Source organism: Sciurus carolinensis, chromosome 3 (assembly GCF_902686445.1).
Source record: "Sciurus carolinensis chromosome 3, mSciCar1.2, whole genome shotgun sequence".
Taxonomy (NCBI): Eukaryota; Metazoa; Chordata; class Mammalia; order Rodentia; family Sciuridae; genus Sciurus; species Sciurus carolinensis.
This window is the reverse complement of record NC_062215.1, coordinates 1,404,259-1,524,642: the sequence shown is the minus strand read 5'-3', so window position 1 is coordinate 1,524,642 and position 120,384 is coordinate 1,404,259. Positions and strand designations below refer to the sequence as shown.

The 120,384-nt window shown below is 60.0% G+C and overlaps 2 protein-coding genes across 5 annotated transcripts; one reads left to right on the top strand and one right to left on the bottom strand.

Annotated features, from left to right (window-relative positions):
- Positions 1 to 29,442: 29,442 nt before the first annotated feature.
- LOC124978830 (collagen alpha-1(I) chain-like) lies at positions 29,443 to 57,261 on the bottom strand. The gene is made up of 9 exons (XM_047542673.1): positions 57,253 to 57,261; positions 56,969 to 57,185; positions 55,282 to 55,410; positions 54,760 to 54,767; positions 53,899 to 54,156; positions 45,345 to 45,481; positions 36,684 to 36,762; positions 36,082 to 36,437; positions 29,443 to 35,988 (listed from the first exon to the last, which is right to left on the bottom strand). Exons 1-9 carry the CDS (start codon positions 57,259 to 57,261, stop codon positions 35,982 to 35,984), a joined length of 1,200 nt encoding a protein of 399 aa, XP_047398629.1. The 3' UTR covers positions 29,443 to 35,981.
- Bahcc1 (BAH domain and coiled-coil containing 1) lies at positions 55,565 to 116,402 on the top strand. 4 transcript variants are annotated; one of them, XM_047545106.1, is made up of 28 exons: positions 55,565 to 55,723; positions 59,575 to 59,972; positions 82,723 to 82,902; positions 91,824 to 91,946; positions 94,703 to 96,412; positions 96,628 to 96,736; positions 97,059 to 97,249; positions 97,363 to 97,521; positions 97,773 to 98,020; positions 98,180 to 98,510; positions 99,461 to 100,288; positions 103,948 to 104,147; positions 104,262 to 104,398; positions 104,835 to 104,963; positions 107,329 to 107,446; positions 107,869 to 108,139; positions 108,815 to 108,997; positions 109,085 to 109,383; positions 109,576 to 109,656; positions 109,759 to 109,900; positions 109,979 to 110,093; positions 110,182 to 110,257; positions 110,370 to 110,478; positions 111,099 to 111,218; positions 111,362 to 111,538; positions 111,707 to 112,881; positions 113,394 to 113,630; positions 114,012 to 116,402. In XM_047545106.1, exons 2-28 carry the CDS (start codon positions 59,798 to 59,800, stop codon positions 114,216 to 114,218), a joined length of 7,830 nt encoding a protein of 2,609 aa, XP_047401062.1. In that variant the 5' UTR covers positions 55,565 to 55,723; positions 59,575 to 59,797; the 3' UTR covers positions 114,219 to 116,402. The 4 variants fall into 4 exon arrangements, with proteins under 4 accessions (XP_047401062.1, XP_047401059.1, XP_047401060.1 ...); XM_047545103.1 differs by having other exon boundaries at positions 103,945 to 104,147; XM_047545104.1 differs by lacking the exon at positions 55,565 to 55,723 and adding an exon at positions 58,677 to 58,805 and having other exon boundaries at positions 103,945 to 104,147.
- The last annotated feature ends 3,982 nt before the right edge of the window (positions 116,403 to 120,384 follow it).

Here is a 120,384-nt window from a genome sequence, read left to right as displayed (position 1 = left end):
AAGTGTGACTACCACTGAGCTCAGAGAATGACCTGCACTGACCTGCCCCAACGCTGCAGGTGGGAGCACGCGCTGGGGTGGCCGCCATACTCAGGTGGGGACACCTGGGCTGCAGGTGCTGCCCCTGGGAACCTGGCCATGTTTGCTCTACACTTGCCTTTGGGGATTGGCCCTGGCCTCTTGGCTGGGCAGGCACACGGCCAGGGGCTGCAGGGCAGGCCATCCAAGTGGCTGGGCCAGTGGGAAGCCACCAAGGCCTGAGCCACCTGGACTCCTGCTGAGTGGTCACTGCAGCTCTATTTCGTCCTGTTGCCAGGCAAGAAGGCACAGGCCGTGTCTGCCTCATCTGCTTACGCCCAGGAGCCCGAAGTGGGCCTCAGAAATGGAGGTGGGTCCTAAGGACCTGCCTTCTGACCCAGCCCCACACATCAGTCAGAAGGGCCCCTACAGACAGTCCCTTCTGCCTGGTAAGGCTGGTGGGGGCCATGGGGAAGCTCTGGAGCCTCAGGGTCCTGAGAGACCCCACCCTCTCAAAGACCCAGAGAAGGGATGTCCTGGCTACACCTGGCCTCCTCACCCGAGATCGGTGAGCCTGGCGCCTGCTTGTGGGAACTTGTTGTGCCTTATTTGAAGATGTCTCCTGGGCACCTGTAGTGTCCTGGGTAGGTTCTGGGAGGCAGCGTGCCTGTCCCCAGGGTCTCCCCAGGGACCAGTCAGCATCAGGACCAGACAGAGCCTCCAGCAGTTGGGCATGGCAGCCCCACCCCAGTCCCCCAGTCTTGCCACTGGAGTTCTGGCCCAGGTCCCAGAGCCTGGCCCAGGTCTGTCTGCCTGGGCTTCACATCCTCGTCTGGAGGAGGGCTTGGATCTTGGGCCCATGGGCAGGGGAGGGCCTGCAGTGGGCTGGACACAGGCCCAAGGCCACCAGCCACGTTCCCAAACCTTCCAGAAGAGGCAAGGTGCCTCAGGGAGGGAGGCTTGAGGCCCCTCCTCAGCCAGGACATGGTTGGAGGGGATTCTCTGCCACCTATGTCTCCTGGAGTCAGGACAGAGCTCTCCAGCCTCCTTGTCACTGAGAGGAGAGGCCTAGAAAATAGCGCAACCTCCATAGCCCAAGCTTTGTCCCCGAAGCTAAGATGAAGTTGGGGGCTCCTAGACAGGAGGCAGCCAAGAGGGCACGAGGGAGGGTGCTGGGCTTGCTGTGCCAGGTTCAGTGGGCCAGGGAGCCCACAGGCCCGCCCACTGCCCCTGCCCTGCCTGACGTCCTTCCACACTGAGACTCAGCCCCTGACCTGCCAGGTCGCGAGGCAAGAGTCGGGAACAAGAAGAGGCTGCCCCCGCTGGCACGGAAGGCAGGGCAGAGAGAGCTGCAGACCCGGGGAGGGGACAGCAGGCCGAACCAGGGACCGTGAGCAGAACTCCAGGAAGATCTGAAGTTGCCCCAAGTGGTCAGGAAGCACCAGAGGCACGGCAGGGGCAGAAGAGCACCCAGGATCACGCTGGAACCCAGAGGTGCTGGAGCCCAGCCGTGGAGGTGGGTCCTCAGCACCACGTTCCCCAGGCGACCACCCCTGGCCGCGGCCCTGGGGTCCTGAATGCCTGGGGAAGGGATCTGGCTGGTGAGGGAGGTCAGCTCTCATGACACCCTTGAGGGCCACGGGGGACCAAGAAGTAGAGCCCAGAGCAGCCGGGACCCCAGCCCGGGCCTCCTGCAGGAGCCAGGGCCTCGCCTACCAGGGCCTGTCCCAGAGAGGCCTGGCTGGAGCTGGCGGCCTTCAGGGACTTGAGCCTCTGGAAGGGAAGGGCGGGGCATGACTCCCAGAGCCCGGAAGCCCCTGCCCCATCCTCCGTATCCACCCCCGCACTCCTCCACCCCACAGTCCCTCCTAACCCCGAGAGTCTCCCTCCACCTGCCCCACACAGGGCCACAGATCAGAGCGGTCATGGGACTCCTGCCCAGGCTGCTGCCCGGCACTGAGGACAGGTCCCGACTCCCTGCCCCTGTGCTCAAGTCTCCTGAGCCACATTCCTTCCAGAGCCAGGCCGGGCTCCAGGGCTTCCTTCCTCGCAGGACGGATGGACCCTGCAGTCCCAATCTACCCCACAGGGGTAGGGGGACAGGTCAACCCCAGGCCAATCTGCCCACAGTATGTGCTGAGCTGGGAGAGCGGACAGGAGTGGGCACCTTGGCCCAGGCTCCTTGGCCTGCCTGCCCCTCCCCGGTCACTGGGTGCAGACTCTCCTGGAGGAGGCGGTGGAGGGACGGGGGCTGTTGCTGGGGAGGGGGCTTGGGGACCCTTCTGGGAGTAGAGAGAGAGCCAGTTAGACAATGCTGGGAGTGACCTCAAAGCCCTAGAGGCCCTGGAGCCCAGGCCCTCCCCACCTGCCCTGGGAACTCTCCCTGCAGCTGTTCTCTGCAGCAACTGGAGGCTCGGGTCAGCAGGAGGCCAGGGGAGGGGCTGGGGGTGTGAGGCTGGGGCCCTGGCCTGGCGGCCCGGGGCCCTGGGGTGGGGTGGCCAGGCCAGCCAGGAGCCGCAGAGGGCAGGGGGAGGGCAGGGAGCGGCCAGCCGCCAGCAATGTGGTTTCAATCTAATTGTCCCAAAATATTGTTACAACACAAACCACGTGGCATCCACTCACCTGCAACTAATCAGCACAAAGCTACCGAATAAATCGGTTCCACACCCTGGGGCCAGGCAGCCCTGCGCGAACGGGGCGCCCTGGCGGCCGAGGCCAGGCTGCCGCCACCAGGGCCTGTTTCCTGTTGGGGCAAGAACCGCAGGATTAAGAAGAGGCACAGAGGAAGGGCAACTCTCTCTGCGACCCCGGCTCCATGTCACCGCTGGCCCAGGCCTGGGAGAGTCAGCCAGGGAGCCGGGGCCGCGCCGAGCGCGAGGGCCCCTCTGCCCCTCCCCACCCTGACTGCCCCATCCCAACATTGTGGTACCGAGGGTCTTCAGCCCTTCGTGAGATAGTGTCACGTCCGCCCCTGCAACAGCAAGACAGGCTTGGAAGCCACCAGGGTCTCTGGGTAAATATGGCTTGAGCGACTCCCCTGATACTCTAACGAGCTAAGGACGTTCCCCACTCAGCCAAAGAGGAAAGGAAGGCTCACAGGACCCCAGTGCAAGGGTCCCTGCCTGGCACCTGCACATGGAAGGCCAGTTGGGATGGGCATAGGCCCTCACAGGGAGCCCACAGTGCTGGCTGCAGGGGCGGGGACAGCAGAATCCAGCTGAGGACTGCTGGAGTAGCAGGTGGCCCTGACCCCTGGAGTGGGGGAGACCCAGCAGCAACCCCGAAATTGGCCCGGAAGTCCAGCACTGTGTCCAGGTGCAGGAAAGAGGGTTAACAATGGCATCCCCTCTTCAGGTCTCAGGTGCGGTCGGGAGTCGCCTCTCACTGGGTTTCAGGGGTGGCCTAGCATCTTGCAGTGACTGGGGCCCCCAAGGAAGGTGCCCTGGCAGCCGAGGGGGCAAGGCCATCCAAGGCACCTAGCCACCTAGGGGGCACTACCCTCTACGGAGGGAAGCCAGAGCCCCAGAACTCGAGGGTGCATGGCCTCCACCCAGCCCCTGGGTGTGGTCAGGGCTGGTGGCAGCAGTGATAGCTGTGCAAGGGACCTGGGGCCTTTGCAACTGACCGCAGAGTCAGGAGCTTAAAACGCAGACGTGTGTTCTCTCACAGCTGTGGGGGCAGAAGACCAGCATCAAGATGCGGCAGGGCTGGTTCATCTGGGCTCCTAGGGAAGGTCTGTTCCTGCTATCCCAGCTCCTGGTGTTGCTGGCTGTTCTTGGTGCTCGTTGGTTTCTGGCATTACATCGCCATCCCTGCCTGCATCTCCCCATGACCCTCCTCCCCACACTTGCCTTCTCCCTTTGTCTTCTCTCTGAGGACACTTGGGGTTGGACTTAGGGCCCTTGCTAACCCAGGATGACCTCAAGTAGAGATTCTTAAGTGAGGATCAGAGATGTTAGCAACCTGTCCCAAGGCGGCACAGCTGGGAGATGGTTGTTCACAGGAGGACGGTGCTCTGCTGAAGAATAAAGCCTGCAGGGTAATGGCAGACGCCTGTGACGACTGGTGCAGAAAATACAGGCACATGGTGCCTGGCAGGGAGAAGAACAAGGCCCCAGGGCCCACATTCACGTCTGGAGAGTGGTTCTGTCCTCCGACTCTGCAGTCCAGGAAGGTGGTGGTGTGACCAAGGCCACACAGTGGGCTGTGACCATGGAGATGCTCAGGCTGTTCACACTGTGGGGAAAATGCCCCTCCACGGTCACTCCCATGGGCACCCGCAGGCCACCAAGGTCAGTAGGGTGATGGAGGCAATGCCACCTGGTAGCAGGGTAGCTCCTGGAAGCAGGCTAAGGCCAGGCGGTCACTCCTGTCCGGGGTGCAGCCTGGAGAGGAACGTGAGCAACTGCAATGACCCAGCCTGTTTGCACCGTGGCTCTCCCAGGCCTGTCCAGTCTGAGAGGCAGGGTGGGCAGCATCAGGTTGGTCTGCTGAAGAAGCGCAGCCTGGCGGGCAGCCGAGCAGGGGCTGGGAGCTGCTGGCCTTCCACGTTGCCCCTCCTTTTTTATGCAACATCAACTAGCCCTTTGAATGAAGCGTTTTGGTACTGGGGATTGACCCCAGGGCGCCAAGGAGCCGCATCCCCAGCCCGTCTTAAAATTTTTATTAAATTTTTGAGACAGGGTCTCACAAAGTTGCTGAGGTTGGCCTTGAGCTTGTGATCCTCCTGCCTCAGCCTCCCAAGCTGCTGGGATCACAAGTGTGCTCCACCGTGCCCGGCCCCTCTGAACCATTGTTGAGTGTGCGGGTTGGTGGCACAGAGCAGCTGAGCACTCACGGTCAACACCCCTGGGCTTTCACCTTCCCAGCAGAAGCCCTGCCCCTCTGAGCAGTCCAGGGAACCCGTAACGCTATTCCAGGCACTTCACGTGCGTGGAGTCTCACACCTTCCTGTTTGGCTTGGATTCTCCCACTGAGCACAGGTCCTCAAAGAGCACCAATGTTGTGACGTGTCAAACTTCCAACTTTGGAGGCTGACACTCCATCATGTGGATGCAGCATGCTTGGTTCATCAGTCACCCGGTGGGCACTTGGGTGCTGCCCCCAGTTGGCTCTGTGGACAGTGCTGCACAGGACGCTGGTGTGCAGCCATTGAGGCCCCAGTTGCGATCTTCTGAGTGTGCTCAGGAGTGGCATGGCTGGGCCACCACTTTGCAAAGAAAGAGACTGTGGTCTGTCCCCTCTCCTCCACTCAGGAAGCTGTGAAAGGGGTGCTTCGAGAGTCTGAGCCAGGCTGCACCTCTGAGTCTCACTCAGCTCCACCCTCCCCAGCTGCAGGGCCTGAGCTGACCTCCCCTTCATTCTGAGCCTCAGTCTCCTCATCTGTCCACAGAACAGATCTACCTCTGGGCACAGAACAGCATCTACCTCTCAGGAGGAGTGAGCTAGGAGGCAGGTGAGGATCGGCCCTCAATAAACATCTGTCCTCACCACCCACAGCCTGGCTCAGGGTACGGGCAGGCCCAAGCCACCTCTCCCGACCTGGCTGAGCCTCAGCACTTTGCCCAGTGGATTCTCTTCTTGTTAGGACCCCAGCGTCCCCAGGGCAGGGGCAAAGCCAGGGAGAGGGCACAGCTCTGGGGGAAGAAGGAAGCAGCCACCTGAAGGAGGGACTTGGTGAGGACAGGGGCAGGAGGACAGCCTGCTCCCCAGGCCAGGGTGTGTCAGCTGGGGCTCCCACTCTACTGTGGCAGACGGACGGGGTGGGCACCGGGGCAGCAGCCTGGGCTGGGTCTGCATTTCCCTGCCGGACTGCATAGCCTTTCCTGAGGGACACCTGGCTCAGAGCCGAGGTGTGCATCCCTGTGGTTTGCAGAGCTCGGATAAAGAAAGAAACTGGTCACGTGGCCGTGTTGGGCTATCCACCTGAAGGGGCCTGAGAGCCAGGAGAGTTCAAGATGGCACTGCAGCTGGAAGGCACCCAGGAGCAGATCCAGGCACAGAGAGCAGAAGGCTGCTCAAGGTCACCCCTGGGCCACCAGCTGGGCCAGGAGGGGCTTGGAATGAAGGAGGGGCTTGGAGATGGGGGATGCGTAGGTGAGGCGGTGTAGGCTGGGGCCTGCCCTGCTCACTGTCACCAGGGCAGTGGGACCCCAGGTTGCCTGGCAGGGCTCCTTCGGGGGTCCAGCCCATCCCAGGGCAGGGGGCTTCCTGCCCTGGGGCTGCCCCTTGGGGTAGACACATCCCAAGTTATGGAGGCGGGGCACAGGCCCTCTCTGAGGTCCTCAGTTCCTGAAAGAGGTTCTCCCAGGCTGGGGGTGCCGGACATGGCCCCAAGAAACCTTAGAACACATGTTTTATGTTGGTGGGCAGTAGGGAAAACCCCACACACCAACCTGCACATCAGACCAACAGTGTGAACAAGAACAGGTTAAAAAAAACCATGAAGTCACGGGGGGCTGTCAGGGGGGACCAAGTGGGTTGCAGACTTCAGGCCTGGATAGGGTGAGGTTTGGGATGCTCCCCCATTTCCATGCAGGTGCCTGGCTAGAGGGGGTGGGCAGGCAAGGGGTCTGGCCCGGCTCAGGGGAAGGAGCCCTCCAGGCCCGGCAGGGATCCTCCTCTGTCCTTCCCACTGGTTTTTCCTGTTTGTCAGGCGGGCAGGCTGGGTGACTCACTTGGCCCGGCCGTCTGCGTGCACCCTGCCCCAGGAGAAGCAAGAACAGGGATGAGAGGCCCTGCCCGGGCCTGAGGCAGGCCGGTGTCTGGGTGACAGCCCTCCCCGCACCCACACAGGCCTTGGGGTCTGGGCCCTTTGGCGCTCTCCTGGCTCTGAAACAGTGGCCACCTCTCCCCAGTCGGGAACCTGGAATTCAGATGCCCCTCTTGGGCTCCGCCTCCCACTGGCGCACCTAAGCGGCTGGGGATCCTGGTTGCCACCTGCCTCTGCTGCCTGTTGGCTGCCTGTTGGCTGCGTGGCTTCCGGCCCTTGCGCCAGCTCTCTGAGTCTCAGCTTCCTGTCTCCAGATGGCTTATCCACACCCTCCACAAGCTGCAGTGGGCTCCCAAGACCTGTCTCCGTCCTCCCCCCTTACCTGGAGCACAGGGTCAGGTGTCCTGGACCCAGAAATCAGGTCACAGTTCTCTCTTGGCCTCCCTGGCAGAGAGGCCAGGAACAGTCTCTGGAGTGGGGGGTTCCCTGTCCTGGGGGACCCCTCCTCTGGAGTCCAGTGTGGGGCAGTGTCTGGTGGATGACCTTGGGGAGCTGAGGGCAGGGTCCTGGCAGCAGTGGGGGGACCTGCCCAGGAGCACCCAGCACCAGGACAGCCAGCATCCTGGGAAGCAGCAGGCCTCGCAGGGGAGAGCAGGAGGGAAAGGGATGAATTCTGGCAGAGAAAAGGGCAAAGATTCCCAGGCCAGGGCACGAGGCCACCGTGTGAAGGGGCAGGGCATCAGCCGGCCAGCTCTGGCCAGGCTCCCTCCCAGGCCCCAGCTCCAGCTCCTGTTCCCTGGGCACATAGCAACGAGGGGTTATTGGCCCTGATGGGAGTAGAGTCAGACATTTCCACACCCACAGGGGCAGAGAAAGCCTGCCAAGATCCCGCCAGCAGGTGCAGGACAGAGCCCCCCAGCCTGGATTCAGAACAAGTGTCCTGTGCCTCTTCTGGTCTGGCAGGTTCAACAATCCTGGGCTCCAACCCAGCCATCGTTTCCAGAGGAACACAAGCTCTTGCCCTGGGCCCGGTGGTCCCTGCCCATGGACATATAGATGAAGGAGTGCCTGCTGGCTTGGGGGACCACCCAGGGCCCTGTGCCGTGGGTGGGTGTGCCCAGGAGTGGACTGGGAAAACACCCAATAGGGGAGGCCAGCAGGGCCTTGGGAGGCAGAATCTGGGCTGGGGCAGCACCAGCCTGGAGCCCAGGGCGCAGAGCACCCACCTGCCTTGACTGGCGGAGAAGGGGCCCTGGGTTGAGTGACTGGACCTCAGGGGAGGCTAAAGCCACAAAGAGGACTGGAGCTGGACGTGGACCCTGTGGACCCCCACGAGGCCGTGTCGCTTTCTGCCTGGGTGAAGATTCTGTCGCGTATTGAGAAGAGACCAAAGCAGGGAAGAAGGCAAACCCCAGTGGGCCCCGGAGCTCTGGGGGAGCTGGGAGTGTCCTGCAGGCTGGCAGGAACCTCGAGGGGCAGGGGCCCCGTCCAGGCTGTCTGGGCAGGGACTCTAACAGCAGCAGCAGAAGTCGGACCCGTGTGCAGTCTGCATTCTGAAAACGCGCAGCCTAGAGTGGGGGTTTCCACAGAGGGCTGACCGGTCCTCCCTGCAGGAAGCAGACTCCCTGTCCCCAGCCACCCGTGCTGCCTGCTGCAGAGCAGGGTGAGCCCAGGAGCAGGGGGCAGCAGGGGACAAGAGAGGACCTGTGATGGCCTGGGGGTGGGTGGGCAGCAGGCAAGGACGAGGCTGTGCCCTGGAGCCGCTCTAGGGCATCTGATCCCCAGCCTACCCTGTGGGCTCAGGCCAGGACCTGGAGGACCTGTCAGGAACCCACCCTCCTCTTTCTGAGAAAGGGCTGCAGGAAAAGAGGATGGGTCCCTGCTGAGGCTCCTGGGGCACAGGGAGGCCCTGAGGTCCAGGTGTGTACTGGTGGGACCAGCCTCTCCCCTCCCTCGGAGCTGGCAGCACCCAGAGAACAAAGGGAAGTGTCCCAGATCCCCCTGGGTAGAATCTCAGGGTGGGGTGTGTAGTCAGGGCTTTGGGGGCCAGTTGGAGGCAGTGCGTGGCTGTCAGAGCCGACCACGGGCGTGCTGACCGCACTCCCCCAGTGGGGTTCTGCCGCAGGTGGCATGCGGTTTGGATCGGTCAGGGCCTGGCAGGCCTGCCCAGAGGGCAGACCCGGCGCAGGGTGGGGCTTGGGGAGGCCTCTCGGAAGGAGCGCGAAGTGCAGAAGTGCGGACAGGGCGCCGTGCGGTGTGGGGCGTCCTGCGCTTGTGGATGGCAGGTGCAGTCCCTTCTGGGCAGAAGGGAAGGGGAGGAGACAGTCCTCTGAGGAGAGGGGCCAGGCTGCACACCCTGGCCTCCCACCTGCCCCAAAGCCACCCAGACCTGCGGCCTTCAGGGCCAGAGCAGGGTAGGAGCACGTCCCAGCCTGGCCAGCACAGCGGCCCTTCCTGCCTGACCCCTCACTCAAATCAGTGAGCAAGCGCAGGCCCAAATTCCATTCCAGTGAAAACATCACCCAGGACTGATTCCCAAGCCCAGGAGGGAGCTCACTGCCAACTTCGGAGAAGCCCGAGTCCCCTCTGAGCTGGGTCAGGCACCTGTCGGGATCCTGCCAGGCTTCCCTGTTCACCTCAGCTCCTGGGTCTCCCCACAGGCCAGAACTGCCCTTCTGAATGTCCCCCGTGATGCGGACTGGGAAACCCATCCCCAGACCTGGGTGGGGCAGGATGGCAAGAGAAGACAGAGGACAGCTCACGCCCAGTTCAGGAATGGCTGGCTTGGGGCCGTCTGGATTCCCTGGCAGTGTGGATCTGAAATGCATGAAGACAGCGGAGAGAAGCCTTGGCCAGGGTGGGGCAGTGAGCCAGGAGGCACCAGGGACCAGGTGACCTTGAGACATGTGGGCAGGACTGGAGGCTGGGGCCTGGGTGAAGCAGTGAGGCCCCCACTCAGAGAGAGCTGGTCCCTCTGCCTTGTGTCCTGGCCCCGTGTCTCCACAATGCCCAGGGGTCCTCAGGCCCAGGAGCCTCGCGGGGGTGCTGCACGACACAGAGGCCTGCTCCAGAGCTCCTCTGGAGTTGGGGATGGCATCCAGACCTGAGCAGAAGCCTGTCCCCACCCAGGGCCCAGGTGGGTAAGAGGAACTGTCCCCGGGGGCCTGAGCTCATGCTACAAGGCACGTTGGACAGGGAGGTCCCGCGTGGCACTGGCTCAGTCAGGCAGGAGGGGAAGTGTTCAGGACATGCCCCTTCCTCTTGGCATCTGAGCGCAGACAGCACGGGGCCCTGGCCCTATCCACGCCCCATAGCTGCAGGGGGAGGCCTGAGCGCCTGGACCCCAGAAGCTGCCTCTCCAGCCCCTGTAACCTAGGAGGCCAGGTCAGCTGCCCAACCAAGAGCCACAGGCACTGTCCTGGGCAGGAAAAGGGCCCTGTCAGATGGGATGATGACTTGTAATTAATCTACAAAACATTGTCTTAGACAAGGGTGTGTCCCATATAGACAGATTTGGATTAAATCCTGCTGTGTAGCCTTGGGCATATTACTGACCCTCTCTGTGCTTCATATTTTCATTTGTAATGTTCTTTCTTTTCTTTGTCTTTTTTTTTGTATAAGGAAGCATTTGAGGTTTAACATGAAATCATACAAATTAAATCTGTGTAAACAGGAATCCACATTGTGTAATGTTATTTCCATGGCATAGTAGCCATGGGGCCCCAGAGTGCTATTGTTATAAATGTACTTAAGTCCAGGTATTGCCAGTGACAGTTTTCCCTTCCACCCTACCCTATGTCCCTGTAGCTCAGGGACAAAGCATTTTGACAGCCACCAGGCCTTGGTAGGGGTCAGAACTGCTCAGGTGGACAGGGCCTGGCCAAGGGTTTGAGGTGGCAGCCTATGCACCTGCCGGCTGTGACACTGACCTGGAGCCCCAGGCAGAGGCCACGCCCTCCCCAACGACCCTGGTGCCATCTTGGACCTGCCCCGTGCATGCCCCAGCCCCTCCAGGGCCACCTTCACGTTCCCAGCGTGGGGCTGAGCTGGCTGCAGCCAGGCCCATCCGCAGGGTGCTGCCCGAGCTGTCAGGAGAAGTAGGGATCCCTCTCTCCTCCTCCAGCATCCGTCCGCCTTCTGGGTTTGCTCCCATCTCTGGCTCCCCAGGGAAGCTTCCAGGTGGGGTCAGCTTTGCTGAAATGGGCAGTGAACCCTATGAATGGGCCGAGGGACACTTTGGAAAAGATGAGGATTCAGCCACCCTCCACTAGCTCAACCCCTCCCCACCCAGGGTCACAGGGAAGCCCAGCCCAGGTGTTTGGCAAGGATGGTGGACCACCCAGTTGGAAACATCTGGGGTCCTTGGTGGCCACACCCACCTCCCAGACTGGACTCTGGGAGGCCCCTACCTTCTGGATTTTCCTCCAGGACCTCTAAGAACCCATGTCAAAGACTCTGAAGGCCAGGAGCTGGCAAGGCAGCTGACAGTCGCAAGGGCCTGTTAGGGACCCAGCCGTCACTCCCAGGGACACAGAGGCCAGCTGCCCTTGTCCTCCACCCTGCACCCATTTCCTGCCACCTGCACTGAGGGAAGGCCTGTGAGGCCAGAGCTCCAGAGCACTGGGGACCTGGGCAGCAACTCCTTGTCCGAGAGACCTGGGGCGAGGTCACCAACAGCATGCACCCTCTGAACCCGGAGGACCAGCAGGACCAAGGCCACTTGTCCATCAAAGGAGGGGCTCCAAGAGGGGGCAGGCAGTGACCACCTCCTGCCTCTCCTCTACAGCTTCTTTCCCAGGGCCTGCTGGCCCAGCCTGGAGCATTCCATCAGGGCTTCCCCTTCCCCTCTTCTCAGGGGCTTTCCTGGGTCAGTGACAGGGCCTGATTGGAAGTACCTCGGAGGACCGGCTGGGCCCAGGCTACGTGGCCACAGGACCGGGCTGCCTGGTCTGGGGCACGAGGGGTGTGAGGATGGCTCAAACCCTTCCCGAGGGACCCACCCTGATGTCCCTGTCCCCGCACCGGGGCTGCAGAGCTGAGCTGCGCAGGGGAGCCCTGGCCCCTGGAAGATCTTGTTCATGCCAACGGCTTCTCTGGGGTCCTCTGATGCACCAGGCCTCCTCCTCCCAGCTGGCCTGATTACAATGAGTGCAACACCAGGAAAATTATTAATTTCCGTCCCTCAAGTTTACTTCTGGGAAAGTTTGCCAATTAACTCAGCAGGATGAGGCTCCCAGAATAAGAGGGAAAGGGAGGCAGAGGCCCAGGATGGTCTTGGGGGGAGGGCGGCAATGGAGAATCCACCCTCAGGAGCTCCCAGGGTCAGATGGGACCAAGGCCACTTGCTGGCAGTGACCTGAAGGGGAGTTCAGAGGTGGCCCTGCTGAGTGCCGCAAGGGGCAAGGCTGCCTGGTACTGCTTCTCCAGGGAGCAGGGCTGGGGGTGGGGGGCTGGCTCTGAGGGCAGGCGTGTACTCGCTCAAGACAAGGCTCCAGCGGGGTCTGAAGCAGATGCTGTGATCGCCATGGCCAGGCTGCTTCCAGGGTCTTCAGGTTGTCCCACCGACAGCCCAAGGCTCTGGCTCCCTCACGTTCCTCTCCTGTGCCTGCTTGGCAGTGCCTGGGATGGAGCCCAGGCCAGGCCAGCGCCCTACCACTGAGCCCGCCGCATCCTCAATGTACCCTGTTCTTTTGTGCAAAGCCAGGCCTCCTCCTCAGGTGCCCACTGGACTCTCCCAGGCGGTGGCCCCCTGTCCTGTACTACCGCAGTGTGCGTCTGCTCAGGCAGGTTGGGGTTGAAATTCTGTCAAGATCTGGTTCTTGCTGTGCCCAGTCTGTGTAGCTGGGGAAGGGACAGAGGGCAGTGCTCCTCCTGCTAAGGCATCCGGGGAGTGGCCTGGGCAGTGGGTGTGCAGCTGGAGGACTCAGGGAGGCAGACACCAGGTGCAGGAAACAGAAGAGGCACCCCCAGAGGATGTCTGGGCCCTTGGGCCCTGGTAATGCATATGGCACCCAGTACTCTCTGGAGGCTGGCGAAACCCAGAATCAATTCATGCAGAGGAGAGTCACAAGGCCAGGCACCAGGGGCTGCCTCCTCTGGGTAGGGGGTCCCCAGCTGCTTCCTGACCTAAGGAACCTGCCCAGCAGCCCACAGTGGGAGGCAACCCACTGTGCCCAAGGTCCAGGGGTCCCCAGGGACAGTCCTGCCCAGCTGGCTTCCGGATGTGGCTCAGGAATGCTTCCCTCAGCAGCAGCTAGGTCCAGAGGACAAGGCCACTGAGTGGTCTTTCTCTGCTTTTTTAATAAGGTCCCCCCTTCCTGACCAAGCACCCATGAATGTAGGTCAGAGATGTGGGCCCGGGCTCCCTGGCAGCCCCCAACACGCACACACAACATGTACCCTATCTGATACCCAGGAGGCCCATAGCAGCCACCTCCTGCCAGCCTTAGGCCAGGGTTGCTTGTCCCTTCGACCCAGGTTCATCTCATCTCTGTTCCCTCCAGAGAAAGGGGCTTTGGGCCCACCCCCTCTAACCATGCCTAACAGCCCCTATCAAGCTCCAGAAGTGCTTAGAAATGTAAATGTAAACAAACGCATTTTTAAAATCACAAGTAGGGGCCATGTTTTGTGTGTGTAACGACCATTAATGAAGTGTGGACCCTGCTGCCGTGATGGCCTGGGGACTAAAGTCCAATCCCCGCCCTCCATGGGGCTGGGCGTGGGTCACATCCATGATCCTGTCATGACACAAGTGTAAATACACTTACAGGCAGGGAGAAGGCCCAGCCAGCAGACCACTGCAGGGCACGTCCCGAAGGCTCCAGTGCAGAGCTGCTTCTGGTGCTGACAGGTCAGAGGATCCTGGGGACGCTTGGACACATGGAGGCCCCTCCAGGCCTTTCCCACAGGGGAGGAAAGAGAGAGGCTGAGACCTGCCGGCCTCCCCTTCCTGACCAAGCACCCATGCATGTAGGTCAGAGATGTGGGCCCCGGCTCACTGGCAGCCCCCAAGACACACACAACATGTACCCTATCTGATACCCAGGAGGCCCAGAGCAGCTACACAGGGCAAGACAGGCTGGCCAACAGGCTTCCCAGGCCCCTTTCAGGACACGGTCACTTTTTTGGGCTCCTGTCCCACTGGGAGAACAGCCAGGAGGACCAGTCCATCCTTCCGCAAGATGGATGTGCTGGAGTCCTCAGGGGTGCATCAACCAGAAACGGGGTCACTCAAGTCTGTGGTTAGCACCAGGGCTGCTGACTTTCCTCCACTGACAAGGAGCCAGCGGCTGTCCCCCTCTTGAACACACTGCCCAGCCCTCCAGCTGGGGGAGGCAGCAGCACTGCCGAACTGGGGAGCTGCGTGCAGAGGCCAGCAATGGCCCAGGGAGGGGTCCAGCGGGAAGGGAACAAAAGACTGCCAGAGTCCTCTGCAGGTCCCCCCTCCACTTGCCCATGCCAGAGATTCCTAATCCTCAACTGCCCCTGGGCTAGTGTTAACCCCCAAAGCAAACAGGGGCAGGCTTCCTGGGGAGGGGGCATCGCTTCCAGACACTGAGCAGGGATGGGGCACTGGGGGAGATGCCTTAAAGGAGGGCGTAGGTGAGGGGTCACCTGCAGTGGGCTTGGGACAGGGCACTCTGACCCCAGCCCCTACTAGTGCTGGAAGACACCAACTTCTCATCCTCTCCCCAGTTCAGAGTTGTGACCCAGGGGAGACCAGGGCAGGGTCCACAGGCAAAAGCGGCCCTCAGAACCTCAGCCGTCAGAACCAGGGTGGTAGGTGGAAAGGTTGCGCCTCAGCAGGAGAGAAGCCCCCACTGCAGCCTGAGGGCAGAGTCCCTGGAGAGAGCAGGGGAGAGGGCTTCCTCCTGAAATCCGCTGGGCCATTGTTAGACTTTCTGAGGCCAGGGAACGTTTCCAGGAGACTGTGACAACCAAAAAAATAATAATAACGCCCCTCCCCCAGCGGCAGGAATTCTGGAAAAAACAGCTGCTGCCGTTATCCGCCCGAGGAAAAAACAAGGTCAGGCGCTGTGAAGATTTAATTTAAGGCGCTCCCCCGCAGCCCGCGGGCCACGCACGGGCACGCACGCGTCCTCCCGGAGCGGGACTCCAGGCTGTCCCTGCAGCCGCGGAGGTCCAGGGACACCAGGTCTAGCTTCCAACGTCGTGGCAGGGGTCTCAGGCCTGGTCGTGCCAGAGGTGGCCTACGCTCATGCTGCTTTCCGCCCTCAGCTTCTTGGGGGCAAAATCAGTCCCCAACAAAGCACCCCGAAACGGGAGGGGGCGCGGCTGTCTGGGGAATAAGGTCGACCTTAATCAGAAGTGATGGCTGAGTGCGCCGCGGGCGCTGCGTGCCAGGCCCGGGCGGGGCCGCCCAGACCCTTGTCCTTGTCAGGCGGAGGCTTGAGATTTCGGGCTCCTGGCACTCAGAAGCGGGGTGGCTGGACCTGGAAAGTTCCTCGCGCCAACGCCCACTCCCCACGGGGCGCACGGGCAGTCCGGACCGGCTGGGGTGCGGCATGCGGTGGATGTTGGGACCAGCTCTTGCCGCGAGTCCTGTGGTCGCTGCAGGAACCCGCGGGCCGGTGCGGAGACTCCAGGTCAGAGCGCGCCTCCTCTGCCCCGCGCTCCGGCCAGGGAAAGCCGTGCGGTAGCCGGAGTGGACAGAGGCCTCAGGGTCGGCGCCGGGAACCCCGACGTTCAGGGGATGCAGAGCAGCGGACCTAGAGCGGTTCCGCGTGCGCACCGCCGGCCAGGCCTCCCAGCCCCCACACGCCTGGGTTCCTGGGTCCCTGGCAGAAACCGACTAACACCAGTAGTTCTTGGCATTTCCCAAACCAGCGGATTGGGGGGTAGCAGGAAGGACGGAGAGGGGGAGGGGACGGGGTCGAACCCGTTGTTTTTTACTTTAAAAATTACATATTTTATGTCACAATCGCTTTTCGTTAAGACCACAAACATCCAATTTGGCTTGGCGTAATAAAATCAGCCGGAGCTCCCTTAAACTGAGCCATTGCGGAGAATTAAGTTGTGAAATCTAATCTATTATATCCATAAAGGAGAATGCTTTCATTGTAAATTCAGGTTATAAAGAAACTATACCTGGGCCGCCAGCCTCCCTTTCGGGTTTGCTACTTGAAGGCTTATCAAATTACTTCAAAATGTTGGGCTACCCTCTCCATATCTCATGGCAACAAAAATTAAATGTGGCAACATTTCTTTTAATAGTAAGAAAGGTCAGAAACAACTGCCACAACAGGGAGATACAATTAAAAAGAAAAAAAAATAAGGCAACCCCACCTCAAATCTGCGATGGGAAGAGCCCTACTGTTTTCCCCAATTAATTCCAGTTTTTAAGAAATCGGAGCGCCGCAAGACTTCAAGTTCTCTCCCGCTGCACGGCGGGAGGTATTGGGTGCAGTCCCGAGTGGACCGCAGGTGGGTTCTGCAGCTCTGGGACACCGGCGGGGACCAGCACCCAGCCAGGCTCTGCTGGGGCGCGCCGCACACCTGCGGGGCCAGGCGCCTGGGAGCCGGCTCGGCGCGCCCCGGTCTCCAGATCGAGGGCGCCCCGCTGGGATGAAGCAGTGGCCGGGCCAGACAAAGGAGTCGCCAGCGAGGGGTTAATCCGCCCCTCACCCTTCCCCGAACTCCCCACCGCATCCTCCTCACGTAGTCTGGAGTGGGAGAAACAGGCACCCTAATATTTATTTGGTTTTACAAATAGGGTGGAGATGTTTGTTGCTCTGCCTCGGATGGGGGGCTGGGCTCCTGGGCCACTCGCGGCCCTGGTCTCCCCCTCTCCTCCCCATACCTTCGTCCGTTTCTGAGAATTAATTCGGGGCTTGGGCCTGGGGGCGTCTTGGGCTGGCCAAAAGTCGGGGTCACCAAGGGCTCTCCGCCCTCGCTCCGGAAGAGGGGTGTCTAGGGTCCGGCAGGAGTAGATGGATAAGTTTCCGAATTCGCAGGGAACTGGAAGACGCAGCGTTTGTCAGGCCTGCGAAAAAGATTTATGAGGCGGCGGCGGAGTGTCGGGCCGGCTTGGCCCAGGCCGCCAGCGCACCCCGTCTAATCTTTGATTTCCATCTAATCATTTTTTTCCTGCCACCTCCAACTCGGTGTCCGGAGAGGCGAACAAAGAGAGGATGGGGGATGGGCCGCCAGGCAGTGTCGAGGGGTCGGCCCGCGGACCCCGCGTCGCCCCAGGCGTGCGCCCTGCGCTGCCCCGGGAGGACGAGGGACGAGGGGTGACCGGACTGGGGCGGGAATCGTGGGGAACTCGCTCCGCCGCAGGGCCTGGGTGAACGCCACGACCCTCAGGTGGGGCTTGGAGTCGTAGCCGCCCGCACCCGACCGGGCAGGGCTTCTAGGGAGCGGTCCCTGAGGTGCCCTTCTGCGCGGGGGAACGAAAAAAATCCTTTTTCCCCGACACTGCAATTCACCAGGCTGCGAGGGGTGGGCAGCTCGGCTCCTGGCAGAGGGCGGCCGTATTTTTCTTCTTCCAGCACGGAAAAAAGGTACGCCCAAGCGGGTAAGAGAGAAAACTTGCATTTTTCATGTTGTGGGGGGAAAAAAATCCAAAATGGAAAATTATTTTATTGGCCACCACCTATAAGTCAACTAAAAACAGGGATAATTAGAGTGTGGGGAATTCGGGAACCATAAATCTGAGATGCCTTTTCCACTGGGTCGGGAGCCTTTATGGCTTGTTGAGTTTTATTTTGAGAGAAATGAGGTCCAGGGCTTTGGTGGACGCGGGTCTGCGCCCCAAGGGCCACGCAGGAACCGGAAGGGACGCGCACATCGAGAACGCCAGGAACCCTTGTCCTCAGAGGGTGGCCACAGAAACTGCGCGCTTTGCCCCAAAGACAGAACTTTACAGTGCCCGGGCCCTTCTCTCCTCAGCCCAGAAACTGCTACTTGGAACGAACCGGGGAAGAGTCCCCGGGGCTCCCGCCACCAGGGCCAAGCACGAGGCCCAATCCGCCTCTGGGCAGAGGAATCACTTTCTTCTCCACCCACACTCGGATAAGATGTTCGGGTTTGCGCCGGGACTCGGAAAGAAGGGATTTAATATCGTGTTCCATTCCGCTGGGGGGCTTTCGAACCCACAGCCCATCCCGCCCCCTCCGCCCCGGCCTTTTGTTCTAATCTATTGGGGGAGGGGAGGACACAAACCACCCCCCTACACACAACCATCAAATCCCTTAATTTTCAATCTTCTGCAAAACAGCCAAAGACACATTTCACTGCATGGGGGTTTTTAATCCCACCAGTTGGAAGCCAATTTTCCAATTTCCCACATAGCTTCTGAAACAGTCTTCTAACAAAATCACCCCAAGCAAACATCATCTAAAGTCCTATTAATCAGGTAAGAAATTGGGGAGCGTTGTGGCTCACTTGCCTCTAATTCTTGGGGGGGCGGGAGGAGAAAGAGCAAATGAATTTGTATTTTTTATTTTTAGTGGTGGGGACTGAACCCAGGGCCTCGTGCTCGACCGCTCCACCAGTGAGCTACATCCCCCGTCTTTCTCTTTTTCTTTTAAGACAGGGTTTTCGCTAAGCTGCGGAGGCTGACATCGAACTTTCCATCCTCCGAACTCAGCTTCCTGAGCAGCTGGAATTTCAGACGTGTGCCACCAGGCCAGGGCTGAAATCTCTTTCTTAAGGAACCCCGAAATATAAGCGGCTCTTTTCCATCAACTCTCTCCAACCTTCCCCTTTGTTGTAAAAACCCCGTTCCTAAGAACGTGGGCGGGGAGAAGTGCAGACCCACATTCAGAAGAGTTCTACCCCTGAAACTACTCTCCAAAGGTTTCTTTTGTTTGAAGTGGGCATGGGGGAGGGGAAGGAGCCTACAGCAGGCCGGCCACCCGCCGCCTGACCAAAAAAAAAAACCTAAAAAACCCCAAAGCCCAAGGACCTCTCCTAACCCTGTGAGATGTGCAGACCAGGAGAGGCTCGTTCCAGGGGAGCTGCCCGCCCTGTAGGGGCCAAGGTCGAGTCTCACCATTTCGACCTTCCTCCATTCCCCCGACCCCCCCAAAATTCCCTGAGCGTACCAGCTCAAGAATCCGGATTTCCAGGGGGTGGGGTGGGGGACGACTGAGGAAACAAAGCCTGGTACTCCTAGTTCTGAGGCCGAGGCAGGACACATGGTGTCCTTGGCCAATTAAAAGAACCAGGAAAAAAAGAGGACGCACATTCCCAAAGGGGCCCAGCTTCGAGCCTCAGGTGAGGGTGGAGAAGTGCCGCGGTGGAAGCTACGGGAGCAGGGGCTGTGTCTACCCCGCGTTCCGCCGCCTTCCCTGCACCCAGCAAAAAGACGCGTTTGCAGCGAAAGGCTCTTACACATCAGCCGGGTTTTTATTCGTTCCCTCCCCGGAGTGCGCTCTGGGCGCGCGGGAAACAAGGAAAACGCACGTACCTGGAGGCGCTCCGAGGGCGGCCTCGCGGGCCCTCCGCTGGCGAGGGGGCCCCCAGAAGTCACTCCCCGCCAGGCTGGTCGCCCCATGGCCTGTCCCTCCCTCCCCGGCGACGCACCCCGCTGAGCCAACTCCGCAGGAAGCGCGGGGAGCCGGAGATCTGGCCTGCAGTTTCCGGCGCGGCACCCATTTCTAGCAACAGGCCCCCGTCACCTCCCACTTCGCGGTCGGTGCAGAGGATCCCCACGATCCGGCGTGTCCAGAAGGCGCTCCGAGGCTCGGGAGCGGTGCTTCCGGGCGCGGCCTTCTGCGTTCGGGTTCCAGCGTTCCGGACAGCTAGGCTTGCGAAATCCGATGCGAAGCCCTCGGGGAAGAGGAGGCGGCGGCAGCGGCCGAGGCCCGGGCAGAAGCCCCGGGGCGGGAGGGGTGCAGGGTGGAGGGGCGGGCAGGCTGGCTTCCCGCGCCCCGCGGCCGCCGCCCTCCGGGGGCGTCGGGCCCCACCCACGTGGAAGGGCCCCGCCTCCGCGAAAGAAGCCATCCCCCGCCCCCGCTCGAATCCCCCCAGCGCACTTGCGCCGCGTTCTGCGCGGGCCCGCACTTCGACCCCGCCCGCCTCCCGACCCCGCCCAATCGCCTCCCACCTCCGTCGCTCCCTTTGTCTGGGCCGCGGACGCGGGCCAATAGGATCGTGCGGGAGCAAGGGCGGTGAGCAGTTTGGCCAATGGGAGGGATGGGGGCGGGGCTATGGGAGTTGCTGCGCCTGCAACCAACGGTCCCGCGAGCGCTGCAGTTCCCTGGTGCAGAGACCCAGGTGGCCGTGCATCGCTGAGCATCCGCGGGGAAGGTGGTCGCCGCGGGGTTCTGGGCTTCAGAATACCCTTTCACTTCGGAGGGCGCTCCAGAATCAGGAGGGACATGGGAGGGGATGACGTCGCATCTGCGGGGAGCGGGACGGCATCTTGAACAGGGTCAGTCCTGAGGTTTAAAAGGACTTGATTTAGAGCAGCCTTTTGCGCCTGTGGCTCACCCTGCGGCGCCCATTTCTATGAGGATGTGCAAAGGAAAATGCAGGAGACGCCAGGGGGAAGGAGGGTGCCCGGTGTTCTGATTCCGGAGCACCCCGGAGTCTAGGGACCGGGGTTTTTAGAGGTTCTCAGGCCCTGAACCTTGGGAGGGGGCCTTTGGGATTGGTGACCGCTGCCTCGGGTTCTCCCGGAATGGCCTCCTGAGCTTGAAAGGAAATGGTAGGATGCGGAGCTGGTACCTAGGGACTCAGACCCGTGGACCACAGCCAGGCTGCACGGCCTGCTGCTCTGTCTTCCCTGCGGCCAGCACAGCCCCTAGACAAGGGGATGGGGATGAAGGTAGGGCCTCACCAGTACCCTCTCCCATCCCGGAGAGGCAGCGCCAGTGGAGGTGACACCCCCCTCCCCCCAGCTTGTGACTTCTCTAACAGAAGCCTGCACAGCAGGCTCCTGTTTCCACACGGAAGGCTTTGGCCACTCCCTGTCCCGTGCATCTTCCTGAAGTAGAAGACACGGTTTTAGCTCCATGAGAAGGAGAATCCACACCCTGTGGTGTTGGTGGTCCCAGGTGTCAGGAAGGTGTTCCTTTTTTCTTTAATCTTTTTCCTTGGTTCCCAATTGTGACCCCCTAGCAAAATCACAGACACACCAAGATAGAAGTGGAAGCAGGGCAGTCTGGTTGGTTCAGTTTGAAAGTGACTGGGTGCAGACATTGTGAGGGGGCCCTCCCCTGTGGGGTCTGGTGCCTGTGTCCTGGGGTGAGCTGAATCCTGGACATAAGTGGGACATAAGTAAGCTGCGGTGTGGTACAGGAGACAGCACTAAGGGAGATGGTCTGGTGACAATCATCCCAGGACTGCATGGCTCAACCTGAGAGTTCTCATGTCCCTTGTACTGTGGAAATCAAAGCCACCAATTCCTTGTTAAAGTCACTAGGCAGAAACCTCAAAGGTTCCACCTTAAGGTTCCAAGGTGAGCACACAGCCATGCTCCAGGAGGCTAACGGCAGCCCAGAATGTAGACAGTACCTTGCAGCAGCCCCACCTGGTCCAGCCTGGTTGCAATCCACAGACCCGATCAATATGGCCTTAAAGATGCAACTCATAGGAATTAAGCATCCAAGGCCTGAGACATGAATGGGTTTAGAGACTGCAAAGGAATTGAATCAACATAGTGTCTAGACAATTCCTAACAGTCTCCCTTCCCACCTTCAATCCCTGGAAATGACAGAAAAAAATTTAAAATCCATTATAACCGGACAACAGGCAGGGTGCCTGGGGAAGTAGGTAGGGACATTGCTCTGGCTGGAGAAAGGAACCCAGTCTTAGAACACAGGGGAGATTGACAGCAGGGACGCTGGCTCTGAGGGCACCCTGCTCAGAGAGCAGCAGCAGCAGAAGGGCCCTGGGACAGCTGCCTGGGAATGGGCAGGATTCAGCCTCACCCCTGCCTATGCTCAGGAAGAGGCAGTGGGCAGAGAAGAAATTCCTTTGGCAGATAAGACTGGGAGGAGTAGAGGGTTCCCTATCCTCAGAACCTGTCCTTAGAACCAGCACTGATGATCCCAGCAACCTGCAGGAGCCCTCCACACCTTCTCAAGGCAATTGACCACTTGCTGATAGACACACACAAAACCTCACACAAAGAGGAACCCAAGCTAGAATCACTAACTTGCAAGCTGAAGAACTGACAACCGGGCAGGGCTGAGCTCGTAACCTCCCACCGACACCAGGCTCCCCTGCCTCCCTGGTCGGGGCTAGACCACTCTTACCAGGTACCTTGCAAGGGGTGTGGCCATGTGGCCAGTTCCTCCCTCTGAGGAAAAGAATTCACCTCTGTACCTGGTGCCTGTGTGGAGTGGCCCACACCCACTCCATAGCTTCTCCCTCCCAGGAGGGCCCAGATGGCAACAACCAGAGCCTTCCTGGAAGCCTCAAGAGAACAGCAAGGCCACGATCAGCCTGGGCCCCAGGTGACCACAGCAGTTAAGGCCAGACTGGAACCCTGGCTGCAGCTCTCAAGAGAAATGCATTTCCCTTCTGTTTACAGGGTTGTGCCAGGGTCTATTATGTCTGGGCAATTAAACTTCCCTTAAATTTATCTTAGGTTAACAGGGCACAGTAGTGCATAGCTCTGATCTCAGTGACTCAGGAGTCTGAGGCAAGAGAATTGCAAGTTCTAGACCAGCCTCAGCATCTTGGAAGACCCTGTCTCAAAGTAAAACAGAAAAAGGGCTGGGGTGTGGCTGAGTGTTAGAGTGCTCCTGGTTCAGTTCCCAGTACCAATGAATAAAATATTTTTCTTAGGTTGGATAATTGGTCCCAGTTCTTTCTTTCTCTCTTTCTTTCACATTGAACCTAGGGGCACTCTCACACTGAACTACATCCCAGAATTGAACTTCAGAGCCTCCTACGTCAGCCTCCCAAATGGCTGGGATTACAGGCATGCACCATCAGTTCCTGAATTTTACATCTATCTCTTTCCTGTGGCCTTCAGGAAGGAGACTTCAGGCTTGGCAGAGTAACTTGCTCTGACTGATGCGATCTTACCCACTGCGAAGTGAGCAAAGGTTTGGCCTGGTTCTCTTGAATGCCTGGAATTCACCATGAGAAGACTACCTCATGGAGGAATGGAGAGCAGACCAGATGATAATGGGAAGCTATTGGTTCTAGGAAAAGAGAGAAGTCCAGAGCAGTTCAGAGCCTGCCCTGTTTCCAGGAACCAGGGTCCAGCCGGGCTTGGCTGAGCTCAGCCAGCCCTCAGGTCTGTGGGTGTGAGGATCAACTTTGTTGTTGTTTTAAGCCACTTTGGGGTAGTGCATCAAACAGTATTGTGATGACAACTGAGTGAGATGCCTGCCCTAATATAGAAGTCAGCATGAGGGCACTGGCCCACAGGACCCTAGAATGTGTGGCACTGACTTAGCAGTTGAGTTAGGGTGATGGGGACACTTCCCTTGTTCCAATGAGGAAAGCCCGGTGGGAGGGAGAGAGCCAGAATATGGGTGTGCGTCGGCTGACCCTGGCAGCCTTACCAGGGTGTTGCTAGCAGGGCAGGTTTGCAGTCAGAAGTACCCCAGAGATGTGCACTCCTAGGTGGGAAGAGCCACTGTGTACCTCAGACAGGAGGAGAAAAGTTAGTATTGCTCTGAGGCCTGCCACAATGACAGCCCCTTCAGATAAGAGGGCTCAGGCCTTCGGCAGAACTCTGAGTAAGAATCAGGTTAAAGAGGAGGGGAGCAGATCGTTGACTACCTCGTGGGATGTCCTTTGGACCAAGAACAGGCCTCTGGACCCAATGGGAGGCTTCACGTATCCCAGCAGTAAAAGGCTTTGGGCTGGGTCTTCTCCCTATGAGACTGTTTCCACATGGTGGAAGAAGTGTGGTGCTTCTGGATATCTGGAGGCTAGAGGGCAGACTGACAGGCACTTGGCTGTCCACCGGAAGCTGCTGCCCCTTCTCGTGGGGCCGACTGCACTGCATCCCCAGAGTCCCTCGTGGTAAGTATGGCCTACGTAGCGCAGCGTGTGCTGGTTTCAAACATGCTGGAACTCCTGGGAGCCTCCTGTGGCCACACTGAGGACGGCGGAGCAGCCCTGGGTGGCTGTGTGGAGTGTCCCTTTCCCACTCAGTGCAGTGCTCGCCTGGGGCAGGTCAGAGGTACCTGAGCTGCTGCCACCCCTGAACTCCTGTGGCTGCCCGTGCAACACAGAAGCAGGAGTTTTCAAACCACACAGAACATTTCAAAACAGCACCAGTAATATCTTAGGAGAGGAAAATGGAGAATATTTTGTTCTGAAAAAATTAAGAACCTGGGGGCCAGAGGTGTAGCTCAGTGGTAGAATAGGTGTTTAGCATGCATAAGGCCCTGGGTTCAACCCTAAGGCAAAATCAACCAACCAACCAAAAAAAAAAAAAAAAAAAAACCTGAAAATAAGAGAAAGAAAAAATACTGATAAAAGAATCAGAGGAAGTAGATATGCCCAGATAATTTTTTGCTTTCTTACTTACAATTTTATGTATTATTCAAAAATTTTCAAGAATATAATAGATATTTAAAAACACAACAAAATCATGTTTGAGAAAATCTTAAAAACTTAAACTTTCCAAAACTCAGCTAGATCCCTCTGTCTCCCCCTCTCCCTCCCTCCCCCCACCCTCTCTTTTGAGGTGCTACAGGTCAAACCCAGAGCCTCATGCACACCAGATCAGTGCTCTACCACTGAGCTGCACCCCAGCTCCAAGTCAGCTAGATATACTGGGAAATAAAACGTGGGGTGTTATCCAGGCGCAGGGGTGCACAACTGTAGTCCTGGTGCATTGGGAATGAGCCACAAGGATCTCAAGTTCAAGGCCATCCTCAGCAAATTAGCGAGACCCTTTCTGAAAAAATAAAAAGGGCTGGGATTAAGGCTCAGTGGTCCCAGCGCCGCAAAAAAAAAAAAAAAAAAAAGAAAGAAAGGCTCAGTGGTAGAAGGCTTGCTTGTGAGGCACTGGGCTCGCTCCTCAACACCACATAAACATAAGCACATAAATAACATAAAGGTATTGTGTCCGTCTACAGCTAAAAGTAAAAAAAAAAAAAAAGTGCTCAGGAGACCAAGGAGTGGAATGGCCTCACCCGAGCCGTGGCCTCTGTACTCCTATGTACTTATGTACTTAAATGCACTCTTCCAGTGAGCTGGAAGACCAAGTGAGGAATTCTCTAGACCACAGAGTAAAAGGACAAAAAAAAAAAATGGAGGGAAAGCCAAGCAACAGAGAGAACGGGCCCATGGTCTTCTAGAACCATCCAGATGGAATTCCAGAGGAGAAAGAGGAGAGGGGAGGGGATATTTAAGGAAGTAATACAACTGCCCAGGCTGGCTCCCAGGGCCAGCCTCCACCGTGAGCTGCACCCCAACCCTGCTCACCTTCGAGAAGGCGGGGAAGAAAATAAAAGTCGCCAGTGCCTTCAGAAAAAGAAAAAGCCCAACACGAGGTGTCGGCCACTCGGAAATCAAAAGCAAGAGGGGCACCTTCATGGCTTCCGGGGACAAGTCTCTGAACCTTTGTGATTCCATGCCAGGCCTAATGGCCATTCGGTGATGAGGAAAAACACTGTTTTTGGTTGTGCCAGGTACGCAGGGAGTTTATGTCCAACAAAGACCATCTGAAGTAATTGCTAGATCATGTACTCTACAAAAAATAAGTAAATCAGTGCATCGAGGAAGGCAAGGGCCACACGAGCTGTGAGACGTTTTTCTCAGATTTGTGCTAGAAAATAGGCTTAGCAGTGTGAGAGGTGGACCCAGATGGCTCCAGCAGGGGCAGCGGTGGGGAACGGGAAGTCCAGCCGCCAGGGTCTGCGACTCGTCCCTGGGATGGCGCAGATCTGAATTCCCTGTAGACAGGGGTAGGAAGAGGGCAATTCAAGAACATGCTAAAAATTCTGTCAGCAAGGCTGGGGTGCGGCTCAGTGGCAGAGCACTCGCCTAGCATGCGAGAGGCCCTGGCTCCAGCCCCAGCCCCACCACATTGATTAATTAATTAATTCACCACTAGATAAATAGAATATGATGTAAACCTTCCAACCAAAGGGAACAGACAACCTGACGTACCTAACAAAAGCAAGAAGTGGGGACTCTTGGGGGGAACGGGGACAGCAGGGGACAGCAGGAAGACATGGCAATGAAACCCCAGAGCTGACCGCAGGGAACGTCTGGGTGCATTGGTGATCACAGTGCATGCTGATGAGTTAAATGAGTCAGTCATGCGTTCGCAGACACACACTTGGCTTAGATCAAAATTCAAAATCTTGGGCTGGGGCTGGAGCTCAGTGGTAGAGCACTTTCCTCGCACCTGTGGGTGAGGCAATGGGTTCAATCCTCAGCACCGCATAAAAATAAATAAAAATAAAGGTATTGTGTCCAATTACAATTCAAAAAAATATTTAAAAGAAAATTCAAAATCTTACTGGGCATGGTGGTGCACACCTGTATTCCCAGAGGCTTGGGAGGCTGAGGGAGGAGAATCGAAAGTTCAAGGCCAGTCTCAGCAATTTATCAAGGCCCCAAGCAACTTGGTGGGACGCTGTCTCAAAATAAAATACAAAAAAGGGCTGAGAATGTGGCTCAGTGGGTTCCATTCCCAGTACCAAATAAAAAAGGCAAGATCTGGACATGTGTTGTTGAAGTGGCCAACTCCAGCAGCTGTCCCAAACTCGACTGCCCTAGGACAGGTGCCCCTGACCTGGTCCCTGGAAAGACCTCAGAGGGGCAGTTCATGGACAGAGCAACTGGGCAAGGGGTGTCCATGCACATGGAGGGCAACATTGTCTCACTGATCTCTCGCTAAAAGCTGACGCTCCCTCTGTGGTGAACCTGGGATGGCTGAACGGGCATTCCTGTTCACATCACCCTGCAATTGTTGCAGAAACCTTGAAATTCTCTTTCTGTCCATCAGCACTTCGAATATTTGGTAGTTATTTAGTGTGTCAATAAAGCACATGTCACGTATCACTCATACTAGAACTTTTGCGATACACTTAAACAAGTACACAAAAGATATACAAAAATCTTTACGGGTCCTTTGTTCACTGTGTTTCAGTACAACGAGTTCCCCTTGTAACCCTCTGTGTTTTATTCTATGTATTTAAACACATCATTCTGACAAGGCGTCCACAGACTCTACCAGGTGCCACCAGGGCTGCAGACCAATCAGGGACGCACTGCTTTGGCCGGAGCTGGGCCAGCTGGACATGGATGAAAGGACATGTGCTCCCAGGTTCTGGTATCTGCATGTGCCAGGATGAGGTGCGCTCATCTTGCTCTGGCTCCTTTGGGTCTGGAAGGGGAGACTGCAGTGACCACCAGGTCCTCACCTGACCCAAGGGCAGAGCTGATGTCCTTCCGATCCCTGAAGCAAACCAGGAGGTGGGAGGATCTGAGGTCTGGGAGTTGCTGTTGCACCCCTGGTGCCCACTCCAGCACGGCCGCTGGTGCCAGTTTGAGGCTGTGTCCACTCCCCACACTCCCCAGGGAGCAAGCGCTGCAGGGACGCCAGCGCTGACAAGGGGGAGAGTGTTCTGTTTCTGGAACCAGGTGCTGGCTCCTCATTCTAGGAGCATGCAGGAGGGTGCTCAGGGGAGGAGCCCTCGCCCAGCCTTTGCCAGGCCCTGGATTCCACTGCCAGCCCTGGGGGCAGGATGAAGACAGAAAAAAGAATCAGATAAAGTCGGTACACTTCAATGTCTACATACCATGCTGCGATAAAGAGCCACGTCAGCTGACTGCAGAGGCACCACCTGTAACCCCGGCAGAGGCAGGAGATGGCAGGTTGAGGTTGGGCAAGACCCTGTCTCAAAATAAAGATAAAATATGGCTGGGATGTGACTCAGAGTGGAGAGCCCCTGGGTTCAATCCCCAATACCTGAAGGAAGGAAGGGAAGGAGGGAGGGAGATAGTTCTAAGTCTCAAAATCTATGCCTCAGCCCAAAGGAAAAATTTGAAAATGTAGAATCTTAAGTAGCTTATTGGAAACAATTAAATCGAAAAGGAATACGTACTTTTTTTGTTGGGCTGGGCACTGGAGATTGAATGCAGGGTGCTCTACTACTGAGCTGCATCCCCAGTCATTTCCTTTTCTTTCTTTTTAAAATATTTTTAGTTGCAGATGGACACCACACCTTTATGTGGTTTATTTAGTTTCATGTGCTGCTGGGGATCAAACCCAGGGCCTCACACATGCGAGGCAAACGCTCTACCACTGAGCCCCAGCCCAGCCCCGAGTCAGTCATTTTCATTTTGCTGAGACAGGGTCTCTGAGTTGCTGAGGAACTTGTGATCCTCCTGCTCAGCCTCCTGAGTCCTGGGAGGAGTGGCCACTGAGCCTGGCTGTACATGGAGCTTCCAACTGGAGAAGCTGGATAAAAAGCCACAGCAAAACCCTGATGTGTTGCTAGGGCTTCTGCATCCGTGGTCATAAAGGGGTTGGGACACAGATCTCTTGTCCACTTGGGGCTTTGTAGAGATGCCCTATCTCCTCTGTTCTTTCAAGCAGTTTATGCAATGTGGTGCTACCCCTGAAAGTGCTAGAACTTGCCTGACAACCATCTGGGCCTGAGGAGGTTTCCAGGGGTAGATCTTGACCACATTTCCCACTTCTGTGGCTATTTCCACATATTCTAGAGTCAGTTTCAGTATCTTTTCTCCAGGAAATAATCTGTATTTCAGTTCATTTTGTTCAAGCAGATTTGGTCCCAGTGTCCTTGTGATTTATTTATTTACTATTTTTTTCCCAGTACAGGGGATTGAACCCAGGGGCTCTATCACTGAGCCACATCTCCAGACCTCTTTTTAAACATTTTACTCTGAGACAGGTTCTCACCAAGTTGCCTGGGCTGGCCTGGAGCTTGCGATCCTCCTGCCTTAGCCTCCTGGAACCTGGGATTGCGGGCCTGTGCCTTGGTGTCCAGCTTCTCCTAATCTAAAAACAATCACCTGCCTGTGCTGGGCTCTCCTGGGTCAGTCCTGACCGGCTTGCGCACTGTGTCTCCACTCTTCCTCCCCCAGCTCAGGAGGTGGCTGTATTTGGCCATCACTTCCTCAGCTGGCTTTTCCTCTTCATCTTATAAACACGTGCAGGTTCTCTGCTCCTGAGTAAAGACCCTCAGCCACCAGCAAACCGACCAGGGCGCTCCCTTGGAAGGGGAGCCCTCCAGCTCCGCCCTGCTCTTCCTCCTCCCTCCTCAGGGATACATCTGGAAAGAATAGCTCCCTCCAGGTTTGGTTTGGTCTTGTCCCCAGTCCATTGCAGGCTAATGCTCTTGTAAAACACAATAGAAGGAATTACTAGAAAAATGGAAGAAAACCCCTAAAGACGTCCAAAGGCAGGCCCTTAATTTTTATTATTAGAGTCAACAGTCGTTGTTATTAGATTCATTCAGTCAGATTGCTATAAAAATGTGAAGCGCCTGCTCTCCATTCCTGTAGTCTCCTTGACACGGAAGAGGAACCAGCAGCTCAGGGGGCTCTTGTGGGAGGCCACAGGAAAGAGGGAGGGCTGCTCTGAATCTGTGGCCACTTGACTTCTGCTTCCCCCCATCCCCTCCCCTTGGTCTGGCAAGTCCCCAAAGCCAGTCTGTAACTCCAGCCCTCCGTCCTCTGGGTGACTCCTTGACTATTTCTGCTTCTTTTCTTCACTGACTTTGCTCTTTCCTGTTCCCCTGCCTTAGTCCATCTTCTGTTGCTATAACAAAATACCCAAGGCTGAGTAATTTATAAAGAAAATGGTGTATTTCGCTCCAGGTTCTGGAGGCTGAGAAGTCCAAGAGCAAACCATATTTTACCACATAATCATCACAGATTTTATGTCAAATATTTTTGCAAAAAAGTGGAGTGTGAACATTATGTGAAGCTTTTTGTTTATTTTGTTTAACTGTGCTAGTAGTAATTTAGTACGAATACATAACTTTGGTGCAAGACTAGGGTGCATGGGATACTCATAAGTAGATGTTAAAATCAAATAGTCCAAACAGAGGCACATCATTTCTTTGTGACAGTTTAGTAAACATTTTTCCAGTCTGAAAAACAATAACGTTAATACACTAGTTGTTATTGATCGTGCATTGTAGTCAAAATATTGTGCTTGAGAAAATTTACCACAGGGTTGGAGGCAGATTCTAAATTCTGATCCTACACGCCCGAGACCACGGGCTCTCTGGTTTCCTCGCCAGCCGCCTGCTGAGCCCTGCTCTCTGCGGGCACCGCGGGCACCACGGGCACCACCACCTCAGAGCAGCCCTGCAGCGTGGAGGTTGCTGGCTAGCGGCTCGGGCATCACAACCCCCTTGCTTTGCAAGCGGCCGGAGGAACAGCCCTGCGGCATGTGAGGATGACATGATGAAAGATGTTTGGGCTGGAAACACGCGCGAGGGCCTCGTGGAGAACACAGCTCTGCCGGCGGGCGGGGCTCCTTCCTCTTCTGTGGAGCCACTGAGGCTGCCCGGGCCCGCCCAGCGACCTCATCCCTCGGAGTCACCTCCCAGAGCTGCACTTCCACCTGCTGGCAGCCGTGGCCCTGGCGCGGCCCCTCGCTCCCTTTGACCTCCTGGAGGGACGCCTCCCAGCCCACCACTGGCAGACCAGTGCCCTCTCTCTTCCCTGCATGCTCCCTCTGGATGACCGCCTGCCCGGGGTGGGACCTGCCGCCGCACCACTGTGCCCCCAGTCACAGCCTCTTTGGCGCCCTCCTTGTCCTTTGGTCACTGCCCACTTGGACACCAGGTGTCCAACACAACTGCCAGGACTCTTGAAGTTAGCGGGAAGCCTCCCGGTTGGCTCTGAGGTCAGGGGTCCCGGAGCTGCCCATCCTGGTGTCCAGCAGGAAGGAAGCAGGCTCACTCCTGAAATCAAGTGGCAGGAGCCCAGGGCCATCCTGCTGGTGGCACACGGGAGGCACTTTCAGTGTTCTAGCCACTAATGCTGAATAACGGAGCTGGTAGCCCAGCCGTCACTTTATTGTGCTTACGCATTATGTGGTCAGCAGCTTGGACGGGGCCCAGCAGGGACGGCTCTCTTTGCCCCATCTGCTAGGAGGTCTCAGCCACCAGCAAGGACTCAGTGGCCTGGGGTTGGAGTCCTCGGGAAACTCCTTCCCTCATGTGTCTGACACTTGGTGTCAGCTTTTAGCTGGGGCCCCAGCCCCGATGTGAGGGAGGGTTGCAGACCCACCCGGTGGGAAGAGTGCCAAAGAATCGGTGAACCCGTTTTATTTCCAAACTGCCACTTGAGGGAAATGTTTTCCAAATTCTTTTCCCTTGGTCAGAATCCCAGGGGCAAGGGATTTCTGTCCCTGTGCAGGGTCATCTCTTGGAACACCCGTTTTAAACCCTGATTCCTGGCCAGGGCAAGAGGCCACTTAAGTGGGGGCCCAGCAGGCTCGCAGGGTGTTTCCCTGAACGCCTCCCATGCGGGTTCCTGGGGGACCCTGACTCTGCACAACACCAGTGGAACTTGCCCGTGTTCCCACCCCTCGGTGGTCCAGGTGTGTGGGTCAGAAGCCACGGGGTGTGGTGGCAGTGGCCTCCTCCACACTGGGCCTCTGCTCACTTGCTCACAGAAACTGAGTCCAGGCAGGGTGGACCCCGGGCCTGGCTGGGTGGGGCGCTGGCGAGATCAGTGTGCACAGGGCTTCCGCTAGAGGAGAGGCAGCCTGGGGTCAGTGAAGCGTGAGGTGGGGCGACGCAGGAGCGTGCAGCCGGACTGTGGTCCCCTGAGTCTGGGCCCTAGACCACGTTAGCCTTGTCTAACAGGCTGTGACAGCTTGAGGGCAGTGCCCAGCTTTGGCTTCTAGACTCCTGCACTGGTGCTGTGCAGGGCTCAGCCATTCCCTAGGACCAGAGAGAAGTGGCAAAGGGCAGGGCTCAGCAGAGGCCAGGGTTGGAGCAGAGGCTTGTCTTCTCTATAGGCCTGCAGTTCTCCTGGGCCTCCAGTGACAAACAGACCTGGGGACTTGCTGAATGCAGAGTGCCGGCCCCCGGAACTTCCAGTTTAGAGACTCTTACAATTTTATTTTATTTTTATTTATTTAATTATTTATTTTTGTGGTACTGGGTATTGAACTCAGGGCCTTGTGCTTGTGAGGCAAGCACTCTATCAGCTGAGCTATCTCCCCAGCCCCGACTCTTACAATTTTAAATTCACTTACACTTCTAAAGTGTGTGCCAATGAATGTAACAAATACAGCAGCGGGTATTCAGCAATTACATAAAATCACACATACATGATGTGTGTGTGCACAAACATGCTAGGATTCTTTTTCTGTTAAGCCTTTTATTTTGAAATGATGGTACATGCACATGGGGTGTCAGAAGTTAGATGAAGAGACTCCACAGACCCTTCACCGGCTTTCCCTAAGGTACATCCTGAGATCACACAAGACCATCACAGCAGGCGGCTGATGTGGGTCCAGCTAGGATGGGAGTTTCCTCTATTGTCCCTGCAGCCTCATCCACTCCCCATCCCTCCTCAGCCCCTGAAGACCCCCTGCTCTTTTCTCCATATCTATGACATGTCATTTCAAGGATGTTACACAAATGACCTCATTCAGTATGTGACCTTTGGGGACTGGCTTTTCTTCTTGGTGTCTGGAGGTTCATCTAGGTTCTGTCAATTCCTCCTTCCTCCTTCTCTCTGTTTTTTCTTTCTTTCTTTCTTTCTTTTTTTCCTAAGGATTGATTCCAGGGATGCTTTATTGCCAAATTACATCCCCATTTTTGTTTACTTACTTTTATTTTGAGACATGGTCTCCCTAAGTTGCTGAGGGTCTCACTTAGTTGCTGAGGCTGGTCAGTAACTTGTGATCTTCCTCCTCAGCCTCTTGAGTTGCTGGCATTACAGGCCTGTGTTGCCAAGCCCAGCCTCCTCCTCCTTCTTCTGGGCCACGCTGGGGATGGCACCCTGGGCCTCACACAGGCTAAGATGCACCCCAGTTGCAGCTGAACAGCATGGAGCTGTGGAGGTTCTTCAACCATTCACCCACAGAAAGTCATCTGGGTTGTTGCCCCTGTTCAGCTAAGATGAAGCTGCCGTGGATGTTTTGTTAGAGATACTGTGTGAACTTCACTTTTCTGAGATAAATTCCCAGGAATGCAATTTGAGGTTGTGTTTGTTTTTTAGGAAGCTGCTAAACTGTTTTCCGGAGAGATGGCAGCATGTTGCCTTCCCACCAGCAGTGCAAGACTGGTTCAGTTTCTCCACGTCCTCCACAGCAATGGGTTTTGTGACTATTCTTCGTTTTAGCCATTCTGATAGGTGTGTACCCACATGGCGCTGTGGTTTCAATTTGCATTTTTCTGACAACTGATGATGTTGAGCATCCTTTCTAGTGCTTATTTGCCATCTGTATAACCTTGCTAATGAAATGTTTGCTCACGTCTTTGCTCATTTTCTAACCAAATTGTTTGCTTTTTTACCATGGAGCTGTAAGAATTCTTCGTGTATTTTGGATACTAGCCCTTGGTCTGAAGTGGTTTCCGGATACCTTCTCCTAGTCTGCAGCTTGTCTTTTCATATTCTGATCCAGGTTTTGTTTTTAGCTGTTGAATAACTTCCAAAGCATAGAAAAGTTGTTGGTAATGCAAAGAGTGCTGAACCTTGTGGCCCCAATGCCCCAGAGTTAAACTGCATCACACTTTCTTACCCTGCTCTTTGAACCATTTAAGAGTAAGTGGCCGACAAGATGCCCACTGTGACTCGAGACAGTGTCTCCCAGAGCGCTGACCAGGTCCTACGTCATCAGCAGCATGACCATCAACGTCAGACCTTGCTGTTGCTAGGACACCACTGTGAACCACAGACCCGAATCATTACATGAACTGCCCTGGGAATTCTCTTGTGGGTCCAGAACCCATCCCAGTCTCCGTGTCCGTCTGTTGTCATGAATCTCTCCTGTCCTCCAATGTGGAATTCAAATCTTTCTTTGTGACTTTGTCCTTCAAATATTTGGTTCCACACTTGATTGGATAGTTGGGGTCAGTGGCTTGTAATTCTGGGAGGAAGCAGAAGCCAGCAAAGCATGTCTTAGCAGATGGGGAAACTGAGGACAGCAGCGCCCAGCAAACCCAGCTGGTGATGTTATTCGTCAGTTGGCTTAAGGTGACATCTGCCAGGTTCCTCCATGGTGCAGTTAATTAATTAGTATTTTGAACTTACTAATTACTAAGTAATAATTAGCAAACGCTCTGAGAGCAGATTCGTGGAGGCTAAGTAAATAGCCTGTTTCCTTCGACCTTTCACCAGCAGTTGGAGCATCCGCTGTTGATTCCTCCCTGAATCAATTATTAATACGCCGGTTGCCAAATGGAAGTTTTCTGATCCCACTGTTCCTTCCACATTTAAGAGGCAGCTTTCCCCCATTCACGTATTCAATCATTTATCTTTATCATGAATTATTTATGTCGCAAATAAAGATAGCAATCCATTACTACATTGTGTTGCTCAGCTTGTCCCAGGTCTGGCCCGAGGGAAGCCCTCTGACCGTCTTCCGCCTCTCCAACGTCCCTGTTGTTCCTGTCTTCCCTGTCGCTCTCCAGCACTTCCTGAGCACAACCAGCCATGCCAGGCTCAGAATGAACATGCACTGCCCCAGCCCTGGGCTCGGCTTTTCCAGAGTGGCCCTTGCTCTGGGGAGTGGAGGCAGGACTTAGGAGCCAGGACCTGGGCTCTGGGTGTGCTCTGCTATCTCTGGAATGGAGCTGGATTCCCCACATCCGTTCCTGGATCTGTCTATACTGGGAAACTGTGTTCACACCAACACTGCAGCCATAGCCCAGCACATTGGAGTTGATTCCAAACTTCTCCTTTCCATACTGGAAGCTTCCTGGTCGTGAGGTCGCTTCCTGAGCACTCAGCTCCAACACTTCCTGCCAGTCACCACCACCCAAGTGCCCACGAGGCTGGTCCCTGGAGCAGGGAGGAGGTGGTGTGACCTTCCTTGGGTCACTGTAACTGATGACCACAAACCTGGGGCTGGAACAACATGTATTTCCAGACATGTATTTTCTCCTGGCTCTGGAAACCCAGGGGTGGGCAGGGTGGGCTCCTGGGGTCCAGTCTGTCTAGCTTCTGGATGCTGGCAGTGCTGGGATCTTCGGCTGCAGACGCATTGCTCTGTCTCTGCCTCCCTCTTCCACAGCCTCTCCCTTCTCTGGGTGCAAACTGCTCTTCCCTGTCGCTGACGGGGCAGGGGTTCCAACACTATCCGTGTGGACCAGTTCAGTGACCAGCCTCACCACGGGCAGTGAGGTCACCCTAGCCCACTCACACTCCAGAGGCCTGTCTCCAAGTAAGACTGAGTCACAGGCACGGGAGCTGGCACTTCGACCATCTTGTGGGAGACAGACACAGAAACAGTGGGATGGAGCTGTTTGTAACAGACCCCAGGGCTTGCAGCTGCTGCCTTCCAGGACCCTGGGAGGTTGGAGTTGGGACCGAGGGGCAGAGCCGGCAGCCACAGGCAGAGGTGATAAAAGGACTGTTGGCCATAGTGGCCCCAAAGGGCTCTGGAGATGAGCTCACCCCAGATGAGGTGCTCAGCAGGACCGTAGGACCCCACTCAGGGACTGTCTGCTCACTCCACAGTAGCCGGGGACTGCTGGCTTGGGGCGCCTCTGGAAGTGTGCTGGCTGGCGGGGGTCAGCTGGGCGTGTCAGTCTCAGGGCTGTCCTCAAGTGTGAGAGCTCTGTGGCCTGAGCAGTATTGAGGACCTCCCAGGCTCAGGTTCCCACGTGTATGACGAAGGCTGAACTTGAGTCCCCCACCTCAGCTGGTGCCCCCAGGCATCCCCACTTGGGGACCACTGCTCAGGTTCCGCCAGGCATCCAGCCATGTAAAACCTGTCCTGGAGCTGGCACAGTGGCCACAGCTGTCATCCTAGCTACTCAGGAGGCTGAGGCAGGAGGGCCCAAGCTCAAGCCAGTCTGGGCAACTGAGCGAGACCCTATTTCAAAATGAAATATGTGCAAGGAGCAGGGGAGCTCTGGATGTAGTTCAGTGGAGGGGTTCTTGTCCAGCACACTCAAGGGCCGGTTCCACCCCCAGTCCTGCAAAAAAGCAGACAAAACCTACCTGTCCAGGCCTGGAGCTTAGAGGATGCTCCGGTCCCGGGCGCACAGGCCCTGTCTGACTGTTTCAGACCCCCCGGCGGCAGGCAGGTTTGCTAAGCACCACCATTCCCGAAGAGCATGGATCCCCCGCAACGCACTGCAGGGGGTGGCCCGCATCCTCCTCAGGGTTCTGCAGCATCAGACTGAGTCTAGCATCTGGAATTCAAGAAGGAAATCAGATGATGCCAAGCTGCTCCTGCAGACTGTCTCCCATGAGCAACGTGGGGAAACAGACTCACAGAGACTCACAGAGACGTGGAGCCGCCAGCCAGCGTCTGCAGTGGAGGGATCCCAGCCTCTGCCCAGATGTGGCTGTTGGGCTCTGGGCTCCGGGAAAGGGCTGGAGGGGCCAGTCCTCCCAGGCTGGAGCTGACGTGCCTCTCCCTCAGCGAGTCCGGAGCATGGCTCCCACACGCAGGTGCACCAGCTCGGTGAATCTGTCGACACTTGAAAGGCCCTGGTTTCTGTCCTAACTTTCTGCTCCAGTTCAATTGCCAACATAACCACAGGCAGGTTGATTGCATGTCCATCAACATGCCCAGGGAGAGCAGAGCCCGCGCCCAGCGTGGCCCTAGACTCCTGCAGCTCTCTGCGCGGAGCTGTGCCTGCCGGCAGGAAGCCAGAAAGCAGAGGTCAAGGCTCTCTACCACACCCTGGGGGCCTGCCCTGCGTTCTGGGGACCCCACTCCTCTTCCTGTGAGCTGCCTGAGTGCGGGCTGCACGGGGGAGGCTGGGCCCGCTGGAGAGCGCGCAAGTTGGAATGACCTTCGACCTTTGGGAGGCACCTACAACATTCATTGCAAGGGAAGCACTTCTGACCCAGCACCCCAGAGGTTGCAGGGGTTTCTCACCAGGACACCCAGAGGCAGAGGAGGGGCACATACAGGGACCACCTGCCCACCACACCTGGACTGGAATCTGGCTCTGCACCTGGAGAGAAGAGGAAAGGTGAGGTAACAGAGCCCTGCATACTCAGGAAGAACGAGGTGACCCTGCAGAAGGGGCAAAAAGGTCCCCACAGCCCTGAGCTGAACGACAGAAGCCAAGTGCAGGCAGAGGGGTGTGCCGTGCTGTCCGAGCCAAGTGCCTCTCTGGCCTTCCGTGCTGATGTGCCTGCACTTTGTGGGGGTGGCGGGTGGTGTGGGCAGGTGCCAGTGGAATTTTCTCTTTAGAATCTTTTATACCTTTTGAATTTGTTTATTATTTATTTATTTATGAGGTATGGGGATTGAACCCAGGGGGTCTTTACCACTGAGCTACACTCCCAACCCTTTCTAATTTATTTTGAGACAGGATTTGGCTGCTTAGTTGCCCAGACTGGGCTTGAATTTGGGATCCTCCTGCCTCGGCCTCCTGAGTTGCTGGGATTACGGGTGTGTACCACCTTTTAACTTTTTTGGGGGGGGTGGTACTGGGGGATTGAACTCAGGTGCTTTACCAGGGAAACACACCCCCAGCCCTTTTTATTTTTTATTCAGAGACAGGGTCTCGCTAAGTTGCTGGGGGGGCTTCGCTAAATTGTTGAGACTGCTTTGGACCTGCGATCCTCCTGCTTCAGCCTACTGAGTCACTGGGATTACTACCCCGTCCTGCAGCCTTTTGACTTTTAAAATAAGTATTGTATTACTTTCCCAGATCTGCTATAACAATTTCCACAAATTGGGAGACTTAAAAGTATAAAAGCTCATTTTCTTAGAGTCCTAAAGCCCAGAAGTCCAAAACCAAGGTTTCACAGGAACACCTTCTGAGGCTCCTCCCTCCTCTGGTGGCCCAGGCGTTCTGAGTTGTGGCTGCATCTCTGGTCTCTGCCTCCATCTTCACAGTTGCCCCTTTGTGGTTTTGAGACTCAAATAGTTTTTGCCTTTCTTTAATTAGGACACTTGTCATTGGAGTGAGTGTCCAACATAAATTCAGGATGACCTCATCTGGAAATGAGCCATAAATCAGGACCTGGAGGGGTCTGGGGACCTGCAGCCCAGCCCCTGCTCTACAATGGACCCCTGGACACCTGCATGTCTAGACACATGGACTCCTGCACTGTCCCCTCCAGGACCCCTTTCTTCAGGCCACTCTGGGAGACACACAATGGGAAGGGGATAGAGATGACAAGAAAGAAGATGCCAGAAACCACAATAAAAGTGTCTAGGTGTATTTGAGGCCTCAGGACCAAGCGCAAAGGGGCGTATGTGTGCGGCCTCTGCCAGGCTGCTCCAGATTGATGCCCTGGGGGGATCCCACCCACTTTGAGTGACACTTTGCCAGATACATAGCTGCAGAGCCAGGGGGATGCAGTGCTGGAGGTCAGGCTGCCCTGGGGTCTGTCCACAGCCATAGCGACTTAGAAGAGTGACCACTGCTCCTCATTGGCACAGAGCAGAGGGACAACAGTAGTTGGCCCTGGGATGGTGAGAGGATACAGCAGGATGGCCAGGGGGCCACTTTTCAACAGATGCAGTTGGACTGATTTCATTCTGCTCCTCAACCTGGGGAGGAGCAGGGGGCAGCCCATCCAGCCCTCTGGGCCCTCCAGCTCTTGTAGGGTCAGTTGGGAGGTTGCAGGGCCCACAGGAGTACCCCCCATGTGCAGTGTGGAGACTGGTGACTGGGGAGGGAGTCACACTGGACATGGGGTCAGTCCCACCGTCCATCAGGAGACTGTGTGTGCTGGGCCAGACTGCTGGGGGCTGAGGCCAGTGGACAGGCAGGACTGGGATGGGCACGGGGACAGGAGGCTCAGGAGCCCAATGAGCTGCTGGTCCTTCCTGGTGCCATCTATTTATTTATTCACTTGTTTATTTTGTAGCACTGGGGGTTGAAGCCAAGGCCTCACCCATGCTGGGTGAGCAACCTACTACTGTGTTGCGATCCCAGCCTGAAAAAATGCATTTCTGAAAGTTGCGGGACAAGCCAATGGTCCTCACTGGTCCACACCTAATAAGACAGCACCCCCCCTCCCCAAATGGGAAAAGTGAATTGTTCTGACTCAGAGGCCAATGCAGAAGCAGTCGCACAGTAATTAGGTGTATGAAGTGACATGGATTGGAATTCAAATGTGGCTCGTTACAATCGCTTGGCTCAATTTCCCCATCTGACCACATAAAATTTTCAGAAAGAATATGGACAAAATAAAAGGGAGACAGAGGGATATCTGAGACAGAGAGACCAAAGAACAGGAGCAGGCAGAGGTGGGGTGCTAGAGGGAACAGGCCAGGGAGGCTGGCCAGACCCTAGTAGGCCCCTCTGGAGGGCTCCTGCCTACACCTTGCTGCCAGCTCTTGCCTCTAGAACCATGAGAAAATAAATTTTGGGCATCTAAGTTGCCCAGTCTGTGGTCATTTGCTGTGACAACCCAGGACACTGCTTGCACTGGCTTTGCCAACGGAAGCTCACTGTTGGGGAGACCCTGGGGTGTGGAAGATTTGTGCTTTCGGGACCACATGGCCTGGCAAGGTCACAGGAGTAAGACTTAAGACGAGGCCATTTCCTCCTTCTAGTGCTAGAGGAGATCTTGGGGAGCTGGGATGGCCAGGAGGACCAGCCACGAACACAGAGGCACAGCCCCTTGGCAACAGCGCATAGTCCAGTCAGCCTAGGCGAGGGCCTCCTGGGGGTCAGGAGGTTGGGGCTAGCTGGCCTGGCAGGGAGGGGATGCTGGGGCTGAGCCTGGTCGGAAAGGGGTCAGCCTGTGCACTCGCACTTAGCCTGAAAGGGGGAGGGGTGGAGCAGATCTGCCTGGGCAGATCACCAGTAGCCACCATAGCACTAGATCCAAGGGCCAGTGCTCTGGCCTCCTTTGGCTGGCTCCGGGCAACTCTTCCTGGCGGAACATTCCTTCTGCAGGCCTCCTGACGCTACCCTGGCCCACTGCCTCTCTGGTATCCCCTCCTTGAACTCTCCTTCTGGGGCGCTGTCCTGTCCCCTGTAGACCCTGCAGCATGACCCCTTCCACACCACTGATTTCTATTCCCTGCTATGCCTCAGCTCCCAAAGCCATGTGTCCAGGCAGGGAGGGCGTCCCTTGCACGCTCCAGAACTAGCCGGCTGCCTGACAATCACCTCCTGCTGGCCGAGTCCAAGTCTCCGGGAAGCCTGCCTGGCACTCAGCCGGGTGGAGGGCCCCACCCCTGCAGGGGCAGGTCCCAGACTGCAGGCAGCGTGCCTGCCCCCCTGCCCAGGGCACAGCCACACACCAGCCCGCAGGCTCCAGCCCCAGCCCTGCACCTGCTCTGCCCCCGCCTGGGCCAGTGCTTCACTCCCACCCCCCTGGCAGCCCCTCCTCTCCACCTGCCTGCTGCTGGGCAGGACCCTCAGGGCCTCTTCCAGGGCTGTGGCTCCTTCCTCACAGTGGATTCCTCCACTGGACGTCAGTCGCAGAGCCAAAGGCACGGGGCCCAGGAGACCCTGGGCTGACTGGACCTGACCCGTAGCCAAGGGTCTGAAGGATCTGAAGGACCTCTGGTCCCACTCCTGGCCCTGCACTCTGACTGTCCCTGCTCCTCCCCGTCTTGCTCCCATGGAAGGTCCTGGCCTCCTTCCTGCTGGAAGCCCTGGGGCCCAGGCCCTGCAGGTCCCCTGCAACTCTCCTCCCGCAGGCCTGCTCCTCACTCCCCCAGCTCTGCTCAGATGTCAACATCACCTCCCTGTTTCAAACAGCTCTACCAGGCAGCCCTGGCCATGCTGCCTAACTGACACCATCTGTCCCAGGCCCCACTACTGTGCAGCTCCACTCAGTGTCAGCTCCACATGGTGTCCCTGCTTCCTGCGAGCTGGCAGCGCCTGCAATGGCCTAGAAGCCCATGGGGCAGCTGAACCAGGGTTCTCTGTGCAGGGCTGCTGTGAGCAGGGGCTGGCCCTTGGCGTGCCCTTCCGTGAGTGTCCCCCCGCAGCCACAGCCCCTCAGGACCTCTGAGGTGGGCTCCTGCAGGGCTGCAGTCAGGCTCTGGGAGAGAATGCTCTGCAGGTAGAGCAAGTAGTGGACACTGCCCAGGAGGGCCCTGCAGCCTCACCCTGAGGGCCCCTCTGCCTTAGCCCCTGGGTGGGCTTTGAGCAGCCAGCAAAGGCCCCAGTGATTGGCACAGGAATAGTCAAATAGGCCAGGGACCAGAGGGTGGGCCCAGAAAGCTGCCCCTCCCCCGACCCACTGATTTTTAACAAAGGCCACTGCCATGCAGCAGGCAGCATGGCCTTTCATCGAAGCGGGCAGGCAGGCAGGAAAGCTGACCCTCGATTCTACATCATACAAAAATTAATTAAAGTGGATCATGTACCAAAAGGTGAAAAATAAACCCCAAAGCTTCTAGAATAAAACAGAAGAATCTTCAAGACATTGTGGTCAGCAGAGGTTTCTTTTTTTTTTTTTTTTTTTTTGGGTGCTGGGGATCGAACTCAGGGCCTTGTGCTTACAAGGCAAGCACTCTACCAACTGAGCTATCTCCCCAGCCCCAGCAGAGGTTTCTGATGCCAGGGATACTAACTATGAAAGAAAAGACTGGATTTCATTAGAATTAAGAACGTGGAGCCAGGCACAATGGCACACGCCTGTAATTGCCCCCACCCCAACCCAGCAGGCCGAGGCAGGAGGGTCACAAGCTCCAGGTCAGCCTGGGCAACTCAGCAGGGCCCTGCCTCAAAATGAAGTAAAAGGGCTGGAGATGTGGCTCAGTGGTAGAGCTCCTGCCTAGCATGCCTGAGGCTCTGGGTTCAGTCACCATCGCTGCAAAAAAAAACAAAACCAAAAAACAATCCCACAATGAAATTCAAGAATCTGGAGCTGGTCTGATGGTGCACAGTCTGTAATCCCAGTGACTTGGGAGGCCAAGGTGGGAGGATGCAATTTCCAGGCCAGCACGGGCAACTCAGTGAGACCCTGACTTAAGAATAAAAAGGGCCACAAATGTACTTTGGAGGCAGAACAATCCTGGGCTCAATTTCTAGGGAAAAAAAGAAAGAAACACCAGCTTGGAGAAACCTCTGAGTGAATGCTAAGCCCAACCAACATGCCTCTTGACAGGAGTGTAGAAGCGACCAGCCAAGATCTGTGTCTAGATCTTGTCAAGAGCTACAAATCCACAAGAACAAGACACATCAACCCACTTTTTAAAAGGGGTAACACATTTGAACAGACCTCCTGGACCCGAAGGGTGAAGAAATGACTCACACACAGATGAGAAATCGGTCGGCCTTCTAATCATCAGGGAACAAGCATTAAGCTGCAAGGAGACCCCTTCCCATCCATCAGAAAGGCTGAGCTGAGGAAGACTGGCAATTCCAAATGCCAGTGAGGCCCAGGGCCCAGGGGTGCTCACTTCCAGTGGGCGTGCAGAGGGCACATTTGCTTCTGAAAGCCATTTGGTACTTCCTGCACCTCCCTGATGACCCAGTGATTCCCCTTCTGCTGGAATTCACCTATGAAGGTTGATTTTATGTGTCAACCTGACTAGGCCAGGGGATGCTGAGGTGTCTGCTCAGACCTAATTCCGGCATTTGTGAGGGTGTTTCTGGATGAGGTTAGCATTTGACTGGTGAATGTGGACTGAGTGAAGCAGACAGTCCTTTCCAAGTGGTGGACCTCATCCAATCAGTTGAACAAAGACCCAAATGGGAGACAAATGTTGATTCTCTCAAGAGTAAGAGGGAGTTCCTCCTCCTGACTGAACTGGAACACGCACTGCCCCCAAACCTCGACCGTACCATCAGTTTTCCTGCCCGGTGCAGATCTTGGGACTTAACTCCATGATCATGTGAACCCATTCCTTCTAAAAAAAAATCTCTTACAGAGATGTTGATACAGGTGTGGCATATCTCCTATTGGTTCTATCTCTCTGCAGAACCCTAAGGCAATATCCAAGATAAAGAAGGGCTTAAATCACCAAAAGGCAAGAAAAAGAATCACAGCTATATTGGTTATAGTCCCACTTTGAGTTGAGGGAGCCAGAGTGGGCACCATGCAGATGGACAGGCCTCACATCCTTTGGCCAAAGGACTTCCAGGTGGAATGCAGGGAAGGCAGGAGTGGGGGTCAGGTCCCAGGAGCCTGTAGGAGCCCCATCCACACCTGACTGGTGTGGACATCTTGGGTCCCTGATGCACCCAGTGATGGGTGTGCTTGTCCCACACAGCAGGGCACTGCCTCCCTCTGCCCCATTTGGCCAGGTGCTGGCACTGCTCAGGAAAGTGGGTGAGTGGGCCCATGACTGGGAGCAGAGAGCGAGGTGGTGGGGAGTGCTGGCAGGTGGCCCTTGGCCAGGTGGGGCATGGCCCGGGATGTACTTTGAGCAGGAAGGATGGCCTGGGACATTGTCCCAGAGCCCAGTGAGTGCAGCTGGCTGTGGCTCCAACCTGGGTGACAACTGCGATTGGAGGCAGGAGGCTGAACAGTCAGGGCAGACCAGATGCTGGCTGTCCCTCTCAGGTGGAGTGACTGAGGACAGTGACCCCACTCTCTGGGTCCAGTATCCTCACATTTTCAGAGTTGGGGCAGTTCCTCTGTACCCTGATCTAGGCCAGGGGACAGCTCTGGCAGGCTCTCAAGTGCCTGGGGTACATGGGGGAACCCTCAGGAACCCCAATAATCCCCCATTGAGGAGGGACCCTGGAAGCTGGTCATTCGGATCTGGCCTTTAGGAACACGTCCTGCATCTAACTTCCTTCCCGAAAGAATAAAGATAAATAAAGACCTGGGGAGGTCTCCCTGTTTAGTCAGGGTGCAGCCAGGACAAAGACAAAGCTGTACACGGACTGAAGCACAGGGCTGGGCTGAGGGTGTGGCTCCCCCAGGGGAGGAAGGTGGTGGGCAGCAGAGGCACAGCCCCACTGGAGCCCAGGCAGGTGGGAACTGAAGAGCTTGCTGTTTCCCAGCCTTTGCTTTGGTGCCTGCTTTGTGGTACTGGGGGACATAAGGGCTGAGCTCGGCCCAGAGAGGTTCCCAGCACTTGGCAAAATCCCCTACTGGCTATTCCGGCATCAGACTCAGTGCTGGTCATCCTGAACCAATGACCACTGGGGCCCTTCTGAGGTGTGCCCAGACCATTCCACATTTCCCAGAGTTTGCAGGCCGGGGATGGTTAGGCCCGGTTCCTGTCCATCAGCTCCCCGGCTGCCTGCTGGGGGCCTTGCTGGTAAAGGGGGATGCCTGGGGCTGAACCTGGCTCCCTCCTACGGATGCTGGCTCCAGAGCAGTCTCTTCCCAAGTCAGTTGCCAGGACAGCTGTGCCTGCCATGCCTGGCACTTCCTCTTGGCCATGGAGGGGTGAGGCGCTCCCAGGAGGGTGGCAGTGGCCCCTTCAATTGTGTTGGGGAACCTTTGCTGCCCTCCCTGGGGTCTGAGAGTCCTAAGGCTGTGCTGTCCACACTCTGGACTGCAGACCATCCCTAGCCCCTGTGTATAGTGAGTCAGAGACCCCTGGAGCCCACCTCCCACCCACCTCTGCTAGAAGTCCTCCGGGACACCAATCCTGGGGTAGGGACAGGGCAGGCTTGGGGGGGGGATTTTCATCCCACTCCCCCTGGTGGTGGGGGAATAGGAGTGCAGGGATCCACGTGGGCCCAACCTTGCCGCGAGGCTAGAAAAGACAGGTGGCCCTTCACCTGTACCATACCCCACGCCCTGGTACACAGCACACCCCAAGGCCAGGGCTCTGAGCCTCTGGAACACCCTTGTGAGCCTTTCCCAACCTCTGGAGCTCCGGGCCCCATATGCCCCGCCCTCCCAGTGTCCTGCGTCTTTGCTTTATCATGGCACATTCATGGGTTGCTGGACTGCTCCTCAGGGGCCATGGGCCTCTCCTGGGCAGCAAGGCCAGTCACTGGGGCACCTTCCTCTGGGTGTTCAGAAAACAACCACTTTGTCACGCGCTGCACCCGTGTTGGAAAATAGGAGAACTTCCAGGTGCTGGTCTGTACTCCTCCTGCATGCCCCAAGCTGGGAGCACCCACCTGGAATCCAGCTGGTGATTTCCAGAGGGCCTGGGGAGTGTGTGTGGCAAACGGAGGCACCCTTCCTGCAATCCCATGAGGGGCCTTCAGGGCAGGGATGGTCCTGGGGTTGAGGGACTGGACCTACTTCGCAGCAAGCCACTAACTATGGACCTGCAGACTTGTTCAGGGTGCTGCTTACCGGTTGTTTTGGTTTTCAATACAAAATGAATACAATTCCAAAGGGAAATTTGAGAAACGTATTTACATATAGAATCACAAAGAAGAGGGGGAAACACACCACCCTGCCACTGTCCAAGTGCACATCTTGGACTGTGGGCCCAAGAGGAGTGGGCAGGCCCAGAGGCTGCAGTCTGAGGGGTGCTCGGGCCCTCCAGTGTCCTTGCCATCTACTGCCACCCTCAACATTCACAAGGCACGGGGAAGACCCCATTGCCTCCGCAGACCTACTATTGCCCCCCAAGTGGTTGGGTCCACATATGGCCCTTACCTGTCCACCCCTTCCTGCTCCCAGGGTCTGTGGCCCACCATACCCAACTGCTCTGGAGTCCCTGCAAGATCCTCCCCCTTAGACTCACCTCCACCTCACCCCAGAGTCTCCAGGATCCCCGGATGGGTTGACGGGTGCCCAGGTGGGGCCTCCTCCTCTGGAAGTCCACTGGGGAGTTGTCTCTGGACTTATGCTGTCAGCTAGGTCTGGGCTGGGAGCAGGACTCTGTGCGGGAGGCTGTGTTTGTCAGAATCACGCCTACTGGACCCTCTCACCCAGCTGCCCTCTCATTGCCTCTAATGGCCACAGCCATTTTCATAGAAAAACAAAAAAGAGTCTAACACGTTCCAACCTTGGGCTTGAGGCTATTCCTCTCCTCTGCATGCCCTGGGCCCCCAGGCTTCCAGGTGCCAGGCACATGGCTGGGGAGATTGAATCCAGCACCCACTTAAGGGTTAACTGAGGCCAAAAAGCCAAAAACGCATGCAGCTCTTGTTCTGAGGCCCGCTGATCCCCCAGTCCCGGTCCCGTGGTCACCACGGGGTGTGGGTGCGGACAAAGCTGTGTTCATCTAAGCCTTGGGCCTGACAACAGTGGCACAAGGACCCCATTCTCTGCTGTCCCCAGCTGCGTCCCCTCCCCCGGTGGGCCTGACATCAGAAGCTCTGGGTCAGACATCCTGGGAGCCCCCACCCCCACCCCAGCCAGGCTCAGCTGCTGGACCGCCAAGACAAGGGCCTGCCACGGAGAGGGCAGGGCTGGGAGGCGGGGCGGGGGTGCTCCCGCCTGAACGGGACAGGCAGCTGCTGCTGGCTCATCCTGTCTTCAGCGGGAAGCTCCCTGCAGTTCACAACTGATTTTTGAACCTAAAAGTGGAGGTTTGCATCCAGCCTGATAGAGGTAATTTTGTTGGTCCCAGGCCAGTCTGGCCTTTTGGGATCTAGCTTCCAGATTCTCACCATGTATCAGCAGTTCCTTCTAACTGCAGAGTCAGAGGCTGGCCTCGCTGTGCATCATGGCAGTGACTGAGAAACAGGCCAGCTGGGTGGGGCCTGCGGAGAGGCCGCCCAGGCACCCCCTTCTGTGGGTGCTAGGGAGGCCCAGGCTTCAAGGTGGAAGTCCCAACTTCAAAGGTCTCAGGGCTACTGGGACTCAGATGCCAGTGAATCCTTACCTTGGCTTTGTAGAAGAATAATTCAGGGCCTAAGTGTCCAGGCGCCAGGTGAGCAGCAGGCAAGCCAGGCACCCCTCGGCATGCTCATCTGGGAACTGGCCACATCATCGGCCCAGGCTGCCTAGAGGTTGAGGGTCCCGGGCAGGATCTAGCACCCAGACACCCTCCATGTCATTCAGGAAAGTGATGGAGGCACAAGTGGCAGAAGCCTCACCTAGGAGCCCATCAGGCCCCAACCTGGACTTTGTTCATGGCCTCTGGATGCCCTTTGGCTCTGGGGATGACCTTTCTCCCCAGAGGTCCCCAGGGACTCTCTCCATTCTCCCTGAGAAGCACATCTCCTGGCACCCACTTATTGAAGGCCCAGTCCTTAGCCTGGCTGTAGGCCCCAGCATAGCATGTGTGACAAGACCCAAGCCTGGGACACCCAGGCAACCCGCGGCCAGAGGCGGTTGGGTCCGGTTCTCCTGGAGGCCCTCGCACGGCCCAGGAAGAGATCCGGGTGGGAGATGCGATTTGCGCCATGCACTGTCGCTGCCCCCCACTCCCCGCTTCCTGACCTTCCCAGAGGGGCGGACAAAGGCTGGCAGAGCAGGCGGCGCCTTTAAGGACGCAGCGCGGCGGGTTCGGTGCCAGGAGGCGCCGGGCGGGTCGCAGGGGAGCCGTGCGGCCGGCGGAGGGGAGCGGGAGCTCGCGGCCACCCCAGAAGCGCCCCGCGTCACTTGCTGTCTTTTCACATGTGGGGGCTGAGCGGCCGCGGTCCCCCCTTCCCCCTCCGCTGAGTGGGGGCAGGGAGCTCTGCAGGAACGCGTGGCGGGGGGTCCGGGACTGGGGCGGGAAACAGGGACTGCGGCGCAACGGGGCCTGGGGTCCTCTGAGCCGGTGCGACGTGGCTGCTGGACCCCGGCGCGAGGGTCGCGGCCCCCACCCCACCTGCGGCCGGGAGCACGGGATCTGGGGGGAAGGAGCTTCTGGCGCGGGTGCAAAACTCGGGGGGACCACTCTTCCTCCTGTCCCCAGCCCCCTCCCCGAAAAGTAAGACGAGGCGGCGTGGGGAGAGATTAGATTCCGCTCTTCTCTCATCAATTTTCTGTTTAATGTCACCGGCCCCATTGTGGGAGAGGGAAGCACGTCACCCAGGCCATAAATTTGCCATTATGGCGCCTCCTGGTTCTCGGGGACAGGGCGGCCGGGGAGCAGGTGGGACCCGCTTCTGTGGGTGCGTGCGCGCTTCTCCGGACGCGGGTCCGGGTGCTCTCGCCCGCTCCGGCGGCACTTCGAGACGCTTTTGTTTCTGGCTTGGCTGTAGGGGCTTTAATTTTATACCACCTGCTTCAGGAGGCTTTCTGCAGTGAAAAGTCAGCTTTAAGTAAAAGGCAAACAATTTCGGGAGGAAGAAAACTCGCTGCCCGCATTTATGTTTGTCCTTATGCTGCGCAGCGAAGCAGGCAGTGGCGTCTGGGTAGCGGTGGCACACTGAGATGGACCCAGGGGACGCGCGGGGTAAGACACAGAGCTCGGTAACCCTTCGCCCGCCTGAGTGGAATGTGCTCAAAAAGGCCCTGCGGAAGTGGCTGGGGAGGGCTGGCGGTGCTCAGGCTGGCTCCAGGGTAGCCCCCGCGCCCTGGCTTGTACTATTGGAAGGGGGTTTTCCTTTGGGGCACTTCTGAAAACCCTCTTGGCTGGGCAAGTACCAACTGCAGAGGTATCCACACACTGAATTGGGGTTGAATGCGTATTTGTGCAGGTCAGAAAAAAGTCCTATTGAGGGCTGGGGAGATAGCTCAGTCGGTAGAGTGCTTGCCTTGCAAGCACAAGACCCTGGGTTTGATCCCCAGCACCGCAAAAAAGTCCTATTGAACTATTAACTGAATATATCAACTCCTCTTAACAAAAGAGGCAGTGGCCATACTCCAGGGCAGGTGGGAGGCATGGGAGGCATGGGTTAGGTGGTCGTATGGCTAGTCCCTACTGCCCTTCTGGTAACTGGAGGAGAGGGCTTTCCAGGGTTTACCACAGACCCTGGTTGCTCTGTGGGAACTTTGATGGGAATCATTTATTTTTTGGTCTATAAATGCAGACAGTAACCAGGCCAAAGACTCCAATTCCCCCTGAAATAAGGGAGAGGAAAAGGAGGTGTCTGTCTTCAATCTTACTAGCTTGGTTTCTTCCCACGGAGGGGCCTATGGCCCATCACTCTGGAGATACAAGTTTTGGGGGTGCCCCAGGGCAGGAAGATAGTCAGCTCTCTCAAGGGCAGGAAGCTGGGCTGGATGGGAATGGGGGACTCTGGAAACAGCAGGACAGTAGTGTCCGGAGGATAGGCCTGTGACCTGTGGGACCAACTCCGATGTGTGGCACCCTACACAATGGGGCCCTCTGCTGGGGCAGTGGTGCTGGGTGGGGGCATCTGGCCTGGGCTGGGGTTTTCCCAGTATGGAGAACTGAAGGAATCCACGGGAAGCAGGCCTCCTGCCACCATGGGGTGGGTGAAGCGGGTAGGGGGCGGTTCAGCTGGCTGCCTGGGCTCTTGTCAAGGCCGCTGCAGGAACTGGGGTGAAGTAAGGGGAGCTGGGGGCTCTCTCCCGTAGACTCCTGGCTACCTGATCCTATAGGTTCTGCTCCTGGCCCTGGTGACCAGATGGAACCCTGCCTAAACCAGCTGGGCTTGATCAGAGGAGGCCCTGCCAGGCATACCCTGATAGTGACCCCAATAAGCACACCCAAGACCAGCACCCTGCAGCCAGCTCCTGGGCACTCCCTCCCCAGCCAGGCCTGGTGTGGTGGGCTGCGGGAGCAGGTGCCCTTGCGGGGAGGACCTGAAACCTGTTCTGCCTGGAGGTGTGCCTGGAAAGACCACAAACCACCTGGTAGCAGGCCCTGCCCAGGCACTTGTCCCAGCAAGCCACTGCAGCCACTCAGCCATCCTCACCCATTCCTGTACATTGGACCAGGGGGCTTCCCCTCCTGGGTCTGGCTCCTGTCCTCAAGGGACTTTCCTCACAGCCAAGACGGAAGGCTGTTTAGGTCAGCCTCCTGCCAGAACTGGTCATTCCTGATTCAGGAAGTCCCCCCCAAGCCATTCCCCTGTTTTCAGAGAACCTGCCCTCTCCTGCCCTCTAGGCCACCTCCAGACTCAGCAGAATGAGCTGCCTGAGGGGGACACAGCCTCTTTGCAGGGGTAGGGGCCCCTAGTTTCTCAGTCGGGGGTCCAGGTATCTCCTTGGTCCCCTCTAGTAGTAATGACAACCGTACTGCTGCTAATAAAAAGGCAGGGAGAAGCCTGGCAATGGCGCGTCTGCCCTTTATGAAAATCACTTTGATTTAACCCAGATGGGTCTCCTTGCTGATAACCTCATGCGACCAGCACCCTGAATTATACTTTCCGTGTGAACACACTGGGTTATATTTAGCCACAAATTACAACTCTGTTTAACAAGCACCTTCCCTGCAAGGGGAGGGGGCTAGGCAGCCTCCTGACCTGGTTGGACAAAATCAGCAACAAAAGTTAAGCCTCCCTCAGAGGGGTGGCCCTGGCTGCTCTCCTTGCTGTTTAAAACTTACAGCCGGGTCCTGAGGTCTGTCTTAGAGGCACAACCTGTGCCTCCCTGGTGGTCCCTGGGGCTCAGAATGAGCACGGGCCTAGGCCAGCCTCCTTGCTTAATCTGGAGCTGGGATGGACCCTCAGAAGAGATGGGTTGGGTGCACAGTTGGGCCCCCTGGGCTGTCTGACAGAGGACTTGCCCAACCAGGCCTGGCCCTGGGACAATTCCTCCGTCCTGTGGCTGCTTTCTGCCCTTACCTTGAGCCTCAAAAACCCAGCATCCTGTGGGTGGGACAGCCCCTTCCTGACACCTTGCCTCTGGGTCCAGCTAAATACAGGTGCTGGGACTGAAAGCTTTGTTTTTTGGGAGGCAACCCTCTTCTCTTGGGGATCGAGGGCACCCTCACCTTCCTGTCCCATCCCAAATAAGTCTGCCTAACAAAGCTTAAGTTCCAAAGCAGAAAGATCTGGCAAAGAAAAGGCTACCCCACATCCCCAGGCACAAACCTCCAAGTAGCACCTCTGGGGGACCCAGGGCTTTTTGACCCACCTGGGAGGGCTTCAGGGAGCCTGGAGCACAGAAGAGGGAGCTTCTCGAACACCATGTAGACAAAGGTCCTGATGAAAAGACTCCCCCCTATGGTGGAGGAGGTCTTCCTTCAGGAGACGGGAAGGGGGCTCAGGACCTATTCTTCCAACCAGGGCAGTTCCTGGGAACTATCTTGACTTTTTTTTTTTTTTCAGTCCCTCTTATTTGAAGAGAAAGGAGCAAATTCTTAACCTCCTGAGCTGTCCTTGGAAACACTGTCTTTGGGCAGGGGTGAGGTACAGCTTCCCTCCCACCGAGGGAGGGTTTAGGGTGCTGTGGGTCATCTCAGCCTCCACCTAGGCTGCAGCCCACACTTCCTGTCCCTTCCTTCTCAAGCCTGGGTCCAACCTGCAGGTGTTCACAGGTTGATGAAATTCAAACCTGGGTCCCAGGGCCCCCAGTCAGCCCCTACCTTCCCTTCCATGCGCCAGCCTGCAGCACCCCGGCCTGGGTCTCAGGTCTGGCCTCTAGGCCTGTCCCCTTGTGCCTCTGGCGGGAAGAATTAAGAGTCAATTTTTGTCGTCAAGAAATTGTTTCTAATTTGCCCTTTGACTAATGGCCCGGGGAACAATGGAGAGACACCCAACACACAATTACCCGGCAGCGCAGCCCTGCTGCTCTCTGGCCCAAGTAGGCATTTATTTGGAGCAGTGACTAATTCACAATTTTATATAACTTGCCTGACACCCCTAGCCCCTTATATTAAAAAATGATTATTTGATGATTTCAGATAGAGTCGGACCCTGGTCATTTGGGAGCTGGGAAACCTAGATTGCTGCTAGTATCAAGTAGTGTAGGGGTAGGACAGGAGTGCCGCAGGGCTCCAGGACGGGCCTGGGGGTAACAGGCCGCCCAGCTGTGGCTGTAATAGCAGTTTTCAGGAGTGCTTCTCATGTGGATGTGCCCATGTGTTGGTGTGTGATGTAGAAGTGTCTCTGCATGCGTGTGTGTTTTGTTTTTGTGGTGCTGGGAATGGAACCAGGGCCTCAGGCATGCTAGGCAAGTGCTCTACCACTGAGCTACATCCCAGCCCTGCCTATATGTTGCATTTTATACCCATGTGCATGTGGGAGTATCACATGCTCTGAGACTCACATGTACCAGTGTGGGTTTGTGTACACATGGGTGATATGTGAGCACTCACGAACATGTGCATATTCATGGAGCACCCTTTCAAAACTGCACAAATGTTCATGTGTGTGCATGTAAGTAGAGCATTCAAGGAGTGGCCATGCCCAGGTGTCAGGGCACAGCTGGTTATGCATGGTATCCATTCATCTTCTCCCCAGGCCAGAGGGAACCCTGAATGGTGTCCACCAGGTTTGCGGAAGTGGCTGGGGCTCCTGTTGGGGAGGAATGGATCTGAGAGCTGAGGATGCTTCTAGGGTTTCAGGCTGCTGGGCAGGTGGGCTGGGGGCTGGGTGTCTTAGGTTCCACTAAGAAACCACTGGTTTGGAAAACTTCCGACACTCCAGCATCAAGACTGATATCAGGGCTGAGGTTGTAGCTCAGTGATAAAGCATTTGCCTAGCAAATGGGCACTGGGTTCAATCCTCAGCCCCACATAAAAATAAATAAAGTATTGTATCCATCTACAACCAAAAAAAAAAAAAAAATTTAAAACAGACTGACAGGCTTATTGTCTTCTCTCTCTGCCCCTCCTGGCCCTCTCCCCACCAAAGGTTATCTGCAGATCCCACTATTTTCCCCTAAAATTAAAAACATTTGTTAGCCATGGGCAGCAGGAGAGTCAGAGGGCAACCAAGGAGGTCTCCTCTATGCAGATAGCGAGCCCAGCCTAACGTGCCTGGGCCAGCGGGACTCCGAGCCTTGGGAGGGGAACAGAGGAGCTTATTTTGTCCTGCAGAGCTGCCTAGGGCTGGGCGCCTGCGCTGGGCAGCTGCCAGCCCCTGGCCGCATCCAGCAGAGGCCCGTCTACAGCTATTTGCTGTAACAACTGTTTTGAAACAGTATTGGAAGAGGAGGAAGAAGAAGAAGAAAAAAGCCCACTAGATTTGTTTTCAAGTGAACGCTGCAGACGAGATGGTAGAGGTGGGGGGCAGTGCACAGGGAGCTGAAAGTTCCCTTCAGGACCTCTCCACTTGGGAAGCCTCTCCCTGGGACACTACACAGGAGAGACATGAGACAGCACTTGGGGGTACTGAAGCTAGCCCTCACCCCTTAATTAGGAATCCCCGATGCTGCGATGCACAGGATCTAAACCCGCTAGCCAAGGGCGAAGGGGGCCCACACCCGCGCTATCCTGTGCTCATCCACCTCCTGGGGAATAACCATTTCTCATACTGCAACCGGGGCGCAGGGTGTGCCTTATCAGCCAGGTTCCAGGATCCCTCAACCATCTCTGGCCCGTTTGGGGGCATGGGTTGGTGGTCCCAGAGGCCTAAGCAGCTGGCTTCTCTGGAGGGGAGTAGGGCCTCAAGAGAGCTGGTGGCCCACCCATCCATCCCTCACAGGGTGGTTGGAGGCCAAGCCCCTTCTCAGAGCCTGCCGGGCCACCGCGGCGCGCTCAAGCAATTCCAGGGACACCTCCGGTCGACAAGGTGTTGTCTCTGTTGGATTCAAGATTTTTCTCATATATATGTTCTTTTTTTCTTCAAATGGGGGTTTAAGATTTAATTTTTAAGAAGAAAAGGTTCCTGGATTAAAAAACAAACTCCGTGGACAAAGTGGTGACAAACTCGGCTTCCAAAGGAGCGCAGGAAAAGGCGCAGCCTGAGGGGCGCCCGGCGCGGACCCAGATTTTGGCCGCTGCGCGCTTCCAACCCGCGCCTGCCCTCCTGAGGGCTACAACCGCGGCGTCCCCGACGGCTCCTCCCGGAAGAATTTCTCCGTAGCCGGGCCGCCTTTCCTTGGTGTGCGTGGGAGGCGGGGAGCCTCGGTTGAACCCTCCGGGCGGGACCCATTACAACCGCGTTCCTCCCGACATTCCCGTGTCACTGCTGGCCGCCTGGTGCTCCGGTTGCCACCAGGAGTGCGGTGGTCCGCGCGCCCCCACCCGCGTCTGAGCCTAGCCCGCGCCGCCCCCAGCCCAGACCCGCGCCCCGGACCTAATTCAATCGCCCCCGGCCTAATGAATAGACGCGCGCTAATCGGATCTCCGGGCGCTCTGCGGGATTTACGTCTCGCGCCTCTCCGCCTGCCCGCGCGCCCCAGGCGGAGCGGCTGCGGCGCTGCGCTTCCGAGGGCGCCTGCTCATGCCGGTCAGGGTCCCCGACCGCAGGGGTTCTGTCACCGAAACCGGATCCCAGGCCCGCTGCGCAGGCCAGCGAGCCTGGTTCTACGCCCCCGGCCCGGCCCGCGGAGCCTGGGCTTACCTGGAGTTCCTCCAGGCCGCGCTGCCCGAAGCGGGCGCCGGCGGAGGCCTGGTGCCCGGCGGGCGGGAAATCCCGGAGTCCCCGCCCGCGGCCCCCACCCGGGCCAGCGCGGCCCGCGGGGGGCAAGGCCGGCTCGTCGGTCTGCCCGCTTTCCCCTTTCTCTGCGGATTCCTTTGATCCACGGGCTCTCCGCCGCACCTCCGCTCCCGGGCTGCCGGGGTCGGCCCGCGGGGATCCTGGAAACAGTCCCCAGCTTATCTCCTTTCATCAAGCGGCCTGGGGCCGCCTTGAAACCGCGGAGCCAGTAATTGCTTTTTTCAGGAGGCCCAGTGCGGACTGGACAACAGCCAATCAGCGCCTTGTTTACACTCGGTGATTGACAGCCTGATGGCTAAGTGCCAACCAATCCCAGCAGTCCCGGGGGAGCGGGCGGGGGGTGGGGCGGGGAAAGAAACTAGACAACCGGCCTCAGGTTTAACTCCTTCACCTCCTAGCTGGAACGAAACCGTGGAGCAATTCTAATGCGTGCGAATGTGTCGGTTGGCATCTCATTTATATATCCTTTTTCAAGCGGAGAGAGAGGAGTAAAAATAATGTATTCATCGCCACTAAGACATCACCTCGACTCCTCGAGAAGAAATACCATTTGGATAAGAAACCAAATTCTAAATGAAATATTTGCTTGCAAAATATTTTAAAAAGTGGTTTGAATATGATTACAATAAAGATAATAGTTCGGTGGCTGCTTTCCATTTTAGTGAGAATTTAGCAGATGTGCAGGAGAGCACTGAGGCACTGAGAAATGCTATGCACGGTTTTCACACCTTGCGACCCCACCCCCAAATTATCAGGTGAAAGTACCTTAAAACCTAGGAGCAGAGGAAGAAAGAATAATCCGTCTTAGCAACAAATCCTCGATTTTCATTTTGATTGTTGTTCCGTTGCCAGGTGTGGCAGAGGAAAATAAAATTGAGAGCTTGCAAATAGACAGTGGAAGAGGAAGAACTCATTTCCCTGGGTTTGAGGCCGGGAGAAGACAGGGTGGTGCTGAAGCCCATGCTGCTCAAGCCGCGGGTGTGCATGCATTTCTGGGCTCCGGGCGAGCAGCGGCAGTCTCAGAGTGGTGGAAGGTCTAGGCAACTGGAGAAGGCCTCTGGGCTTGTAGATGGGGCCTACCTGCGCCTAGGTTCTGCCACCTGTCAGAGAGATCCCAGGTGTGAAAAGGGCATCTGCTTTAAGGGGCGTTGCTGTTTCTTCTTTTGTGCACAGAAACCAAGCGTTAGACCTGCGGATTTAAAAAAAAAAAAAAAAAAAAAAAAGCCTCCCCCTCGACCTGGACACGCGCTTTCTATCATCCCTGTTCCCTCTCCCGCCCAGCGCCACCACATTCCCATTCAGCAGCAATGATCTGCGCAAAGGAGCTGCGCAGTCGCTGGGCTTGAATTAGGCGCCATCGGGCTTGGTAGTAGCCCTGCTGCTCCCTGATTGGCAGCTCCCTGGCCCTGCGCCAGCCTATTGGGAAGCCTGTTTACGCCGAATGAGTGGCACAAGCTCCCGGCCGTGGAGGGCCGCGCGTCCAATCAGCGCGCGGGCTGCTCCAGGCTGAGTGGCACGAGCTTATTAGTATGCAGGGCCCGTGTCTCGCCGCGCCGGGCTGCAGGTTTGAGAGCCGCTCTGGATGGGCTCGCTAGAGTCGTTGTTGTGGAAGCGGTGCATTTACAGTGCAACAGTCAGCACATTGAAAATACCAATAGGAATACAAAACAAAGTCACATTTACTGATTTAATTGTATTGCATTCAATTGTATCCAGGAAACAGCCTCCAGTAAGTAACTGAAATTGCTTTCATTTTTTTTTTGTTTTTGTATTTTTATTATTTTATTTTTTATTTTGGCTTTGGGGATTTACATTTTTTAGCAAGATAAATTCAGGATTGTGGATGTTAAGAAATATTATATCTTCCCTTTTAAAAAAATCCGTTATAATGTCGAGAAGGCTTTTTTTTTCCTAAAAGATGGACTTATATATGAGTGCTATTTTTTTCTCTGAAAAATCTTATCGATCGGTTTAAAATTCCCCTCGTGATGCGTCCTTGCTTTGCTCTGAGCGCTTGTTGTCTCGATCGACACCCAGCATTAAAAATAAATAATCGAGACAGGACAGGGACTGCCAGGTTGTGTCTGCTTAGTGCCCCGCGGGTGGCTACGGGTAGACACTCAGCAAGCGCCCAGCTCTGGAGGAACCACGAGCACCCCCAGTTATTTGCTCTTCCATCTTAACTACCCTCGCCCGAAGAGCCCTATATGGGCTCCGCCCGTTGCTCCGCGGCACCAGGAACCGGCCGGCTCGTGGCGGCCACGACTGCTGCTCAGAGGGGCTTTCCCAGCTGCAGCAAGGGACTGAGAAGGGGAGGTTTTCGGGTTTCACTTTTAAAAGCCTAATTCATTTCAGAACATTTCAGAAAAAAATTTTCCCGGGAGGAGTGGGGGTAGAGGATGGGCACTAGAGCAATCGGACGTTTTCACTGCACGCGTTCTGGGCAGCGCGCGGGCTGGGGCCATGAGTTGCATGACAGGGTCCACAGGCGGGTGCGTCCCCAGGCGCGGGGATCCGACACGACCCCAACTGGCACTCGTCTCCCGGGGGGGTGGGCGCGGCCGTTTCGCTGGGAGCGGGTTTTGTAGCAGTGCCCGAACCCGGTACGCGCCTGCTCCGGGCCTGGCCCGCAGGCCCCGTTGCGCTCGCGGACGCGAGGGAGACCCGGTCGGAGCGAGGCAGACCGGCCCAAACCCTGATCCCCAGCAGGCAGCCAAAGCAAGAGCGGGTTTTTAGATGCAAAAGTTGAAAACAAAGCAAACCTGAAGAAGCCCGGGATCCCGAAGCGCGGGAGACTAGAGTCAGGCCGCCGGAAGAGGGGAGTCGAGGCTCCGGGGGTCACGCCCTGCCACCTTGGGGAGGTTTACCGAGGTTCAGTTCTTTCCGAAATGCCCTCGACAGCGATAATCTGGGAGGAGCGGGGCCTTCTGCATAGCACCGCTTGCGCTCGGTTCCCTGCTTGATCCAGTCCTACCCGGGGCTGCGGCGCGGTCTTCGCGGTCCTCTGCGGCGGCCTGTCCTGAGGTTGGGCTTGGGGTGGGCTTGGAGCTCCGGGACTCGGCGGGTGACGGCGCCACAGTTAAGGGCCGCAGGACTCTAAGCCCCGGCCGCGATGGCCGCCGGTCCTCGCCCGGTTCCTGACTGGCCCTGGTTCCCCGGGCTGTGGCAGACAAGGAGACGCGGTGCAGTCCCTCCCCGGGAGGAGGTAACACAAAGAAAAGTCTCCTCCAGTCCAGTAAGAATCGCAGCGGCGCGTACCGGCGACATAATCTGTTCCTTGTTTGCTTAAAATATGGAGCGGGTTGGTGAGAAAGGAACAATCGAGCCTGCAGTCCGCCCGCAGGGGGTGGAAGAGTTAAAATTACTGCTTCGTAGAGGAGCCCGCGTCCCGAGAATCGCGAGCAGCTTGCGTTTTCTCCACAACTTTGAAATTTCATATGGGGGGGAGAACACCCACAAAACAAAAGCTCAACACACACGACTCCCCGGAGGCTGCTGGAGAGCCTTGCACCCCCGCACGCACAGCCCCCGACCCCTCTCCAGCCCTCGGCGCCTTTGAAGCCGCAGGTTCCTGACCTCCCTCCCCTTCCTTCTTTCCCTTTGTCCCTCCCGACGCCCTCCGGGGCTCGAGAGGCGCCGACCTGGGCTAGGGCGGGCAAGCCTCTCGCCCGGCCAGGACATACCCTTCTCTGACCCCGGTGCTAGCAGCCCCTCGGCCCTGTGCTCTCCGCGCCCTGACGGCCTGATACTCGCTTGCAGGCCCGCGGGACAGAGAGCCGAGTTGTTTGTTGGACCCGGGGAGAGTGACGATCCCTAGAGGGAAGGGAGCCCCAAACCCCTTTGTATGCGGTTTCGAGACAAAGAGAACTCTTTGTGTAGTCCCGTTTATTTACAATGCAAAAGCTCTCCGAATAAATATTAAAAAAGCTTATCAGCTGAGCAAATATGTATTCACTTAATACATTATGTTTTCGGTTATAGATTAAATCAGACACAAAATAGTCTGCAAATAAGACGTTGTAGAACTCGGAGCATAAAATACAGCAATTTAAAATGGTATTTACGAAATGGAAAACATCTTAATCGCTTTGTTGTCACGGTGGGACGGCTTATTTAAAAAACACCACGAGGTTTTCTGCAAAGTTCACAACTAAAAAGAGTATGGAGCTTGTCCATCTCCCTTCTGTTGGAGGTGATAACAAACATTAAAACAATGTGTGTTTAGGAAATAAAAAGAAATATGAGGAATGAAGGAGGGGAGAGCTTTTGGTGGCATGCCCACGGTGGTGCACGGTTAATATCGCTTGTTCTGTCGCTCTACTGCTGTGTCTGAAATTGTCCCCAATTTCGCCTGGAAGTGGATGCTTCTTGGTGGGTGGGGGTGGAAGAGAAGATAGGCGAGGGTCATTTATAGTCGGCCTTGCCGAAGGTGGGGGTGGGTGGACCATGGAGATCCGGGGTCTGCTGGGCTCCGCGCGCGGGTGAAGGCCGCTGTGGACCGGGCCCATCCTCCCCAGCTGCTGGGCCGAACCCGGTGCCGCACAACCCGCATCCCTGGGCCCCGGACCACGCGGAGACCGGCCTTAGCTGGGCGATCGCGGACAGGCACTAAATGGAGAGAAATGCCGGGGCCGATTTGGGAGGCTGAAAGAAAACAATTTTCGACTCTCAAAGCATCCCCCTCAGAGCCCCCAATCCGCAGAGGAAGATCTTGGGCGAATTTGATTGGGGGGCGGGGTGATTGTTCCAGCCTCGCCAGGAAGCTCCCAGCTCGGGGACAGCAGGCCGGGCACTGCGGCGTGGCGGCCCAGGTGATGCCGGTGGCGTTCGCGGCAGCCCGAGGCTCTGGGGAGCCGGCTCGGGATCCTGGCACGGTGTTGGGGGGCGGGGGCCGGTCCCGTTGGGTTGGGGGGGCGACAGATTCAAAAGAATGGACTGAAAGACGCATGGGGGGATGGGAGAGGGGAGAAAAGGAAGGTTATAAAAAAACTCTTGAGTTACAATCAATAAAATTACTCGCTTAATTAGCATGGTTATTCGGTTAAGCGGAATGCAGTAAAAGCTGGACCTCGGAATGACGGGAGAGAGGAAAAATGAGAGCGTGGACCCCAGGCCTTTTCCTCCGAGACACCTTTGGGCAGCGGGGGAGGGGAGAGGGTGTGCGTGTGAGTGTGTGTGTGTGTGTGTGTGCGCGCGCGAGTGTGCGTGATGGCTTCGCAGATTTGGGTTTTTATCACCCAGCGGAGCCAGCAGCCTCTTCAACACGGCGCCCTAGCCGCAGGGACGCGCGGGGACGTAAAGGGGAAGCAGCGCGCAGCGCGGTCGGGTTGCCCCTGGCTCTTTCAGGCCAAACGCGGTCGGGATGGTGCGTGTATGCGCGGGGACCCTGGCACTGGGCGACCCGGGTGGCCCGGCGCGCGCGCGCGTGTGCGGCAGAAAGACGCGCCGAGCGCTGGGGTCCCCCGCTGCCCGGCCTGGCTACGACTCCGGCCAGGGCGGGGGGAGGGCGACGGGTGGGGCGGGGACCCCCGGGCGAGCGGAGCCCCCGATTCACCAAGTCTCCTCTGCTTGCCTTCACAGACCATGGACCTGCACGGCGGCCGCCAGCTCGATGCGCGGCCGCCAGCCGAGAAGCCCAGTCCGCCCGCGTGCTGACCGGCCCCGCTACTCCTGCCGCCGGTGACCCCAGACGCCGCCTCCTCCGCGCCGCCCGCGCGCCACCCGCGCGCCGAGCCGCCCCCGGGCCCCGGCCGCGCTGCTCCCGGGAGGCGGCAGCGGGTCGGGGCCGGGGCCCGGGCCCGGCATGGATGGCCGCGACTTCGCGCCGCCGCCTCATCTGCTGTCCGAGCGCGGGAGCCTGGGCCACCGCAGCGCCGCCGCCGCTCGTCTCGCCCCGGCCGGGCCCGCCACTCAGCCCCCCGCGCATTTCCAGCCGGGGAAGTACTTCCCGTCGCCGCTGCCCATGGCTTCACATACAGGTCAGTGCCCCTGGGCGGGTGCGGGACGGGAGGCTCAGTGGGAGTTGAGTTGGAACGTTCGAGTTCGAGAGTCGAATGGGTGCCCGCCCCTCCGCTCCTCCGAGCAGTTTACGAAGCTCTGCTTTCATTTCCCTGCCCTGCACAGAGAGGGCCGCGAGTCCTGCTAGTCCAGGAGCCGGGTCCTCACAGTTTACTGCGTCCTTTCCCGGGGTCTCCCCCGGGGTCTTGGAGGGAGGGCAGCCCTCTAGTCGGATAAAAATAAAGCCTTCCGCTTCTGGCCACCCTCCCCCACCCCTTCCTGCACAACTAAATTCCGCGGAAACCCCTTTTCTGCATTCTGCATTCACCTCCTCGGGACGCTCCGGGGCTGGGACAGCAAGGAGCTTTCTGCGGGAACAAAACGGCTGTGCAGCTGGGGGAGGGGGCCCGGGCGCGCCCGGCCCGCGGATTAGGGCGGTGTGCGCGGGGCTAGCGCTAATGGGGACGGCTGGTGTAAGACGATCAAATCCTGTTTCTATATAAAGCCTTGAAGTGTCAGGGCGAGAATGGGTTTGCAGGGGATGCATTTGCTTTAACAAGTGCCTCTGGTATCCTGCTAAAGCCGGACAAAGCGTGGCCAGAGTGCGGCCAGCCGAGCAACCCGCGCCCGGGGAGGGCAGCGCCGAGCTGCGCCGCGCTACGCTGGGGATTTCGGTGCAGGCGAGTGCGCGCGGCGAGTTTGCGCCAAGAGGAGAGAGCCTAGGGCGGCACCGGTGGAGCCCGGAGGGGCGTCTGCGCTTCTGTCCCTTCGAGTCCCCACCCTAAAGGGTCTGCCCTTGCCAGAGCCCACAGGCCTCCGGAGACCCAGGGTCGCCAATATTAACGACGAGGGAGGATGCAGGGGAAGGGCGTTGGAACTCCGCGCCCCACTCCGCGGAGGTCACTGGCCCTCTCCCTCGGAGTTTGTCGAAGTGCGAGAGGCTGTGCGGGGGACCCTCTGGGTCACCACGCAGGGTGGCTTGCTTTTGTTTACAGTTTGTTCTAAACATCAGAAATGTTTGCTGCTTTTAAAAAAAAAATTGGCAGTAACAGTTATTATTGCTAGCTTGATGAACTGTGAATACTAATAAAATTATATCTGCTTTAATGGGATTACAATTAGTGTGTGGATTAAAACGGATGGCAAAGACCGGGCTAGAAGGGAAACGTCGGAAGGGAGGGCAGTCAAAAAGCAAAACGTACATTTCCTTTAAAAAAAAAAAAAAAAAAAAAAAAAAACAAACTCGAAATTGCTCAATTACTAACGGGCGGCTAGCATTAACGGCAAAAGGCTATTCAGAGCTGCGGGCTCAGGGCTCCCTGTGGGTCAGCCTGGCACTGGCAACTTGCTGTCCTGTTAGAGCCTTCCTCCAGGCTGCCCTTTTCTCTCCTTTGCTCTTCTTTCTTTCTATCCCTTTTTCTTCCTCTAGATTTATAACTGGAAAGAGGAAAGGGACTTGCCCAAGCAATTGATGATTTAAAAATATATTCCTGCTGTCTCTGTGGTTATTAAGTGTCTCTTCCTGCCCCTGTGCTGAGATGCTGCCTACCCAGCTCAGGACCCACTAGGGCAGCTAGAGAGGGGATTGTGGTAAAGGCAAGGACAGTTCCCCAGCTTCCTTGCCAGCTCCTGCTTCTGGCTGCAAGGCTGTGGCCCCTGCTGTGTGTCGGGAGAGGCTTAGCCTTGGGATTGGGGGATGGGAAGGGAGCATTTGCCCTCCCCCCTCCAATATGCAGTGCCCTCTAGCCTGGCAGGTCACAGCACCAGAGAGGACGGCCCCTGACACCAAGGCTTTCACAGCAGTGCCCAGGTCGGCCAGGGCCATGCAACCTGGGGAGACCAGACCGGACCCTGTTCCCCATCACTTCGGGTCACTGCTGCTTCCTGACCCCATCCACCAACCCACAGCCCTGCCAGCTCTCCGTCAGCCGCCATTCCCCTTTTTGCCCTTATTTCCAGACCTAGGCAACACCCAGTCAGGTGGGCGCGTGGTAGGGTGGCCTGGACCTTTGTCTTGCTCATTCTAAGTTTAACCACGTGGTTCTTGGAGTGCAGGCTGCAGAGGGTTGTGAGAGATTGCACTGGGCCCTGCTGGCCTGCATCCTGTGTTGCGGTTGCTTGACCCCAAACCTTCCCTGCTTCCCCCATGCATGGGGGGCCCTAGAGGGCGCTGGAGGTCTCTCAGGGCTTCCTCTTTAGGGGCTGGAGGGCCATGTGTCCCCTGTTCCTGGAGGCCCAGTTTCTACTCCCTTGGGGACCCGAGGGACCGACAGTGCTTGGAGATGTCCGACCTGTTTGTGGTGGGAGCCTGGCTGTGCGGCATGCAGTGGAAAGCTGTTTGCAATCACCAAGAGCCCGGATATGGTATTAGCTTTAAAATTTTGATACATGTATTCTTAGAAAAGGAGTTATACCCGGGATCCCTTTGCTTTAGTCTGTAGCTCCATAGGATCCAGGAGGGAAAAGAGTGTAATCAAGTTAAACAATTTGTTTTTGCATCTCGTGCGTGGGTTTCCAAACGGCCAGTTGGGCGGACTTTCTTCGCATTTCTGTGATGGCCTTGTTCTGCAGGTCAGGGATGCAGCAGCCAGCCCGCTCTCCCTGCACCGACTGAACAGTAAGAAGAAAAATGCTGGGGAAGAGTGTCCCAGCAGGCAGAGGATCCAACCTTTAGGGATGCAGGCCTTGCCTCCACTGGTCCCTCTCCCCACCTGCCTGGCCTGGCAGGGCCGCCCAGACTGGACTGAGGGTCTCCCTGCCGGCTACCTTTCTCTGTTCCCACTCAGCACTTTCACACTCTCAGCCTGTGGGACTCCAGGGGGACACTGTGCTGCAGGGCTCTTTCCATTGTTTTTTCCAAAAATGAAAGTGCTGGTGGCTTTATACTCAGACTGTAGGGTTTTATGGTAAAGTGCTGTTCCAGTAACCTTGTCACCAAGAGGTGCAATTAAAATGTTTGGAACCATTATTTTTAGTGCGGTGTTAGATTTTGTCTCTAATACAGATGGTCTGGAGGCAAAGCTGTGAAATTGGGGGTGGGGGGCAAAAAAAAGGGTAGGGGAGTCAACAAAATCCAGCCCCAGATTTCTCATCAGCTACTGCCTGCAGCGATTGGGGAGCTTGCCTTTGGGCGGAGGGGTAGCCCAGGCAGGGGGAGAAGCCCGGAGAGCCGAGTTTGTCCCTGCCCCTCCCCCTCCGGGCTGTGTAGGATCCTATCCTGTCCTCCCAACACCCTCCTCGGTGGGGGCTCTGCCACCAGGCTGTTTCATGGAGTGGTTTTAATGGTCTTGGATTCCCCTTCCTGTCCCTTCTCTTGTCTGGGGTGTGAATTGCCTGGGCCTAGGCAGCCAGGTGCCCTGGGCTGGACTTCGTTCTGGCGGGAGCTGCAGCCTCCTTCCTGCTAAAAGTGCTTCAGGTGGCCCGTCTGGAAAATAAATAAAATCAAAACCACCAAAAGACCCCGCCTCGCCCCGTAGAGAAAAAAAAGATAATTTCCTAGTGTGAAAAGACCCCATCAAAGGTTCCCCCTCCCTCGTCACGTGGGTTTTTTTTTTTTTTTTGTAAAGAAAAAAAATACATTTTCGTAAATACCTCATTAACTCTATGACAGGATGGAGTGTCTCTGCGGCAGTTACCAACATTAAGTAGGTGTGAAAAGAGCTACTTTCTGAAGCCTCTACCCACCCTGCTCCATCAGTGACAGAGCCAGACAGCAAAGCTGCCGCCGTGCCCAGCGGAGCCGCGGGGCTCCGGGAATCTGGCGGCTGAGGACTGGGCCAGCTGTGGTGGCCTGGCCCGCCCGCTGCAGCCGTTTTTGGAATGTGGGTTTTTTCTCCGTGGGGCTGTGCTGCCACCACGTCTGATTATTCCTGTAAGGACACCCGGGTGTTCTATAGGAATATCCAGGTCATGTGAGCAACAGGGCGATTTAGGGAGGGAGGCAGGGAGCCGCCCTGGCAAACAGCACCTCTCCCTGAACACACGCACCCCAAACACTCCCCGGTTATTCTTAGAAATCCCCCTTGTCTCCCTGCGAGACAGGGTTCAGCAGCCCATACAGACAGGACAAAACGCATAGGAGGTTGTTAGGATAACATGGATGAGGCTAAAAATACCCTTCAGAAACACACATAAAAAAGCCAAATCCAACAACAGAACGAGCTAAAAATATTCCAGGCTTTGGCAAAGAGCACAGAGTTAAATAAATTATACAAGAGCCATTCATGGGAGCAAGTTGACTTTCTCTCTTACGGGAACTTGGTTCAAGCTAATAAAAATAATAATTTACTAGCCACTGAGCTTTGCATGAGTTTAAATTTAATTGGTGGGGCTTCTGGCGTTTGTCACTTCTTGGCGATTAGTGGTCTTGCCCTAGCCCGGGGCAGGGTGGGGAGGGGGTGCAAGGACAGGGTCCCTGGCAACAGGGGCATCCTCCCTTGAGGAACAGGGCCCAGTGCTAGGGCAGGATGCCCAGGAGGCCAGAGGAGGAGGAAGGCTGCTGGGGGTTTATTGGGGAGGATGGAACAAGCAAGGTACGGCTATTTTAATTTGATAAATGATAGTACACCTTTAAGAGTGTGTTTTAACAATCAAGATACACTCCAGCAAGTTGATAGGATGTTCGCTGTCAACTTACATATGTCATCAGAGCAAGCTGTGAGCGTAAATAATGGGCAAGCACTCAGGATGTGCCGCAGCCTCTCCTGGAGGCCCAGGCCGGCAGGTAGCACCCAGTCCTGTGGGCACCCTCCCCCATCACGCCCCCCACTCTCTCTCTCTCTGCAGGTCCCAGCCAGAGGAGAGCAGGAATGAGGGACACTGGATGCTTCTTTCACCTTGGAAAATTTGGTCCGGGTCCCTCCTCCCTGGGGAGTTCCCAGGTCTCCCCATCAAAATAAGAGCTTCAGAACTTGTTCAGAAAACCCACTGTGGGTATTATCTGAGGCTAGAACCAGGCAGCAGATGTTTAAATGCAGCTTTTCCCAGGAATTTTAAACTTCCACTCTTGATATTGGGGTCAGGTAGCCCCCTTTGCTCTCTCTTCTTCCTGGGCTGTTCCCTAACTAAACACTCTGGCAAATCTCCTGGCCCGCCTAACTCCCTAAGGACTACATTTCCCAGAATGCTTTGGTCCAGCTCCAGGGTTCGAGCCTGGGACATTCTGTGCCCCTACTATGGGAATTCCCAAGCACAGATAGAATTCGGCCAGTACCACTGGGAATAAGTGCTTTCCCAGCAGGCAGGCGAAAGGGACCTTGGTCATCACTCCCAGTGCCCCCTTGCCCTTCCCCCTCCGAGGCTTCTGGGTCCCACCTGGCTTCCTTCCTACCACAAATTTGGGAATATAGGCCCCGGGAACCGTGAGCTGCCCCTCCATGCCCTGGACACTGGCAGCTGCTGCTTGCTTGTCCAGACCGAAGTCCACAGGAGACTCTTACCAGCCCCTGAGCTCAGTCTGTGCCCAGGGCCCTCTTTGGGAACAGCCTTCTGTGGGGAGCTGGTGTGCACCCATAGGAGCTAGCATAGGAGGGGTGCAGGGGCTCTACCTGGTGGCAGAGGGCCACCCGCTGAGGCGTCCCTGGAGATGCCCGGGCTCTTATGCCTAATACCCTGAAACAAAGTAACTCCCTGTCTTACCATCAGCACTCCAAAAATGAGGTGGAGATTTCCAAAGAAGCTGTCCCCAGGACGGGCCGCCTCCGGCCCCTCTGGAGGCCCACTGACTGATCCTGACCTCTCAGAGGAGGTTCTGAAACCCTCAGCTCCCGGGCAGCCTCCTGCCCTGCATTCTCCTTGCATAGACCCAGACGGTCTCTTCTTGCTTTGCAGATACACTGCAGAGGGCTTTGGGGTGCAGTGCACGTGCCCTGTGTGAGCAAGCGGGTGACTTCCTCTGCCGGGTGTCCCCGTCCGCAGGGAGCAGGCCCCTGGGTTCACTCATCCCCATTAACCTCTGGGACCTCATATCCCCCAACCACAGGCACAGTGTAACAGGCAAAATACAAAATCACAGCCAGCGGGCAATGACTAGAAAGTCGACCCACAGCAGCTGGGCTGCGCTGGGAAGGACCGGCCTGGGGGCCTCGGGCGTGGGGCGGTGCTCCGCTTTGGCTCTGTCGCTCTGCCTGCTGACGTTTTTATGGGATAATATACCGTTTAGATCACGCAGGCCTATTTGTCAGTGGGCTGCCCCTGTTTGTCGTAATATATAATATCACTGCCGCCCGTGTCCCTGCGAGCAGCTGCCACCACAAGCTCTGGGGACGGGTGGGTGCCGGGTGGGCTCAGGAGAGGTGGTGGTGGGCTCCGGGCAGGGAGCGCTAGGCCCTGGTTAGCAGGTCCACATGGGGTCTGCAGTGGGCCTTGGCCTGGCTGGGAGGTGTGTAGCCCCCAACCTGGAGCCAGCGGGCAGCGTTCACAGGCTGGTGCTGCAGCTGTCCCTGTGATTGGGTTCCAGATCGGACCAGCCACCAGGTCTTGTCTTCATTCTGACCTAGGGGAAGTAAACAGGTGGACTGGGCTCCTCCCCCAACAAAGACTCCAGTGTCTTTGCCAGAAGAGGCTGAGGGGCTGGCGGGGCCCTTGCTGCTTCCCTGCACTGGTGGAGGGCCCACTGCCCGCCTGGAGTCGGAGGAGGGAGTACCCTCCCGCCCTTGGTGCAAGGACTTGGTTTTCTGAGGGAAAATTCCAGAAATGAGGGAGGGCAGCAGAGTGGGCGTTCTTCCCATGGAGGCCTCTGGGCAGTTGCTGGGTCCCTGAGACAGAGGGTGACCTGGGGAGCAGTGCTTTCGTCGAGGCACCAGGGTCCTCAGTGATCCTGGCCAACAGGAATCCTTAGGGTATTCAGTAGGAAACACACTGGCCTGCCATCATCCCCTGGAAAAGCCCGGTCCTGTTTAGACGCCCTTCCCGCCTGTCCTTCTGTGGTGCCCAGGGCTGGCTTCTGCCAGCGGGTCCAGCAGGTCCAAGGAAGGAGTGGCATGGACTCTGCATCCCAGAGCCAGAAGAGCCAAGCCCTCTGGTCTGCATGCCGGGAGCAGAGCTGGGGGAGTGGGTTCAGGAAGGAGAGGGCAGGCTGGGAGGACAGTTAGGGACCAGAGACCCAAGGAACACAAGCTCGGGGTGGGGAACCATGGTGGGTGTGGGCAAGGGGTCGTGCTGCGGATGGCCATGCTGTGTCCCCTTGGTGGAGCGAAGGCCCACCTGTAGACCTTGACACGGCGGTGCCAGCCACCGGCCCTATCACAGCCAGCAGTGAGCTGCTGGAGCTCGTGTGTGCCCAGGGGACAGAGGTGGCAGTCCGTGGCTGCACACACTCACATGCAGGCTCATACTTGTGCCGGCTCATACTGGCCCCAGGGAGCCACATTCCGCAGCCCTGGCAGAGCCAGCCTGGCCAGAGATGGGAAGGGGCCTGTTCCTTCAGGGCTTCCTGTCACCTGCTCTGTCCTTTGGCTCCTGGTGCCTGCTGGAGGGAGCAGGGCTGTGGGTCCTCAGTGATCCTGAGGCACAACCCAGGTGGCCTCCCTGCTGACAGGCTGCCCACCCCCGGTGACCTCTCCTTGCCCCCTCCTGAGCTCCTGCTCTGCACTGAGATTTCCCATGTCAGGTCCAATCCAAACTCATTGGGAGAGCCCATCCCCCTGCCAGGTACCTGACCAACTCCCCACCCTAGCTAGCCCTGCACCCGCCCCAGGCCCAGCCACTGGACCCAGAAAAGCCCCCCACCTGACCCTGCACTTCGCTCTGCCTCCCTCCCTCCTGCTCCTCAGCCCCAGTCCTCTGCACCTAACCTTAGCTCTGTAGTCCTGGCCTCTGCCACTGGCCACCGCCTGCCCCCTGTCCTTTTCTTTCTGTTGTCCCTGATAGTCCCACACTCTCAGCCACCCCACATCCTCTGCCACATGCCCAGCCACCTATGCCTCCACCTCATCTGTCACCAGACACTTTCTCTGCCCCCTTGCGGGGTCTCTTCTGGGACCCTGCCCCAGCACTCCCCTGGGTGGCCTCTGAAGCCACAGTGCCTGGGCCCCACCCAGATTTCTGACCCGCAGTGGGTCAAGGAGCCTGGTGGCACATTGCTTTGAGCCCTCAGGTGAGGTAATGCAGGTGGCAGTCCACAGGCCTCCCGACCCTGAACGTGTTCCACCCCACTCCACTGTCCACACGGCTGCCTCCCTACTCTCACGTCTTATGTCCAGTGGAGCTTTCCTGGGAAGCAGAGCCTTCTGGACCTGCCCCCCTTCTGCCCCTCTTCTGTCCCCCTGACCCCTACTGCATATACAGGACTGTCCCATGAGGCCTTGCAGGGGCCACTGTCCAACCAACCTGACCAGTGTGCTTAGGCCAGTGCCCTTCCCCCACACTGGGCCAACTTTGCTGTGGAGCGGCTGGGTCCTGAGTCTGGGTGTGTCCTCCTGTCCCATCACAGCTCCCAGGGCTGGGCCACACCATTGGCTGGGCTCCCTCTGCCCCAAGCCACCAAGGGCCACAGGTGGAGAACCAGCGATGTGAAGCCCTGTTTGGTGTTTCCCCTGCTGGAAAGGAGGAAGATGAATAATCAGCCCAGGGACCACCAGCCTCTGCACTGGAGCCTGACTCTGGTCCTTTCCTGGGAGATGGAGGCGCCTGCCCCTCCAAGGCTTGGGGAGCCCACTGGTGGCATCCTCTGCTGGTCTCGGGGGGCAGGGCTAGGTCGGCACACCTCGGAACCCTCGGTTGTCTGCATGGGTCTGGGTGGTGTGCTTGGCATTTAAAAGGTGGGTGTGAGAGCTGAGCAGGTTGCAGGCTGAGCCGTTTCCTCCTCTTGGAGCCCCACGCGCTGCTGGACACAGGGGTGCCAGTGGCCCAGGCTGGAGAGCAGGAGGGGACCATTCCCTCTGGAGAGACACTGCCCCCCATGGCTCCACTGGGCCCTGGCATGGCGGCCAGGGTGGTGTCTGTCCATCTCATGCCCAGGCTCCAGTGGGAGCAGGGCACCTATGATCAGGGACAAAAGCCAGTGACTTCATCGGGGCCACAGGGTGTGGGCAGGTGAGGAGGGGCCCTGGGAGAGCAGTCCCTACTAGGGTGGCCGTGGGTGCCCGCAGGGGCAGGGGCAGTGATCAGACTGACACGGGGCCTGACCAGCAGGGGACAGTCAGGACACAGTTCCCAAGGGTGCACGCCTGGGGATTCGCCCTTCCTGCCCTCTGACATGGCCTTGTGCTGGCTTCCTCCTCAGGCCCTGCACACTGTCGTGCTTTGTAGACCTGGGTCTGTCTCCTGCAGGCCCGGGCTCTGCACAGCACCTGGCGGGGTCAGTGTGGTGGCCTCTCCCTGAGACTTGGTCTTCCACCTGCCAGAGGGCTTTGTGGAACTGGGACACAGACCAAGCATTGGCGCCTGCCCCTTGTGGGCCCTGCTGGCCTTCCCTGTCACCTGGGATATGATCCAGGAGCCCACTTGAGCTGGCTGGACCCACACAGGTAGCCTGGGCATCCCCTTGACCCTTGGCCACCCAGAGGAGATAGAGGGGACCCCCTCTTCAGTGTCTGTTTCCAGGCTCTGAGGCTTTGGAACTGCTCCGACCATGGAACTAGGAATCTTGGGTGCCAGAGCCTAGCCGCCTCACCACCCTCTGTCCATGCTGTCCTTGAGCATGCTATGACAAGTTTGATGCGATTGGCAAGAGGGTCCTGGCCCTCCCTGGGGTGGGGCTGGCCTACAGTTCCTGGAGCCCCTGGCAGTAGAGCAGGAACTGGGGAGGGCAGGAGGGCAGGAGGGCAGCAGCTGCCCGTGTCCCCTGGAGAGGGGAGGCTGTGAGTCAGACCTGGGTTCCTTGTGTCCTGGGGCAGATACAGCCCTGCACAGCTTCCGGGTGTTGGGTGGGCTCCTCAGGAGGGTTGCTTCTGGAGCCACCCCGTGTTGGCTTGAGTGTGAGCGCTGGAGGGCTGGTCCTGGGTGGGCACGGAGAGGCCTTCTCCTCTGTGCCCCCTGCATGTGCACACCTCCCCTCTCCGGGCTCCAGGCTGCGGGCCTGGCCATCATGGGTGTGCCCCATGGCGCCTGAGGGAGCATCTCCCCTTTCCTGCAGCAGCCAGACCCTGCCCTGCAGGCAGCAGGGCTCAGAGCTGTGGCTAGTCCAGGCCACTGAGAGAGAGGCTTGGGGAGGACCCCGGGAAGGACGTGGACTCTGTGGATGGGAGGGGTCACGTCTGGGACTGGCTCCTTCCTCAGCAGCTCCTTCCTGTCCTTGACAGCCTCCCCCTCTGCCCTGTGCCTTGGAGCCCATGGTGGTCCCGAACCCACAGACCCAGGTGCCTATGCAGAAAGGGGGCAGGGTGGCCAGGTGGTGGCTGGTATAGGATGTGTCACCCCCTGCAAGTCGTCCCCGACTTCAGGCCCTCTGGCAGCTCCCCTACCAGTCTGCCTTGTTAGCTCTAAGCGAGTCCTGCCATAGTCCCCAGAGCTTCTGTTGGTCACAGCCCTGCGTGTCCAATCCTTTGCTGTGTAGACCCCCCACCCAGAGCCTGCACATTGCAGTGAGGACCTTTCCCACAAGCTCCTCGCTGCCCTTCTCTCCAGGACCGTGTCATTCTTCCCTGTTAACTCTCCCCGTCCCTGTCCCTGGCCCATGGCTGGCCCTGATGCAGAAAGCATTTGTGCTTAGCCTGACATGGCCTAGGCCCTCTCTCTCCACCAGTCCACCAGGCCTGGCAGGTAGGAGGTGGAACTGGGCCCCCAGCCTGGGCGCAGTGAGGCTTAGGAGCATAAGAGCAGACCCCTCTGTCCCTGGCCTGTGGACCAGCCTTGGGGTGCTTGGCCACCCTTGCCCTGTGCAGGAAGGAGAAGCTGATTCTATTGCCCCTCCATTGGCAGCCCCACTGTGCGCCATGACCATCTCAAGCCAGCAGGGCACCTCGTGGGCAGTTTGCCTAGAAGCCAGTCCCCTTTTTGCGACTCGTGGCATTCCTTTGGGTATCCTAAAAATAAGCTTTTAATTGGCTTTAAATTAATGTTAAAATTAAATCTAAATTGAATTGTAATGCATCTTTAGGCTAACCCTGAGAAATCCCTCAGTCCATGTGTATACAGCCGAAACCAAAGAAAACCAGGAAACCACACACCAGGCTCCACATCCTCCACACACGGTGCAGAATTAGTGGTAAATGCTGAGCAGAAGTCCAGCTTACCAACTCCAGCGGGCCCTTGGGTGGGAGATGGACCAGGAGACCCTCCTTCGAAGGCCAGATAGCCTGGACAGGGCGGGCGAGTGTGCCCCACAGAGCTGGCTGCTTTTCCACGCAGCGCTCAGGACTCAGTGGCACTTGGGACCTGCTGGCCAGAGCAGGGCTTGGGAGTCTTCACGCCCGAGTCTGCATTTCTGACTTGTGCAGACCTTGTCCCCGGGTCACCATCTCCCCTCGCCCGGGAGCTCCCCTTGCCTTCCTGAAGGTTCCACCTCCTCTCTGGGCTCTCGGAAGGGCTGTAAACCACCCGTGTGCTGTCTCTTCTCTGTTGTAGTTAGCTATTGCCGTATGTCAGATTTTCCCCAAATTCAGTGGTTGAAATGGTAGATGCTAATTTCACACTTTCTGTGGGTCAAGAATCTGGGACTCCTTGTTGGCCGGGGCTGTGGGCATCTCCAGGTTCAACTGTGGGGTCCCCTCTAGAGCTGGTTCCTGGCCATCGTGGGCCTCAGGTTTTTGCTGGCTGCGGCTGGAGACAGTGCCTGCCCACAGGCCCCTGGTCAGCGGTGCACCACCTGGCAGCCGGAAACCAGCCTGTCTGTAACCTCCCTGCGGGGTGGCGGCCCTCACATCGGCCACAGTCCATTCATGGAAGCAAGTCTGTGTGAAGGATTGCATAAAGGGACAGGTTGGGGGACATCTTGCTTCTCTTGTGGCTGTAACTGCCCACCCTGCCCTCTGGCTAGTGGCTGGGCAGATGTCCCTGGGGATCCTGTGGCCAGGCCAAACCTGCAGCTCACTGAAAACCCCTAACGCTCCTCCTCTGCCCGTTCCAGCTCAGGCCCTGGATGTGCCCAGACTGCCCTGCGTGTCCTGGCACCCCATATCCTCCCTCCTGTCTTGACCCCGCATCACTGCTGCACCAGGGTGCCATTCTGGGCCTCCCCTCCATGTGGGGTCCCCTGACACTTGCAGGGCATCCCCCAGCCCCGGGGCACTGGTGTCCACCACAGGCCGAGCATCGTCTTACCCTCTGCAGGAAGCAGGTTCCCACCTGTGCCAGAGGGTGGAGCAAGTTGGCCCCCAAACAGCCGAAAGGTCCTTGTGACCCACTGCAAGATTGAGGGCCAGGGGTGCAGGTCAGAGCACATGGGTCACCCATGGCTTCTTCCGATTCCAAGCTGGCCTGGGGCAAGAGTGGGTGACCCTGGCACAGTGTGGGCATTCAGAGACTCCCTAATGAATGAGCTGGGATTGAATTTCACTCTCTGGACAATGCTCAGGGCTCGCGCTGTGGCTTGCACAACCAGGGGGTGTGCCCTCTGGTCTGGGCAGCACTTGCTCCAGGTGTTTCGTGCCAGCTGCTTGCTCAAGTAGGGTGCTCCCCAACCCCCCTTGGGTCAACCCAGGCTCTGGGGGCAGACACTAGGTAGCTCTAGCCCACCCTGGGCCCAATGTCTGAGGGACAGGAGCTACCCTGAGCCAGGCCAGTTGGATCAGGGTGGTCTGAGAGTCACTGTGTATCCAGGGTCAGCCATGGGCCTGCAGACTCTGAAGAGTTCAGGGAGGGATGCTTCCAGGGATCTCACTCTCTCCGGGCAGCCCCAGCCCTGAGCCTCGGGCCCCCACCCGGGATCAGCCTTGCACCTCACACCCCCTGTCATTCCCGCCCACCCCCAGGTGGCAGACCTCAGTGAGGTCATTTGCTTGCCTGGTGGCCACCTCTGTACTGGTGAGGCACCCCCTTGCCATGACCAGCCCTGCAGTGTGGGCCGGCAGCAGGTCTTCTCTGTCAGGTCCTCTACAGGGTCCACACAGGCTGCTCTCTGGGCCCCACTTAGCTGGTTAGCTGCAGCCCACCTGGGTGCCCGCAGGCCCTCTTCCTGGGGGTTCCTCATGGTGGGATGTGACTTGCCCATCCCAGAATTTGCCCCCATCCTGCTCATAGGAGTTCCAAGAAACACCGTACTTCTACCTGAGAAAGCTGAGCTTTTCCTTCTCCGCATTCTCTCTACTTTTAGTTGACATGGACATGGTACCTTTATTGATTTGTTTATTTATTTTTACGTGGTGTGGAGGATGGAACCCAATGCCTCATGTGCAAGGCAAGCGCTCAGCCACTGGACCCCAGCCCAGCCCTGTCCTCCTCCTCTTGAAGCATACAGTCCTTGGGAGTTCTGGAGCTTGAACCCAGGGCCTCACACCTGCCAGGCCAGCGCTTCACCCCTGAGCCCCCTCTGCAAGTGCCACCTGAGTCAGAGAGCAAGCCCTGGGATGCCCTCCTCCTGGGGAGACAAAGGTGGCCGTCACTGTGCTCCCTCTGTGGGCTCCCTGTGCGGCCTCGGCCATCTCTGCCTCTGTGCCCATGTCCCTACGTGGAAAGCACTGCAGGTCATCCTGGTGCCTCTGGGAGGAGGTGTGAGTCCTGGTGTCCCCAGCTTCCAGGCACAGTGACACATTCTCTTGAGAAGTCGTCACTGTTCTCTAACAGTCAGTGGGGCATCTCCTGTGCTCTGTCCCTGCCCCTCGGCTGCACAGCACTTCCGGCTTCGGTGCTCACCCCGTGCTGTGTGTGTGCCGGCTGCGCCTCTCACTGGCCCTCAGAGTCTCCAGGTGTGGGGACGCCAGAGGCTGGGTGACTGGAGTGCTGGACTCAGGCAGCCACTGCCTGGGTCTCCCTCTGGCCACCTTGCCCGGGGCGTCCCACTCCCCGGCCACGGGGCTCACCCTGACCTTGACCCTGCCTTTGTCTTTCTTCCTGGCTCCTTCCCCTCCTGCTTACCCAGAGCCCAGTTCCTTGCTCCCTGGGCTGGCCTGGACCCCTCCTCATCACAGAGCCCAGCTGCCCATCACAGAGCCTAGCTGCCCGTTTGGCCTGTTGCATGCACAGCTGGGTGCTGAGTAGAGGGCTCCAAGTGGGCGGGGGGATTCCAGGGAGCAAGCTTCCCTGGGAAGGGGGCCAGACAGCACTTTTCAGGGGTGGCTGGGCTGGGCGCGAGGTGGGCATTGAGAAAGAAAGTCTGGGAAGGGCAATGAGTCCCCCTTGAAAGGGCAGCACTGGAGTGTGAGTCGCTGGGTGACTGGAGCCAGCTGCACCTGAAGCAGTTAGCTGGGAAGTGAAGACAGGTCGCTGGTACTGGCACAGCGACCTGGAGCACCCTTCACCCGACTAGTGCTCCTCCTGGCCCCCCAGCGTGCTGCCTATTTGGGGAGTCAGGTGCCGGTGCCAGTCCTGCTCCTGAGCTGGCGTGAGTCCTCACAGTGGCCAGAACACTCTCTTAGCCCGATGTGGTGACTGACCCCATGACTAGAACGCTGACCACCACGAGCATAGCAGACCCTGCCTGCTGCCCGGCCTGTCTAAGCTAGCCGACCCAGACCAGCGTCGGTTCCACCTGGGTGCAGGGTGTGGGGTGCCTGTGTGGGCCAGAGCCTTGCCAGGTGTCCTGGGCCGGTCCTCAGATAGCCCCAGGCCTGTGCAGGCTGGCCTGGGTACAAGGTGAGGTGTCTGGAGGACACGTTGGCCTCTTGTGGAGGGTGCACCCAGCCCTGACATCCAGCTGCAGGGAACCCTGCACTTTGTGCAGCGAGAGGCCTGTGGGCTCAGCAAGCAAGAGGTCGGAGTCTGTCCAATTCTTGGTGCCTTGGAAATGGTCCTTGTGTCTGTGGGGCTGGGTGACCACTGAGGAGGCCTGGGCCAGGGAGCTGCGCTGGGGCCACAGCCCAGGTGGGCCCCCGAGAAGGGTGGGGTTGGCAGGCGAGGATCTGAGTGTGCACCCAGGGTCTGGGGGCTGTGACTCCCCCTGCTCTGGCTGCAGCTGCAGGCCAGGTGCGAGACTTGTGACAGAGGGCTGCAGGCCTCACACCTTCAGGCAGGCCCAGCTGGGTGGATCTGCTTGGAGGGCATTGGGGGTGGGGAGCCCACCCCAGGGGGCCCCAGGCCTGCACCTTGTCTCCGCTTCCTTAACTCCTCAGCTGCCCAGGCTCCGGATCCTCTTCTGAGTCCTGGGGCCAACATCACCCTGGTGTGGTTGTGGGCAGGGGTCAGTGAACCATAGGTGGTCCACTGGGCAGATGGAGAGTCCTACCTGGTGCAGGAGAGCAGGGTGGGTGCCCGAAGCTGGACCAGAGCCTCCAGTGGACCTGCACTGGGTCGTGTGTTTGCACACGCTTGTGTGCTCCTGGGTAGGTGAACCTGGGTGTGCCTTTGTGTGGTGCACTGTGTGGGTGGAAGTGTGTGTGTGTGCTTGTGCACTCCTGTGCACAAGTGCTGATTGCATGAGACCTGACGTTCGGTCGGTGTGGCCACATGCAGCTGCTGGCCCACCTCTAGGCAGCGGGAAGGACGTGTGTGCTGGCCTGTAGGGTGCTCGTCCCGGCTGTGGGGGCAGATCCTGGGGGTGCTGGCCCACCACAGCCACCTTACCACACCCTGCCTGTGCTGGGGGAAGTCCTGACCACCTGCCTGTTCAGGGGAGGGAGCAAGGGACACAGGCAAGGGATGACCAGGGAAGACAGGCGGCCCCTACACCCCGCCTGCCCGCCCTGGGGACACTCTGAGTCACTCGGAGAGGTGGAGGGAATCCAGGGCCGCCCCAGTGGGGAGCCTTGGCCACCCCGCCTCCCTGCCCTAGCCAAAAGCTAAATTTACCCTTTTAATAAGAACCAGGCGTAGATGTGATTTTTCCTTTTCTTTTATTAGTTCTGGGCAGAGGTGGTTGGCCTGTCCCTGTCATGGCTGCCTCCAGTCATTTCCATGCTGGCTGGGCTGGGTGGCCCAGCAACCACAGAGCTTTCCTATTATGGCCTGAGAGGGGCTTCCTTTGGGCCATGGGGACTTTGGAGGTGCTGCTGGGCTGTGGAGGGGCTTCCCAGGGATGTGCTCACACACTCCCACCCCCGCCCTATATCCCACGCCCACTGGTCCACATTCTTGGCCTCCCCCACCCCTAGCCGTGGTTCTAGGCCCTTCCTGCCTCCCACCTCCCTCCTTCCTCCTGTTCCTCTCTCGCTGGGCTCTGCTCAGCCTCCTCTTCTCCAGCCACCTGTGGGGAGTTGGGGACGGTGGCTGTGGTGGCAGAAGTGGCTCAGTGCGTGGGGTGAGCGGTGCTGCACAGACTGACACCTGGTGGCTGCAGCTCAGACTCAGGGCGGGGACAGCCCAGAGCTAGAGGGTCTGTGGGCTGCTGAGGGCCACCCACGAAGGCTGCCCCTGTGGGGGCCTAAGATTCAAGAGGGCTCTCAGCCTGGGGAAGGCCCGTCCTGCTTCCTATGTTAGAGGGGAGATGGACCCCTCCACGTGGCTGGCTCTCCAGAGGCCACAAGACTCGAGGCCACTTCCTGCCCAGAGAGCTGGCCGAGAGGCTGTACGGGAGAGGGCTGGCTCCCAGGAAGCAGGGGATCTTGGGCTGCAGTCTGGGGTAGACTTGAGACAGGAGGTGGGCGTCCCTCTACCACCTGTGGCCATGGCAGGCAGATGAGGTGGGCAGACAGGCCCAGAGCCTTTCCAGTGCCTGCCCCGGCCAGTAAGGGGATTATGCAGGTGGAGGCCTGACCCTGGGGCAGTAGCCTCTTCAAGAACCTGCCTAGCCCATCTGCCCTCATGCCCAAGAGTGGAGGCAACTGCGGCTTGTACCCCGTGGCCACAGACCCCAGACGTGCGTCCAGCCGGAGCCTATTACACACCCAGAGGGTGCACGCTTAGAGCACGTGCACGTCACATCACTAGTCACAGACACACCCAGAGACGAGTGTGCACTCTTGGAGACACACCCATGTGAATTCACACACAGTCCCTGTCCAGGGGTGGCTGTTTTGTTTGTGCTGAGGATTGAACCAGGGGTGTTCTACCACTGAGCTGCATCCTGTGCTTTTTATTTTTATGTTTTATTTTGAGAAAGGGTCTCACTAAGTCGTCCAGGCTGGCCTGGAGCTTGCAATCCTCCTGCCTCAGCCTCCCGGTTTGCTCAGACGGGCCTGCCCACCCTCGATCTGCCTACGTGTACAGCACACACCCCCGTGTGGTCTGCTGGGGCCACCAGTGGAATCCAGTGGTGTGGGGGCGTCCCTGCCTGGGTGGTGTGTGTCACCGTCTCTAAGGCCTCCCTCACAGCAGTGTCCAGTTTCCTGGTTCGAGGTGAGGATTACAAAGTGGCCCGCCCACCAAGGCCTGGCATCCTCTTCTGTGGCCCCTCCTGCTCCTCCTGGGCAGCCAGATGGTCAGATGCCTCCCCCTGCCTCCAAGCAGGCTGGACCTAGCCTTTTTCCCTGCATCCAGGCATCCCCGAAGGAAGCCTGGGGTGGATGTCCTCCCTCCCATTCTCTGGAATGAGAGGAATGCGGGGCAGGGCGGGAGGGGGTGCTGTCCTTCCTCTGATCCTCTGCTCCCCGTGGGCTTGGCTCTGAGCAGGAAGGAGCTTTCAATGCCCCCTCATTCAGGCTGCCCACCACACCATCTCTCATAGCTCCTGGAGTCCCCTGAGGAGAACAAGGGACAGTTTCCCTGGGCCTGGCAGAGCTGGGTGTCCCCAGTGCCTGAACAACCCTTCAGGGAATTGGGGGAGGTGGAGCAGGAAGCTGGTGTGAGGGAAGAGGGGAGCCTGAGCGGGTGTGAGAGGGAGGGTGGGAGCTGGCGCTGGTGGCGGGTGCAGCCGCCAGACGCAGAGCCAGGGAGGCCCGTGCCAGCAGCCCGTCAGCTGGGCTTCCGGAAGCAACAGGAGCCCTGAGAGCCTGGAAGGGACTTGCTTCTCAGGAGCTGCCGCCATCTCATCTCAGTGAGCCTCGTGTTTTTTTTTTTTTTACAACCCATTTCACAGTTTCCAGAAAGGAGGGTGCTGTGTCAGTGGCTCACGTAACTCAAAACAAATGCTTGTCCCGGAGCTCTGCCCCACCCCTCTGCCTGCCTCGGCTGGCGTCTCGCTGCAGAGCCCGCTGCCTGGAGGAAGAGCCGGGGGGACCAGCGGAGCCCTGGCCCAGCCTGGTGTGCTGGCTCCTCAGGGGCCCCCAGGCGGGCATCTTCCCCAAGCAGCACATGGCTCCAGTGGAGCCCACCTGCACCCTCCAGCCACCCTGCTGTGGCAGGTGGGCCCGGCAAGCAGGGGGGCTGGAGGAAGACCCAGCCCCCACCCGTCCTGCCTGGGCGCGGCTGCTGCCTCAGCCGGTGCCTTGGCCCCTCCTGTGGGCAGCTGCTCCCTGCAGTGGTCCTCTAGTCAAGGGCCTGGCAGAAGGGTCATAGATTCTCAGGGTGTCCGGGGACCCCAGCCCAGCCCTGCCTGCTCTTCTCCCGGCCCTCCTGCTGCTGGCAGCCCTGGAGTAGCGCGGGGTCCGGGCGTGACTTGTCTCCCGTGCAGGTCGGCCGGCCCTGGGTATGGGACAGTCGGCCCCCAGGGATGGGGCTGCGCCCGAGGTGCCAGCGACCCAGGCGTGTCAGCCGGCCCTCCTGGCGTGCTGGCTTCCGGAGCCGTTTTCTCAGCCAGCCTGGCGCCCGGGCCAGGCCTCTGTGGTGTCCTGGGCAGAGCTGAGGTGGCCGGGAGCTGGGACAGAGCCGGCCCTGTATCCAGGGCTGCAAGCCGGGCAGAGGGGTCAGTTGGTGGGGGCTGATGTGAGGCACAGATGGCCTGCCTCAGTGGCCTGCCCATACCGCCGCATTCAGGTCCCTTTCCGGGGAAAGCCCTTGGGTGCCGGACTCCTGTGACGAGCCAGGGAGAACCCAAGACACTGGCCTGGACACACTCCAGGGGGCCAGCACGCCGCCTCAGAGTGAGCAGGTCCACTGAACATGGCAGTAGGGCCGTGCGACCCAGGCCCACCTCCTGTTCCCTTTTCAGTCCTGTGGTGGACGCCCCTGGTGGCCTAAGGCATACGGGTCTGTAAAGCGCCTGGCGGGGGAGGTGCCAACATAGTTGGTGCCAGTTTCTGGGTCCTGGCCAGAGGGGGCTCAGGACAGAGCCCCTCAGCCCTCTCCACTGCACAGGGCTCCTGCTGTCCCCTCCTGCACAGCACTTGGTAGGCAAGGATTTTGCCGACAGGAAGGAGCCTTCAGGCTAGTTCCCGGCCAGAGTTGGCCAGCAGCTCTGGGCTGGCCAGGGCCCCGGCTGACCAGGCTCCCAGGCAGCCACTGCACCAGTTCTGTCTGGGGTTGGCCACTGGTCAGGAGGAGGGTCTGGGGAGGGGGCAGCCCACAGCTCTGCTGGTTGGGCGTGCTGCCACCACCCAAGTCCTTAGAGCTAGAGGTGACAAGACGGGTGCAGTGCCTGGGCGGCCTCGAGGAGTCAGTGGTCCCTGCCCTCACCCCAGGAGGCTTGCTGCCCGCCAGGAGAGTGCTGTGGGATCTGCTCCCAGGCCCAGTGCAGCGAGAGGCAGTGCTGGGGCAGGGGGTGTGTAAGGCAGGATGTGCCCGCCCAGGCGTCCTGAGGTGCTGGCCTGTTGGCCGGGGAGTGAGAGCCCTTGGCAGCGGCCACCCTTACAGCCAGTTTCCAGGGGAAAAGGCCACCTGGTCCCTGTATGGAGATATCTGGGGCTCTCAGGCAGGCTCAGTACCCAGGTCACCTGTGCCTGGATGAGGGCAGGATCCGACTCCCTGTGACTCTGGAGAGGCGTGTGCACCTGAGACACTCGGCTACCTTCTGAGGGCAGTGGGCCTCGGGTGGCTCTGCGTCCTTACTTGTGCTTTATTCTTGAACCTACTCTAGTGAAATGGAGACCTTTCTGTGGTGAGGACGCGAGACCCAACCCTTCTTCAGTAGGAAAGGGGAGAGAGGAGTGACGGTCCCCAGCAGATGGCCCCACCTGAGGCCAGGCCCAGGAAGGACACTGCCTCCCAGCCACCAGGTTCTGGGCAGGACTCCCTGCCTTAATGGGTTCAGGGAAGCCAGTTGTAAAGAGACTCCCCTAGAGGGTCCCACCCTGGGAGACAGGCTGGTGTGGAGCAAGGAGGGCCCTGGTCTAGAGGGGCCAGCTGTGGTCTCCTGCCGTAGCAGGAAGTGCAGCCTGTTACTGGCGTGTTCCCTGCCCTTGTGGAGCCAGGGTGAAATGCTGGCTGGCCTCTAGTGCAGTCCCCAGGTCCCAGCAGTGGGCTCCCTCCTGTAGTGGCATGTGAACAGAGGATCAGATCAGCGAGAGCCCCTCCTAGGACCAGGATCCCACTTCTGGGTGGAGGCACGGTGGCCTGAGACCCCAATCCTGGACTCTGGCTTGGGGGGCCCAGGCCACCCAGCAGGCCCACCCTGATGGCCCCAGGGGGCTGTGGACGGTGGCATGGTTTCCTGCTGCCCCTCGGAGCCTTGGGAGGGGCTGCTGCGGAGCCTCCGCTTCCCTGGGTCTGCCTGCGGTGTGGGGCGCTCTAGGTGCAGGGTTCCCAGGCCGAGGGCCTGGAGAGATTTTTTCTCCAGACCTGACTTTTGGACTCTTGGTTGCTTCCCACCATCCTGGGGAGGAAGGGGTGGGTGGGGCTTCCCTGGGAGGGCCGGGGCGGGAAGGCCTGGGCGGGCGGGGAGCCTGCAGCTGGGCGGCCACACTCAGCCTGCAGGCATGCCCCCCAGGGTCCTGAGCAGGGCAGGGAGACCACACTTCCCTTCCCAGCCCGAGTCCCCTCCCCTGGCTGGACACGCCTGTGGTCTGGCGGGGGCCCCTGGCAGTCCCAGTCCTGTGGTCTGGGAAGTCCCTGGCTCCCAGGCACCTATGGCCTGCTCTTCCTCTCCCCTCGCAGAGGCCCTGGCAGCCCCCTCCCCACCACGCTCACTGACCCTTCCTCTGGGGCCTTGAATGGGAGAGGCCCCTCAGCTGCCCGGCCCTCTTGCGCCAGGGTGAAGGAGCTGCCGTCCGGCCGGAGCTGGAGAAGCACAGTGCTGCCAGGGTCCCGTGGGGCACCCGCCTCTCCTGGCCTGGCTGCCTCTCTGCTGAGTCACCCAGTGTCTGGGAAGCTCCCAGGACAAGCCAGGCAGAATGAGGCATCACAAATTCACCAGTTCCCCTGTCTCCTGGGCGGGAAGCAGTGGCCTGACTCACCTTGGGCCAGCCCACCACCTCCCCGTGCCCAGAGTCCCTCCTCACGCCCCTCTCAACCCTGGGACGGCCCAAGCCAGGCTCACTGCCCAGGGACGGAGGTGGCAAGGTGCCAGGGTACCCTGCCAGGGTGGGGCCGGCAGCGCAGCCCAGACCACCCACCAAGCCATCCTGCGCGCAGAGCACTCTGTGCATGTGTGTCCTATGTGTACATGAGCCGTAGCCATGGCGACTAGGGAGACTCAGCCTCATCCTGCTGCTGGACCTGGGCAGAGGGAGCAGGGTCGCTGGTGACCGGGGGCAAAGGATGCGGCAGGCTGGCAGGCAGGCTCTAGAGGCTGGCCCAGAGCCAGCAGTTCTCCGTCTTCTGAGCTCCCCGGCTTCCCAGGGCGATGCCAAGTGCTGGCTGGGCCCAGGAAGTCTCTGGCCGCTGCCTAAGCCCCAGACAAGTGCTGTCTGATGCTCAATGCCAGCCTAGCCAGGGCCTGACCCTGAGCAGCCTTGAGGGACCTTAAGAGCTGATCCACATAGCTGTGTTCTCTCTCTGTCCTTTCCACCTCATCTTCCCTGTGACTCAGTTCCTCCCCTTGCTCACCTGGGACTGGATCACCCCTGTATAGCTAGTCATTTAACTGGACTGGGAAGAAGGATAAAGACCCGCCTTTGGAGAAAGGCCCTGCCTCTCATGCTGCCCATGAGAGTGTGGAAACCTTTGCACCCACAGGGCTGGCCTGGGACTTTCACCCTTCCAAAGCATTCTGCGAGGGGCACCCACATCAGAGAGGCTTTGGGACACCCGCTGCTGTGGCCTAGGACATCAGGGTGCCCTGCCTCTGGGAAGGGCTGCAAGGCAGTTTATTCCCCTCAGGTCCTGAATGCACCTGGTCAGCAATGGTGGTGGTGACGTGGTGGTGGTGGAATAGTGGAGGAGGTGATTGTGGTGGTATGTGGTTATGTAAATGGTGATGGTGGTGGTGTGGTTGTTGGAGATGGAGGTGGTGGTGGTGTGGTTGTTGGTGGTGGTGGAGGTGATAGTGGTAGAGGTGGAGGGGGCGTGGTAGGTGATGGTGGTGTGATGGTGGAGGTGGTGTGATGGTGCAGGTGGTGTGGTTGGTGGAGGTGGTGGAGGTGGTGTGATGGTGCAGGTGGTGTGGTTGGTGGTGGTGGTGGAGGTGGTGGTGGTGGTGGTGGAGGTGCAGGTGGTGGTGGTGGTATTAGCAGTGGTGGTGGTGGAGGAGGTTGGTGGTGCAGGTGGCATGGTTGGTGATATTGCTGGTGCTGGTGTCATAGCGGCAAAGGCTTTACAGTCACAGGAAGGCGTCAGTCCTAGGGCACCTGAGTGAGGTACGAGGAGGCTCAGGAGCATGTGACTGTGTGGGCCTGTGAGGGCGCTTTTCCGGCCATTGACTTTGTGGATATTTGAAGATGGAGGCCTGGAGAGCTTGGGGCCTGGGAAGTGCCTGTGGAGGAGGGCTCCTTGGTGGTGGGTGCTGCCCTGTCCTGCCCACGGCTGCACCTAGAACTGCTGCCCAGACTCACTCTGCCCCTGTGTCCACAGCCAGCAGCCGCCTGATGGGAAATTCTCCGGCCTCCTCTTTCATGGGCAGCTTCCTCACCAGCAGCCTGGGCTCAGCAGCTGCCACACATCCCAGCGGCCCCACCTCTGCCCCCTCTGAGCAGGCCTACCGTGGCTCCCACCCTGCCCCCACCCAGGTCTGGTTCTCTCACTCCCACGAAGGTAAGTCGGTCTTGGACCCTCAGCAGCACCCCAGGAGCTGCCAACTGGCCATGGGAGTCCGGCTGGTGGAGGCACCGAGGGTGCCCAGGAAGCCCCTTGGGGAGGTAGTAATTGGTTGGGAAGGTGGGGGTGGCTAGGCACCGGTCCTGGCCAGATGTGTGCTCCAGATGGGCAGAGAGAAGCAGGGCTGGCAGGGAGGGCCGGGGCCGAGGACTGGGCTGTGCCCTCCGTCATGGGCTACGCCCACTCTCCAGGCCTGCGGAGGCGTGGGCTCCAGATGTGCCATCTGGGAGGGAGGGCCAGGGAGGAGAGAGCTGTCAGCAGGCATCGGCTGCTACCCCGGGGCCCTGCCGAGGACCACAAGCCCCTCCTAGGCCAGCAGCCTCCCTGCTCTGGGCACGCCAGGTGGATACCTGCCGCTCTCAGACTTCGTGACCAGCGGGAGGACCGCTGGAGGCCTTGCTAGTTCCCTGGACTCCCCGGGCCCTTCCCAGGGTGGATGGGAACCTGAGGGCTGCTCAGCACCCTGTTGCTATGGCGAGTGCTCCTGGCCCCACGGTCCCTGGTCCTGGAGCGGTTGGTGTGCTCTCAGCTGTGCCGTCCACCACGGCAGGCGAAGGGTTAAGCCCCAGCTGGCACGCGGGAGGTAATTGCAGTTGGCAGCGGGCACGCTGGGCTCTTGCTCCTGGCACGGGTGCTGCCGTAACTCAATGACTGCTGCGCTCGGGCGTCGTGTTTACAGAGCACAGCGGACCCACACACCGCGCCACCGCCCGCCCGTGTTCCAGGCAGGGAGATTAGCGCCCGGCACTGCTGGAAGCCAGAGAAACCTCTCTTTGTGCAACAAGAAAGGGGCTGTTTTCCAAACAGGACAGGTGACGAGTGAGGGACAGTTGTTAAAATAATCTGGGCTTTAGGCGCCGCTCGGAGTGCACATGTTGGGCAGGCGATAAGGAGCAGCTCCCTTCCCGGGTGGAGGAGAGGCCAGCAGGGTCCTGAGGACCAAGTGGGCATAACCGTGTCCTTGGCCCAGCCTCACCTGCACTCCTGCTGCCAACCCTGGCCATCCCAGCAGCCTCCTGAGGGGACACCAGACTCCCTGGCCTGGTGGGAGCCCAGGCCCCACAGGCATTGCTCATCCCAGCCCCACTCTCCTTTCAGCCTCTTTTGTCTGCTGGGCGTCTCCTGGCCACAGCATCTGGCTCCCAGGATGTCTGTGGGAGGGAGAAGGGTGGCCCGGCAGAGGAAGCAGGCAGGGACCCCCGCAGCAGAAGTCAGGGCCACTGAGGGCACATGGGCACTCCCCTCCCCGCAGCAGACAGCATCCCCTGGCCCGGAGTGGAGCGGCCCACCCCCAGCCCTGCACCCCTCCATCCCACCCTTGGGAACCCCACCAGCAAGGAGGCCGTTTGTGGGCAGCGCCACCTGCCCTGGAGCTCCGTCTTGGCCCAGGGGGTGGCTCAGGGCAGGTGGGTGGCAGCCTTCCGACGGTGTGCACAGCGGCTCGGCCGCTCACTTCCCCTCGAGCCAACGGCTGCCTGGTGGAGTCGCTCTGTGGGTTCTACCTTCCCGCCCCAGCCCAGGGCACCTGTCGGGATGGCCAGTGTTCAGGGGGCTCTCTGGGGAGCCCAGGCCCTGGCTCCTGGGCGGTGGCCTGCACCAGGCCTGCCCCTGCCCCAGCGAGGTCCTGCTTCTGAGAGGCAGCTTCTCCACGTCTGGAAGAGGGCTCCAGCAGCCGACCCTCTGCCAGCCAGGGTCCCCCTCGGGCCTCCTCCAAGACTGTCCACTGTCTGCGTGGCCAGGGAGGGATGCGAGCTCAGGCGGGTTCACGCAGCAGAAGCAGGATGTGCCTGGGCCGCCCTCGAAGTCCCGGGACACCGCGGTGCTGCAGACAGGCCTGGGTAGGCAGCCGTCCTGCGCTGGGCGGCTCTCCCGTCCTGCAGCTCCCTGTAAGAGTGGTGGGACGGAGTCCCCGGGGTCTGGGGATGGGGCAGCCACGCAGACCTTCCACGCCGTGCCTCAGTTTGCCCTCTCACGGTCCCTTCCTGCCTTCCGCTAAGCTCCCCGCCCCGGGATCCCCTCCCTGCGGGGGTTCCCCTGCCCTCCACTCCCCAACAAGCCACATGGTGCAGGCCGGCTGTGAGCTTGCTCTGCGAGCAGAGGCCAGGGCGGGCGGGCCCAGCGAGTGGCAGGCTGGCTGGCTGCCCTGGCGGCCTGCCTAGCTGCTCGTTTGACTGGGTGCCAGCTGGCTCCCGCGTGCCGGGGCCTGTTTCTCGGCCGTGTGTGTTCAGGAGGGCGGGGGGCAAGGCGGGCAGGGGGCACGCGACTCTGCCGAGAGCAGGGCCTGGCCAGCGCGGTGGGCTGCCTGGGCGGTCTGCTTTGAGGCCTGGCCTCGCCCTGTCCCCGCTTCCTTCCACGGCCCCGGGATAGGCAGGGAGGCAGGTGCCAGCAAACAGTCTGCTGTTCCCTCTCTGGCCCTGGGGTCTCATGTCAAGGGCAGGAGGGCCAGGGAGGGGCCGGCAAGGGCGACCCCACTGGGGGTAGCCTCAGGTGCCCCCTGCTCTAGGCGGGGCCCCCCAGCCAGCCGGAAGCCCCCCAGCACCACCACACCATCTGCAGGGCAGCTGCTAGAGCGGGGGCCGGGGCTTCCTGTGTCCCTGGAACAGCTGGGGGTGCAGGAGACACCCCGCAGTTGGAGGAGCCGCCCCAGAACATCTGGCCTGGGGTGGGGCCCGTTGGTTCAGCCCCCAGGCCTCCTGGTCCCACTGCGCACCCTAGACCAGGGTTTCCACAGCGGTAGACCGCTCTGGGCTTAGGGTGGGGTGGGCAGCGGAACTGGCCGGAGGCAGGGGTGAGCCGCTGTCCGGCCAGCCTGTGCTGGGTGGGTCAGAGCGGGTGTGGGTGCAGCACAGCTGGCCCTATTGTCAGTGAGCCCCTCCCGCCCTACCCCCAGCCGCCTGCCTGGGACCACCCACAGGCGATGAAAGGGGATTCTGTTCCTGAGGGGGTGCTGGGGGCAGGAACCAGGGCGCTCCCACAGCCAGGCTACTCACGGTCTCTTGTGCCACCTGGAGGGGGCCGTGGGCACACATGCCAGTGTTGGCTGTCTGCCTGGTGGCCTCTTGGTCAGAGCCACCCCTGCCCCAGTGGCCCTTTCTCCACAGGGGTCTGGCCAGGTTCCAGTGGGGGCAGGGGCCATGGCAGGAGCCAATGCGCATGCCCCTTTGTGGCGGATCCCACAGCCTCCTGCATCCTGCCAGCTGTCCCTTTGTCGCCCTCCGTCCCCTCTGAGGCCCTGGACTTGCCAGGACTTGGGAGTGAGTAGGATCCGGAGCGTGTCTTCGGGAAGGACGGAGGTCCTAGCAGTGTTCTCCCCCTGTGGTGGGCCAGAGGTTCCTGAGGTCCCTCAGCACCTGCCCTGGAATGGTCCTCTGATGGCTGCTCCTGCTCTGGCCCTTCTCTGGAGCCGCCTTCCTCTCTTGCTTGCTTCCTTGATGGTGGAAGTGTCCCCTGGTCCCAGCCCCTCCTTTCCCCTCCGGCCCCCGCCCATGCCCACAGGGAGAGGCTGGCTGGTTGGAGAAAGCTAGTTGCTGCGAGATCTGGGGAGAGCAGGGGTAGAGGGGCAGGGGAAGCTCCCGCCGACCCCTCTGAAGTTTCTCCTGGCCTTAGGTGGCCAGTCCTCCCTGCCCCTGCCCTGTGCCCGCAGTCCCTCCTGGTGTCTGGTCCCAGAGCTGGAGTCTTGGCCAGGTTTCTGGTGTGGAGGTTACGCTGGTCCCAGGAGGTCCCGCACATGGTCCCTGCCCACACCTGGGCAGCCACGAGGTCTCAGGGCTGTGACAGGCAGGGCGGATGTTCAGGGGGGGGTCTTCACAGCCCAGGGGCCGCATTGGACTGAAGTCCACATGCCCAGCTCTGAGGGGCTAAGCCTTCGTTCCCTCTGTGAGCCGCTGATCAGAACAGCCATTCAGAAGCAGCTTGACTCAGAACCAGGGCTGCAATTGACAGCGCAGGTCCTTCTCTCTGGTGTCCCCTGTGGTGGCTGTCCTTTGTGGGGGCATCAGCCTTGATCACCAGGAGGGGTCTCCCTGGGGTGGCATCCCTGGGTCTGATGGGGGCGGCTCCCCAGAGGTGCCCCTGTACGGTGCTCATTGGCCAGCGGAGTCCCGGGTGCGACGCCACCACACCAAGAAGGGCGTGGCCGGTGCAGGGCCGAGCTGCCATCCTGCATGCTGGCCAGAGTGGGGGCCTCACCCAGGTTGCTCTGAGGATTCTCAGTTGCCTTCCCCAGCCTGACGCCGTGGTGGTGCGACCCCAGCCCTTGCCGACACAGCCGGCCTGTGCTGCTGACCTCGCCGGCACGTGGGGGGCCTGAGGCTGGGGACTGCTGGGGATCCTGGGCAGCCTGCCCCTGCCTCTGCTCCAGAGGTGCCATGGAAGCCTGGCTCTCTCCCCAGCTCTTACCGTTCTTCAGTCCCGGTGGCCCAGGAGCTGGGTACTCCAACCCCTCAGGGGGTCTCAGGTGGCTCCCCAATGCCAAGCCCTGGGAACTGCACTTGACATCTCCTGGGGAGGTGAGCACCTGGGCAGGGGCCCAGCAGGTGTCCGGTGGGGAGGACATGGGAGGAGCTGTCCCAGGGTCATCTGCAGGCGCTGATGCTCAGATGGCAGGCGGCCGGCAAGCTTGCTGCCCCGGCCTGCCTGCTGGGCAGTCGTGCTGCCTGAGTGAGGCTTCGGGCTCCTGTAACCCGCTGGCTGTGGCAAACAGACTGCAGTGGAAGTGCACTGCCTCCTGGAGTGGAAGGGACGTCCCCTGCCAGAGGACCGGCCTCGAGCTGGCATGGGTGTTGGTGCATGTGGCAGAGCCCTGAGTGCCAGGTCACGAGGAGCGGGAACCCAGGTGGCCTGGGTTTCCACGGGGACCCGGACAGTTCCCCCCGAGGCCCTCCTGCCCCTTCTGGGTAATCATTAGGAGCCCCCAGCCCGCCTTCCCCAGCTGCCCTCCTGTCCGCCCTGTCCTTCAGTCGCTGCCCGCCTGGCAGATGCCCTCCTCCAACCCTCACCCTCTCCAGACTCCTGTGGCTTCACCATGCCCATCAGGTGCTGGGTCCCTGAGCATCTTCTCCCCTGGGCCACTGTGTCCCAGGACCAGGCTCTGGCCTCCCAATAGTACTGGCAGTGGACATGTCCGGATGGGTGTCCTCAGGGAGACCTCCGCTGCCCCCTCCAGGGCTCTTTCCCCAAGATAGCTGGGGACTCCAAGGCAGGCACCATTCCTTTGGGGTGAAGGAAGGCTGAAGTGAGGGAGGGAAGTCCCGGGCCTTGACCTAGCAGAGTGTGGGGCCCAGCAGCTCTGGTGCTGAGTCCGAGCACCCCAAGCCTGGTTGCAGGCCTGGCCCCACCCCGCCTGGCCTGGCGCCTGTGGCCCTCTCTGCTGCTCTGGCCTCTTCCCACCGTCCTGGGCCATCCCCCACCTGGGCAGTTTCCTTGGTGTCTCCCTGGCCTGGCCACACCACCCAGGCTTCTCTCTTGGTTCTGATCTCCAAACAGCTCCTTTGATTCATGAAAATCATTTTTTATTTTCTTCCTCAGTTCAGAGAGTGCAGTGTTTGGGGGAAGAAGAAAGGCCTTTCTATCACTGGGCAGGGCAGACTTCTTCTCCCCGCCTCGGCCCCCGCCCCGGGCTCCCCTGCCCAACCTGTGCCTTTCTCCTTCCTGCCCAGCACCCCATCCTCCTCCTTTCACCCCAGCTCCCCATCTGGGACCTCAGAGGTTGGGGCCTTGGGCAGGCTAGAGGTGGGGAGCTGGCCAGGACTTTGGGCTGGGCCTTGCTAGATTTCTGTCCCCACTCTCTGGCCTGAACACCACCAGCTGAGGCTCAGAAGTGGAGGAAGGCACAGGGCCACCACCCTCACACTGCCCCCAAGGGCCCGGGCAGGAAGGAGTCTGCTGCCCAAGAGCAGCAGGCGGCCAGACCTCCTGAGGGGCACAGGGAGGTCCATGCCTGGGAAACTGCGTCTGGGAAGGAGGAATTTACAGACTTCTGTTTACCAAAACGAGGCCCGTAAAACATTTAACAGCAGCCAATTACGGGGGGGACAGCTGCACTGGCTTAACCAGCCCCCCAGGCCCTGCCCCCCTGCTTGTCCACCCCACCCCCATCCCTGAACCTTGTCAAGTCTTCCAGGAGCTGAGTTTAATCTGGTAAACATCTGCTGCAGATGTGTTCCTCACACACCAGGATAGCAGGCGAGCCTGCCAAGACTCAGCCTGTTCCTCGCCAGTCTGGGTGGCTGCAGGGGCAGGCCAGGGGTGGGCACGGTCCCCAGGTCCTCGACATGGCCCAGGGGTGGGCCCTCAACCAGGCTCCGCTGGACCCGCAGGCTTCAGCCCCTCTCGGAGCTCTCAGACCTCCCTGGCAGGCAGCGGGCCTCCAAGAGCGTTCGCAGGTTCCCCTGGACCCACTGAGTCAGAGAACACCCAGGGCATCACCAGGGCTGAGCGCTGGTCTGCCACCGCTCATGGCCCCGCGGGCACGGCGCCCTTGGCGGGGGAACCACAGATGTGGCACCCTTGCCCCTGTGGGTCCTGGGGTGCCCTGTCCAGCTGGAACACGATGCAAGCTCTGCCTCTGAGGCCCTGACCCTCCCTGTCCCACCCATAGCCCTGCCCACCAGGCCTGGCCACCCCTTGACCTCAGCCTACAGAGGGCCACCTCTTAGCTCCCCTCTGTTGCTCAGGGTGGGTTCCAGGGTGCCAGCCTCCAAGCACCACAGACATCCCCCAAGACTGAGTTGGAGCACCCCGACTGTGCTGGCCTCCATCAACTCCAGTATCCAGGCAGGTCAGCCTCTGGCAGGGCAAATGTCCCAGCCCTTCTGAGGCTGTGAGGACAGACACAGGCCTGCAGATCTGTCCTGTAGTTCTGACTTCCAAAATGGTGTTTCTAAGTGTTCTGTGGAAGCCTTGGCCCACGAGTTGTTAAAGGAGTCCACTAAACGGCCATGGGGTTCTGTGGTCAAAGAAGTTCAGGAGCCAGGTGCAGTAGGACTCACCTGTGTCCCACCTAATCGGTAGGCAGGAGGATCACAAGTTCAAGGCTAACCTCAGCAAGGGATGAGGTGTGGCTGGGTGGCAGAGCACCTCTGGGTTCAGTGCCCAGTACCAAAGCAAACTTTTAAATAAATTATCTGAAAATGGTCTGGGGTGTGGTTCGGTGGTGGAGTACCCTTGTGTTCCCCGTACCGGTGAAAAAGGAAAGAAAAAATCGGGAAACAAAGTAAAACAAGGGGAGTGACGCGGTCTGCTGCAGGACTGGCCAGTAACTTCGCACCCCATAGGGAGTCCTGATGCCTGGATCTCAGGGGCATTGTGGCTCAGGGCACCTTTCAGCAAGTGACCAGTATGACGGGTGTCCAGACGCTCCCCTGGGAGGCTCCCGTGGGACCCACACAGCATGCCCCTCCAGGGAAGTCCCAGATTCCTGCTCGCGCCACCTCCCGAGCAGCCCGGGAAGTCGGACAGCGTTGGAGAGCTCTCAGGACAACAGTGGGGTCTCCAGGAGAAACTCCCTGGGTCCTGTCCTCCAGGGGGAAAGGTCAGTGTTTTGAGTGTGGCAGGGTGTCGTGGAGTTGATGCCCCAAGTGTCCAGCTCAGACTCTGCCCAGGGCTTCCCTTGGCCTCAGTCTGCAGGGCCCGCTGCCAAGCAACCGATGCTCACTGTAGGCCCCAGGGCCACCTGAGCCCCATGGCCAATGGCCCCACGTCCAGTCTCCTCACTCCACACTGAGGACATCCAGTCCCCCTCAGGAACCCCCACAGGCCACATAACACATGGCATCAGGGTCTGGCCAGGAGGAGCTGGACACCTGGCACTGGGGTGTGAGGCAGGCTGGAGGAGACCAGGTCCCCACGCCTGAGGCTGCCATGGTGATGGCAGTGGGCAGGGTAGGGGTCTGGTGGGTATGAATCTGTTGAACGCTGCCAACGTCCAGGTCCCCTGGATCCCCTGCCAGACCTGGAAGGACCACCCATAGGTGGACACTCCTGGTGACTGCTGATGGCTCTGGGCATCCACTCTGGGCCTTCCAGAAGGGCTCTGGGGGGCGCATCCCAGGCTGGTGCTCAGTCGCCTCTTCTGCAGGCTGGATCTCGTTTGGGTGGGAGGTAGAGTATGTGTCCAAGGTGACGAGAGCCACCCGAGTTCCAGGGCCAGCAGGGTGAGACAGCCCCAGCTGTGGTAACTTCCTGTGCTGGGCAGGGGCAGTCCCTCGGAACTTTGGTGGTCTCATTGGACTGGACCCCTCAGGTCAGGGGTGACTCGAAGTCCCCAGCGAGGGCTGGGAGCTGCAGCCTTACTCATGGGGTTCTTCTGGGGCCAGTGCTGACGCTACAGGGACCAGCTCCCTTTGCAGATGACGGAAATGGAGAGGTGGGCCTGGGCGGAGAGTTCATTCTGCTGGAGACACTTGTGCACCCCCGCCCGGCTTTGGTTCACTCGGGGGCTCCTGCGCAGCGTAGATGGGCCAGGGATGTCTGCTGGCTGGGGTCCTGTGGATGGCGCAGGCGGGTTGCTGGGTCTGCAGGGCGTCTCTCCCCTCCTGAGATACCTCCCAGACCTTGGTTGCTCCCCCACCGAAGCACCTGCGGCACCAGTGCTACTGGAAGGGAAGCAGAGGCGCGCTCCTCCAGCCCCCTCCCCAGCCCACCAGCGTCCAATCTGCGCTGTGCGGGGGGATGGTATCCGTGGAGTCAGAGTTAGCATGATGTATTGATGGGCTGGTTTCCCACCGGCAGACTGTGTGCAGGGCTCTGAAGGGTTTTGCTCCTGGGCCGTCCACAGGCTTCTTGCCTCCCTGGGCTCAGGACAGTGTGGGCCAGGGGGCCAGGCGCTGCCTCTCCAGCCAGTTCCCTTGCCTCTCTAGCTCCAGCGTACCCCAGGTTTTCGGGGAGTCTGGCATCCACCTTCCTACCCGTGAGCCACTTGGATCACCATGGAAACAGCAATGTTCTCTACGGGCAGCATCGTTTCTATGGAACCCAAAAAGGCAAGTGCCGCCTGGGGCCTAACACAGGGTGCAGGGCATCCTGAGGGGTGGGCGGGTGGCAGGCTTCTGGGACACATACCAAGGCAGCCAGCCCGGGGGCACCCTCAGGAGGCGTCCAGCCTAGTAGGTCCCCTGGAGGGTGTAAACCCTGGGTCTAGGACCACCACCAGGGGCAGGTGGGGTTCCCAGGCTGGGGAGCACTGGGGAGGGAGTCAGCTGACTCAGCTCAGCTCCAGGGAAGGACCGTGGGGCTTGGCCTCCACCTCCTCCATACCTGGCCATGCCCTGCACCTTCAGGCAGCCAGGGGATCCCGGGGTGCCTCAGAGGAGAATGTCCTCAGTCAGGGACAGGGAGAACCATAGAAGCCTGCTTTGCCCCACTCACTTGCAGCACCTAGGCTAGAACAGGGCTGCTGGACACCCACCCCCAAGTCCCCACCCCTGCCTTGAGGTCAGGCAATGCTGACAGCGGCCACTGGGGTAGGACCAGAGCAGAGCCGTGTCCTGGAGACAGAAGATGGGCTGCTTATTCTGGTGGTAGCAGATGTCACCAGAGAGGGCTGTTGGGTTTGGGTCTTTGCTGGCAAGATGGAGCCAGTGGGCCCCCGGGTGTTACAGAAGGCGGGGGAGGCTAAGGTAGAGGTCACAGATCAGGAGGCTGCAGGAGAGGCGGCTGACTGGAGAGGGCAGGGTGGGTCCAGAGGCTTCACCCCGTCTCCAGGTAGAGGTTTTTCCTGGAGGGCCATTTCATTTACATTTTAGAAAGCGCCCCCACTAGTGGGCACCCCAGGGTGGTCCCTGGAGACTGGGCAGGTATTGGGTCAGTGGCCACCCTTAAGACGAACTGTGTGTGATAGGACTTGAATGCAAACGTGGAGCCCCACAGGACTGGAGCCAGTGACGTCAAGGAATGGGCTGGGGCAGGGAAGGGCAGAGGGTCTCAGAGCCAGTTCCTGGCCCAGGCTGTGGGAGGGGCTGCTGAGGAGGCCCAGAGGAGAGGGGTGACCTCAGCTTAGATGGAGAGGCTGCACGCTGGGTCACTGGACACTCACAGCCCATCAGGGGTGAAGCAGCTCCTGTGCAGAGACAGTCCACCACGTCCCTGGGGAGCCCCAGTGAGGCAGAGGAGCCAGCAGGGCCTGGGAGGTGAACTGGACTCCCAGGGATGCAGCAAGCTGTCCAGGGCCCGGGTAGCTCTCCTGCTGTCCCTCAGTACCTTCTCACCACAGGCCCCAGACTCAGGGTGTGTCCTGCTTGTCTGGATTCCCTCAAGACAACTGTGGGCACCTGCAGACTGACTGGGCCTGGAGGATCTGGCCACGCCCGAGGGGACTGTCCTTTGGGCAGCAGAGCCCTGGCCCTTCAGGCCGCCAGCTCCCCCAAGCTCCTGTCAGCCTCCAGTGCCTGCAGCTGTTTTGACAAGAGTTTGTCAGGGGTAGGCAGGTGTCTGGTCTCAGCCCCAGAAGTCCCGCCCCTGAGCCAGGGCCCCGGGACTACAGGGGCAGTGGGCCTGCTGGTGTGGAGGCAGTGCTGGCCCTCTGGGCTTTCAGAATGTTGTGGTGGAGCCTCATCCAAAGAACTCTATTTGGTTTTGGAAACTGAGCTAATTAGGTTTCTCCTGGGCTGCCCTCTTCCCCCTTGTTTCCAATTAGCAGGAAATTGACAAGGAATTTACATGACTGAGGACAGTTTTACAAGTTCCAAGCCTTTCTTTTGTTTCCCCCTCTGTCTGCTCCCTGGCTCTGGGCTTTACCCAGCCGCCCACCCACCCAGCTGGGCCAAGGAAGGGACAGCCCCCAGGGTCCCCAGGGTCCCTCCAGGCAGTGGCCTGGCCCCAGGTTGCTGGGTGTGGTCCCAGGGTTGGTCAGAGAGCAAGGAGCACACCCTACCCGGGCAGGGTTTGCCAAAGATTCAGGGGCCCCACTGGGCAGCCAGTCCATGGACCACAGAGGGCACCTGGCACTGCAGCCAGGCTGGGTGGGACCCAAGCTTGAGGGGGGGTGGATGCAGGGGCCACTCTCCTTCCTTGCTGTTGCAACCTGCTTCAACCCTCCCCACCCATGTCCACCAGCCCAAGAGAGCAGCAAGCTGTCTAGGGGCAGGGCAGTTCCCCAGGCTGTCCTGAGTGTGGCCCCCACATCCCCCACCCAGCCCATCCTTCTCCAAAACCCGCAGCCTTGCTCCTCAGGGGGTCATGCCACTTGGGGGTCCTGGGGGGCTGCAGGCATCCCAGCACATGGGGCCATCCACAGTACTTGACCCAGGCTGCAGGGGCTCTCTCACTGGTCCCTGGCCAGCCAGCTCTGCAGTGGCTTACCTCACAGGTGCCCCTCACCTGAGCCCACAGCACGACTACTTTCTCAGCCCTGCATTGTACTCCCCCGAAGCAAGTTCCCCACCCCTACCCCCACCCACCACTCCCAGACGTGGGGACCCACCTCCCTCTGAAAGTCTGCGGGACCCAGGGACAGAGTGGGTGGGGAGCAAGGAGCGGTGCCTATGGGGAGAGAAGCTGTGGAGGTGGCTGCTGGTGGCGGCTGGCCCACTCTGAATTCACGTAAAGCCACTGAACTGTACACTTAAAATGGTACAGTTCATTGTGTATTTTCACCACGAGTTTTTAAAAAATGGAAACAGAAACCTTCCCTAGGAGCCAGAAACCTTGGGTAGGCGCCAGCTGGGGCTGGGGAGGCTCCTGCAGCATGTTCTTGGGGTCTGGGCCCCACCCCGCTGACCTGGGCTCCCTCTGCTCACAGATAACTTCTACCTGCGCAACCTGCCCCCCCAGCCCACGCTCCTGCCCGCCAACCACAGCTTCCCCGGCCTGGCCCGCACTGCCCCTGCCCACCCCTGCAGCCGGGAGCGCGGCGAGGCCGGCCCGCAGCAAAAGGGCCCCAGGGAGTTTGACCGCTTCCTCACGGCAAAAGAACTGGGCAAAGAGAAGACCGGCAAGGCGGTGGAGGAGGACGGTGGCAAGGAGCGGCACAGGCTGGTGCCCCCCGTGCCGACCGAGGGGCCCTGCAAGGAGGCCGGCCCCGCACCCCGGGGCTCCTGCGAGGGCCGCCCCAAGCACCTCACCTCCTGCCTCCTCAACACCAAGGTGCTCAATGGCGACATGGGCAAGGCAGCACTGGCCAGCTGTGCAGGGGGCGTGCTGGGGCGGCCCAGTGCAGGGGTGGCAGCCTCTGGACGTGCCAAGGAGGTGGCGGGCACCCCCGAGCCCGGGCCGGCCTTCAGCGAGTGCCTGGAGCGGCGGCAGATGCTGCACCACACGGTGTCCTACACGGTGCCCTCCGGCCTGCCCGCCGGGCCGCCCCCACCCCTCAGCACGGCCGCTGGCTCCTTCCCCTGCCTGCAGCTGCACACGGGCCCGGATGGGCTCTGCCCACTGCAGGACAAAGTCTCCCGGGACCTAAAGGCCAGCGGGCCCACCTTCGTGCCTTCTGTGGGACACCTGGCCGATAAGAGCCGCCCCTTCCAGGCGGCCGAGGCCTGTGCTGTGGCAGGCGAGGGAAAGGACCGGCACCTGGATGGGGCCATGGTCCCCGACCACGCTGCAGCCTATGGAGTCTCCTACGCCCACCTGAAGGCTGAGGGCAAGGGCGAGCGGCGGCCGGGGGGCTTCGAGGCGGCCCTCAACCCCCGGCTGAAGGGCCTGGAGTACCTCAGCACCCGCCCCGAGGCCTCCTTCCCTGGACTCCCCAAGGGTGGTCTGGACAAAAGTGGCTACTTTGAGTTGCCCACCCATTCCCAGGACTGTGCTCGGCCCAGTAACCAGGACCTGTTGGGTGCGAAGGCCACCCAGGCCTGCTGCACTTTAGACAAAGCCACCAACAAGGAGGCCCCTGCCGCACCCCCTGGGGCCCAGAAGGTGGCCCGGATCCGGCATCAGCAGCACTTGGCAGCCCCTGAGGTGGAGCCGGGGGGCAGCGGGGCCGAGGTCAAGCGCAAGTCCCTGGAGCTGGCATCTCTGGGCTACAGCGGACCCCACCTGCCCCCGTGGAATGTCCAGGCTGGCCAGGGCACCACCATGCCCATCAGTGAGGAGCGCAAGGGCAGTGCCTACCTGGACCCCTTTGGCAGTGGCCTGCAGCAGACGGCCCTCCTGTCCCAGGATCTGCCCACCCCACCAGATGAGGTCTCGGCCATGAAGAACCTGCTCAAGTACAGCAGCCATGCACTGGCCGTGGGCCAGAAGGCACCCTTTGTGGGCCTGGGCAGCCTCAAAGCCAGCTGTGTCCAGCAGGAGACAAAATTCCCAGCCTCCAAGGGCCCGGGCACAGTGGAGAGGCCGGACTGTGCCCGGAGCCGGGAGCACGAGGCTGCACAGGCAGACGGGGAGGTGCGGCAGCCGCCTGTGGGCATTGCGGTGGCCTTGGCCCGACAGAAGGACACGGTGAGCCGGCCCGAGACCACCTACAACACCAACAACGGGCGGCAGGGCCGGGCTGCCCCCACTTTCAAAGGTACGGCCCCTCACTGGCAGGGAGGCGGCTGGCAGGGGGTCCAGGACCAGCTGGCCCTGCCTCTGTCAGTGCGCCCTATTGGCTCCTCCGAAGCCCCCAGAGCCAGGGACCCTCCCTCATGCCTCAGCTCCCAGCTCACACAGGGTCATGGCTTGCCTCGCCCAGCGGTGCCCTGGCCACCCCATCTCATCCTTCTGCCCTCTAACCCTGTGCAGCTGGTGGAGGCCCCCGTGCCACACACACCCTGGACCTGGAGGCTGAGGAGGAGAGGACACGGCTGTGTGATGACCGCCTGGGGCTGGCTGGCCGCGAGCTGCTGCTACAGTAAGAGCCAGGCGGAGGCCCTGGCAGGGGTGGCACATCCCAGACGGCTCACCCACTCAGGGAGGGGAGACGGGGTGCAGTGGCCAGGAAACCAACTGCGGCTGGCCTGGCAGGGTCACACTCACCTCCAGCCTTTCCTGAGGGCTCTGCCCGCTCCCCTCTGCCAGCAGGGCCGCTGTGGGAAGGGAGGCCTCTGACATCAGGCCCAGAACCGGGGGTCACCTGTCGCCCACCTCCAGCTCCCCTTCAGGGCGATGGCCCCGGGGTTGGGGAGCCAGGCGGGGTCAGCCAGGTGGCAGGGCTGATTCTGGTGATCTTACAGGGACAACAAAGACCTCGTGGAATTCGCCCGGATTCACCCCTCAAGCAGCTGCCCTGGAGAACTGGCCCCCCACCTCATGATGCAGGGTGGCCAGCTGGGCGGGGACCCAGCCCCCCACCCCCACCCCGCCCACCCCCCATGGCTGCCCCGCACCCGCAGCCCCTCCTTGTGGATGGGGGGACATTCCTATGGTCAGTGCTCTGAGGGCAAACGGGGGCTGGCCTGGGCTGGACTTTCAAACGTGGGAGACCTGAGAGTGATGTGGGTGCCCCCCGAACCTGATCCTGTGACCTCTGTTCCCCAGGCCTCGGACACCCTGCCCTGCACCAGAACCTGCCCCCTGGCTTCCCCGCCTCCGTGCCCGGCTCTGTGCCCTCCGTGTTCCCCCTCCCCCAGGATGCCCCCGCACAGCTCCTCATCCTGCCCTCGGAGCCCACGCCCCATGCTGCCCCCCACGCGCTCGGTAAGGGCCTCCGGGGCCTGGCTGTTTGCACCTGGGGCTGTCGGCAGTGGGCCTGGTGTGGGGGACAGTCTCTGGGAAGTGGGAGAGGGAGAGGCAGGTGCCTGGCCAAGGCCCAGGAGGGACTTTGAGGTGGATCATCTGGGGACAGGGCTGGGTGGACTGGGGAAGGGAGGTGGTCTGAGGCGAGGGGAAGCCGCCAGGGTAGGCCCTGGTCCCTGGCTGGAGCTGACTGCCCTCTGGCCTGCCTGCAGCTGAAGTCATGGACCAGGCCTCACTGTGGCCCCCCATGTATGGGAGCCGGGGCCCCACCTCCCACATGCAGCACCCGGGCCAGCTCCCCGTGTACTCCCGTTCTCAGCTGCTACGGCAGCAGGAGCTGTATGCCCTGCAGCAACAGCAGCAGCAGCAGCAGCAGCAGCAACAGCAGCAGCAGCAGCAGCAGCAGCAGCAGCAGCGAGCTGCCCAGGCCCTGGAGCTGCAGCGGGCCACCCATTTCCAGGTACCACCTCAACAGCCATAGCCAGCTGGGACCCAGGGCAGTTGTCCCCCTCCCCATCCCAACCTGGCCGGCCCCAGGAGCCCTTCATGCCTCCTGCCAACAGTGGATGCACAGGTGCAGAGGGGGCCACCTGGCTGAACGTCTCCCCCAACTCAACAGCGGAAGCCTGAGGACCACCACCTGGAGCTGGAAGAGCCCACCCAGGAGAAGGCCCTGAAGTCCACCCACAAGCCAGTTGCCTTAACCCCCATGGCCAAGAGCGGCCCCTCGCCTGCCGCTGCAGGCCCCGTCAAGCTGTCACCCTGCTGCCACTCACCCACCCTGAAGCCCCCTACCAGCTGCCCAACACCACCACCTCGTCCCAGTGCCCCCTGCACTTTACCCGTCTGCCCTGCCCGCAGCCCAGGGCCCAGCTCCAAGCTGCCCAACGCCGAAGACAAGAGTGGGGAGAGCCGGCGGGCCGGAGCCACCCTCGCCACATTGGAACCAGGTGAGCCTGGGCAGCACTGTTCTGCCCCACACTCCACCTGGGGCCACCACCCCCTCCTGGTGGGCAGAGCTGACTGGAGGGTCTGCTTGCCACCTACCCAAGCCCCCTGTGGGGCCCAGGACAATGCCACCTTCCCCTCCTTCCCTTCTCCCTCTGGATGGCCCACAGAGAAGGGAGCATGCAGGTCCCCACTGCCTCTCTCCCAGCCCTTGGCAGGGGGACGGCAGGGCAGGAGGTAGGGCAGGAGGCAGTGCAGGCCCTCATGGCCAGCACTGGGGGCCTGTGGGTGATGATGTGGCAGGGCCATGGGGACTCCAGAGCAGGACCTGTCCCCAGCCCTGACCCTGGGTCTCAGCAAAGCTGGGCATCTCTAGTCATCTGGGGCAGTGGCCCCTGCCTGGGCCTGAGCAAGGAGGGCCTGCTCCCTGCCCTGCCCAACAGCCACCCGGTTCTCTGAATCAGGCTGAGAACTGAACTCTGGAAACCCGTGTGGCGAACACAAAACCCGTCCCAGTTCCACAATAAGGATACTGAGCCAAAGAGGTTTTGTGTTGTTTTTTCTTTCTTAGTTTCTTCCTTTAGTTTTTTTTTTTTTTTTTTTTCCATTGCAGTTAATGGGGCGTAATGCTTCACACTGCCGGCTTGTTATGGTCCAGAGAAAACCCTGGTTCAGGCATCACGTTTAAAACCCCCTTTTCTGTTTAACCATACTGTGCTGCACCAGAGATGGCCCCCCGTGGACCCCAAAGCCCTGACCATGAGTCGGGGCTGGCTCCGGGGCTCTCTTTCTGCCACCCTGAGGCAGCAGTTCTTGGGCCCTGCCTCAGGCCAAGGGCTGGCAGGGACCCTCCTTGCCTTATGTAGGCCTGAGAGCCCCAGCTCACCCCCACCCTGTGACAGCCGCACTTCCTGCAGCTGCCCCACCTCCTGACCGATCCCCTTTTTCCCAGACCTGCCTCCAGGATACCTGCGCCCCACGCCTGGCATGGGCTTCTCCACCTCCCTGCCCTCAGAGGGGCACTCATCTGACCTCCCAGACCCCGAAACTATGCAAACTGCTGCCCCAGGGGCTGAGCCCGAGCCTGCGAGGACGTTCCTGCCCGGGGAGCCGTCCCCCTGCAGCCCCAGGAGCCTGGAGGAGTCTGGGCTGCTCTCAGGGGCCAGGGAAGCCACCCAGGACCTTGCTGCCACATCCCACCCTGCTGAGCGGGGAACCCCAGGGAAGGCAGAGGACCCCAGCCCGCTTGAAGGGCTGCAAGAACTGCAATTTGGGGGCCTCCTCGAGGGAGGGGCCCCTGAGGCCACTGGCCAGGCTAATTCTACTCAGGGAAGGACGCAAGAGGAGAGGACCAGAGAGGAGGGGGTACAGGGACCCCCACCAGGGGCCTCCCCTCAAGCCCTGCAGCAGCGAGCAGGGAGCCCTGGTGCCCTGGACGAGGATGAGGAGGGTGTACGGCTTGCCCCCCAGGAGGCCCGGCTGCAGGAGGGTGAGGCCCAGCTGGAGGAGGACAGTGTGGAGGACTCAGAGGAGGACTGGGGGGCTTCCAGCAGTAGCCACCCACCCGGAGTGCTGCTGGGGCTGGATGCCTTGGTGGCTGCCACTGTGGACCTGGGGGACCTGCCCAGCCTCAGCCTGCTGGATCCTCCACCTCCCATGACCTCTGGGCCCCCCAGCACGACCACCCTGCCCCGTAGCTCAGGGATTCATGGAATCGCCCTCCTCAGCGAGCTGGCGGACCTGGAGATCCAGCGGCAGAGGAGTGAGCAGGCCACACAAGGTAAGCCCTGCCTGCAGCCTTCCTGCAGGACCCTGGAAGCTGGACCCTCGGGCAGCACTCTCATGTGCTGCCTTCATTTCACATGGGACATGGCAAGACCCAAGGCACAAGGTAGATTGAAGTCTTGCGACAGGAAGGGGCCTCCTCCTCCTTGGGACCCCCCACCACCTCTCGGCTCCATGACTCCCAGCCCTGGGCCTGGTGTGGCCAGCGAGGGGACATCGGACTCACCTTCCAGACCCAGGGGACATAGCACCAAGGCTGGAATCAACTGGACCACTGGGTCTGAGCCTCCGGGCTGACCAGCAGGTGTTCCTGCTCCGGGCAACCTGTAGGACAAGGAGCTCCTGGGCTCACCCAACCACCTAGGACCCTATAGTGTGCAGGGTAGGGCTGTGGGCCAGCAGGGTGAGCTGGAGACCATGGCCCCCTGCCAGGCTGGGGCCTGACCACCTGAGATGCCCAAGGGATGCCTGGCAGGTCCCAGCTCTGCCCCCAGCGTCAGGACCCCCGCCCTCCTCCCCCAGTGCCCCACTTCCTCTTCTGCCAGAGCCGGACCATCTTCCCCTTCAACCCCAGAGGAGTCCCTCCTGGGGGGAGCACCCCGGCAGAATCTATAGAAAGAACCTCACAAAGCCTCGTTTTCCTGATGCACAGCGCTCCCCACCGCCCCTGTGCCTTTCGTGCTGTGTGGAGATAAAGGGAATCTTCCTGTAAAGCTCATTCCCCTGTGAAGGCCTGTGTTACTCCTCTGCTAGAGGCTGCAGGGCGGCCTGACCTGGGGCCCAGTCTGGCTGTGACCTGGGCAAGGGGAGGCCACTGGGCAGCACCAGGACATGCCTGCCCTAGAGGTGCACCCCGTAGTCTGCTCCTGCCGGACTCTGGTAGACCTCACTGGGCCTCCTGGCCACATGAGGTGGGGGCACCCAGGGTAGGCCAAGCGCCAGGGACCCCCATGTGAGCATCACATGGCAGTGACGGGGTGGCTAAGGGGCACTAGGCGGCTGCAGCGCGTGTGTGCGCGCGCTGTGAATGCCAGCTGGACTGGAGCCCATTCGCTGAATAAATACATGTGGAGCATGTGTCCCGAGTAGGGCCGAGTTCCGTGAGCCAGCACGGGTGTTGTGGCTGGCAGGCCAGGCCATGCCGCAGTCACCGGGTGGTGTGGAGCGGGGCTGCCCCAGCTCCTGCAGCAGCCACAGCCCTCCCGGCGCTGGATGGCGGGTCCTGAGTCGTGTCCCAGCAGTAGCTGTTCCCTGTGAGTACAGTGAACCCCATCAGCTTCATTCTGCACCACAGAGCAGAATTCAGAGGGTTCAGTGGGAGAAGATGTAGGAGCCAGTGGGGCCTGGGCGCTGGCTGGGGAGACCCTTGGGCAGTTCAGGCCCCCTCCCCTCGAGGGCCGGCAGAGCCATCTGTGTGAGGCCAGGTGAGGGCTACACACCTGTGGCCTTGAAGTCACCTGGAGAAAGGGCAGGGGAGGAGCAGAGAGGACCTTGGTGACCCCAAGGGACAGGAGACCAGGGCTTGTGCCTGAAAGGGGCTTGCAAGATGGACCTCTGTTACTGCCCACTGAGGAAAATCCCCAGCCCCCTCCCTGCCCTTATCAGGGACCCTGGACCTCTGTCTCCAGGCTGAGGGTGTCCTGTGGTGGAGACCTGTGCAGTGGCCTGAACTTGTGTCTGGAGGTTTGAGTGTCCGGCAGCTGGCCCTCTGGGCAGCCCCTGGCATCTTGGTAGCAGAGAACCTGCCCACCCCTTTGTGGGCCCCAGGCTGCATGTCTCGGGTGGTTGGATTCGGGTGCACTTTGGCAGGGCCAGCTGTGTCCTCCCTGGGAGGTTTCAGTCTGCTCTGTTGGCTCTGATCTGCACCATGTGCTCCACCCTCCCCACCTGCCCCATGCAGTTCAGAGCCCGGGAACCCGGTGACACCTCCCTCTCCACTGGTCCCCAGCTTCTCTGCTGACAGCGGCGTGACTGGCAGGTTCTCTTTGCAGTTGACTACAATCCATTCCTGTCGCTTTTTATTTTGATGACCAAATTGCCCCAGGTTTGGCCAGAAGAGCCCTTTGACGAACTCCTGTGTGCTTCCAGGGTGTCCCTGTCATTGATATTTATTTATTGATTGATTTTTGGTACCAGGATGGACCCAGGGGTGCTCTACCACTGAGCCACATCCCCAGCCTTTTTATTTTTGATCTTGAGACAGGGTCTTGCTAAGTTACTTAGGGTTTCAGTAAGTTGCTGAGGCTGGCCTTGAACTTGTGATCCTCCTGCCCCAGCCTCCTAAGCTGCTGGGATGGGGCGTGGCCACTGTGCCCGACTCCTGCCAATGCTTTCTGAAGTGCCTGGCATCCGACCTCATCCTGCACCCTCACCCCAGGGGACTCGCCGTCTCCCCAGGAGCCCAGTGCCCTTTGGTGGAGAGTGCTATTAGACGCCAGGTCTGGGTGCTGGCAGTGCTTCTTGCTGCAGAGGTGCCACTGTTCCCAGATGCCCTCAGAGGACGCTGTGGACACCACTGACCCCATAGGGTCCTCCTGGTTTTCTCCCCTCCCCCTGTGGATGTCCCTGTGGGGCCAGCCTGTGTATGCCCAGTCTTCCATCCCTGCTGCTCCCCCTCCTCAGGCCCGAGTCCACTCCAGGCTTCTTCCCTGAATGGACACCACCACTCGCTCAAGCTCTGATGGCATGTTGGGCCATCCTCCCCGACCCCACTCATCCTGTCACTGGTGAAGGTGACTTGTGACACCCTGCTGGACCCCACGCTTGAGTCCCCAGATGAACCTCCAAGCCTTCTTCCTGCCTGTGGTCAGCCATGCCCACTGCTGCCTGCCCCAGGGCCAGAGTGTGCCCGTTGCCTCTGCCCGGGTGTGTGGGAGAAAGGGCCAGGCGCAGCCCGGCACTGCCTTGGGGCCTGGAGAGGTCAGGGGCCGCCAGGCGGGGCGGGGCTTGAGGGGAAATGGAGAGGAGTGGGTAGCCCTCCCCGAGGAGAAGGGCAGGAAGCTGCACACCACCTGGGCCAGGCGATGGGGCACCTGGAAGCCCCTGGCCCAGCCTGGCCACGCTTCTCAAAGAATCACGGACTGCCATCCTCCTCCTATGACCACTCACCACCCACCACCCTGCAGCTGCTCCTGGGGTCTCCCTCAAGCTGGCAGGAGGGTGGATGGACATGTGGATGGAGGGACCGAGCCCTGGGTACTCCTGGAGGCGGTCAGCCAGTCCCTGGAACCACCGTGGTGAGCACAGCTCAGTGGCATGGGCCTGCGAGGTGGGAGGCCTCTGCTCCTGAGTGAACTTCGCCCATGGCTGGTGCATCAGGGCCTCAGTGCTACTGTTGGCCTCCTGTCCTGAGGGGGGCACAGCTGCCAGCTGGCGCTGCCTGACCTCTGACCTGACCACAGCTGGCTCCCCTCGTGAGCTCCGCCTCCAGGAGGGTGCCTGGGTCCCGCCCCACCTCCCCCTGCACCTGGGGTCTCTCCCCACCTGGAGCTCCTGGGGCTGGAGGCACCCTTCCCTGGGCCTGGCCCTGGGCCTTGGTCCTCACGTCTGGGACTGGGCACTCCAGGGGCTGGGGCTCTGCACAGTGGGAGCTAACACTAGGAGCCTCTTTGAGGGCCAGCGTGACCCTTGCTGACCCTCCTGTCCCCCCAGCAGAGGAGGATGAGGACGTGCTAGCCTTCAACCTGCAGCACCTGGCCACACTGGCTACCGCCTGGTCCCTGGTAGAGGCTGCCAGCCCAGACAGCTCCATCCCCTCCGCTCAGCCCCCAGCTGCTGACCCCAGGGGCCCCAGGCTCACCCCCCGCATGCAGATCCTGCAGCGCAAGGACACCTGGACTCCCAAGACCAAACCTGTGAGTGGCAGTCCTGTTGGCACATGCCCAGTGCCATGACAGGGCAAGGTGCCACCTGCCAGCCCTGCCCTGAGGCTCTGGCCCAGCTCTCAGGCCCTGTGCCCTTGCACACAGGTCTGCCCCTTGAAGGCTGCCATTGACCAGCTGGACACACAGGAGGTGGAGATGCGTGTGCAGCTGGCAGAGCTACAACGGCGCTACAAGGAGAAGCAGCGAGAGCTGGCACGCCTGCAGCGACGACACGATCATGAGTACGTGTTTGGGGCTGGAGCTGTGCACCCACACTCAGGGGCCCCTTGCCAGGGGAGGTGCCTGGTGCGGTGCTGGGGCAGATGCAGGTACAAGCCAGGCCATGCTGGCTACTTTGTGGGCAGGGGCCTTCCAGGGTGGCCCAGGAGCTGGGGGGTGAGACTTCCAGCCAGTAGAGGGTCTTGGTGGAAGAAACCGTCATCCAGAGGCCAGTCCACAGGGTGTTGAGGCAAGGGGGCAGTGCCCACGGTGGTCTGGCTGTGAGTGGGGCGTGAGGGGAGCACCCCACCAGTGTGCAAGAGAGTTGGCGCCCAGAGGCAGGGAGGGGCAGGTAGAGCCGCAGGGAGGGACAGGCTCCCAGCTCACTCCCACCCAGCAGCCCCCTCAGGGCAGTGGCGACAGGGGGGATTCCCTGACAGCCCCTCCTGTGGCCCCCAGGAGAGAGGAGAGCTCTCGCAGCCCTGCACGGCGAGGTCCTGGCCGCCCGAGGAAGCGCAGACACTCCAGCTCGCTGTCCTCCCTGCGTCCTGGGGCCCAGCTTGCCAGGAGCGATGGCAGGAAGGCCAAGTGAGTGCTGGGTGGGGGACGGGGTGGGCAGGGCTGGCACTCGAGGCTTGGGCAGCAGGGCCGGCTCCTCTGGCATTCTTTCCCCGCCGCCTGGGCTGCTGCAGCCCCTTCGCATGGGCCCAGCACGACCCTCCTGCAACTTCGGGACTTGGGGAGTGTCCCGGGACAGAGCCCCGCCGGGCAGGCGCTGCCGAGTGCAGACACCCAGGCAGCCACTGCGCCCGCGCCACCCTCGGGAAGCCCCGCCCCCAGACCGGGCCACACCAGCCCCAGGACCTGGCCGTGGCCGGGCCTGCCCCGCGCCCGCCCCACCGCCCGGGCTCGCCCCCTGCGTGTGAGGCGGCGTTGCGTAAAAGGCTCTTTATCTGCACTGTATAAAGTCGTTGGTCACGCTGCGCTGCTGCTCACGGCTGCCGCGCGAGGTTATTATCCATTACCCGCCCGGCGCTGTCGTCGGCGCACTCCCGGGCCGGGTATAATTGTCCTTCTCGGCTACAAATTGCCTCTCCCGGCAGGCCCATTTGCATAAATCCTCCAAGCTCCTCCGAACGCGATTGGCGCGCTCGCGTGTGCACCGCATCAATCCCGATGATTTGGTAATAATAGTTAAATCGGCACTAAATGGTTCCTTCAATTAAGACAGAGGCAAAAAATTAATCTCAGGGCTTTATGTCACAAAACATTAGCAAATGCAGAGAAGGTGACGGGGTGGGGGAGTCTGCGTGGGCTGCAGGAGGGGGTTCACCATATGGCTGGGCAGTGCCGAGCTGTCCCTCCCTGTCCAGGTGTCACCCAGTGGGGGTCTCCCTTTGAGAACCAGCCAGCACCCTGGGGGCTGCTGGGCAGGAAGGGCCACTGCAGGCCGGGCCCTGGCCAGGAGCCCTGTCATGGAGCCCTGCCTGGCTGTGCCCTGGCAGAGTTGCTGTGCTTCACTCAGACCCCCAGCCCCAAACCACAGCCTGAAATCTTGACCTCGTGACAGCATTGCTGACCCAGAGAAGGCAGCCCTGGCAAGAGGGCAGTCACCTCATGGCTGGAAGGAGACCGAGGCCAGGGAGCAGGGCCCTAACTCTCTCCCCCCTCCAGCTTCTGTCCCCACTCTCCATCCACACTACAGATACCAAGGCTGCAGCCAGCAGCTGGGCCCAGGGGATGGGCCCTCTGCCCTACCGGAAGTGGGAGGGTCAAGCAGGGTGGGTAGGAAGCTGGGGGCTAGGAGGATCTCAGCTGCAGGGGCTTCCTGCCTGGCCTTCTCCGCCAAAAGAGGCCCGGCCTTCTTGCTGGCCAGGAAGGTGAAGAGGGATGCCTGGCCCCACAGGCAGACTGGACCAGCCCCTCAGTCCCATCTGCGACTCACTCTCAGGAGCAGCCACGCTCCCTTATGCACCATGTGGGAAGGCAGGGTTGATGGGCAGACCCCTGAGCCCCAGCCCCTGTCCAACCCAGGGCAGCAGACAGCGACATAGCCTCAGTTTCTCCAGGCACATGGGACTGTGAGGAGCTCTGAGCCCGCCTCCTGCACAGGGTGAGGGACAAGGGATCAGACTGAGTCCATAGCAGGTGCTGACCCTGTCATCCCCAACCTGGCTCCAGCCTAGAGGAGGCTATACACCTGCGGGGCCTAAGGAAACTGAAACACATCCATCTCTGGGAGATGGACAGTAGGGTGCAGTTTCCCTCCACAGGACCCCAGGTGAGGGCTGAGCCTGGTGGGGAGCCCCCAGGGACTGGGAGGCAGAGTTTGTGTTTCTGGGGCTGCTGCCCCACCCCCACCCCTGCAGAAGTGGACCCTGATCTCAGGAAGCTGTCCCAGTGCCCTCTGCCCCAGCTTTGGTAGGACCTGTCCTTAGACACTTGCTCAAGGCCAGACCTGGACCTGTTTGATCCCTGTCCTGACCTGGACGTAACTGTGTTATCATCCCAATCTCTGGGTGGAAAGACGAGTCCACCACCCCAGTTACACAGGGGCCTGGCTGCCTCGAGGGGGCTAGGGCTTCACTAGCCCCCAGCCCTTCCCTCTGGGTCACCGTGGTTATGACTGGACACCACCTCGGGCTTCCTCCCCAGCAGAGTAGAAGGATGGGGTGGTGTAAAAGAAGTGCCCCACTTACAGCACCTTCCTGCGGGAACAGGGGCAGACACCAGGTGCCTGGCTCGCAAGGGCCAGTGTGTGGCAGGCAGAGCGTGCTTGGGGGGAGCTCCCAGAGGCGCTCAGTACTGGCCCAGACCCCCACCCCAGCAGAGGCCTGTCCTGGAAGGCTCAGGGGCTGTCCTGGGCACACAGGGGCTGTGGGGACGAGGCTCAGGCTCCTAAGCAGAGTCGCCCTGCCCGTGCCCACCTTGCACACCACTGCCTGTGCCCCAGGGCGGTGAGGGCCAGCCTGAGCCTGCTGTGCGCGGAGCTGCGAGGCCGCGAGGAACCCAGGAAGAAGCGGAGTAAGCTGGAAGAGAGCATCTACGTGGGCCTGCAGCCGACCTCCGGGGTGAGTCCAGGTCTCCACCCTCCTCCAGATCGACTGACCCGTGTGATGTGGAGGCAGGGAGCAGCTGGGACGCCCACTGCTCCTGAGCCCTCTGCCCCTCCTGCTGACAGGAAGACAGCACCCTGGAGCGAGCACTCTCCGGAGAGGCTCTGAATGTAGTGTCCACAGTGCCAGGTGCATACCTGGTGCCGGCAGGGCCTGGGAGCCTCCAGCCCCCAGAGGAGGAGGCTGGTCCTTCTGCTCAGCCCTGCTTTTACCGTTCTTTAGAAAAACCAAGAGCGTCACCAACCACACCCATGGCCTCCTGTATGGGATGGCTGAGGTAGGGGCCACTCAGTGGGGTGGACAGTGCCATTGGAGTGCTGCTTGGAGCCTGGAGGCTGTGGTGGGCCCGGAGGTAGTCACGGCCTCCTCGTTCTCAGGAGAAGGTGCGGTGCAAGAAGAGCAACACTCAGGGTGAGCTGCCATCCTCCGTGGCCCACAAGGTGGCCCAGCTGAAGCCGAAGGTCAAGAGCAAGGGTCTGCCCACTGGCCTCAGCCCCTTCCAGAGAAAGGAGGCTGCCCCAGGTGGGCGCATCCGGAAGAAGCTGTCCCGAGCCAAGAGTGCCAAGGCGTCCGGGGCAGCCCGGCACTCGCAGCTCAACGGTGATGGCGGCAGGGAGACACCAGTGGTGGCCACGGCACATGAAGCAGGCACGTTGTTGGTGGGCATGGTCACAACCAGGACCTCCAGGCCACGGTCACCTGGAACTGGAGGAAGGGTAGATGGGGCCATGGGCAGATCCAGGGAGGGCCTCTCACTGCGACAGGCTGTGGAATAAGCCCCTTGTCCCTAGGGCAGAGCTCAGTGGCTCTCTGTGTGGAGGAAAGAGGCCCCTGGACACATCCTGGAAAGCAAGGTTAAAAATAGCCTCTGCTACTCCCGCCTCCGCTCCCACAGCGTCCGGCCAGGCCGGCCAGGGGTTATCTGCCCCCAGCAGCCATGTGTCCAGGAACAGGAGCCTGGAAAAACAGACACTTCCTCCCTCCCCAACCCTTCCCCCAGGGTCAGGGGCCTGAGCAAGAACAAAGGGAAGCACTGCTGGGGAGGGGGCAGGAAGCCGGGGGCCATCTGGGCCAGAGGATGCAGAAAGAGGGGAAGGGGCTGCCCTGGGGAGGGGGCCCAGCCAGTCAAACTGGGACTATAGAAAGAAAATCTCCCTCCCTCTCCCCCACCACCCGCCCTCAGCTTGAGGGCTGGGTCCCAAGTTCCTGCCCTCAGAGAGCAGCCCAGAGGGTGTCCTGACGGGCCAGACCTGCAGTCCCCCGTGGGACCCCCAGATGGCAAGGGTCAGCACCAAGTCACCAAGCCCTGTTTGCTGTCCCCAGGCAGTGGCTATGACAGTGAGGGCTGCCAGGCCCTCCTGGAGGCAGAGCCATCCCCTGAGGAGCCCGGGCTGGGGCTGCACACGGGGTCCGGGGCAGCTATGCTGGGGCCTTCGCCCTCCTCTGTGGTCAAGATGGAAGCCAACCAGAAGGCCAAGAAGAAGAAGGAGAGGCAGGGCTTGCCAGGTAACGAGGAGGCCAGGCAGGCGGGGCTGGCCTGGAGGCAGGGGTCCACAGCCGGAACCCCTGTGATGGCCTCCCTTGCTCCCACAGGGGCCTGCCGCCTGTCCAGCCCCGAGAGTGAGGTAAAGATCAAGCGGCGGACAGTGAAGGCCAAGGTGGGCGCCAAAATGGAGCGGGCCCAGGGGCGGCGACCCCCAGGTGCACCGGGCAAGAGGAAGTCCAAGGGTAAGGCCGAAGGCAGCCTGCGGGCAGAGCCAGGTGCTGCTGCCACCAGGGATGCCCTCTTCGGTCCCACCCGGGCCTTCGCCTGCGAGGAAGGCAGCAAGCTGGCCAGCGAGCGCCTAAAGAGAGCCACACGCAAGAGCACGTTGCTGCAGCCGGTGCTGCGGGTGAGGCCAGCAGGGCCACAGGCATCCAGAGGGTCCTGGCCCCCCAGGGGAGGGCACTAGCCGGGAAAGGACTTCCAAGGTCCACACCGCCTCCCTCCCGCTCACTGCTCCCTGAGGCCTGGGTCAGCCCGAGTGGCCAGGCTGGGCCTCGATGTCCTCACCACTGTCCCTCTCTCTCACCGCCACACGCAGCGCAAGAACGGAGCCCTGTCCATCGCCTTGTCTGCCCGCAACGCCAAGGCCATCCTGGGGAAGGGCAGGAAGCTGGCCAAGGTGAAAAGCAAGCCCCTCGGCTCGCGGGCTGCAGCCTCCCCAGCCTGGGAGCCCGGCGGGGCCCAACCTCTCCGGCCCCACCTGACTCCTCTGGCCCCCCAGGGTCAGGGCCGCGCAGTGAGCCGGCTCCTGGAGAGCTTCGCCGTGGAAGACGACTTTGAGTTCGACCGAGACAGCAGCTTCTCAGAGGAGGAAGGGGAGGGGGCCAGCAGTCCCCTGAGCGTGGAGCAGAGCGCCGCCCTGGGTGAGCAGGGCAGTCGGGGTGCCAGGCCCCGGGTGGGCGCGGGGCGGGCCTGGCCAGCGCTGACACTCTGCCCCTCAGCTCGCTCCTGCACCATCCACAAGGAGGACCTGCAGGATGGTCTGCCCGTGCTCATCCCCAAGGAGGACAGCCTGCTGTACGCGGGCAGCGTCAGGACCCTGCAGCCCCCTGACATGTGAGACCTGGTGTGGACGGGAGGGGCAGGGCTGTAGCTGGCCACCGCACGTCCCCCGAGACCCCTCACACTCTCCCGATACCCTCAGCTACAGCATCGTCATTGAGGGCGAGAGAGGCAACCGGCAGCGGATCTACTCACTGGAGCAGCTGCTGCAGGAGGCGGTGAGGGAGGCGCCTGCCGGGCAGACCCTGGGCCCAGAGAGCCTTGGCCTGCACTCTGGAGAGTGCCTGGGCCAGGCCCCACTGTTCACACGCTGGCATCGCCACTCTACAGGTTCTTGACGTCAGGCCTCAATCCAGCCGGTACCTCCCGCCTGGCACAAGGGTCTGCGCCTACTGGAGCCAGAAGTCGCGTTGCCTGTACCCAGGCAATGTGGTCCGAGGTAAGCGTGCCAGGGCAACGGGGCCAGGCTCCCTCGAGCCCCAGAGCACCCGGGGCTCCTGCCCACACAGCACGTCCTGCCTTGGAGGTGGCGTGGGCACACCTGGGCCTCCGCTTAGAGCCACATAGCAGAAGCAGCTCCCAGGGGCCATGAGAATCCAGGAGGGCCTGGGGCAGGAGGTGCCCACCTCCAGCCAGCCAGGACTTAGATCCCAGTGCTGGGTCCCCGGATCTATCACGCACACACCAACTCTCCCGAGGCAAAACCTTCTGGTGCCAAAGCAGGGCATGGGGGCCCCTGGGTAGGAAGGCTGGTGGGTCCTGCAGAGGAGTGGGCAGGAGGCCAGGGCCTCTCCTGGAAGGGGCTGCCTCCTGGTGGGACTGGCCAGAGCTGTGCTTGCACCTCCCTGCACGTGTGTGTGCCCTGGCCTTGGATGGCTGTGTCACCTGCCGGCCGTGTCCCAGCAGGGGTAAGAAGGCCATCAGCTCCCAGGCTGTAGTGGCAGCTCTGGAGTCACCAGGGTCAGGGAGCAGTAGCATCCGGCTCTGTTCCTCCCGCCTTTCTGTGTTGGTGCTGCCCAGCAGGGCCTGCCCCACACCCAGGCTGTGCCCCCTCTGCAGGTGCCTCCAGCGACGAGGAGGAGGACCTGGAGTCGGTGGTGGTGGAGTTTGACGATGGGGACACAGGCCACATTGCTGTCTCTAACATCAGGTTGCTGCCTCCGGACTTCAAGATCCAGTGTGAGCACCCCAAGTGTGCCAGACGCCCCCACCCGGAGCCACTCCAACCTGAGCCGGGGCCAGCTCTACCTCGGCTCCCTGAGAGGAGGGACAGAGGCAGTGGTGGCCGTGGGCCCCACTGAGCCCTTCTGCCCACTCCACAGGTACAGAGCCCTCTCCAGCCCTGTTGGTGTCCAGCAGCTGCCGCAGGACCAAGAAAGCTGCTAACGAGGCCCCCCCACCCAGTGAAGCCCCCACCCCCAGCCTGTCCCCTAAAGCACAGGATGGCCCTGAAGCCTCAAAGACCCCCGGGAAGAAATCCATCGGCAAAGACAAAGCTGGTATTTGCAGGACTGTGAGGACCCGGGGGGCGGCCCTCTTGCGGGTGGGCAGCCGGGAGGGGGAGCACCCACCGGGAGACCCGGGTCCTGGCGGGGCTGGGGAGGGGCAGGTGGAGGCAACTGGAGGACCCAGCTGGTGCCGCTGACCCTACCTGGCTTCCCCCCCAGGCAAAGCAGACCTCCTAACCTCAGGTGCCAAGTCCCCCTCGGGGGCCTCAGACCACTTCCTAGGCCGCAGGGGCAGCCCCCTGCTGAGCTGGTCAGCGGTGGCGCAGACCAAACGCAAGGCGGCGGCAGCGGGCGGCAAAGGGCCAGGGGTGCTGCAGAACCTCTTCCAGCTCCACGGCGCCAAGAAACTGCGGGCCCGCGAGGCCCTGTTCCCCACGCACACGGCAGCCGCGCCCGTGTTCGGCAATGGCTTCCGGGCCGACTCCTTCAGCAGCCTGGCCAGCTCCTACGCGCCCTTCGTTGGCGGGTCTGGGTCAGGCCTGCCCGGGGGTGCCCACAAGCTGCTACGGGCCAAGAAGGCTGAGAGGGCTGAGGCGGAGAAGGGCGGGCGGCGGCGGGCTGGCGGCGAGTTCCTGGTCAAGCTGGACCACGAGGGCGTGACCTCCCCCAAGAACAAGAACTGCAAGGCGCTGCTCCTGGGCGACCAGGATCTCGGCCCCAAGCTGGGGCGGCCCCTGCCCGGCCCCAGCTACACACACCCGGCCCTCGTGGGCAAGGACAAGAAGGGGCGGGTGCCCGCCCACCCGCTGCCCGTGGGGCTGGCCCTGCGCAAGTACGCGGGCCAGGCCGAGTTCCCGCTACCCTGTGACAGCGACTGCCCCAGCTCCTACTCGGACGAGGACGAGGACGGGCCCGGGCTGGCCGCCGGAGTGCCCTCGCGCTTTCTCACCCGCCTGTCCATGTCCTCCTCCTCGTCCGGCTCGTCCACGTCCTCCTCCTCAGGCTCCATGTCCACCTCCAGCCTCTGTTCCTCGGACAACGAGGACTCCTCCTACAGCTCTGACGAGGAGGACCCAGCCCTGCTGCTGCAGACCTGCCTCTCCCACCCTGTGCCCACCCTCCTGGCCCAGCCCGAGGCCCTGCACTCCAAGGGGGGCAGCCCCCATGCCCACGCACAGCGCTGCTTCCTGTCCAGGGCGGCGGTGGCCAGTGCAGGTGCGGGCCCCGGCCCTAGTGGTGGCAAAGCCAAGCTTAAGCGCAAGGAGGCCCTGAGCTTCTCCAAAGCCAAAGAGCTTTCCCGGGGGCAGCGGCTGCCCTCCGTGGAGAACCGGCCAAAGATCTCAGCCTTCCTGCCTGCCCGGCAGCTGTGGAAGTGGTCGGGGAACCCCACACAGGTAGGCGGGCTCGTCTCCCCTGCCTCCTCTTCTCCTTTCCCTGTCTACTCCCCAGTACGGCTCCGGGGGTAGCAGAGCCTCCTTTGGAGGAGGCAGCTGCCTTTGCCCCAGCCCATGTGCTCCTACCAACCACCCTCAGCGCCTCGGCCTGGCAGCTGCCCGCTCTCTGCTTTCTGTGCCCGGGGTCCCCTGGTAGTGCTGTCTGGGCTTCTTCTCGTTGATGATAAGGCCGCACTCACAGTGCCTGAGGTGGTGCGCAGGGGTTTGCACTTGAGGACGGTGCTGCAGGAACACCGTGCTCCTCTCGGCCTGATGCCAGGGGCACCGGCATGGCTGTGGCCTGGCTGTCCCAACCCCGTGTGCGGGGCAAGCCCAGCGGGCCCCTCCCAGGACCTATGGTGGGTGCCGGCAGCCCCTGTGGAGCCCTGAGCACAGCCACTGGGCGCGCCGCTCCTCCGCCAGGCCATCCTGCCCCGGGCCCTTCTCACCCTGCTCTCTGCTGTCCCCTGCAGCGCCGGGGCATGAAGGGAAAGGCCCGGAAGCTGTTCTACAAGGCCATCGTCCGGGGCAAGGAGGTGCTGCGCATCGGGGACTGTGCGGTCTTCTTGTCAGCCGGGCGGCCCAACCTGCCCTACATCGGCCGCATCGAGAGCATGTGGGAGTCTTGGGGCAGCAACATGGTGGTGAAGGTCAAGTGGTTCTACCACCCCGAGGAGACCAAGCTGGGGAAGCGGCAGAGCGACGGGAAGGTGAGGCCCCAGCGGGTGGAGAGGCCGGGGGCAGCATCCCAGCCGCCAGGCCGGCGGGGCAGCCTCTAGGGCGCCTCCCCCAGCAGCCCCAGGAGCCCTGCGGGAAGCAGAGCAGCCGCCTGGTGCACCCGATGGTCCCACTCCCGCAGGGCCGTGACCCACAGCACCTGGCTCCACACAGGTCTAGCTTCCTCCCTGCCCCTGGCCCTCTGCCCACCTCCCGTGCCCCCAGCCCACCCTGGGGAAGAAACGGCGTTCCCGGGGGATGGACGAGCCCTCGGTCCCCGGCACAGGCTCCCAGGCTGCACCCTTCCTGGGCACAGGGCCCCGGGGACGAGCATGGGCTGGGCCGGCCCCAATGCCCTGCGCCGTGCCCGGCAGAACGCGCTGTACCAGTCCTGCCACGAGGACGAGAACGACGTGCAGACCATCTCCCACAAGTGCCAGGTGGTGGCGCGCGAGCAGTACGAGCAGATGGCCCGGAGCCGCACCTGCCAGGACCCGCAGGACCTCTACTACCTGGCCGGCACCTACGACCCCAGCTCCGGGCGCCTGGTGACGGCCGAGGGCGTGCCCATCCTGTGCTGAGCTGCCCGTCCCGCGAGGCCCCCAGGTCGGGCCGAGCCAATATGCAGACCCACCCGAGGCTTTCCCGTGATTTTCCCTGGAAAGAGCGCGCTTAGGCGTGGACCCCACTCCAGTCCCATCTGCTGCGGAGGGTCAGCTGGCCCCAGGCCCCTGGCCACTCTGCTTTCCCGCAGCGTTCTCGAGAGATTCGTATCCAAGCCATATTTCCCTATACCTCCGACTGTCTCCCACCAGGGAAAGCAGAAATCAGGTGTGTTGTCTATTTATTTCTTATGTAAATATTGTATTTCTGTGGGGAAGTTTTATGGAAAACAGTGGAAAAGGATCTCCCCCACTGGCGTGACGAGGGTGTGTGTGTGTGGGTGCATGTGTGTGTCTGTGTGTGTGTGTGCCCGGAGTTCGTTCTGGAGTTTTCTTTGGAAGTGCGCTGTTCTCCTCAGCCTAGCTGAGTTCCAGCGGGGACGTTGGTGTTGACAGGCAGCTGGGACTGGGGGGCAAAGACCATGGGACGGGTCGGATGGGACCCTTGTTGCACCCTGTAATCTCATAGGGCCGACTTAAGACAGAAGTCACACTGGAGTTCATTTCCTTTCGCTACGTCTCTTAGGTAAAAGAAGTGTTGGGTTGCGGGTGGCAATGAGGGTCCCCCAGGAAAGGAATGGATTCCAGGCATCAAGATGAAAGCAGGACCACATCCCCACCCCAAGGGGCAGCAGCCATGCGTACCTTACCTCTGTTTAAAACAAGCAAAAACGAACAAATGTTTTACAGTACAAGAAAAAGTGGTGTTTTTATTTTATGTCCTAGATATTCCAAGTTATCTCTGATTTCCGTTCACATGGCCAGTCTGTCGCGGGGAGCAGAGTCGGCCTTGCTCAGAGCAGGGCACGGCCAGCCCAGACCCCTCGCCCTCCCGCACCCGAGGCTCCCCCTCCCCTCCCCCTCCAGCGGCCCGCCAGGGCCTGGTCCAGTTCCACCCAGCCCTCTTCCACCACCAATCGGGTGGGAGTGAAAGACACCCCTTCCCACCCCAGCAGCCTCCCTGGTGCCCCAAGGCCACTGGCCAACCTCACTGGCCTGCTCAGGTGCAGATGGCGGAGAGGCCCATGGAGGCGCTGGGGTGGGGGGGGAGGAAAGAAGAGACCCGGGGAAGGCCCCTCTCCCCATCTGCCCTCCACCCGGCTTCTGGTCCTCAGCCCCCTGCCTGCCACACCCCCTGGGGTTTCTGGGGCCTTTCCGTGGCCTCTTGGCAGGATAGTTTCATGGCCTGGGAGGCTCATGCAGGGGACACAGAACAGGTGCCCTCCTGGTCTCCTGTGCCCACACCCTGGCCCCGAGCAACCAGGAGCACCTGGCACCCTTCCCTTCTCCAGACCATGCCAGAAGGCCCTTGTCTTCAGAGCTGTGTTGGGGGCCACATGTTCCCCGTGTCCCACCACCAATTCCCTCACCCGCGGGGGAGCGTGAGAAAGCTCCCAGGAGCAGTGGTGCATCAGGGCCCCTCAGCCCCTCCTCCTCGGCTCAGGCTGGCCAGGAGCCCAGCCCCAACCCCAGACCACCCCAGGACCTGTTTCCCTGTTGTTGCCCCCGCCCTGGATGCTCTTGGTGGCCCCACGGGGCACTCGAGGAGGGGAGGGGCCGCTCTGCAGGGGCCCTGGCACCCAGCTCTCCGCTGCACCCGTCTCCCCAATGTCTCCGCACGAGCGTAGTATTTCATTCCTGGTGGTGGTTGGGGAGACCCTGGCCAGGTCCTGCTGGAGGCCTGGGAGTCAGAAAGCTGTCAAGTGAAGGAGGACGCCCGACCGCTGGCCGCCCCAAAGCCCAGTGTGGAGTGAGCGCCAGGAAGGGCCTGCTCCTCCCCCTCCTGGAAGTTCTGTTCCTGCCCCGCCCGCTCGCCCCTGCCTTCCCTTTTTGCGTTCTTTCCTTTGTTTCTGTGTGTGTGTGTGTGTGTGTGTGCACGCGCGCCCGCGTGCGCGACTGGCGTGACCCCCCACCGTGGCTAAACGTGGCGAAAGCACGGTCCTTGTACATGTGTAACTAAGAGGATGGTTGGATTTTTTTTCAATGTAAACACTAAAAACAAAACAAACAAAAAAGGTTTTATGAACAGCAAACTATGTAAAGGCATTTTAGTATTAAATTTTTTATTGATAACTTGCTTAAGAATAAATATATGAACTATTGTACAGGTTTTCCGTGGTCCGGATCATGACTGCTAGCCTGTGTGTGTGTGACACAGTGGCTTCCCAAGGACCCTGGGGGCTCCTTGAGGCTCAGCAGACACATCCAGGTCCCAGAATGGGGGATCGGGCCGAGCGTCCCCACCTGCCTCCTGCGTTAGCCAGAGTGGAGCCCCTCTGGGTGCTGAGCCAGACCAGGAAAGGTGCATGTGACTGAAGTGGACGTGAGGTGCCCTCGGCTGGTCGCCCAAGGGCTCCTCTCGAGCCTGGACTCCCTCCCCTGCCGGTCAGGTCTGATCCCGGGATAGGTTGCTCACCTGTGCAGCCTGAACTCAACACGGCCAAGGGGCATCCCTGAGAGGGGAACAAGATGGGATCAGCCCCCACAAAGCACAGGGGTGGGGAGTGTTTCCCCCAAACCCACTCGGCACCGGGGACGCTAGGGAGGAGTGCAGAACGGTGACAGGATGGTGGGCACCTCAGGGAGGCAGGGGCCCACTCACATTTCCTCAGCTGACAGTCCTCATTGTTAAACTGGCCTGTGCGGCCCCTAGAGGCAAGCCCAAGATCGGGGTGCACTGGGAGTGGGGTTCAGTGCGGTCCCAGCTGGAGACAGCCCCCCCATGCGGCTGCAGACCCAGAGGAAGCCTAACACTCGCCAGTGCGAGGACGTTCCTTGTGTCCTGGGAGGGAGCCCTGGGGAGGGCAGGTGTGCAGAGGCAAGGTCGCTGGGCAGTGGAGCTGTGGCCCGGGCTGCAGGCCGTGTGCCCGTGGGCATGCCCTGGCCGGGCAGCTCTCTCTCCACTCCTGTCCTGCGCCTGCGTTCCTCTGCAGGACTCGCTGGGTGGGAGACCTCCCTGGGAGGCCCAGCAGGACCTGCCTACCGCGTGGATTCCAGCAAGGAGGAACCCCACAGCTCCCTCTCAGCCAGCTCCAAGTCTGTGGAGAGTAGGGTTGGGACAGGGACCCTAAGCACAAGGCGTGGGCTGCAAGCAGCTTTGTGCCATCGTTCCAGGGACCCTGTCGGAATAACTGTGCCTGAGGTCCTGAGCACCCCCAGAGCCCCACTTGGTAGGGTGAGCCTGGGGGTGGTTTCCCACCCTGGCCATAGAGCTGGGTGCTTGGGAAGCAAGGCCGAGATCCAGGACTGTAGTAAGGAGGGCAGGTGTGCCTGCTGGGCCAGGCTCCTGGCTTAGGGACCCCCGGTGGGAGGGAGGACTGAGTTGGGGCCAGAGGCCCCCTATGGGGCCTTAGTAACTTCAGTCTCTTGCTGGGCAGAGTACAGGCTGGACAGCTCCAGAGCAACGGAAAGCTAGGCACGACTGCCTGTCACCTCCTGCCTCCCCCTCAGGAGGCCACACAGGGAGGTCAGCAGGCAAGGGAGGGAGGCTCTGTGGCAGACCAGGGTGGGGGTCAGGGCAAGATGGGTGACAAAACACAGAAAGGGGGTGGTGACATTTCCCCTGGGGTCCATGGGAAGCCTCTGTGATGGGCCTTGGGTTCAAATCCTCCATTCGGCCCACTCTCACGGAGCCAGCAGTACGCTACAGTGGGGTCAGCTGCCAAGACCCTGCAGCACCTGAGAGGGTGGACAACAGTGGCTGCCAATCTTGCCAGGCCAGCTGCCAGGATAACCTCCCCCCAGCACAGTAGTCGGTCATGACCGTCTGTAAGGAGGAGTGTTGGAAAGGCACCGGGCCTGGTAGCCCCAGACCAGGATTCCAGCTCAAATGGGATGTCTACGGACAGCAAAGCAGACCAAGCTCTGGTGTCCCTGGATTGGTCTGGCAGGCTGCCGGAGGTGCTGCTGCCAGGGCTGTCTTGGAGGAGCCCAGGGCAGGACCGGCAGAGGGAGCCCCAAGAGCTGGATGTGGCCTGCACTCCCCGCTGGTCCATGCTGCACCTCAGCTCCACACACCATCCACTGGGAACGTGCCCTCTGACCCAGCAGTCAGGGTTTGAGGAGCCCGGCCGGCCCAGGCCCCCAGGGAGGTGCTGACACCCAGAGAAAAACCCGGGGTGCAGGCAGGGATGCATAGGGCTGGGCCAGAGGCCGGTGGGAGGAGGTCTGGAACCTGGTGGGAGGAGGCGGCCTGGCTAAAGGCCACCAAGGGGCCGTGGGAATGTGAGCGAGTGGGGTGAGCCCCGGGCCAGGTGACCACTGGGCAGACCAAACAGGCTGGACCCGTCTCAAGCGCCTGCCTTCCCTGAGGAGGTCTACAGGAGTCTGGTGGACCCAGGAGTAGGACACACAGCTCTGCACACGGTCCCCGCACGCTGGGCTCCACACCCTCATCCCTGACATCCGTGGCCTCCCCACCCCTCGCCTCCATCCCTGCCCGTTCCTCCTCCCACCTCATCTCAGGCAGGGCAGTCCTAGCCTTCCAGAACCTGCTGCCCCAGAATGGGGCCCTAGCCAAGGGCAGGGCATCAGGGAAGGACACGGGGCTGTGGGTTCCCGAGGGTTAAACATGCAAGACTACACTTTGATCAAGACAAACGAGCCATTATGCGAAATGCTGAAGCAAGATGGATGATGGCCCTGGGCACGCGGGATCGATGGACTGACGTTTCATCAGGCAGAGATGACAGCCGGCTGATCGCGATTCGTTTTTAATACCGCAGACCAATCGGGGACGAGGGGGCTTTAATTGCAGACCCCCGCCCGGGCGAGGCTGCAGAGCCGCCTAGGCAGCGAGGCTCGGACCAGGTCGGGGTGGGGGGGGCGCTCCTGCACTCAGCTGGCCAGGAGGCCCCCAGGCACCACGCCCAGCAGGGGGAGGCCACTCCGGGGCCCTGGGTGCCAGCGGAAAGAGCAGATGGAAGTGGTGCTCCAGGAGAGGGACTCGAGGGGTCCTGTCCAGCCCTGCCAAGCGCCCACCCACACTGGGCCTCTGCCCTACCACCTGCCACCCACTTCCCTTCCCAGGGCCTTGAGAGCCAGAGACCTGGCCATGAGCTTTCTGTGCCCTTTCCCAGGCACCGAAGGCCACCTGCTCCAACCATCCATAGTGGTGACAGGAGCCTGGCCTCTAGGTGGACAAGCCTGAGTCGAGTCAGGCTGGTGGGCCACTCAAGGCCAAGTCCCTCGTCAGGACACCTCCCTGTGGCTGCACCAGACTGCAGCTGGCACGGAGACCAAGAGGCCCCAACGACACCAGTCTTCAACCTGCAAGAGCTGGGCAGGAAGAGGGGTGGGCTTGGGACCCGGTCCAGACTAGGCCCCAGGTGCCACCTTACTCCCACTGGTGACTCTGGGCTCTGTGACCTCACCTGTGAATTGGAGACCTTGACACTTCATTGCTCACCTGCCCTGAGACCAGGCAGCCTAAGGGACTTCTGAGCCAACGTGTGGCAGGGCCCACCCAGCCCACACCAGGGGGCCCCAACCAGGGGACAAGCCCTCCCCTGGTACCTCCTCCTGCACCCTCTCCTAGCCGGCAGCGGCAAGGCCTCCAGGGGCAGGAGGATACCACAAGGCCTGGGCCTGGTGCTGCAGCCGCACTCCACCGTGCCATTAGGTCAGGGGTCCCGGCTCGCTGCACCCCACAGCTCCTCAGAGACAGGGAACTGTGGATTCCCAGGCAGTGGCTCAGGCTGCCTGGGCTTCCCTGAGCACCTGCTCCCTGGGGTGCACAGGGCCTGCATTCACTCAGCCCTGTTCAGAGGGCCAGGCATGTCAGGTGTGTGTCCTGCCACGCTCCAGGGACGAAGCTGGAGACCTGCTCAAGCCTGCTGCAAACACCCGAGCACTGGCTGGCTGGCCAGAACAGACCGTGACACCCATCCCACCAGATCAGGGCTCTGCGCACATCCATTCTCAACCCCCACGGATGCCACCCCTCCTGGCACCGACACTGCCTGTTCTTTCTCAGCCCATCCCTCTGTCCCTCCGTCGGCTGATCCAGAGGCCTCCCAAACCCACCTCTGCCCCAAGGTTCCAGCAGCCCTTTCCACAGCCACGGGATGGTCTGAAGGCCTCCTCA

Bases quoted from the DNA above. Each gene is read 5' to 3' on its own strand.
- Bahcc1 (XM_047545103.1), top strand. From the start codon at position 59,798: ATGGATGGCCGCGACTTCGCGCCGCCGCCTCATCTGCTGTCCGAGCGC. The intron at 91,947-94,702 runs GCAAGTGCCGCC...CTCTGCTCACAG, and splicing joins TTTCTATGGAACCCAAAAAG to ATAACTTCTACCTGCGCAAC. The intron at 100,289-103,944 runs GTAAGCCCTGCC...CTGTCCCCCCAG, and splicing joins GAGTGAGCAGGCCACACAAG to CAGAGGAGGATGAGGACGTG.
- LOC124978830 (XM_047542673.1), bottom strand. The intron at 45,482-53,898 runs GTAAGCCCAGGC...CCTCCCGCACAG, and splicing joins GCGGCCTGGAGGAACTCCAG to AGTCCTGCTCCCAGCCCAGA. The intron at 36,438-36,683 runs GTGAGAAACCCC...TCCTGCCGGCAG, and splicing joins CTCTGCCTCTGGGTGTCCTG to GCACAGCTCCGCGCAGAGAG.